General features: G+C 40.1%; 8 protein-coding genes, 1 long non-coding RNA gene and 2 pseudogenes across 10 annotated transcripts; 6 read left to right on the forward strand and 5 right to left on the reverse strand.

Annotated features, from left to right (window-relative positions):
- Nucleotides 1-7,373: 7,373 nt before the first annotated feature.
- On the reverse strand, nucleotides 7,374-17,090 carry LOC139469222 (ependymin-related protein 1-like). The gene is made up of 6 exons (XM_071251360.1): nucleotides 16,862-17,090; nucleotides 15,130-15,243; nucleotides 11,760-11,838; nucleotides 11,383-11,550; nucleotides 9,361-9,461; nucleotides 7,374-7,473 (listed from the first exon to the last, which is right to left on the reverse strand). The coding sequence occupies exons 1-6, from the start codon at nucleotides 17,009-17,011 to the stop codon at nucleotides 7,426-7,428; spliced, it is 660 nt and encodes a 219-aa protein (XP_071107461.1). The 5' UTR covers nucleotides 17,012-17,090; the 3' UTR covers nucleotides 7,374-7,425.
- A 1,376-nt stretch (nucleotides 17,091-18,466) lies between these two features.
- Nucleotides 18,467-26,278, reverse strand: LOC139469224 (ependymin-related protein 2-like). The gene is made up of 6 exons (XM_071251361.1): nucleotides 26,056-26,278; nucleotides 22,383-22,496; nucleotides 22,007-22,085; nucleotides 20,873-21,043; nucleotides 18,927-19,033; nucleotides 18,467-18,565 (listed from the first exon to the last, which is right to left on the reverse strand). The coding sequence occupies exons 1-6, from the start codon at nucleotides 26,221-26,223 to the stop codon at nucleotides 18,506-18,508; spliced, it is 699 nt and encodes a 232-aa protein (XP_071107462.1). The 5' UTR covers nucleotides 26,224-26,278; the 3' UTR covers nucleotides 18,467-18,505.
- Nucleotides 26,279-27,815: 1,537 nt separating this feature from the next.
- LOC139469225 (uncharacterized) lies at nucleotides 27,816-35,003 on the reverse strand. The gene is made up of 6 exons (XM_071251362.1): nucleotides 34,809-35,003; nucleotides 32,647-32,760; nucleotides 30,630-30,708; nucleotides 29,910-30,077; nucleotides 28,302-28,414; nucleotides 27,816-27,900 (listed from the first exon to the last, which is right to left on the reverse strand). The coding sequence occupies exons 1-6, from the start codon at nucleotides 34,962-34,964 to the stop codon at nucleotides 27,844-27,846; spliced, it is 687 nt and encodes a 228-aa protein (XP_071107463.1). The 5' UTR covers nucleotides 34,965-35,003; the 3' UTR covers nucleotides 27,816-27,843.
- A 6,869-nt stretch (nucleotides 35,004-41,872) lies between these two features.
- On the reverse strand, nucleotides 41,873-84,349 carry LOC139468183 (prolyl 4-hydroxylase subunit alpha-1-like). Of its 2 annotated transcripts, none has more exons than XM_071249993.1 (13): nucleotides 83,840-84,349; nucleotides 69,005-69,159; nucleotides 68,012-68,173; nucleotides 61,139-61,299; nucleotides 59,363-59,414; nucleotides 58,305-58,492; nucleotides 53,673-53,846; nucleotides 53,047-53,117; nucleotides 52,491-52,590; nucleotides 51,706-51,759; nucleotides 49,596-49,661; nucleotides 47,777-47,845; nucleotides 41,873-46,674 (listed from the first exon to the last, which is right to left on the reverse strand). In XM_071249993.1, the coding sequence occupies exons 1-13, from the start codon at nucleotides 84,025-84,027 to the stop codon at nucleotides 46,507-46,509; spliced, it is 1,608 nt and encodes a 535-aa protein (XP_071106094.1). In that variant the 5' UTR covers nucleotides 84,028-84,349; the 3' UTR covers nucleotides 41,873-46,506. The 2 variants fall into 2 exon arrangements, with proteins under 2 accessions (XP_071106094.1, XP_071106093.1); XM_071249992.1 differs by lacking the exon at nucleotides 61,139-61,299 and adding an exon at nucleotides 65,837-66,006.
- On the forward strand, nucleotides 71,713-76,818 carry LOC139468185 (uncharacterized). Its single transcript, XR_011653674.1, has 3 exons — nucleotides 71,713-71,801; nucleotides 76,198-76,291; nucleotides 76,704-76,818. It is a non-coding gene; the product is annotated as an uncharacterized lncRNA (long non-coding RNA).
- A 1,560-nt stretch (nucleotides 84,350-85,909) lies between the features above and the next one.
- LOC139468186 (neutral ceramidase B-like) lies at nucleotides 85,910-112,010 on the forward strand. The gene is made up of 19 exons (XM_071249994.1): nucleotides 85,910-86,068; nucleotides 87,675-87,824; nucleotides 90,904-91,080; nucleotides 93,903-94,030; nucleotides 96,618-96,695; nucleotides 96,821-96,941; nucleotides 97,071-97,193; nucleotides 97,286-97,372; nucleotides 100,568-100,669; nucleotides 100,960-101,041; nucleotides 101,558-101,670; nucleotides 102,117-102,211; nucleotides 104,265-104,304; nucleotides 106,770-106,868; nucleotides 107,863-107,958; nucleotides 108,815-108,958; nucleotides 110,124-110,177; nucleotides 110,473-110,558; nucleotides 111,475-112,010. The coding sequence occupies exons 1-19, from the start codon at nucleotides 85,910-85,912 to the stop codon at nucleotides 111,662-111,664; spliced, it is 2,124 nt and encodes a 707-aa protein (XP_071106095.1). The 3' UTR covers nucleotides 111,665-112,010.
- An 8,639-nt stretch (nucleotides 112,011-120,649) lies between these two features.
- LOC139467655 (uncharacterized) lies at nucleotides 120,650-121,531 on the reverse strand. Its single transcript, XM_071249177.1, has one exon. It carries the CDS (start codon nucleotides 121,529-121,531, stop codon nucleotides 120,650-120,652), a length of 882 nt encoding a protein of 293 aa, XP_071105278.1.
- Nucleotides 121,532-125,442: 3,911 nt separating this feature from the next.
- On the forward strand, nucleotides 125,443-139,755 carry LOC139469226 (uncharacterized). Its single transcript, XM_071251363.1, has 2 exons — nucleotides 125,443-125,530; nucleotides 138,157-139,755. Exon 2 carries the CDS (start codon nucleotides 138,199-138,201, stop codon nucleotides 139,219-139,221), a length of 1,023 nt encoding a protein of 340 aa, XP_071107464.1. The 5' UTR covers nucleotides 125,443-125,530; nucleotides 138,157-138,198; the 3' UTR covers nucleotides 139,222-139,755.
- On the forward strand, nucleotides 130,660-131,814 carry LOC139467656 (uncharacterized). The gene has a single exon (XM_071249178.1). The coding sequence runs from the start codon at nucleotides 130,660-130,662 to the stop codon at nucleotides 131,812-131,814; it is 1,155 nt and encodes a 384-aa protein (XP_071105279.1).
- LOC139467657 (uncharacterized) lies at nucleotides 132,664-135,422 on the forward strand (annotated as a pseudogene).
- On the forward strand, nucleotides 135,611-136,138 carry LOC139467658 (uncharacterized; annotated as a pseudogene).
- Nucleotides 139,756-144,179: the final 4,424 nt, after the last annotated feature.

Raw genomic sequence — 144,179 nt, forward strand, 5'->3', positions numbered from 1 at the left:
CGCGATGAACTTGCTGGAAATAACAATGCTAGAATGTTTTACAGAAGGAGAATCTGAAACAGTCAAAAGATACTGTACAAATGCAATTATTTAAGCTCGGGGTATGTATTGTCAGAGACCGGTGACGCCAGGCCAGAGGAAAGTACATGTACCTTACTGTAAGAAGTCGCACAGTTTCCTGTATATATAGTGACGGTTCGTGGTTTATGTACCTGTGAAAACATAATATCAAAGGGAAGCCAAAATATGTAAGTAAAAATGTCTTCGCACATTCGATATGAAAGGCGATTAATATGAACATATCATAGATGGTGATACATTTTAACATTAGAGTGTAATTTAACTGCTGATACAATCTCAAAATAGGTAGACTAGTTTAGGAGTAACGTAGAGTGAATGAGTGGGTAGAGAAGCAATCTACAATCCAATCACGATGTGAAGCACCAGATACGGGCTTCACACATTATACCAATGTGGGGTGGAACCGGGTGTTTGTCATGACGACGCAACGCTTTAACCAGACCATGCACCGTCCCCGGTCAACGGCTGACTATATAGATATGTGTCCCTTTTCGTGTTTCCTGCTGCGCCGCGCCGTAATGTGGAACTCTCAAGTCTACATACATGACACGAATACAATCATGTGTTGAGTCTGTGTTAATGAGATGGGGAACTTACTGGTACATATCTTCTACTACTGAAGCGGTAATAATCCACGTGCCTCCATCACGAATACTTCATATCAAATGCAATCACGGTTTAATTTTAAAGCGTAATCTTTACACAGCTGTGTTAGATATACTTTAAACCACACATTCTATTGTGTAACCATCATCAAACATTTGATTCTTGGATAATGGTTTTGGCCAGTTGAAAGATTTCAGTGTTGGGTCAGATGTATTTGTAAATAATGAATGTGTTCCAAACTTTAAATCATTAAACACTTAAGAATTACGTACATATATACATGTGTATAAATGTAGGCTCATCCATGACAATATGAACCGTGCAGTGCACTCATAGACACCGAATACATACATTGTGATGACATCGGTCTTTTTTCAAATGAAAACCAAATCAATATGCATCAATAGGGGTGGTGATGTTTCATATATATGTGTATCCTATACCTAATTGGACTTTGATTATATTATTGCGTCACCCATGTTCATGTTCATTTTTATAAATCAAAGGATAATTGTGTAGAAATATGAAACACAAGTTTTATCATCAATCAAATCCATCTCAACTTTGAAATGTAATGAAAAACTAAATTCTAACCTTGACCATGAGAAGAGTAATATTAACATTATGAAACTATTTGAACAAGCCCTCTTAGCAATGACTAGGAGGCAATCAATGCTTTGATGTAATCTGTTAGAATAAATAGCAATGCAGGTGCATTCAAGCAAACACTCTGACGTCAATCGTTTGCAGGAGGTCAACATCACGAAGCATTGTAGACAAGGGTTTTTGATCCCGACATTGTGATTGCAGTTTGTTAACACTGGATCGACTCAGTTGGGTTTTTTTGTTTTAAAAACCGCAGAGAGAAAATGCAAATTTGCGGACATGTCTCCTACCTTGTAACACTTAATCAGCCATGTTTTCTGGCATTGAATTCTTGACATGATCTTTGCATGTTAGTCATATTGTGAATGGTTGTGATAGTGGTTGACATTGAATTCATTCTGAAGACAAGACAATTATTCATTTTTTTTATCACAAAGGCAGAGAGTGTTCTTAAGGATAACTTAATTACATTAACCTAATGACGACGACGTTTCTTTTAATTTGCAAAGCAAACTACGACATTCTTTGTAAATTGAAAACAGGACCTTGAGACGTTTAATCGTTGCACTTGATAAATATCGACGACTCGATTTCTTAGCCTTTTCCAATGACATATTTTCGACATTTCGAAAAACGTCCTCAATAAAACTTCAGAGCATTTAAGTCACATTTTATATTTTAGTACAAAAACGGAAAACGCTTCCACAAATTACATATAATTATACCACAAACCTCTCCGCAAAAAAAGTAATTCTAAATATATGTGATAGTATCTTAAACAGCAAATATACATTTTGATATGCATTGCGTAACTATTCTTCGTTTGTGTTTGAAGTGTTACGTTTATGTATGAAGCAACTCACGGTTTCAAATTGTATCTGTCGGGACTAAAACGATTGATAGGCAATCCTTCAAAATTTGTTATAACATCATAAATAATGTTGATCATATCAATATTCACTTTTAAGAAAGCTAACAAATTTACAAAAGACTAAGAAAATTCGAAATGAAAAATCAACCAACGGAATGTTATTCGTTTTAAGCCAAGGTGGAAAACTACTCCTGTCTGTTGACTGTATTTTAAGACTTTTTGATACTTTAGTTATTCCTGTTCTTCTTTATGGCTGCGAGGTGTGGGGTTTTGAAAACTTATCTTAAGTTAAAATATACATTTATGACTTTTTTTAATATTTATGTTCACAAAAGAATAGTATTCTTAATTTTATGATTTATGGAGAGCTTGGTAGATACCTTCTTATCAACTTAGTTAAAAGCAGAATTATCATTTTCCGGCTAAACTCAAAATGATTTTATCTCTTTTGGTGAATAGACTTATTTATAATGACAGTATTTTGGGAAAATGTAATCACAAACGATATTTTTGACCAACTAGGATTAAGTTACATATGGATATAACAGATCCTTCAAAGTATTTATCTGTTAAAAATGCTTGCTAATACTAAACAGAAAAATATCTATAAGCAAACATGCATAGGAAACATAGAAAATTCTTCGAAAGGAGTAACATATAATCTATCGAAATCTCTAGAATTAAAATTTGAGCAGAATTTATATTATTTGCAAGAATCTAACTGGCGAGTTTTACAAAAATTCGGGACATCACATCACTATCTGACGGTTGAGACCAGACGATGGAAGTATATTCCTCTGATGGATCGGAAATGCAATCTCAATGACTTCGGAGATGAATTTCATTATCTATTTGTGTGTCAAGCATTTAGAAAAGATAGAAATGTTTGTTCGTAATTTTAATGTCAACACAATGTATACACAATTAATTCTCTTTTTAATAGCAATATCAAAATTTGTAAAGGAACATTAAGAAAAATATCTTAAAGTTTGCTTTGAAATTATGGCTACATTTAGAAAATGAATTGTGTGTGAGGAAAACACTGAATTACTCTATTTTCTGTGTGTATTTTGTGTGTATATACTTGTCACCACCAAGCGCAAAGGTGTACATGTATATAGATTATACATAATATAGTTAATAATTGCAATGTAAATATTGTACCTCTTATGCCACAGACTGTGGCCTGGGTTAAATGAAATTCAGGTGAGTTAACTATTTCTTCAGAACATTAAAGTATCACAGAAAAATACCATTGAGACTTAAATAAATACTAAATGCTAGCAGTGAAATACTACTATTGTGATGTGTGAACGGGTTCGTCATTAGTAGATATGAACCACGTTTGAAGTAACGTGTGGTCATTTTTATACCAACAGAGACCTCGAGGGGTCATTTTCAATAAGCAAATAGGTTGTTGTTATAAGTCTCACTCCGAACGCATCTCATCGGCAATAGTATTTACCAAGTAACAATAGTTGTCTTCTTTATATAAACAACTATGGATGACGACTCATGCAAGGGTATCAAAAACAACAATTAGCACGTGTCCTTGTATAAATAAACCTTTTGAACGAAAGCGAACAAAACTACTTTGTGAATGTTATAGTATGTTGCCCGGTGAGAGTCACGATGGTGTCTTTTATATTTCAACATTTCCATTGCACAACGTATGTGCATTGACAAGGCGACAATAGATTGTTTTAATATCCCTTCCCAATGTTATATTCATAGCACGACTGTAGTGCCAAGATACATGTTCTGTATTTCTGAATCACCTCTGACGTGTCACACGGAACAGCTACCCACCTGGGAAGCTTCCAATGCTCTATTGAAATACATTTACTTACATACCAACCATATATGTACCCCCACGGTCAGTATTTGATCAATACATGATACCCGTGAAGATCCGGGGTAGAATTGGTCTTCAGTAACCCATGCTTGCCGTAAAAGGCGGGTGGTCAGGCTCACTGACTTAGTTGATGCATGTCATTGCATTCCAATTGCGTAGATCGATACTCTCAATGTCAACCACTGAATTATCTGGTCCAGACTCGATTATTTACAGACCGCCACGATATAGCTAGAATACTGTTGTGTACGGCGTTAAACAATAAACAATAAATCATTTACATGTCTGACCTTATTGAATTTATCGTTATTGTTTTAGAAGCGCATTGGTCAAACTACATCTTCGTTTAAGTTTTGCATTGTACGAGGGGCTAGTTGATCTGAAGAAAGGTATCATATAACTTATATTTTGTTTTGGCAATTCCGACTATATCATACGCATGTAGTCTCGAACATAAAATGTCATTCCAAAATTCATTTCCCTGAGTAACGGTTTACAGGTTATGTCAGATGTATTCTCTATTTCTGGTGTCGAAGTAAGTCAAATTAAATGTTAAAACTGTAAGTCCTTCTTGACAGGGTCCCGTACTCGGAGAGGTCCGTGTGTGTTATATGTATTACTTGTACATGACGTTTCTGCATTGACCATATACTCTGCGCCAATCATTATTCACACATCACTGTGTAATGAACATGTATATAGGAGAAGGCCTCGCAAGTGTGTTACGTGTACCTAATCCGCTTGATTATTTGCAATAAAATATATTTACATAATTTTAAAAACTCGGAGAAAGTAATTTTAAACACGCTGAATACTTTTATGCATGTTTCCCTGTTTGATACCTTTGACATGTTATTGTATTTACAGGTTCTGTCGCGAGTGTGGTAGTTGTGGGTTCTGATTATGATACATATTGATGTTATTTTGAGTGTTCTATTAAACCCAGTGATGCAGTACTCGTAAAGTGGTCCTCAAATGTTATGCAATCCCTGACTCACCAATTCATTTGCCAATAAAGATGTAGTCTCTCAGCCTTGTGGCGGTGAACTCAGAGACCAAAAAAGATATGAGAAATCTCTGATATTTTTCTCAATTAACAAATGACCTTCTTCGATATCAACTTAGTTTATGTGGCGTTGTTCGTGATTCATGGCGAATTTGGAAGAATGCCACTTCGCTCAGAGGTATATAAGAGAATGATACATTTCTGGCATAAAACAGCAACTAGTAATCAGAAGCTCTCACACTTAGTATATAATTATATTTTTAATGATTCAAGAATTAATGGATATGATAATAATAATAAGTGGTTAGAATGTATAACTATTCTACTAAACTGTCGTGTTTTATGTCACGTGATGGAGATCATTACGACGAAGTGGCTCACAACCCGTGTCAAAGATACTTTAAAGGACCAGTTTCTTCAAGAATGGCGATACAGTATCATATCTAGTTCCAAAGGCAATCTATATAGGTATATCAAACCAGATATACGATTGTCTAACAACAGCACTAAAAACTAAAGCAATTATGTAAACTTATACTCATGAATGAGTTCTAAAACTCTTCTTCCTAGGCCTCATATACAATGTCTTTAATCACTTATGTATAATAATCTAATGTTAATTTAATTATATATTGTACCCTCGTACCACCGCGGGTGGTTTTGAGTAATTAATCTGAATCTGTTACACTGAGTGTTAATTGACAGGTAACCTAGTGCCTCCCAGTCGGCATATCCAGTCATGCAGAGGAGGGGGAGGGGGGGGGGGGGGGGGGGGGGGGGTATTGGGGAGGGGTGTGTGAGTGTGTGAGTGGAGGGGGATGGACGGGGATGGACGTGACATACTGGGGTTGTGAGAGACTTCATCAGTAAGGTCGGTGGTACAAACATCCGTTGTCAAGTCAGATGGGATGAAGATAGCTGTGTGGACGACTGCGTGCGGTCACTGTCCTGTTTGTCTTGGGCAGAATCGATGTGGGCTAAGACCCACGTTACTGTATGATTGCCTCAATTGATCTCTCTGTTTATAGATACTTTGCTGGTTGCCAAGGTACAAAATGCTGAATTAGGGGAAAACGCGAGCTTGTAGATCACCAAAATGTGGCATGTGTTGACATTAAAAAAACGATAAACGACAAACCTTTGATGATTTAGTTAAGAGATTGAACAATATTTCCCCTTTTTGTTACAAAAAATGTATGCACCATGAGACTATGTGGAGGTTCAGACTAGTCTGTTAGAGGTCTGTGATGTGTATAATTAAAGCAAGCATTCATTCTTTTATATCATAAACACCACTAACGTATGTATATGTTTATCAACCAATTTCGTTATGGTGTGTTTATTGATATACTAACCACTGCATATTATGTTTATGGCATTAGACAAGATAAGAAATATGTTAATGAAAACAAAATGCCCAAATCATTTCATCACAAACATCTGAAGGAAAAGAACTTGATCGGCAAAACTACTCCTGTCAGTTAACATCTTAAGATAATTTCCACCCACAAAACATCTGTGACTAAAGTAATTAGAAATATATAGTTTTTGAAACAGCTGTTAAATCTTAAATAAAATAACGTTTTGATAAAGAACATGTACAAAAACACACAAAGCAATTGTACACATTTTACAGAATTCTTAACTTCAGCCCTTTCAATAAAACCGGGCACTAACAATGTGCCCGATGAAAATAATGTTATGTGCCCATAATACCAGACTGTCACAAACCTTGAGAGCAGGAAGCCTATTAAGCCATATTACACCATGCAGATGTTTAACGTCGAGGGGAAATAAACTCGGTTGAGAACAAAGGCGTCTACCGGACGAGAGGATAGCTTTTTTTAATGTAAAATTTACTTCTTTTTCAAGAATGACGAAATCACCAATGCTATAAGATACGTTTTCAACGTAAATTTCGCCAAGCATTACGCGATAAACTGTGGTTACAAATTTATCAAAGTAGTGCGAGATAATTTACATTGTACGGAGGTACTCAGAAAGAGATTGCCACATTCTCTCAGCTCGCCTCAAGCCTTGTTGGAAGCTGTAGTTTATTCAAAACGTTGTAATCAATGTTTTATTATCCTGTTGTTTGTTTATGTGTGAAATAAACAAGGTCACTCGTTTTTAGTGTGGTGTATCTAGTAACAAAACTCAAACGATATTTCGTGATGCAAAACGACTACGGAAACACTGCCATATATCCAATAAACGCCGTTTTTGTTCTGTAAAGAATATATTGAATTTTCTGCATTTGGTTTGCGTTGTACTCGTTTTCATTTGCTATTTTTTAATTAAATTACAATTAAAACTACATATCACATAACATGAGATATATCTCTTGGAATCAAAGTGTACACTTTATTCAGTTAATACATCAGTTGTTGTCAATTATGGTCAAAACAGATCCTTTAATGCTCGAACTGCCCTGCCTACGACTCCGACCTGTAAATCAACACAGAAGGACGTGACAATGATGTGATACATTTAGGACACAAGTGACAGACGAGCTTGGAAATGCCAACACAAGTTTAAAAAAGATAAATACAGACAAGATTTGTCAAAAGTATTTACACAAAAAATGTGTCTGACTTTTAAGTAATTCAAAAACTTTGAAACACTACACAAACTGAGTGTGAATCAGGCAGTTATTGATATAATAAGGGATAGAGTGTGGTTTACAACAAACGCCCTAAAGCACAATTTAATGCCCACACTATGTAGTTTGATAAAATGTTAATCACGGCCTTATTACGAGGACTTGTAAAAAGGTTCTAAGCCCGACTAACTTTCAACTATGGGCCATAACAAAGTGAACTACCCAATGTAGTACATTGTTTGAGTAGTTCATTGCAAGTGTATTTGGTCTGTTGAGGCCCTTTTTATATTAGTGACAGACAGTTGAACGCGATAGGGGTCCAAATGTACACAGAAATGAAAAAGATAGAGTTGCTAGGAGTCATCAAGTTTTTAACTTTAGAGAAAAGTACTCCACAAGAAATTCATGACCGCAAGTCACAAGTGTATGGGGACAAGTGCCATAGCTATTTCATTTTTAAGCATTGGATAGCTATGTTTCAGGCTGGGAGAACAAGCCTTGATGGTGACCCAAGGTCTGAACGTTCCTCAACTTCCATCCATGAAGATTCAATCAAGGAGATAGAAAACTTATACTGTCAGACAGAAGTATTACCATTGGTGACACTTGAGGAAGACACACGTCTCAGCCATGGATCCATTGAAGCTATTATTCATGAACATATACAGATGAATAAGATATCTGCTCGTTAGGAGCCAAAGTTTCTAAACTCTGATATTAAGGAAACACGAACTGACATTGCCAATGGAAATTTAGAGCTAGTTGGGGAGGATTTCGTCAAATTCAAAAGGAGATTAGTAACGGGTGATGAAACATGGGTATACCACTATGATCCCGAGTCCAAACGTCAATCCATGGAATGGCACCATTCCACTTCTCCGGGACCGAAGAGATTCAAGTCTTCAAGATCAGTGAGGAAAGTTATGGCCACTTTATTCAGGGATACAAAGGGTGTGATCCTTGTTGATTACTTAGAAGTCAAAACACGATAACCGGTGCCTACTATGCTGATTTCCTTCGTCGCCTGAGAGATTCTATCACAGAAAAGAAGCGAGGAATGGTGACTGCTGGAGTTCTACTACTTCATAACAATGTCTCTTCTCACACATTTCATCTTGCAAAGACTGCTGCGCGAGAATGTGAGATTCCTCACCCTCCATACTCGCCAGACCTGGCAGCAAGTCATTTCCACCTGTTTCCTAAACTGACAGTGCTATGACGACAAACGACGACCATTAAGGGTGTATTCTGAAAACTTCTCATGATTTGAACTGAAAAGCTTCACTATTAACATGAGAAGCGTATTGTAAAGCAGGGAGATTATGTTAAAAACTAAAAACAGTTTCACAATTGTTGGTCTTTTTGCTAGGGTTCGAACTTTTTTACCAGCCCTCGTGCTTGTATTTGTTGGGGTAGATGAGATGGGTGGTGGGAGAGTGGGTGTCAAGGTGGTATTTGAATTGAATTCTTTGCAGCATCGTTTATGTTCAACATTTGACTGATTTATGGAGAACCTCGTGCTGATTTGTTTTTCTTTTGTATCTTTTTGACCAGATTAAAAACCGTGACTCCGGCTGCCATGCTTTATGGTTCCATTTTAACAGGATTAAAGTTCGTATTTACATTTGTGGTGGGGGGGGGGGGGGGGGGGGGGGGGGTACTCTGAGCGAACACTATTGGTGTCCTATAGGTATGCAAATACTCATATATAAAATATGTCAGTGAACGCTGACCGTGCTGCCCCCTTGCTGGCAGTTTGTTGGGATGGTGAACACACTGCGGTCCTTGATGCCAGGCTGGAACGACGTGATGAAGTAGACAACGTCGGTCTTGGCTGGAGACACAACATAGTCATTATAGTGACATAGACGAGGCTGTGTCTATCTAGAGCAGTACATGTTGAAGAGGTTATAGCAACAGGACATGTCAAATTCATGGTAACAGCAATCGACTATAGTTCTTAAGATAGATAATATTTAGCAAAACGCACATTGACATATCATCAATGAACCATGTAGAACGGAAACAGATAAAAACTAAAATGTACCTTAGTTAGTTTTGAAGTGAACATCATGACGTGAAATAAAGTGCTATGTGGCAGTGGAGTGGAGATTGTTGAAAGTTTTAGTGTTTCAGTGGCAGCAAGGGTAAAAGTGTCTGGTTATCAGTATTCGTTGACAATCACGTGCGCTTCAACCAGATTCCCCGAATCCATTCCACTGAGGAATCTTTAAGGTTTTGATCAAGTTTCTCATCATGGTTGGCTAACCCGAACTAGTTCGAACGATCAAGGGACACATTTCATCTGAGGATTGTTTCAGCAGGTAATTATAAAATATGAGTTAGGAAATAAGACAGACACAAGATGCATTAGATATTTTTATCAGACTCTTATACGATTTGCTGCTATGAAAGTAGGATCGAGGAATTTATTTGTTGTAGTTTGCAGCTGGGGGTCTTTGCAGGAAACACTGGATTCAATCCCCTTGAGTTAATATTTGCATGATCACTTGAGCATTTGAAAGACAATATACCAGTAAGGTTAATGATTAATCCGATTTGAATTTATGAGACTATATGTCTACTTTCCGAACTAGACTTCTGCGGGCCACTGAAGTTGACAGGAAAAAATAAAATTATCGCAATACAAAAAAAATTACTCAACTGTGACACAAAATTCTTAAGTCCTGGCGCTAGGGTTTTAGTGATGTTACCCATTCCTGGTCAATCTGTGAGGGTTAGATACCATGGTCCTCGTGTGATTGATAAGCAAGTAGGTAAAACTGACTGTACAGACTCCAAGCCGCCGAACACGAAAAGATTGTGTTTTTTAATATGGTAAAGGAATATCATGATAGGTCTGAAAATGTACAACCAAAACGTATTGCCGGTGTATCTGCTATATATGATGAGTGCAGTTCTAAATGAACCAGTGAGCAGAGCATATGGAGTTTGATGATTTGGGTGAGAAGGCTAGCCCCGTGCATAAACAATCTGAGATGTTAATTCTTGATGCGAAATTAGTTCCACTAACTTAAGAGCAACATACATTCTAGATTTAATTCACCAGATTTAGGTCACCGTATCGCATGGACCCACTCACGTAGGAGCATCCGGAACAAAGTCAAATACAAGTATGTGTTGGAAAACTAAGTAAGGACGTTTTGCTGTAGGTTCGCGTTTCGCTGTAGGTTCTAACACCGTTCTGCAACACTTTGATGTGTATTTGTGAACTACTGAGTATCTGAACTGTTCACTGATTATAATCCGGTGACTTTTCTACATAAGATGAGGTGCTCGGGTAGCCCATTGGTTAAGGCGTTCGCTCGTCACGCAGAAGACGGGGGTTTGATTCCCCATATGGGAACACTGTGTGAAGGATCATTTCTGGTGTCCCCCGCCGTGATATTGCTGGAATATTGCTAAAAGCGGCGTAAAACAATAATTACTCACTCACTCACTCATACGATGAAGAACCAAAATCGGAGAAAAATAAATATGGAGTTTTTTGCAAGAGTCTAATCTTCAGATCAAGAACATCAAGGCAGAGACAATGCAATTATTTGTACTCCTTGGGTTAGCTGATTGGAACATAACATACATAGTATGTATTTTATGCTCATTCAATAGAATCTGATAGAAAAGCTTTCTCCTTTAACTTGTCGACTTTAAAAAAGGTTTTCATTGCATTTAAGCTTAAATCTTGAAATGTATTATGCCTTACTAGATCTACATGTATAACAAAAGGAAGGTACCGTTATTCATTGTGCCGTATGACGCCTCAACCATAGGGACGCATCCGTCCGCCGTGACGACAAGGTTGACGACGTTGTCGGAGCCAGGTTTCTGGTACTGCCATGTGTTCACCTTCAAAGTCGTGTCGCCGTAGCCGAATGATGTGTTGCCAAGGAAACGGGAAATGGCTGATACACACATTTATGTAGTTAGGCCCTTATGAATAACAAATATTAGAACTACTATTTCGTGACGAGAGCGTCATAAAATTATATGTGTCACATTAGATCCGGTATCGTTAACTCAACAGATAATAAATTGGAAAGAAGTGACTATAAGATTGTATTCATTATTAAGACACTTGACCGATATACAATAAGGACATGAAAGGACTTACCAGGTACACATGGCTCTCTCATTGTTTCCGTGGTGTCCAGAACTGTACACCCTGTGTCTGTTTTCACGTACTCTTTACCCTAAACATATGTACAGTTTTTAAAATAAGGGACACCAGTTCCTTCACAGTTCGACCAATGCTGTCGTCTGGATGACACAACAATAAAGCAATCGGAAATGTAAATAAAACTGTCACTCAGTAAAGAACGTGTTATGCATGAAAACTATCGCATAGTTCATAACATAACGCCAAGCTGATCGGCCAATGTTTATGCCAAATAGTATACAAAACAACATAGGATATATATACCCTGCTTTATATACATATACTTAACCAGCGACACAGCACTTTAGGCCACCTTGTTATGTAGTCAACAGTTGAAATGTCAACAGCCACTGTGAGTGGCTAAACTTCGGACATTCGGATTCAAACATTTTGAACAAATTCAGATGTTATCATTGTGAGAACAATTATGTGACGTTTAAGCTTCATTGGTCAAGTGATATATCCGAGGAAATGTTTATAATGCTTTTTGAGAGAATATATAAGACGATATATGTCCACACATGAAAACCAAACATAGATGTGTTGAGTCCCACTACGAACTACACATATTCCAAATGTCATTAAATTGTGAAAGAGATGGCTGAATAGTGGCCATGAGAAGCTTCAGCTTTCAGTATGGTCGAAGTTAAAAGGCCAGCTCATGGTCAAAATATACAATACAGCAATACCTTACGGAACATATGTGTTCGGCCCCACGACTAACTACATATATACCTACTTTCATGGAATTGTGAACGAAAACGACTGAGTAATGACCATAAGAAAATTCTTTCAATATGCCATCACTGCATTGGCCCAGTGGTTTCTGAGTGGATGGTGTTTACAGTAAGGCCATTTGATGGTAGGGTCCTGTTGGTTTTTTCCTCATTGTTAGGGTCTGAGATGTTTTTTCAGCACATTTCAATTTCTACCCATGGAAAGAATGTTAATAAACATAATAACAGTACAGTACAGGTGTAGGTGATTTTGAAACAGTATAATAGAACATTTTATGTAATAGCATATAAAAGACAACGTTTTACAACACCATGTGTAGCAAAACCCAGTCAACTTGTTTGTACTTACATCTAATGGAGAAATGTACTTTTCATTTACTAAGATGATGGACATAAGTAAGCATAACTTTTGATCTAATCTGACGAAAAATAGAAACGTTACCAAACTGAAAGTTGGACACATTGGGCCCAAACCCCGAATAGTGTTACAAAATGGTTGAGAATCAATCGCCGTAACAGAACCACAACAGTTTGTTGAGCAATGCACGTGCTACATTACCCAGATCAGTGACACTTGAGTTTGTAGAGAAACCTACCAGCTTACAAAGATATGGATATAAAAAGAACGATCACAACCAAACCGTTGGGCAGTTACAAATAACATACTGAGGTTAATGGTACTGAAAGAACAAGCCATTGGTATTATACACCTAGAAGCAACGCATGCCCAGTTAACCGAGGCACTCTCCCATTGTCATGGTTAAAAAACGTGATAGCTCCTACCACTTTGCCGAGATTATAGACGCCTCCATGCAGTTACCAAGCTTATATTATTCCCTCTACCACCTCTGCAAATATGTTTAGTGTGCTTGACTGTGCTAGTGGATTTTGGCATATACCACTCCATTCAGATGCAGAACACAAATCGGCCTAAATTACACCCGAAACAATTAAAACTAAGCAAATGTAAATTTGCGACAAAACAAGTCATCTACCTAATGGCATATCTTCAGCAAAGATTGCATCCATGTCGATCTTTCAAAAACAGATTCAGTCACACACATCCAACCCTCTAAAAATGTCCATGACGTGTGTCATTTCTTAGATTTGGCCTCGTATTATCACAAATTTGTGAATCTTCCAACAATTGCCAACATGCCTTTGAAAAGCAAAAGCAAGCCCTTATGACAGGCCCACATCCTTGCATATCCCGACCAAACCGAACCCTGCATCCTCACAACTGATGCATCTCAAAGTGCAATAGGATACATAGGTGATTCTCATGGAATGGAATGATGTTGTTAATTCATGATCCATACAAGTATCTTCCTGTTCTGTTTTTAGGAACAAACAATGTTGATTGGTAACGTTTCTTTTGCTTGTCAGTTTCCAAGTAAGGTGCTTAATGGTCATTTCCCATCACAGTCAACAACTGTTATGGCCACTTGAAATGGAAGATTTGAAATGATTATTAATAAATAAGGGTTACATGCATACCGTCTCTCATGGCTATGTCTCTGTCAAAGAGTATGACTTTGTTCGTGAAATTTAGTGGTCAAAGTTGTTGTAAAAAAACGAACATAAGTGTTGAGCCCTACTATGAACTAAATAAGAAAACGGCTGACTAATGTTTCAGTATGGGTCACTAATGACCAAGAATAAGATTTTTTTAATATCATTGAAAGTAAGCAGCAGCCTTTTAATTCAATTTGACGTTATGTTGATGTCGTATCGTCCGGTTAGCCCTGGGTTTCTCTTATCGATGGCGATCTGTTGCTTATAATGTGTACAACTGGCCTCGGTCAATGTGCACTCCAGGTAAATAGCCAGCCTCCAGCTCGGTGTTTGATATCTGGTTTGTGTCAATGGCAGCCTTCAGTTGTAACGCTGATGTTGTTTATGATGCCGATATAGAATTTGTGTCGGTATTTCCTATCTTATGTAACGCTAGAACAAGTGCCACAAGCTCACGATTAATGTTTGATAACAAGGACTCACGTGGGGGCTTAGCGTGAAACCTGTTGTTGACTGTCAAAGATTATCAAGAAATGCCAACGCTTGTTGAGTAGTCGATGATTTATAAGAAGAGGATCCAGAAAGGAAATCAGGTTGATGTCCCGAAATATACAGTATGTCTTTGCAGTCCGCATTAAGCGTTTTGGGTGCTGTTTTCGCAGGTGTGACAGTACATTAACATATTTAAACACGTAGATTGATGAGAGAAGCACACATATACATGCTGCATAATTGTGTATTGCATCTTAGCCTGTACAATACGACAAACTAAATGGGGTCACTTATATAGAGCTTAAAGAGTTCCATACATTAGTTTGACGGGCACTAGACCTTTAGCCCGTGACTTGAAATATGTGTGTGGCTGACTTAAAATTATGTTCACAGAAAAGGATTGCTTACTTTGAGAAAGAGTTTAGTATTTCTGCAGAAAAAACATCCCTCCACGTCGTTTTCAAACAACCTTACTATAATACGTTAAATATTGCGTTAAAGCAAACCAAAGAATGTTGTCATCAAATATAATAATCAAGATGGTTTATTTTGTTCCGTACCACTGTCTAAAACATACTCACCGCTTTATAGTCAATTATGACGTTCGTTACTTGCACTGTCCCATCTGGCTGATTCATGTGGGCCTCCAACCGCATCATCTTTGCATAGTAGTCATAGGACATTAGGTTGAATCCCTGGTGGTAATATAAACATTGTAGTCATAGGACATTAGGTTGAATCCCTGGTGGTAATATAAACATAGTAGATAGGACATTAGGTTGAATCCCTGGTGGTAATATAAACATAGTAGATAGGACATTAGGTTGAATCCCTGGTGGTAATATAAACATAGTAGATGGGAAATAAGGTTCAATTATGGTTGTGATGTAAACATAGTAGATGTAGGCCATTAGGTTGAATCCCTGGTTGTAATGTAAGCATAGTAGATGTAGGCCATTAGGTTGAATCCCTGGTTGTAATGTAAACATAGTAGATATAGGACATTAGGTTGAATCCCTGGTTGTAATGTAAGCATAGTAGATGTAGGCCATTAGGTTGAATCCCTGGCGGTAATGTAAGCATAGTAGATATAGGCCATTAGGTTGAATCCCTGGTTGTAATGTAAACGTAGTAGATATAGGTCAATAGGTTGAATCCCTGGTTGTGATGTAACATAGTAGATATAGGACAATAGGTTGAATCCCCGGTGGCAGTGTAAAAAGGCGACTATATGCTTGGCGTGAGAGGCGACTAACGAGATCGGGTGGTCAGGCTCGCTCATGTCGTTGATGCATGTCATTGATCCCAATTGCGTGGATCGATGCTCATGATGTCAATTACTGGATTGTCTGGTCCAGACTCGATTACTTACAGACCGCCGTCAAATGGCTGGAATATTGTTGAGAGCGGCGTTAAACAACAAACAAAGAAACAGAATTTTCACGTCGATTATCTGCACATTTACTCCCAATACCGATTGTCATATCTCTCCCAATTTTGGATGCGTTCGTTCGGCCAATGCGTTCATCTGCGTTGTCCAGCTACATCTATGGGGAGCAACTCACTCTGGACACTACCCTCTCAAAAATAACGTCGTCCAATTTACGATGTCTTCAAGTTGCGAGCGTATGTTCAGACATGACGTCATGATAGAGCAATGTTTCATCGTGAAACAAGCTGCGCTTCGTTCATCATTGTTCTTTGCGATTTATCGCGTAGCTATTTTTATATAGGTCATCATAATCGCTTGACAAGTTTAAATTGGATATTTGGTGAAAAGCACGAACTTTTCTGTAGCGAAAAAGTTATGATAGAATTGTTTTATCCTTATTCGTTTAAACAAACTGTTTGATAAGGAAACTCGTGGAAACTTTGTGTTTTGAGAGGAGCAGAACCTGCTTAAAATAATCAGAATTTAAGAAACAATCTAGTCTCCTTTTGGGCCAAGAAGAAATGGGTCACGACAAGCATTTAAGAAGGTAATCAATTTCAAATGGAGTTTAGGTCTGATGTCACGCTTGCGAAAGGAGGAAAAAGTTACTCCCCTGATATTTACTTGTCAACAATTCTATTTAGAAAACCCTTTTGCAAAAACTCACATTAGGAATGCTACTTTTTATGCACTGTTCAAACAAAACGATCATTTTGAAATGATTTCAGATACCTCTTAATTTACATCCCTTAATTTGTATTCCTTTTATACCTCAAAGCGTATTTACTTCATTAACACAATTGAAGCCACACTTCGTATGTGTATGTTGACAATGTCGTCGTATTGGATTACTTTAAAATACGGCCAAATATTCAACTCACATCTAGGGCAGTTGGGGTGTTTTTTCCGGGAAGTAAGGCGCCCCCAAACTCTCCCAGAAGGGCTTCAAACTGCCTGTCCACACAACATTTCTGTGGCTCGACAGCAGCGTTGGTGACAAAGAAGGAAGCGAGAAGACAAGACAGAAACATGCCGATCCGTGTCAGTGTATTCAACTAGCAAGTAAGAGCAAAGGTGAGGCTTTGTCACATAGATCTCCCAGCTGAACATTCTCATGAAGATTTCATAGAGTAACTGAAGATATGTTCGCTGCGATGTATATATAGATACCAGTTAGCAAAGGTCGACATAAGGTTACAACTAATAATGCTGTAGGGTACACACAGACACAAATGTGGTCTTTATTGAATGCCAGTGATTATTGTGCACTATGTTCATGATGGTTTTCCTGGCCATTGTAACAATATTCCAAGGCGGTTATTTCTTTCAAGAATTTATTCGAAGCGTCAATTACATATAATTAAAAGAGTTTTGATACTAAACTCTTTTTGTAAACACAAACATCAATTAAATAGCTGCAGCTGAATTAAAATTCAAGAATTCATTCGGAGCGGCAATTACGATCATAAACCAGAAGAAAACACATGCACATAAATATCTTTTTTAAAACAAAAATTACAAGCGTGGTGCCATCGAAACTTATGCTGATATTTTCTATGTCCACACAAGAACGTGTAAGGTGATAATACTATTTATGCTCGTAGCCTCCAAAAAAATTATATTTGAGGAATAATAATAAGTCTACATTATAAAACATATGCTCACCCTTTAGTTGGTTTGCCTGTCGCAGGGACTGTTTCGTAAGCAGGCAAGATGTCACTGTCTGTCATTAGTTTGCAAAAGCATTTAGCAGGTATGACATTACTGCTAAACAGGCATCGGGTCAAATGTTATACTACTGATACCACGGATACCTTCAGCTCCTACTACCAGGATGGTGCTAACACACACGACATGTTCATTAGAATCATTGTGTCAAAAATCTGAAATTTGTTAACACTCGTTTTGGACAACCGTACAAATACTACCCACTTTGGGTGACACAACCAATAATTCCTCAATGCTAAACAAGGTTGTTGTTGTTGGTGGTGGTGGTGGTGATGTTGTTGTTGATGATGATGATGTTATTTAACAATTTTGATACGTATATATTGTCGGGTTTCTCTAACTTTCGCTGTCTATCATTAATACATAATCGCCGAAAACCATTTTCTCATTATTCAGACACTACAGTAGTAGTGTGTTAACACCTCTGTGTAACCGCGACACGACGCGGCTCCTTGTGGGCAGGTCACTTGCTATACATGAGTATACTACAGTAGTTGTGTGTTAACACCTCTGTGTAACCGCGACACGACGCGGCTCCTTGTGGGCAGGTCACTTGCTATATTTGAGTATAATACAAGAGTAGTGTGTTAACACCTCTGTGTAACCGCGACACGACGCGGCTCCTTGTGGGCAGGTCACTTGCTATACATGAGTATACTACAGTAGTTGTGTGTTAACACCTCTGTGTAACCGCGACACGACGCGGCTCCTTGTGGGCAGGTAACTTGCTATACTTGAGTATACTACAGTACTAAGTGCGGTGGCAATACCTTTATTTTCACAAATGATTGTCAGTCTCAGCGAGACAGAACTGCATCAATGTAGCGAGCTCCTCGCTGGATGTGTTCCGAAGGAAACTGGAAGACGACATTGAGAATATTGCTATTTTCAAGCCTATTTGTTCACTTATAAAGAAATAGACATTCATAGTGTACGCTATTAAACATACTTGCAGTTGTTTCATCTGATATTATTTGTATACTGAATATAACTCATTACTTTTGAAGGGATCATCGCCGAATTTCTCCTGAACAAATCGATAAATTTTATTTGAAAAATCGAGAAAATTAATTTCTCCTTGTATTTCATGCAGACGTCTGCTCTTCTTTCGTTACAGTGGTTCGCATTTATCCAGAATATGAGCATTATAACGTGTGGAAGTGGCATTATAAGATCTAGGGTCATATAAACCAATACATTACACTGTAGCAACATCACCTGATTGTCGGCACTTAGCGGGACACAGTCAGCTGGGATGTCAAAGACAGATGGACGTTGTATCCCAGGACGAAACCCCGTCACGATGAACACCACATCATTGGAAGCTGTCGATATGACGATATCACACACTCATCAACGAGCTATAATAAGGGCCTACTTCGACCCACCGCTTATGCCTAATTTAATTAAGAAAGGAGATAAATGTTCAGAAAGTAGATATATTCACAGGAGTGAACATTGGAGGTGTCAGTAGGTAGAGGTGTGACGACACGCTCGTATTGGCAAAGAGTATCAAAAGGGGTGTTTTTCTGTTATTGTTATTCTTAATAGTACTAGTAGTAGTAGTAGTGGTAGTAGTAGTAGTAGTAGTAGTAATAGTAGTAGTAGTACTAGCAGCAGCAGTAATAGTAGTAATAGTAGTAGTAGTAGTAGTTGTAATAACAGTAGTAGTACTAGCAGCAGTAGTAGTAGAAGTAGTAGTAGTATTATATTAGTAGTAATAGTAGTAGAAGTAGTAGTAGTAGTAATAGCAGTAGTAGTAGTACTAGCAGTAGTAGTAGTAGTACTAGCAGCAGCAGCAGTAGTAGTAGTAGTAGTGGTAGCAGAATTAGTAGTAGTAGTAGTAGCAGTAGCAATAGCAGTAGTAGTAGTAGTAGTAGTAGTAGTAGTACTAGAAGTAGCAGTAGAAGTAGAAGTAGTAGTTGTAGAAGTAGAAGTTGTAGTAGTAGTAGTAATAGTAGTAGTAGTAGTAGTAGTAGTAGTAGTAGTAGTAATAGCAGTAGTAGTAGTAGTACTAGCAGCAGTAGTAGTAGAAGTAGTAGTAGTATTAATAGTAGTAGTAATAGTAGTAGTAGTAGTACTAGCAGTAGTAGTAGTAGTAGTAGAAGTAGTAGTACTAGCAGCAGCAGCAGTAGTAGTTGTGGTAGCAGAAGTAGTAGTAGTAGTAGTAGAAGTAGCAGGAGAAGTAGTAGTAGTAGTCATAGCAGTAGTAGTAGTAGTAGTAGTAGTAGTAGTAGTAGTAGAAGTAGCAGCAGTAGTAGTAGTAGTAGTAGTAGTAGTAGTAGTAGTAGTAGTAGTAGTAGTGAGTGAGCTGTAATTAAGGATAGTACACAAACATCTTTCATGTGTCTGGGCGAGTACTAAACTTGCACGTGGCAAAAACGAACAAAGAGCTATTAACAGTCACATGAATATATCCAAAAACACCCACTCGTTTTATAGTATTCATTGTCATTATCATAACTTCTCCATCCCCGCACTGATCTTACCTGAATCCCAGTGACCGATGTTGTTGAGTCGCGAACATATATCGAGTGAATCCCAGTGGCCAATGTTGTGGAGTCGCGAACATATATCGACTGAATCCCAGTGACCGATGTTGATGAGTCGCGAACATATATCGACTGAATCCCAGTGACCGATGTTGTTGAGTCGCGAACATATATCGACTGAATCCCAGTGGCCGATGTTGTTGAGTCGCGGACATATATCGACTGAATCCCAGTGACCGATGCTGTGGAGTCGCGAACATATATCGACTGAATCCCAGTGGCCGATGTTGTTGAGTCGCGAACATATATCGACTGAATCCCAGTACCGATGTTGTTGAGTCGCGAACATATATCGACTGAATCCCAGTGGCCGATGTTGTTGAGTCGCGAACATATTTCGACTGAATCCCAGTGACCGATGTTGTTGAGTCGCGAACATATATCGACTGAATCCCAGTGGCCGATGTTGTTGAGTCGCGAACATATAACGACTGAATCCCAGTGACCGATGTTGTTGAGTCGCGAACATATATCGACTGAATCGTGACAAGAACGTTGATATTCACGATAAAATGTAATTAAACAAATATGGTAAGTACAATTTTCACAAGGCTGATATATGCAACAGTTTACTGTGTGAATACTAGCAAGTATGTGTACGAAAGATTTTACCATCTTGTCCCAGGGTCGAAAAGGCTGCTTGTACAAATGGCACACAGTTGGACGCGGCCATTGAAGACTTAATGGAGACGTTGTTGGAGGGGCTGGTGTATTGCCAGTTGTTGGCAGGAACACTTTTGACACCGTACCCAAAGTAAGACCGTCCAAGAAACTTCGCGTTGTCTATGGAAAACAATTACCAATTATTGATTATGTATTTCACTTCTATAATAAAACATTCGGATATTTTAATTGTGATTGTGGTTTTTTTAATATTTCATTTATACTCAATTATCTGTCAGGAGTCGGGAAAAGGGACCATTTGGTCACGGAGACCTGATGATATAATAACTTATGAAGACTTCATAAAAACTTGTTTAATATTTGTTAGCCAGTGTTTTCTCCAGGCTCTTACCTATCCTTGTATATATGTGATTGTTGAAGGTAATCTATTACCCCGTTCACACGCGCCTCTATACATTTGTGTGTATATGTGCATACGTGTGTAGAAATACCTGCGTTAGTATACTTGTCATGTGAACGCGTCTACTCATGTGTGTACATTTACACCAGGAGCAAATTTGCATCATGTCGGGAGTAGGTGCAAATGTAAGTGTAAATTTGCACTGAGTGTATATGTTGCAATGTGAACGTTTATGTTAACGTAAGAGGATGATCTAATTAATGTCTGTCCTTTTGCCAACCCCAAACAAATAGTCAACAAGTTGCGTATATACAGAGTTGAGCGGACGGTGTTTTCTTTTGGTTTCAAGGAGTCAAAACGTTGTGTACAAATTAAATCAAACACATGTTGATTCACGCGAAAATGTTCGGTGAAGTAACTCTCTTCTCATTCAACTTTGATTGGAAAGCAACGTGTTTTGTGTTGAAAGTCGTAAACAGACTGACGAATATGTGTGCCTTACACAATTTACATACTTAACACATAAAAGTGGATTTTCCTGTGGACGCATAGTAAATCTACATATACACACGTATGTATAGTTACACATGTGCAAAATTACTTACGTTAGTAGATGTTCATGTGAACGGGGTATTATATAAGTCACCCATGTGCGCATATACAAGGTTATAGATACACGCATGTATACTGGGCAGGTAAACAGACGCGATAAAACCACATACCTGGAACGCACTGTTCACTAATTGCTCGGGAACCTTTTACATACGTGCATTTGTTCATTTTAATCACATAGCGAAGACCCTAAAATGGAAAACGTAAAAATATTATTTTTTGTATTTGACTAAACTTGGATTTGCTTGAAATATATCATTATCTCATGTAGGTTGTGTAGATTTCATATCATGTTAACATATTGACCTACTACCTAGAATAAGGATGTTTCAATCTCGAGTGCTAGTTCCATTTTAGGTATAAAATACAAACATTTTTGAATATTAAAGGTTTATGGATATTATGTCTGCATACAAGATCCAGTACATTGCATTACTTTACTTTCCCGGTGATGCAGTTTTGAACTAGATTGCAACATGTCCGTACCGCATTAAAGTCATGCACTATTCGGGAACGCATGGTACTGTCGTTGGCGCCGCGCTCAAACACTTCGTAGACCACTGTCTTGTTGTAGAAGTTGTAATGTAGAATGTTGTCCACCTACAATATACACCTAGCATATGGGCGATTGTAGGGTCAGTACTACAGGACCAGTAGGAGCTAACTAGACGCCTGGTTACGGGATTAACCAGTTTAGATGTAATTTATATATTTATAATGTGTAGATTTGAACGAAGGTTACTAATGGGGCCTTTACACAGGATGGCGACCTTTGTGCCTCCCTTGTGCGACGATATAATTTGTCAGGTCGTCAAAGGAGGCAGAATGGTTGCCTAGGTCGTTCAAAGGTTGTAAACAGGAGGTTCGGACATCGCCATGGACGCCATGGACGCCATGGTCGCCGTGAATTTTTGAACATGTTCAAAACAGTCGCACAAAGGTCGCCGAGGAGGTTGGTTGCCTCAAAGGTGGCTCAAAGGAGGCAGAAGGGAGGCACAAGCATTGCTGTTGTTGCTGAATGAAGGCCCTGTGGTCTGCTACATAAAAACATGATTTTCTGGGTTTAGGCGACCATTGAGCGTCCTGGCCAGTTTTTGATCGCTCGAGGGTGGCACAAAAGCCGCAGCCCTGTGTAATGGGGCCTTAACATGTTTATATATCTCATCATTCAGGGTGATTCTCCTTGCTTCGCCTACGGTTCTGTTTCCTAAACCCTAAAAAGTACCTTTATCCCTTCTTTGAGAGATGTACATTTCCAGGACTCGCATTTCGGTAAACCTACACTAACCCCTGGATCCATTGCCGTAAGTTCTCGCGATCTCAAAGTAACCGTCCTTGATTTTCACTAGCCTCAATGTTGGGTTGGCGACATCAACATGGCAATACGAGTTACCTTCCTTACCCATTTCATTTTTCCCTTTCTCGACGTCTCAAGTCTACAACAAATTATCAACTTTCCCAGCACGTTTTACAACCAAACTACAGAGTCTGGTGCATGTGCACCTACATGGCGAAGACTACGCATCCACAAAATGCATTCATGAATGATGACTCCTGAGTAGCAACAGCCCTCGCACCTCGTGCTGGAATATTTAAAATAGACATCTTGGAACGCAACACCTTGGGCTTCCACTACTGTGTATCTAACATATACCTTGTTGACTTCACATTGCCATTACATATATAAACAAGCACAACCGATACATCTATCTATTAACACATCAGAATGCATTTCGTTGTTTCCATCCACATTATTTAACATTAAGGTAAAGGCGATTCTTATTAATCCCGCGAGAGGCATACCTCCGGGGTAATTATGGCACGATATCCCTAGGTTACCGTTAGAGGACTAGAAATGATCCGTCAGCGCTAAATGAAACCAATTCCAATTTTAGAAGTGTTTTCCTAACAACCACAAACATCCGTCAGTCTGTGACGTGGCTGCTAGCCGGAGCGTCTTCCTTTATCACCACGTACACCACAGGCCTAACGTGGCTGCTAGCCGGAGTGTCTTCCTATATCACCACGTACACAACAGGCTTGACGTGGCTGCAAGTCGGAGTGTCTTCCTATATCACCACACAAACCACAGGCTTGACGTGGCTGCAAGTCGGAGTGTCTTCCTATATCACCACACACACCACAGGCTTGACGTGGCTGCTAGCTGGAGTGTCTTCCTATATCACCACGCACACCACAGGCTTGATGTGGCTGCTAGCCGGAGTGTCTTCCTATATCACCACGTACACCACAGGCTTGACGTGGCTGCTAGCTGGAGTGTCTTCCTATATCACCACGTACACAACAGGCTTGACGTGGCTGCTAGCTGGAGTGTCTTCCTATATCACCACGCACACCACAGGCTTGACGTGGCTGCAAGCCGGAGTGTCTTCCTATATCACCACGCACACCACAGGCTTGACGTGGCTGCTAGCCGGAGCGTCTTCCTATATCACCAAGTACACCACAGGCTTGACGTGGCTGCTAGCCGGAGTGTCTTCCTTTATCACCACGTACACAACAGGCCTAACGTGGCTGCTAGCCGGAGTGTCTTCCTATATCACCACGCACACCACAGGCTTGATGTGGCTGCTAGCCGGAGTGTCTTCCTATATCACCATGTACACCACAGGCTTGACGTGGCTGCTAGCCGGAGTGTCTTCCTATATCACCACGTACACAACAGGCTTGACGTGGCTGCAAGCCGGAGCGTCTTCCTGTATCACCACGTACACCACAGGCTTAACGTGGCTGCTAGCCGGAGTGTCTTCCTATATCACCATGTACACCACAGGCTTGATGTGGCTGCTAGCCGGAGCGTCTTCCTTTATCACCACGTACACAACAGGCTTGACGTGGCTGCAAGCCGGAGTGTCTTCCTATATCACCACGCACACCACAGGCTTGACGTGGCTGCTAGCTGGAGTGTCTTCCTATATCACCACGCACACCACAGGCTTGATGTGGCTGCTAGCCGGAGTGTCTTCCTATATCACCACGTACACCACAGGCTTGACGTGGCTGCTAGCTGGAGTGTCTTCCTATATCACCACGTACACAACAGGCTTGACGTGGCTGCTAGCTGGAGTGTCTTCCTATATCACCACGCACACCACAGGCTTGACGTGGCTGCAAGCCGGAGTGTCTTCCTATATCACCACGCACACCACAGGCTTGACGTGGCTGCTAGCCGGAGCGTCTTCCTATATCACCAAGTACACCACAGGCTTGACGTGGCTGCTAGCCGGAGTGTCTTCCTTTATCACCACGTACACAACAGGCCTAACGTGGCTGCTAGCCGGAGTGTCTTCCTATATCACCACGCACACCACAGGCTTGATGTGGCTGCTAGCCGGAGTGTCTTCCTATATCACCATGTACACCACAGGCTTGACGTGGCTGCTAGCCGGAGTGTCTTCCTATATCACCACGTACACAACAGGCTTGACGTGGCTGCAAGCCGGAGCGTCTTCCTGTATCACCACGTACACCACAGGCCTAACGTGGCTGCTAGCCGGAGTGTCTTCCTATATCACCATGTACACCACAGGCTTGATGTGGCTGCTAGCCGGAGCGTCTTCCTTTATCACCACGTACACAACAGGCTTGACGTGGCTGCAAGCCGGAGCGTCTTCCTATATCACCACGCACACCACAGGCTTGACGTGGCTGCTAGCCGGAGTGTCTTCCTATATCACCACGTACACCACAGGCTTGACGTGGCAGGCCCAGAAAGTTGTCAACCCCACTATTTCAATCAATTCCAAATACCAATGCCTTTTGCAAATAAAACATGAGTATGTTGAGGCAATTACTATTAAAAATTTTAAATTATAAGGCTTCTGATATAGCGCTGACCCCACACTTGTATGTGCTCAAAGCGCGACAGATAAATAAAAAGTAAAACAATAAAAAATAACGTCGAGAGACAGACGGCATGAAAACGATGGTTAGACAGTGATCAATAGTCAGAACACATATGTTTTATGTTGAAGCTTAAATGTGCGAACGGTAGAGGCAGCCTTGAGATCATCGGGCAGGGAATTCCATCATCAGCTGCTACATAAGCAAAGGCTCAACATCCAAACGTTTACAGCTTTATCTCCATATTGAAGTAGAACAACATTCATTCAATGTGAGTAATCCCGACATAACATACATTTATGAGAGCAGGAACCTGCTGTCCGTTGTGCTTGTACAAACTCCCCCCGACTTCCGCCAACCTGGCCTCGAACTGACGCTCTGTGCAGCACTTGGGGGGATCGGCGCCACTCACCCCACTCCAAACAACAGCCAGAAGAACAACAGTCAAGGACCTTATCATCATAGTGACATGCTATTAAATGTGACTCTCACTACAGACGCACATGGTGTCTGCAGCCAGGTTATACAGATAACCTGCCTTGGTTTGCTGGAGAATTTGGCAACACTAGCAAAGAATTCTATTCTAAATAGATAAGAAAAAGTAAGTCGTGTATGTGTGATATAATCCTACCAGATCGTATACCATAGCTTTAGAAACTTGTTTCTCCCATTAACAAAAGAGACAACTGCCTGTACAACATATTTTCTTTGCCTGTTTCTTGGAGATTTTGTGTCGGAATTTCTGCTCGGATTGGCGAAATCAAAACAAGGCAATTTGGCCAAAACGTTTAACTTAATAAACTTCAGGTATTTCGATCATCTTATATCGTTGAAAACAAGCTGAAGCTTAATGACAGAAACACCGAGTGTCTATTTGTTGGCCCAAAGGGTCTAAGAGCGCGATGTGGCACTGAATCATTTAGATCTACGCATAAAGATTCCGAGTGACAACAAATTCTTCAAAAGACTGTCAGTAATATTCCAGCAGCTCCATCCTTGGGTGTTTTTCGGGTGAACAATTAGCTTGCCTATGTTTGTGATGGGAGCCATCTGGGGCAGCATGCGAACACCGGGTATCATCACTATTTGAAAATTAATTCATAAACACAGGCTCACAATGTAATCGGAATCGTCCAATGAACTCTGCTTTAGTAGAGATTTGTTAAGATTATGGAAATGGGTTTTGTCGCGTTTTATTCATAACAAAATCATACACTCATTTACTTGAACAGTGTCAGACATGTCAGGTATCTTCTAACTATGAAATATGTCGGAGATATTTTCCTAGTTTGAAAATGTTGTACATTACGTCATCATGTCAACCATGACACTCCCCACTCCCCCCTCCACACACACACACACACACACACACACACACACACACACACACACACCACCACACACACACACACACACACCCATCGATCTGTCTGTACAACGCAGTCATTGTGGCACTGCCGCAATCTCCAATGGCGATGCCTTTTGGCCAAACGCAGACGTTCATTTCGATGTCGATCAGTGAGTATGGGTCCAACAGAGACGTCGACGTACGGTGTCAGCACTGATCAATTTCGTCGGCCTTGCTGCAGACCTGGAAGCCGGAAGTGTTCGATCACGAAGATGCCGACGAACAATATGGCGATCCTGATGTGTTTTTGTGTCAGGTTTTGTCAACAGGCTGAAGTATACACGTGTCAAGCATATTCTTAAACAATTTATAACTCTTTGATTGGCATTCTAGACGTTAGTGGGTAAGTAAGACAACGTGCAACTTCATGGACAACTTCTGGTTTATAGCATATAGCAACGTTTCTATGTAGATTCTTACAACGTTATCAAGCGGGAGTGACTCCACGTCGCGATATGCAATAAAAGAGAAGTTATTATCCATAAAGTTGTACGTTTTCCTACAGGGACAATTAACGTTTTTCGATAAAACCCCAGGCCGCACACACCCCGGCCCAACCCCGAATATCAGTTGGACGGTCCGTTAAGGTCCCTATTTTGAATTGTCAGAATTGCCTATTTGAACTGGTTGAATAGATAAGGAGGCGGTAACCTGCACATGTTTTATTGTCACTTTTTAAGATACCCAGCCGTCCATAGCAAGGATAGCACGTTGAATGTGATGTGGGTGGTCCTGTAAGGAAACACCAACATGTAGATTTGGGACAGAAGGTATTTCACATAATAATGTATTATAAGCTTCAAACAATAAACCGGTCAAAAAGATCATTATAAGTTCAGGAAGGAGTTAGTGAGCCTAAAGAATATTTAGTTGAAGATCAGAGTTACAGGTTGCGATTTATTTCAGGATAAATGTGATAAAATATTTTTCATAATTCTTAATATTATCAATATGAAAGTTATCATCGCCAACGACAATGTTTAAACTTCGCGTCATTGTCACGCAGATATTAACGCTACGTATAGTGTGATTTCATCAGAAAAGTGACCCCAATCAATAGGTCTTACCGTCACGACACGAGACGCAGGTCATTCCATATAAAATAAACTATCTGTATGAGTGAGTGCACGTACTTCATTGTTGATGGTGTCGGCAGCGCCAGTACAGAGGGAAGGCAACACAAACAAGTCTGGTGTTTTAATACCGGGCTGGAAGTTAGTGAACACGAAGACTAGTTCGGAAGGGGCTGCAACATTGGCAAAGTTTAACGTTTCATACCAATCACCAGTCACATTTATACACATAAAGGCGACATGCGCCAATAGATATCAGCCACTAACGACAAAGGGTGACATATATCATCTATACAGACTTGGGTGACATACGCCCCCAGATATCAGCCACTAACGACATATGGGTACATATAACATCTATACAGTCTTTGGCAACATACACCAATAGATATCAGCCACTAACGACAGTGGGGTACATATAACATCTATACAGACTTTGGCAACAGACACCAATAGATATCAGCCACTAACGACATATTGGTACATATAACATCTATACAGACTTTGGCAACATACACCAATAGATATCAGCCACTAACGACATATTGGTACATATAACATCTATACAGACTTTGGCAACAGACACCAATAGATATAAGCCACTAACGACAAAGGGTGACATGTAACATCTATACAGACTTGGGTGACATACGCCCCCAGATATCAGCCACTAACGACATATGGGTACATATAACATCTATACAGTCTTTGGCAACATACACCAATAGATATCAGCCACTAACGACATATGGGTACATATAACATCTATACAGACTTTGGCAACATACACCAATAGATATCAGCCACTAACGACATAGGGGTACATATATCATCTATACAGACTTGGGTGACATACGCCCCCAGATATCAGCCACTAACGACAAAAGGGTACATATATTCGGACTATCATCATTTTATTCATCTTATTTCCTATAGATATGAAAAATACACCCAATAATACAGGAGTAATAGGTCATATAGAACGCGTGAAGTACTGTACACCTTGTATTGAGTATACACTTGAGTTCTATTTGGGAAGGGTGTAGTTCTAAATACTTTCTTAGTTGTCAAAGGCGTTTCCAAGACTACCATAGAAGAAAACCACGTTTGATTGTCAAACTATAAAAAGATATCCTCAGTTTCATCTTCCCTGTCGGCTTTCCTTTTATTTTCATAATAAACCATGTAATAACCAGACGATCAATACGTTTATCTCATGATCGCGGAATGGGTACATTCCATACAATGACATGGTGAGTAAGTTTCATTTGCGCCACTTTGGACAGTATTTCAGTTATAGAGAAAAGCTTGCAGAAAAGCACGAGCACTTAGGTGGTGACAAAACAGAATAATAATCAGGGCGAATTTGGGATTCCAACCCACGATTGTTGCAGGACTCAGTGACGCAACTCATCACAACGAACTGCGACCCTCGCTTTAAAAGATGCGAAAATAAATATGTCTATCAAACATACTGATGAAGCACCTGAACGAGAAATATAGAGCGAAATGTCAGTAATATGACTTTCAGTTGACATATAATGATTCTTCAACGATACTCCTTCCCATGTTATATGATTGTAACCACTGTTTGATTCGAGTACATGGCATTGAATGGCTTCATGGCTTGTGTTCTCAATGTCTAGCCTAGGACTGTGTTCATCTCACCATTGTTAACGTTTCCAAAGATTGCTTCCACCACTGGGACACAAGTCGACGATGTAACAACCAGCCTCATGTCGTTGCCGGTGTCCGGCTCTGCAAACTCCCAGTTGTTAAAAGCGATTTTGTGCACGCCATAGCCGACGTAACTACTTCCCACGAATTTGGCGTTATCTGTGGTGGATGGAGTATGGAGGACTTAATATCATGTTCAAGGACAATCATACAATTATACAATGTCAACGTAACGTGTGTCCTTCACCCTTGACCCTCAGCCTAAATGACAGAAGTTAATATCGATAGCTATGATATTTGTTTAGTTTCATCTCTAAACAAACATCGTTATGTTGTGTTTTCATTTCTCGAAAGACCGCTTGGTCTGTTCTTACAAAAGTGTTATTTACATAAAATACATAAACGATGTAATTTAAATAAACGATTCTCATACCAAATTAAGTATCCTTGTTGTCCACTCAGACACAGTATACTGACTCCCAGCCGACCAGTCCTTGTTTTAGTCCCTTAACAACGAGCGCCAGGCAGGGTAGCAACAAGTACCATATCTTAATGTCTTGGTATGGTACGGCCGGTGATCGAACCCCAGACCTTCCGCTATCTACCACTAGACCTGAGAGGCGGTCATACATTTTGTTACTGAATAGGGACGGTGATAAAAGTTATCTGGAGCAGACCAAATAGTGTGTGGAACCATGGGTCGGTAATCACCTGGAATACATGGTTCTCTGAAGCCACGGCGTATCGTTGACGTTGTGCACGATCCTGCTCCGAAAACATGCTGTATGCCCTGAAGAAGTACAACATACGAAATCATAACTCCAACTGCCGAACACACAACACAATGTTGTACTGAACAATATATGCCACTATAACATACTTCGTCCTGCCTCTCACAGCCAACATAATGTGGTACTGTACAACGTAGGATATTAAACCATCCCTCCATCTCACACAGCACACCATAGAACTGGCATTAAGTCCTGACTAGCACACACACACACACACACACACACACAAAACACACACACACACAGACACACACACACACACACACACACACACACACACACACACACACACACACACACACACACACACACATATTTGTATGAAAACAAGCGATTATTTAATGACCAAACATAACGGGTTTGTCTGTCACTGATCCTGTTGTAACCCTGAACTACACCAGTGAATCTGTGTGTCCTGAAGTGCCATTGTGTGTAGTTGTACTGCCAGGAATGCAGGTATTCACCTCCATTAGAAGGGTATGTTTGTCTGCCTGTCTTGGAGTATCATGGCCTATGTGTAGTTGTACTGCCAGGATGCAGGTATTTTCCTCCATTAGAAGGGTATGTCTGTCTTGGAGTACCATGGCCTGTGTGTAGTTGTACTGCCAGGATGCAGGTATTCACCTCCATTAGAAGGGTATGTCTGTCTTGGAGTACCATGGCCTGTGTGTAGTTGTACTGCCAGGAATGCAGGTATTCACCTCCATTAGAAGGGTATGTTTGTCCTGGAGTACCATGGCGTGTGTGTAGTTGTACTGCCAGGAATGCAGGTATTCACCTCCATTAGAAGGGTATGTTTGTCTTGGAGTACCATGGCCTGTGTGTAGTTGTACTGCCAGGAATGCAGGTATTCACCTCCATTAGAAGGGTATGTCTGTCTTGGAGTACCATGGCCTGTATGTAGTTGTACTGCCAGGAATGCAGGTATTCACCTCCATTAGAAGGGTATGTTTGTCTTGGAGTACCATGGCCTGTGTGTAGTTGTACTGCCAGGAATGCAGGTATTCACCTCCATTAGAAGGGTATGTTTGTCTTGGAGTACCATGGCCTGTGTGTAGTTGTACTGCCAGGAATGCAGGTATTCACCTCCATTAGAAGGGTATGTCTGTCTTGGTGTACCATGGCCTGTGTGTAGTTGTACTGCCAGGAATGCAGGTATTCACCTCCATTAGAAGGGTATGTTTGTCTGCCTGTCTTGGAGTACCATGGACTGTGTGTAGTTGTACTGCCAGGAATGCAGGTATTCACCTCCATTAGAAGGGTATGTTTGTCTGCCTGTCTTGGAGTACCATGGCCTGTGTGTAGTTGTACTGCCAGGATGCAGGTATTCACCTCCATTAGAAGGGTATGGCTGTCTTGGAGTATTCACCTCCATTAGAAGGGTATGGCTGTCTTGGAGTACCATGGCCTGTGTGTAGTTGTACTGCCAGGATGCAGGTATTCACCTCCATTAGAAGGGTATGGCTGTCTTGGAGTATTCAACTCCATTAGAAGGGTATGTCTGTCTTGGAGTACCATGGCCTATGTGTAGTTGTACTGCCAGGATGCAGGTATTCACCTCCATTAGAAGGGTATGGCTGTCTTGGAGTATTCAACTCCATTAGAAGGGTATGTCTGTCTTGGAGTACCATGGCCTGTGTGTAGTTGTACTGCCAGGAATGCAGGTATTCACCTCCATTAGGAGGGTATGTCTGTTTGTCTTGGTGTACCATGGCGTGTGTTGAGGTATTGCCAGGAATGCAGGTATTCAACTCCATTAGAAGGGTATGTCTGTATTGGAGTACCATGGCCTATGTGTAGTTGTACTGCCAGGATGCAGGTATTCACCTCCATTAGGAGGGTATGTCTGTTTGTCTTGGTGTACCATGGCGTGTGTTGAGGTATTACCAGCAATGCAGGTATTCATCTCCATTAGAAGGGTTCTCTCTGCTACTTACCCTCTTGTAATCCTGGATGATCCTGGTGTAGGTGGTGGTGTTGTCGGGGTTGTGGGTATTCACTTCCATCACAATGGTTCTGTTGTAGTAGTCATAGTGCATGACGTTGTCAGACTACAAGGGAAATTTAACAGTAACAGTGAAACTTCATTATAGTTTGGTATCTGAAGTTTCACACTCAACATGTGTAATCATTTGCAGTATTAAGCTATGTATAAGTGAAACATCATAAGTGTTGTTGTTTCAATTGTATCTATTATGAGACATTCGACCAAAACTGCATTCTCTCTTGTGGAGTGGCATGCGAGTGGATTGGTCGCAACAGTTTATCTGTATAGGTTTCACTGTCATTTTCGATGAAAAGACTGCATTGTTTGACAAGATCTAGACTTGGATATAGGCGGCCATTTGGTAAAAAATGCAAAGTTGAAAAAAAGGACAAAAGTAAGCAATAATAATCAAATGTTAGGAATAAGTATTAAATGTTACTAATAAAGATCAAAATACAAAACAAACTGACGCCGGTTAAAAAAATACAAAGTTGAAATAAAGGTCAAAAGTACGCAATATTAATAGTCAAATGTTACGAAAAGACGTCATATGAAAGGAACGATGTGTACGTCAGGGAGCAGCAACCAGCACACACAGACCAGCACACAACAACCAGCACACAACAACCAGCACACAACAACCAGCATACACAACAACCAGCACACAACAACCAGCACACAACAACCAGCACACAACAACCAGCACACAACAACCAGCACATACAACAACCAGCACACAACAACCAGCACACAACAACCAGCACACAACAACCAGCACACAACAACCAGCACACAACAACCAGCATATACAACAACCAGCACACAACAACCAGCACACACAACAACCAGCACACAACAACCAGCACACAACAGCCAGCACACACAAACCAGCACACAACAACCAGCACACAACAGCCAGCACACACAAACCAGCACACAACAACCAGCACACACAAACCAGCACACACACCAACCACCACACACCAATGTACAGATGCCTGTATGCACATACCAACCCACACAAACCAACCCCTACACACCAACCCCTACACGCCAACCCCTACACGCCAACCTGCAAACACCAACCCTTTACACACCAACCCACACATACTAACTTCTACACTAACTAACCAACACACACAAACCTACACACAAACCTACACACACCAACCTACACACACCAACCTCTACACACCAACACCTATACGCGATCCCCTACACACCAACTTCTACATCCTAACCGACACACACAAACCAACACACACCAACCTACACACACCAACCACTAAACACCAACCACTAAACACCAACCCTTTACACACCAACCACTAAACACCAACACCTACACGCAAACTCCTACACACTAACCAACACACACCAACCTACACAGCAACCTACACACACCAGCCTCTACACACCAACACCTACTCGCCAACCCCTACACACCAACACCTACACGCCATCCCCTACACACCAACTTCTACACCCTAACCGTCACACACCAAACCCCTACACACCAACCTACACACACCAACCTCTACACACCAACCCCTACACACCAACCCCTACACACTAACCAACACACACCAACCTACACACCAACCTACACACCAACTTCTACACCCTAACCGTCACACGCCAAACCCCTACACACCAACCTACACACACCAACCTCTACACACTAACATCTACAAGCCATCCCCTACACACCAACTTCTACACCCTAACCGACACACGCCAAACCCCTACACACCAACCTACACACAGCAACCTCTACACACTAACATCTACACGCCATCCCCTACACACCAACTTCTACACCCTAACCGACACACACCAACCCCTGCACACTCCAACCCGCACACACTAACCCCTACATACCAAGCTCTATACACAACCCCTACACACCAACCCCTACACACACCAAACCCCTACACACCAACCCCCACACACCAACCTCTACACACCAATCCACACACATCAACACGCTCACACCAACCTGCACATCAAACCCCATACACCAATCCCTACACACAAACCTGCACACTAAAACAAAACACGCACCAACCCGCACACGTACATAAGTGAGTAGAAATTACGTGAGACACTTACGTCAATGAGCGCTGGCACCTCCACACCATGACTCGAATAGATGGATCCGCCAGTCTCCCCCATCTTGGCCTCGAACTGACGGGCCACGCAACATTTAGGGGGAGGATTTGATTGTCCCCAAACGGCGCCAACCAGACACAGGACGATCACTAACATGGTCAGTCTTGTACACCTAAAAAAAACGAAGTGCCTTATCTCGCTGTTGACCAGTGGCCACATGGTGCCTTCCCTTGAGATAAGACTACCGCTAGCAGATACCGTGAAAATCCACTTGTTGACATTAGGGAGTGCATATTTAAGTTGTACCGAGACATCTTAGGAGCTGTGAGAGTAAGTACAGCAGAAATTATTTAAAGAAACCAGGCAAATGCGAACTTAAAATCATTATGATATGAAAAAGGGACGACACACACACCCACCCCTGCCAAGTTTTAAGTAAAGATGAACATTACATATTATTCATCACAAATGTATTTACTTTCATTTAATTCGAAGATCCGGGATAGAATAGACCTTCAGCAACGCAAGCGACTATGTTTGTCGTAAGAGGCGACTAACGGGATCGGGTGGTCAGGCTCGCTGACTTGGTTGATGCATGTCATAGTATCCCAATTGCGTGGATCGATGCTCATGACGTCAATCACTGGTCATTATTTACAGACCGCCGTCATATAGCTGGAATATTGTTGAGTGCGGCGTTAAACAAACAAGCCAGTCAGTTCTTCGAAATTATTTGCTATTGTCTATCCTGCAAGATTCTCCGACTTTAAGCCATCACGAGTATTCTCCCTTGACTCACTTCTGCTTCTTTATCTTGGGGTGTCTGCATGCAGTACAGTCTCTCATACTCTGAAATCTTAGCTTCAGAGAGTGTTACATATTTTCTTTGACCTCCTGTCTATTATATACGAATAGCGGATGGGCAAGACTCTTCTGTTAACGATGCTGGAGTGCATGTATCCCACTGGTGTACAAGGCTTCATCCTTATGGTGTAAAATGTCCACAGCAGAAATGATGCCATAATTATTTGCATAATGCTTGCCGGAGAGTTCTCTCTTCACGTTTGGGCAGAGGTGATATTCTGACGGTGTCAAATCTAGTGAATGCGAAGACAGAGTGCTGTATTGCAACCTTTTTTCTTTCTTTTTTTTCATCATTTATTCATGTTAATTGTCCACGATTTTACATTGCCACGTGGACTGGCATACCGGGGTTTATATTTGGGTTTGAGTTGCTTAAAGCAATAATAATCATCTAATTATTCAGTACACATTTATTTTTTTCTGCAAGATTAACATTGTTATACTGTAGTACTTTGTATTGTATTTCTAGTTCTCTTTTAAATATTCTAAAAAGGGAGTCGGTTTGAGTTACTTTACATCTGTACACAATATACTTTGCTAGCAGTAGTAAATAATTCATCAAAGTACACTCCTCTGTGTCTCCTTATATACCATACAATACAATATCTCTGTAATTATCATAAATCTGATTATGTACATTAACCTTCGCCAACTTAAAGAATTCTATCCAAAAGGGTAATACATTTGAACAGTAAAGCATGTAATGTCTAACAGTATCTATACTACCACAATGTTCACATACATTACTTTCTTTAATGTTAATTCTATTTAAATACTGATTACAAGGAATGATTGAGTGTAGAATTTTGAATTGCAGTTGCTTATACTTGTTTCCAATTCTCATGTCCTTTAAAATATTCCATTTAAAAACATCTTCATTAGCAACTTGGAACACATTATAGATTGAATTATACCAAAATTTACTTTTACATGGTGTGTCAGCAGGTCTGATTCCTTTAACTTCAGGATGTGGTTCAATTTCTATAGGACCCGCGTTTTGGAAACTAAACATGTTCTGCCCTATTGCCTTCCTAATAGCATTGATATACCTATTATATTTTCTTGGGGTTATGTCAATTCAATATTTCCTAGCAATTGTTTCGCATTGAAAGAAATCCCCATTCTTTTTAAGTAATTGCCTTATATAAATAATGCCCGCATCTTTCCATTTAGCATCAAATATACTTTTTCGATTGATTAAGATATTTTTGTTATTCCAAATTATTTCATTATAGATGTCATCTTCTCTTTTTGCAAGAAAGGTCTTCCACAAGGATAAAATTTCTTTATAGAATAATGGGATTTTTAATTTTAATTTGGACACTTTTGAAGTTACAGTTAAGCTGTATTGCAACCTTGGCGACACCAGATTTGTGCGTAGAGGTGTTGTCTGGGTGGAGCGAAACACCTTTAGTGAGCTTTCCATAACATTATGCCTTGATATTCTCCGGTGCTTGCCTAAGCAGATTAGCATTGTGTTTAGGGAGGTAGTCCAGCAGTAGGATTGCTTTATAAACCTACACAACCGACAGCCATCACCTTGTTTGCTGATGGAAAAGACTCTGCTTTGACTTCTGTAAAGTCACTGGCTGATAGTGGTGACCCCACGAGGCATCCACTGTAACAACCCTCTCAACAAATTCAGCGTAAAATCTCACGAGATCTGATAAACCTGAATCGTTTCTGATTAGGAGTCAGAAGCCTTAGAACCCAGTGTTCTATAACCTTTGTCCTGTCCAGTTTTTTCAAGATTGTCCTCAACTCTCTCACGAGAGATGCCTACTGTAATGGCTATGTCACGTGTGGTGAGTCGTCGATCACCCATAATCATACCATTGTGTTATCATCATTTTCCTATGTGGTGGCAGCTGAAGGTCTTCCCGATCTTGTGTCATCTTCGAGGCGCTCTCTTCCCCGCTTGAACTCCGTTATACGCCTTTTAACAGTGAGCTGACACGACGTCCGCATGGATTTTCTGAAGGTTGTTGGTTTTCATTTTGCTTCAGACTTTTAATACAGTTCTAAACATGTTCATGATACGTGGTAGGAATGTGCATAGATCTGTGTTTAAGGTCTAAACATGTATTGCGGTGTACTTGTATCACAGTGTTATCCCCAAGAGCGGGTACCATTTGAAGGGAATAATCTTATTATACAATCTATGTGGCCGAAGGTTCGAGTCGGCGGGAATACAAAGAAACTGTACCTTTTGTATTTATCTCCAAACTAATTTAAAATATAAAGTTACCAGTTTGTTTACAAGGACAGTGATGTACAGCATTTGATAAATGCATAATATGTGGTCCATGCTAAGTTTCATAAACGGAAGGTATTATTGTGTTGAATGGTTAATGAATTTCCTTGTCGGAACAGCAAACGATTGAACTGTTGTGTTTTCAGAATGGTATCAGGATTTCCACAAAACTTATGCTCTTCACAGTAACATGAACGTGTGTCAGCAATAGAGAGGTGAGGTGAGGTGAAATGGGGTTTAACGTCGCGTCCAAGATTATTGCACTTACATAGCGACGTGCATGCACGTGTGTGTGTGTGTGTGTGTGTGTGTGTGTGTGTGTGTGGCTGCTTGTACTAGTCCGGACTGATGCCGATTTATAGAGCTAGCCCACTGAGATGCCGCAGTTTAACATAAATACCCCACTCAGACACAATGTACTGACTCCAAGCCGATCAGTCCTTGTTTTAGCCCCTTAATGCTGAGCGCCAGACAGGGTAACAAAAAGTACCATCTTTTAACGTCTTTTGATATGACGCGGCCGGGAGCAGTAGAGAGACACCTACAATAATGGAATCCGTCCATCCACCCGGGGACTACATTTGAGATGCTTTCAAACACTTACAAAATATTTGAGAAACGTTTACATGAACGTATTCATATGATCGTTCAAAAATGATGGACGCATTATTTGGCAAAACAAGAGGGGTTGCAATTCGCTATGTTGACCCCATCGCCCTGCATGATGCGGGTAGTGTGTACACATCCCTAGTTAACCTTGTTTACAATGTTGTCTGTCAGCAACACACCCGTGTTAGTGGGCTGTCAGCAACACACCCGTGTTAGTGGGCTGACAACAACACACCCGTGTAACACACCCGTGTTAGTGGGCTGTCAGCAACACACCCGTGTTAGTGGTCTGTCAGCAACACACCCGTGTTAGTGGTCTGTCAGCAACACATTCGTGTTAGTGGGCTGTCAGCAACACACCCGTGTTGGTGGTCTGTCAGCAACACACCCGTGTTAGTGGGCTGACAACAACACATCCGTGTTAGTGGGCTGACAACAACACACCCGTGTTAGTGGGCTGACAACAACACACCCGTGTTAGTGGGCTGACAACAACACACCCGTGTTAGTGGGCTGACAACAACACACCCGTGTTAGTGGGCTGACAACAACACACCCGTGTTAGTGGGCTGTCAGCAACACACCCGTGTTGGTGGTCTGTCAGCAACACACCCGTGTTAGTGGGCTGACAACAACACACCCGTGTTAGTGGGCTGTCAGCAACACACCCGTGTTAGTGGGCTGACAACAACACACCCGTGTTAGTGGGCTGACAACAACACACCCGTGTTAGTGGGCTGACAACAACACACCCGTGTTAGTGGGCTGACAACAACACACCCGTGTTAGTGGGCTGTCAGCAACACACCCGTGTTAGTGGGCTGACAACAACACACCCGTGTTAGTGGGCTGACAACAACACACCCGTGTTAGTGGGCTGACAACAACACACCCGTGTTAGTGGGCTGTCAGCAACACACCCGTGTTAGTGGGCTGACAACAACACACCCGTGTTAGTGGGCTGACAACAACACACCCGTGTTAGTGGGCTGACAACAACACACCCGTGTTAGTGGGCTGTCAGCAACACACCCGTGTTAGTGGGCTGTCAGCAACACACCCGTGTTAGTGGGCTGTCAGCAACACACCCGTGTTAGTGGGCTGACAACAACACACCCGTGTTAGTGGGCTGACAACAACACACCCGTGTTAGTGGGCTGACAACAACACACCCGTGTTAGTGGGCTGTCAGCAACACACCCGTGTTAGTGGGCTGACAACAACACACCCGTGTTAGTGGGCTGTCAGCAACACACCCGTGTTAGTGGGCTGTCAGCAACACACCCGTGTTGGTGGTCTGTCAGCAACACACCGGTGTTAGTGCATGACAACAACACACCCGTGTTAGTGGGCTGTCAGCAACACACCCGTGTTAGTGGGCTGTCAGCAACACACCCGTGTTAGTGGGCTGTCAGCAACACACCCGTGTTGGTGGGCTGTCAGCAACACACCCGTGTTAGTGGGCTGGTAGCAACACAGCTGTGCTAGTAGGCTGACAACAACACATCCGTGTTAGTGGGCTGTCAGCAACACACCCGTGTTAGTGGGCTGTCAGCAACACACCCGTGTTAGTGGGCTGTCAGCAACACACCCGTGTTAGTGGGCTGTCAGCAACACACCCGTGTTAGTGGGCTGTCAGCAACACACCCGTGTTGGTGGTCTGTCAGCAACACACCCGTGTTAGTGGGCTGACAACAACACACCCGTGTTAGTGGTCTGTCAGCAACACACCCGTGTTAGTGGGCTGACAACAACACACCCGTGTTAGTGGGCTGTCAGCAACACACCCGTGTTGGTGGTCTGTCAGCAACACACCGGTGTTAGTGCATGACAACAACACACCCGTGTTAGTGGGCTGTCAGCAACACACCCGTGTTAGTGGGCTGTCAGCAACACACCCGTGTTAGTGGGCTGTCAGCAACACACCCGTGTTGGTGGGCTGTCAGCAACACACCCGTGTTGGTGGGCTGTCAGCAACACACCCGTGTTGGTGGGCTGTCAGCAACACACCCATGTTAGTGGGCTGGTAGCAACACAGCTGTGCTAGTAGGCTGACAACAACACATCCGTGTTAGTGGGCTGTCAGCAACACACCCGTGTTAGTGGGCTGTCAGCAACACACCCGTGTTAGTGGGCTGTCAGCAACACACCCGTGTTAGTGGGCTGTCAGCAACACACCCGTGTTAGTGGGCTGTCAGCAACACACCCGTGTTGGTGGTCTGTCAGCAACACACCCGTGTTAGTGGGCTGACAACAACACACCCGTGTTAGTGGTCTGTCAGCAACACACCCGTGTTAGTGGTCTGTCAGCAACACATTCGTGTTAGTGGGCTGACAACAACACACCCGTGTTAGTGGGCTGTCAGCAACACACCCGTGTTAGTGGGCTGACAACAACACACCCGTGTTAGTGGGCTGTCAGCAACACACCCGTGTTAGTGGGCTGTCAGCAAAACACCCGTGTTAGTGGGCTGTCAGCAACACACCCGTGTTGGTGGTCTGTCAGCAACACACCCGTGTTAGTGGGCTGACAACAACACACCCGTGTTAGTGGGCTGTCAGCAACACACCCGTGTTAGTGGGCTGTCAGCAACACACCCGTGTTGGTGGGCTTTCAGCAACACACCCGTGTTGGTGGGCTGTCAGCAACACACCCGTGTTGGTGGGCTGTCAGCAACACACCCGTGTTAGTGGGCTGGTAGCAACACAGCTGTGCTAGTAGGCTGACAACAACACATCCGTGTTAGTGGGCTGTCAGCAACACACCCGTGTTAGTGGGCTGTCAGCAACACACCCGTGCTAGTGGTCTGTCAGCAACACACCCGTGTTAGTGGGCTGTCAGCAACACACCCGTATTAGTGGGCTGTCAGCAACACAGACCTTTAAGTGGTCTGTCAGCAACACACCCGTGCTAGTGGTCTGTCAGCAACACACCTGTGTTAGTGGGCTGTCAACAACACACCCGTGTTAGTGGGCTTGTAGCAACACAGCTGTGCTAGTGGGCTGGTAGCAACACAGCTGTGCTAGTGGGCTGTCAACAACACACCTTCGTTGGTTGTCTGTGAGCAACAAACCTGTGCCAATGGTTTGTCAACACTAGATGTATGTCTTTGATGAAATCCATATGTGAGTGAGTAAGTGAGTGATTGAGTGAGTATGGTTTTACACCACTTTTAGCAATATTCCAGCAATATCATGGCGGGGACACCAGAAATGGGCCTCACACATTGCACCCATAACAGGAATCGAACCCAGGTCTTTGGCATGACGACTAGGCTACCCCTTAAATCCATACGTAGTATTTAGATTGAAAAGTAACCATTTTAACATCATATAGTCCTCTTTTATTTCAGACATTGCATATTACATCTTTAAAACACATTTGTAAAGTCTCTTTCACAATATACTGAAACTCTGCCAAGACAAAAACAATTCCTGTGCCACATACAAAAGACAAGTTGTCCAATGATTTCTGAATGCACTGAAGTTCTTTCTGCAACAAGGAGAGAACAATGGCATCTTACAGACTTAGCCTGGATCATGAACATGGGAATGTAAGATAACATCTTAGCAATTACAGTGAAACCATGTTATTCCAGACCATTATTCAGGATGATTACTGTTTGGAAAGTCCAAAAATATACAAAAGAAATTACTCCATTTTCATGGTTAATGAGCTGGGCCCTGTTCCACAAAGTGATCATAGCACCAAGATGATCATAACTCCCATACTTTAACATAGGCTTGCGACAGTCTTAGCGAGGTCTGGAAGATTTCATTGGGAAAAGTACCTTCCAGATTTACAACATTTCAGAGTAGAACATATCTGCAGGTTAGTTGTTGCTAAATAAGTCTTCTATAGGATTAACACTGATAGGTATCTACGTTGCCATATTGTGTCCAAGTAAATCTATTTTCCCTTTTACATACCCCCCCCCACCCCCCACCCCTACCTGTACAATCCATTTCAATATTGAAGTACAGAATTGTTTGACAGTAATTGTATTAAAGATACATGTTTTAGAAATTGTCTACAATTCCCAACAAGTTCACACAATATTACTATGATAATATGTATGTCAAACAGAGGGCCTGTTAGATTGTCTACTGGCACAGCCAAACAAATGGAAAGTACAGGCGAGATGGCCTAGTGGGGGAGTGAGTTTGGTTCAAATCATGGCATATCACTGAGAGGAAAATGATAAAGGTAAGAGACAATTATGTGATAAAATGCAGAATGTATTGAGTGTGTATCTTGGATCTGATCCAAAGACAAGCACATCCAGGCAACTTTGCCAAAAAGCCTTCAAGCACTGGCTCACAGTGCCCATGCATCGTAATGATGCTTATCTACAGACCATCACAATAAGGGGACAGTGGTACCAGGTTGCAGCAACAACACAAATAGCAGCAAATAAAGGTACAATCAATGAATGAATGCTGTTTTATGTCTCAGGCAGCATTACGTCAGCTGTATTTCATGGCATAATCAAGTCTGGACAGGGCAACAAAGTGGTTGACAGCAAGGCAAGCGAGTTAACAGACTGAAAAAGTTTCCACCCTTACCGAAATAGGCTGGAATTCTTCGGATCGATTGTAGTGCCAACAGTGGCCATGTCCCTCCTACTGACCAATCAGATTCCCCCTCTCATTTCACTTGCATTTGCTTCAAACAAAATGGCGGCACCAGGTCAAGATGATCACACTGATAATGAAAATCTATATTGTAGTTAAACGGGTCTTACTTCATGAAGTGCATCAAATGTGAGCACATGAAAAGATTTGGAAAATAACTCCTAGGTAGCGGTAGACATGCTTTGCAAATCCAGAAATCGACCGAAATCTTCACGGTAGTTTATGAACCGGATGTCCATTTCGTTACACGGTTTTGATTGGACTATGCATGGACTCCATAATACCGGCCTAGATCGGCAAAGGTGGAAACTGGTCTTTTGTAGTCAGTTAACTCCCTTGCCTAAGGATGATGCAATAGGCAGCTCACATGACAAGCATAGGGAACTGTGGACCTTTTCTAGGTGGGAATACACATAGCAAGGCTACAATGATAACAAACTGTAAAGACCCATTTGAAAACAAAATGCTGTTTCTCATGTTTAGCTTCAAACTAAACAAATATAACCCAAGTTGGAAGACAAACTGACAGAGGTAATGTTGAGATAGAGATCCTAGTTAAACAGCACAAATTTGTTCATGAAGCTTGTGATTCAAATAAATGTGTTACAACTGGCGTAAGGAAAATGTATATTGACAGGTGCAGTTTAACTGAATCATATACTGTTATTACTAGAGCTAATACTTGTATAATCACTACGTGTAAAACAACATCTAACAACTATTCTGATGACTGAAAATGAAAAAGGAGCATGAAAGAATACATTCCAAATTAAAGGAACTGATTACTTCCTCCTGTTTTCAAGTAGGTTGTGTTCTACAGGTCAACTGTAGAATTAAGGCAGTTCCTTGACTCCGCCAGTCTACTGGTACAAGCATTTAAACACTCACATCTACTCTATCTATAGTCAAATGCTGGTGTTCATTCTGCACATGACATCATCACCAAAACCCCATGGCAAACACCAAAATGTACCAACTATTTTCCCTTTGTGAATACATCCTGGAATCCTATCTTGCAATACCTTGTACTGTAACATCACGACACTAAACAGAGATGACCCATATCCCTTTGCAGTACCTCCTATACCTAAACCCACGAAGCTGTCCTTTAAAAATGCCCAACTGTCAGTAGCAGGACTTGTACAAAGTGGACATCTGGCACCCCACTGTACCCCAAGTGGACATCTGGCACCCAACAGTACACCAAGTGGACATCTGGCACCCCACTGTACACCAAGTGGACATCTGGCACCCCACTGTACACCAAGTGGACATCTGGCACCCCACTGTACACCAAGTGGACATCTGGCACCCCACTGTACACCAAGTGGACATCTGGCACCCCACTGTACACCAAGTGGACATCTGACACCCCACTGTACACCAAGTGGACATCTGGCACCCCACTGTACCCAAGTGGACATCTGGCACCCCACTGTACACCAAGTGGACATCTGACACCCCACTGTACCCCAAGTGGACATCTGGCATCCCACTGTACACCAAGTGGACATCTGGCACCCCACTGTACACCAAGTGGACATCTGGCACCCCACTGCACACCAAGTGGACATCTGGCACCCCACTGTAACCCAAGTGGACATCTGGCACCCCACAGTACACCAAGTGGACATCTGGCACCCCACTGTACCCCAAATGGACATCTGGCACCCCACTGTACACCAAGTGGACATCTGGCACCCCACTGTACCCAAGTGGACATCTGGCACCCCACTGTACCCCAAGTGGACATCTGGCACCCCACAGTACACCAAGTGGACATCTGGCACCCCACTGTACCCCAAGTGGACATCTGGCACCCCACAGTACACCAAGTGGACATCTGGCACCCCACTGTACCCCAAGTGGACATCTGGCACCCCACTGTACCCCAAGTGGACATCTGGCACCCCACAGTACACCAAGTGGACATCTGGCACCCCACTGTACCCCAAGATTGGTATGCAAACTACACTATGTACAACCTTCCTAACCTGGCCTCACTTCTTAGGAACTTAGACATTTAATGTCAGAAATAGTGGTCACTATTCAAAGTTAGGTTCTTTCCGTTTCTGATCATATCAAATGGATCTATTTCTAACTTAACTATTATGGATTTCACGTTTTACAATAAATAAACAGGTATATTGTTAAATATGGTATGCAATATATAGGTAAAACATAAAAAAGGTCACATTTCTGAAACTTAATTCACAAATTGTTGTATTTGATCATAAAATCTCTCTCTCTTTGTTTACCAGTACATTTTACAAAGTTGAGGGTTTGTTGTACATTTGTTGATTTTCATTATTATGTTAGAAACAACAAGAAGTAAAAGCAATAGGTAAAGGAGTTTCTAATGTTGCGTCAGTTCTTTATGCAGCTTAGCTCCACAAATATTTATCATAAACTTTCTGTGAATCCTGTTCATGAAAACCATGATCACACATACATATATTAGACCTCATACTTACATAGTGCTATTTGCATATATTTTCAAGAAAATGTCCATATAGTTTTCAAACCTACATGTTACACAAGTAATAAAAAAGTCTGACAATACACAATGATGTACAGGCCCATACATTCAGAGTATGACTTGCAGTATCATATTCAATATTTACATTAACCAGTTTGTAAGAAATAGTTTGATTTGTCTCTTTATGTTATAGTTTTCAATTACAGAACCATGTTAATGGAAATATGTCTGTTTTTATCATGTACACAACAATCTACATGTTTGACAATTTCAAGTACTGGGTACACACATTTGTTCTACCTCCGTGGCCACGAAGAAAATGATGAAAAATAACAAAAAACATGTATCTCACAAAAGTCTGGTTGGTAATTTCTCTGGTCAGCATTATTTGAGATTTCCTCATAAACTATTTTTGTATGCATTACTGTGTCTGGCATGGAAGATCTCATGAAAACTCTCATTGAAAAGCATATGAGAATTTGTAAATCTTCTGTAGGAAATAGACAATATTTGCATCTCCTCATGGTTCTTTACTTACACTGCACTGTGTCTATACTAATAATGAACCAAATGGGATAAACATGGGAAGGACATCAAGTATAAACACAAGGAAAACCAGCTACTTATCAAAATTCATCAAAAATGCACAAAAGAGAAACTTAACACATAATGTCAGAAATCTGGCACTTGTCCCAGATATTTCGGTGTAAAACATCACATTGAATTTCATGGCAGGAACATCAACACATCAATTCATAGACATAAACTAAGGACATTCAAAATATGTTACAAATATACATTCTGAGATTCATTCATTCTTTCAAATTTTCTTCACTGCTGCTGGAGAACGAGGTATATTATTCTTCTGCATATAAACCACAAGGTCGTCTGAATTCCTGCCCTCTCTCATGAATCCACTTGTTGGACACCCACTTGATCCCAACCAACACAGGACATGCAGCATGGCGGGTGTTGTAAATACCTTCGCCATTCTTATACAGGTTGTACCAAAATGCCGCTGTGCCCTGAGAAAAGGAAAACACAAAGTTTGGAATAACATGTCTAAACACATTCAGTTACTCACTTCAAGTAGTACAAACAGTTCTGAGAAAAAACAACAAGAATTTAGGTGGCATTGTGTGTTCATAGCTTGGGGCTTTGGGAGTTGTGCCAATGTACACTTGTCAGAGGGGTACACAAAGTATGTCATCTGGACTACCAGTTGTCCGACTTCCATATTTGGTGGAAGCCTCGGTAGCTGAGTAAGCTAGATCGTTGACTGGTGTGTTGTGTACTGGCGATTAGGTGCCTCACTCTGAGAGCGTGGGTTCAAAATCCCAGATGGAACTCAAACCCATAAAAGTACTAGAATTTGAACTTTACTGAAAAAGTGTTATCCCAAACATAACATTTTTTAGGTAAGTCTAATGGCTGTAAATTCATAACATAAAACATAAACAGCTAGGGTAGACTGAACAAACATGTACCCAACTGTCAGTCAAATGTCGGAACAGGACAGTTCTTTCAGTTCTTTCTACCGCTAAACAAAGATCTGAGGATATCACGTTGAGGGTTACATCAGAACAACCTTTCATCCAACCTGTAAGAGCATCGCTTACCACATCTGGAAAGTGACATTTGGAAAAGGTTAACACAGGGTATTCCGAATGACAGCTACAGCTATACCGCTGAATCCATCAAAATCATCGTCGATCTCTCGCTTCAACAGGAGAAACATCTGAAAGGAAGACTTTCCGCAGCCCTGGGAAGTACTGCCATACAATCTAGATATTCCAGACATTTTCTTTTGTTAAGTTTTCAAATTTTGAATCAAGAAGTTTGTCAAAATATTGTTCAAAGCATAGTCTGGAATGGAAGACAACAGTTTGAAACTGCTGCCGTAAAGCTGCTTTGTGATTGGTTAATGTTGACTCCTTGCTAGTTATTTCAGTGGTCGCTCAATGTTTCTGAAAGGTCATTCTGACATGACCTGTAATGGGAGGTCGTCAGATCTTGTTCAGTGGTAGTGAGAACTAGGATCTGATTTCACTGAGACTGGTCAAGGCCTGGAAATGGGCACCAGACCATGGTGCATAGTTCCTATTACCAAATAAACAAAATTCTCACCTTCTTGGGAAACAGTTTGACACCAATATATGGGAAGACAGTAGCGCCCCCTGCTGCCACATCACTCATCTACAAAGGGGAGGTAATACCATACTTAGCTAAGATGGCATAATGTTCATCAAATCACAATAAGGACACAAACACAGCACAAGTTATCACATTCTGTGATTATTTAAAGTCTACCCCAACACCTAATGAGGCCCTACCTTTAGTGCATTCAACATTCTTATTTCCATTGTGTAATACCATTAATACAGGCCACAGATCAAGTTAACATTTACAAAGAAGGTGCAGTGAGAGATTTACATCACAATAACCAGTCACCAACATTGTTGGAATACCGTATTCTACATAATAAGCGCCTAAGGTGCTCTCAAAATTAGAAATAGGGGGGCTCTTATTAGAATATTATTTTGGTGAAAAAAAGCATGTTGAAAGATCGTTAATTTCGTGGTTTATGCTGACAGCCTGAAATGTTTATATATGTGACAGAGATATTTTTCCAGAATTTAATTGCCCATAATTAAAGGTGCATATAACACACGAGTGCATATTATACACAAATAAATTTAAGTCTTGAGTAAATTGATCAATTGGAAGGAGTGCTAATCGGGATTGTTCACTTGCCAATATATGAGCAAATATCGCCATGGGTGCTTATTAGAGCGGGGAGCTTATTACATCAAATACGATAGTCGATGTATTTAGAAAGCTGTTTCAATGTTTAGTTTTACCTGCAGTTGACATGAGAATGTTGCATGTCTAGTAGGGAAAGCATCTGGGTTTTACCACGATTTACAAAACTGGGGGTCCATTGATGGAACCCCCATAGTTATTGTCAAAGGTCCTTTAAGGAAATGGGAGGGTCTTGTAAAGCAATGAAATTACTTCAATTACAGGACCTTTATATTTTTTTGAAGAATTTAGAACAACAAAAAGCAATGTGTGTCGTTCGGGACACAACATATTCTTCATTCTGCGTCCATTCTATACATTTATGTGTAAATAGCTGCACATTTCTGGTGTCACACGAAACCCTGAAGCATATTTTGATGTGACCCATGACATATTGAAGCTGATTCCTCCAAATGCCAGTGAAATTAGTTTCTGGTATGACCTCACTGTTGACCGCATCACCTTCACACACCTTCAAACAAACAACTAGGCAAGGGCAGCCAGAAGATGATATTACACACTGAAACTCATGTTAACGTGTAGACAGATCATGTGTCATGTTAACATGTAGACAGATCTTGTGTTGTGTTAACATATAGACAGATCTTGTGTCATGTTAACATAGACAGATCTTGTGTTGTGTTAACATATACACAGATCTTGTGTCATGTTAACATGTAGACACATCTTGTGTCATGTTAACATGTAGACAGATCTTGTGTTTATGTCAGCATATAGACAGATCTTGTGTCATGTCAATATATAGACAGATCTTGTATCATGATAACATGTAGACAGATCTTGTGTCACGTCAACATTTAGACAGATCTTGTGTTGTGTTATCATATAGACAGATCTTGTGTCATGTTAACATAAAGACAGATCTTGTGTCATGTCAACATATAGACAGATCTTGTGTCATGTCAACATATAGACTGTCAGTGTCACATTCGTATAGATGTCAATTCAGAGTACTGGTGATATTGTGTGGGGTTATGATACAAACATTATGTCAGGTTACCACAGAGACATAATGTATCACATCAACCTCACGACAACCCCCATCTGTCCGAGATCAAGTTGGAGCTACTAATAACCAACTGAACTCATCCCGATGTGTCGAGGGGTACAGTCAGCTACTTACATAAAACAGGAATGTTGCTATCCTGTTCCCAGTACCAAGTGACTTGAATGCATCCTTTTCTTCTTTCTGATGTAATCAAAGAATCATGTGCATTTGAGATATGGATACATAGCAAATCATAACTTCAACTTCATGTTGTCCCTCCTGCAATGCCCTTGTCTGCAGCTAACCTACCTGTTCTGTGGAACTACAATAAACAATCACATTAGCAGGCCTGGGGAAATAATCACACACAGACATGAATGCATCACCCATTGGTTGAACAAATGGCTTCTTTTGAGAATCTTCAGGTAGTAAGGATACTTGTCATTGACATACAAGGAAATATTCCATTTTCTTGATCTCAAATTGGCCACAAGGGGACAGTGATCAACCATAGAGAAATACATCCTTGACTTTCCATGGGGTTATTGCTGACATCAGTCAGAAAAATCTAATGATGACTTACATAAATTAGAAAAGTGGCAATTCTGTTCCCCAGTAATTGCTCCATTTGTGTCAGTTTCCGTTTCTGTAAGGCAAATAAATGGCACAAGTGTTTCTCACAATATGGTGCAAAAAACATTGGAAGTATTGAATTGTGATTAAAACTTTGACAATATGTAATGTTTTATTTGTTGTTTATTGCTTAACGCAGCACTCAGCAAGATTCCATCTATATGGAAGGGGGCTGTAAATGAGGAAATATATTGCTGCAGGTAACACAATGACTCAATTCAGCCACAGCACTGTAGCTCACCTGTAGATGTGTAGTCAATAGTTTAGCTCCCTCAGTCTGGCAATTTCAGTTTAATATGTTCACAGAGCCAAATATGCATTTTGAAAGAATATAAGAGCATGGTCAACATTTCTATTGCAAGGTGTCATCACTGGACACAACAAGCTTGGGAAGTTACAGTTTTATTGGTCCAGAGCATCCTGAGGAGATGATGTTTACTGTGCGAGAGCATGGTCAAAGAACATAAATAAAGGTCAAAAGTCAAAATATCATGAAAAACAATATGTATGTGCTGAGCCCTGCTGCTAACTATACATATACAATTTGGACAATAATGGCTGTGTAAATTGTCATGCAAAGTTTCAGCTACTAGTATGGTAAAACTGCAAAGGTAAAAAAGGTCAAAATTTAAAATATTGCAAAAAAGACAAACATAATGCATATGTTAAGCCCAACTACTAACCACAAATGTACCAAATTTTATGAAATCTTGACAAAACTAATCAAATTATGGTCACATAGGGCCTATTGGCTTTTTCAATATGGTTGCCATGATGATCATAATGAAAATGGGATTTGAACCCCTGGAACAAATTTTGGGGCTATTGGCATGAATAAGTATGTGATGTTGGTTCAGTGGCTTATAAGGAGAATATGTTTACAACAAGCAATGGACAAACAGGCCACAACATAAGCTCACTTGATTTTCAGGAGCAAGAAAACCAGTGCAATTATTTTCCGTAATTTTCACTAAGCATTATTATGTGTGCTTCATGCTGATTGGCTACAGTGATTAATGCCATTTGTGACATTGCTTTCAATGTTTGCAAAGCTGCTCATAGCGACACGATGTCATAGCAAAGCATTGTTGCTAAACATTAAAGATTGTCAGGCATAAGAGTCCTTTCATGAGCTGTTGTTTCAACAATAGATTGAGTGAGCTGATGTTTCCACTTGTGATTGTGAAATGCATGTTCACAAGAACATGAAGTCTGTGAAGATCAAACATTCAAAGCTAGTGAAGATCATGTATGTGAAATGAAGTATGTGAAGATCATGTATGTGAAGATGAAGTTGATGTTAAATCAGGTGAGCTATGAATCCAATTCTCTAGTGACTAAGAAATGAGTATTGTCATATCAAGGAAGCATTTACTGTTTCCCACAACAGCAGTGTATCACACTGTCTAATAAACACTTGTAAATCTAAATATATTGTTCCCACCATGTCCAGCGCCTGAATTAACAGTTCTGTCTCACATGAACAACAAGATAAGTAAATAAACCAGTTTATCTGTTAGAATCTGCTTAGCTCTTACCGTTTTTTCCCTTCATCTCTCACATGCAGAATCACAAAGTATTAAGAGCGTTTGTCAAAATGATAAATACTTACTCTTGCAAAGTCAAAGTGTGGTTCATAATGTCCCCCTAAACCATAGTTTGCAACCTAGAACAGAAACACAAAATTTCAAAAAGTGACAACCAGCTATTTGTACTTCTCTAAAAATAAATTGGAAAAAAGAAAGATCCAAGTGTACAGATATCCCTTGTAGTACACATAATGTGTACTGACCTCATGGTATATGAAGATGCGCATAGTGCATTACTTGTTAAACGACCGGTGCATACCATTCATCCTCTGTAGGATGCCATGTGTAAAGTGTAGCCTCTGTTGGATGCCATGTGTAAAGTGTAGCCTCTGTGGGATGCCATGTGTAAAGTGTAGCCTCTGTAGGATGCCATGTGTAAAGTGTAGCCTCTGTAGGATGCCATGTGTTAAGTGTAGCCTCTGTAGGATGCCATATATAAAGTGTAGCCTCTGTAGGATGCCATATGTAAAGTGTAGCCTCTGTAGGATGCCATGTGTAAAGTGTAGCCTCTGTAGGATGCCATATGTAAAGTGTAGCCTCTGTAGGATGCCATATGTAAAGTGTAGCCTCTGTAGGATGCCATGTGTAAAGTGTAGCCTCTGTAGGATGCCATGTGTAAAGTGTAGCCTCTGTAGGATGCCATATGTAAAGTGTAGCCTCTGTTGGATGCCATGTGTAAAGTGTAGCCTCTGTAGGATGCCATATGTAAAGTGTAGCCTCTGTATTATGCCATGTGTAAAGTGTATCATCTAGTACTCTAGGGGTGACACTGCAACTATTGCATGCAACCAATGAGAGACACTGTCACCTGTAACTCCTCTGCTGTGTCCATGCTCAGGCCTGTAATGGCCTGCATCCTAGCATTGATTTTGGCCACTACTGGGTCTTCATCCTGCTTCAACCATGCACTGAAATAGATAATTTCTAAATTGTTATGTTGAAACAAGGCGAAGTACAGGACCGTGAGTCAGCAGGTGTTTCTGAGCAATGGTTACAGCACATGGTGGGCACAGGCAGGAGCAAACAACTGGTCGATGAATGAATAAATACGATCTTACTCTGCTTTTAGCATTATTCCACCAATATCACAGCAGGGGACACCAGAAATGGGTTCCACACATTGTACCTACTGTATGTGGGGAATCGAACAAGGACCGCTGGCAAACATGTTAACCACTAGGCTATATACTACCCAGTAGTTACTGAAGCAGTAAAACTAAACATTGCTGTACACAAATATGCACCTACTCCCATTCTCCCAGGAAGGAAAGCTTGGTTTGCCTGGTCCAGATAACAGTTATTAATATTACAAGACTATGGCCTGAAGTGTCTATGCTGCACATATCAATATAGAGCATACATACCTTTTACTTATCCTATAGGTCGCCACTTCAAGTTCCCCTGTTTTAGAGTTCTGAACTGTAGCCCTATTTAACTGCAAGAAACAAACATTCATGACACAGGCATCAAGCTTTCGCATCTTAAAGACATGAGGACTTAAATGAATCATATTCATACAGATCAAGAAAATCATCTATTCGTGCTATTCACTCCCAATTTATTGATATGAAATTCAATAACAAAAAGTGAAAATCTGTTAATAAGAGTCCTGGGATGATCATGGGCACCATTTAAAAGGTAGCCTTGTTCTCATATTCCTTATGTATAAACTTTATGATGTGACAAGGTGTGACACTTCTGTGACTGGCTTAATTGTCAGAATGGGCAACACCTCCAAGATGCAGCACACCTTGTGACAGGCTGCGATTGTCATTCACAACCACAGCATCTCAACAACCAAGACAAAAATATGTTTGTCGATTTAATATCAAAATGGTTTGCTTCCATCAACCCTGCCCCAAGTTCCACAAGATACTGGCAGTTATATGCAAAGTTCCTCCACACCCAAGCAGAGTGACCCTCATTCATCGAACTTGGACTTCCCTGAAATTGGTGCCTTGTATTTAAAACACATAGCCACAAGCAATACCTTTGGTGTTGCTAAACCTTTAACTGCATTTATTTCCGAGTCGCTCATCACATCATGGTACATGACAATCCATGGATCCAGAAATACATCCTCTTCTTTGGCTGGCATCATAAGCAGGAGAGGATTGTTCCGGGTGCGGTAACGACACGCTAACTTGTGGTTATTTTTTATCTCCTGTAAGTAGAAAAAGGATACATGCATCATCCACAGTGATTGAACTTAGCCACAAAGGAAACAAAATACACTGTTCAGTGGAAGTGGTTTATCATAGTGAGTGGTGTAGTTCAGAACAACACATATATACACTGAGAAATGTAATTATACTGTTGAAAAATTCACAATATCTGGGTTTTTTCTACAAAAATTACTTTGGAGGGAAGGACAGGGAGGGCAATGACAAATAAGCAAGCCCTTACAAAGCTGTTCTTAGCAACATGTTCATGGAATCTCCTCCAGGATGGATGCTTCCACTGTTAACATCCCCATTCATCAGACATGTTTGGTTTTCCCTTGACATTTTTTCACAAAGTAGGACAATAACTGCCATATTTCAAAATTACTTTTCAATAAAAGAAATTCTTAGAAACCTGATATTGTACCTAAAATACACAGCAGATATGTTTCTTCAGGCAGTCGATTAAATTCAATTACCACTTCCCTTTTATGACGGGCCATGTTTCACGCCTCCATAAAGATTTTCCCCACTGGCAAATCGGGCCGAAATTAAAACAAAACCTCATGAAGCCCTTTCTTTGTAAAAGTCAGGATGAGTGATAGTGTTGACTATGTCAGTCTTGATGTGAGGGAACTGAGGCTGCGGATGTTGTCCAGTGATTAGAAGACGTAAGCAAGAGATGTCTTGTAGCCCAAGCTGCCACTGACAGGAGGTGACACCGGGGCATGCCCAGCAGGCGGGACACACACCACCACATTTCAATCAACGACTTTGTCTGCAGCCACTACAAGGGTTTTATGTCAGCCCTGTCATTGTCAATTTCCTGTCTTCAAGAACATACTTAGGAACACCAAGTCTGTCAGTCTCAAGTTACTCATGTCAGTCTTTTTCAGTCCACCTATTATGGTTTCTGTAAGTGCTTTAGACACCATTTTTCTTTTACCTCACTTAGTGTCTTACAGTTCATTTCAAGACATCAGACGGCTAATTTTAACAAGTACAGCATATGTTATTATGATCCAGCTGATCCAGAAAGTCATTATAGGGAAGGTAAGGCCACACATTTTTTATTCATTGTTTCATGGGTCTGCAGCCCCTAATGAAAAGCTGCTGGAAAAGAAATAAATTGAACAGAAAAATATTTATTTAATTATGTCTCCTGCTAGTAACATTATATAATATAAAATGTTAGATATAAATTCCATGTCTACATCACTATCAGTGATTCAAGAAGCCAGCTGCAGTTTTAGCTCAATGGCAGAATGACTTTCATATAAATAAATGACTGACACAGATATTTATTTATATTTCAACCGACCTTGTGTGGAAAAGCTTGAATAAATCTGTGAAACATTAAACTAAATAAGTGTGGCCCAATAGCCACAAAGTTTTCAATTACCATCACTGAATTTTTTGGGTGAAGTATGTTGGACTTCTGTTTTATAGCTTATGAAATACAAAAACTTCACAAACAGTTTTGCTTTCATCTTCAATTTCAGTATTCACTGACTATTACAGTCATGTTCCATGACACATTTGAAGGACCTTACACAATTGTTATGAACAACCAACTTGACACAATGCAAGAAGAAATGGCAACAAGAACTGTCCGTATGTATGAAAACAACTTGATTTTCCTTCGTTTGGACCAGCAGTCTTTTTTTGTGTTGATCACCTTTATGAATGTTTCAGCATAGGGCTCAAGGAACACAAAAAAAAGACCAGCTGTTCGTAGAGAATTAGCTAATGGCTTTCATATCAAATACAGCAATGACTTGAATTTAGAGTAGCCTCCCTTACTTGAAATACAAAAACCATCAGGGAATATTCTTTATTTTTAATTTTTCCAGAGGGAACACAAGTTGTTTATTTTTTTGCCATTTGGAAAACGCTCAACCTGCGGGTTCCGTAAAGCAAGGAAATAAGTTGGTCTGGCCTTATGCAGTGACAGAGACATTTTCCACATCATAATCTCATGGTAACCATGGTAACTGTTTCCTTTAAAAACAACTGATTACATTGATAGCTTTATTAAATTCAAATTTGATCCTACATGGAGTTGCTGGTGTGGGTTAAGTCTTATCTTTACTTAGGTAGTGCAATATGACTGATGTGTAGCAAATATAAAGCCAACATGACAGTCTTTCATCGTTCATCGTCCTTAATGCCTGTATATACATCAATATGTCCTTCAAATGTTATCATTTACAATTAAATAGACTACTGTTCATGTACCTGTAACTGTAAGACAATTTAATTTCATAATATCACATTACCTTTGATAAAAACATTAAACAATTAGGATTTAATATTGTGTTGTTGAGGTCCAACACATGACATGAACATCTCTGATACATGAAGCTTATGTTACTAATTAAATCACAGTATACAAGAACTTCTGATTCATGTTTAAGTGAGTATTACTACCACAACTATGTTCCATTATCAATCAAGTCAGACTGAAATTATCTACATTTAAAAACAGAAAACTATGTACATGGTATGCATTGTTTAAATACTTAAATATATTCAGGGATTTATCTAGACATGCTAAGATGATGATATTAAGCCCTATGTCTGCAGCAAATGTCAGTTGCAATTTCCCAATTCATGTTAATATAGTTACACTAATCATCATGAAGATGTATTTGTCAAGGGGAACATGTATTTTACTGACAACAGAATCAATGTAGGAGAAAAGCCTTAAATATGTAACTTTATATTATTGCATTGAAAGCAATATTACAATACAATGTTAAAATGCCTCTGAAATGAAGAAAATAAGAACTAAAGAACTAGCAATTTTGAACAAAGTAAGAATATTTTCCCCAATTGGCTCCCAAGGGCACTTTGGACTCGCTGATACATCTCTTAGACTGTATTGATGACAGGTAAATAGCATAGAATACATTACACATAAGCATCTTATGGCTGCATTCAAAACACCAAATGCAACAGTTTTCAGCTTCATAGGATCAAAACTACAAACACAACATCTGAAGAAAAAGAAACTGGTACACAGAATGTGCCATATAAACTTTCTCCAAGGAAAACCCTACACCAAAAGAAAGAAACTAGCCTTCACCAAAACTGTTTTGTAAAGTTAATGTCTTACATCTAATAAGTATATACAGACAACTGCTTTGGTGTTGAAACATTTCAAAGATATTGTATTTGTTAAGGAATAAATACATTACAATATTGGGAGTTAGATATACACAGTACTGCAATGAATAGAACACACATAAGAATATTACATCCAACAAACAGTTAACTTGTAGAAAAATAAATATATAATTTTCTTACCACTGTGTAAATTTCCAGTCTAGGAAGAACATGTGACTTGATTATATGGTGTAATCTATAGCCTACTTGACCATATAGTGTGACCTATGGCCTCCTTGACCATATAGTATGACCTTTGGCCTACTTGATAAGAAATATAGAATACTAAACTCACTCCCTTGTAATACATGTACCAATTTTATTAAAGTCCTGAATAGGTCTGCAATGACTCGATTTTGCTCATCAGATACCAGCACACTCTTGAGTTTCATAAAATTGCTACTTTATGGGAGCAAGTTTATTCATATATTACTTGTTGTTAATAACTCCTTTAAATATTTACTGTTGTGTGTAAATGGGACGGTGTGTAAATGGTCCGGTATCTAAGCAATCCACAGCATAATCCAATTGAGTTTAGCAGAACAATACTTCAAACACATTACACAAGTTGACACATATTAATTTAATCCAAACAACAGCCCACCTTTAGAATACAGTGGTCCATTCCATAAAGCTATCGTATCGCTAAGGTTATCATAACTGCCATAATTTAACATACACTTACGACTGTCGTAGCAATACAATCGTTCTGTGGAATGTGGCCCTGCACCACAAAGTTAACAAACATGTCACAATGTCCAATGACGTAATTTGTGGAATTTTGATGTAATTTGTGGACTTTTGTTCCAAGATCAACCAGCGAAACAATGCCATGTGACATCAGCCTAGCAACCACTGCTTGGGTTGCTGGGGTAATCAAGTGTGCATAAGCTCCTCTCTGTGACTTATCATCTCTACACACAATGCCATTGAATAAGCCAAGGAATGTTGGGAGTTTTTAATATTTGTCAGTGAAACTTGTTCCCGCAGTACATAAGCATGTGCTTTGTTATTACATAATGTGTAATAGAGCTGTATGTTTATTAAACTGTAGCTGTATGCTGCTCTGCTCTTACTAACATTTATTTACAAGACAGAAATGGGATGAGATTTTACCCTGTCACTAATTCTTAGTTCATAAAGGTGTCAACACTTCTATGAAGGAAACACTTCTGATGCGAAGTAGCACCAGAATAACGAACAGGACACATGACAGGTCCCCTGAAAAGGACTGTATCAACTGGTTTTTAGAATCAGATATGAAGTAGTGCTTTTCTTGATCCATATCTTACCATTATTTGCTCTCCTCGACACAACGCCTCATAGCTCTGGAACTCATGTGACCTGCGATAATCATTTTCAACAGGGTCCATATCCAAGGTCTTTCCATCCTCTCCCCGAGCATACTCTGAAGCCTCCTTGTCCTTCAGCATCTTCTCGTAGTACCGCTTGTTGTTGGTTGCTCGCTCATGGTTGGGTTCTGGTCAACAAGCAGATCAACAGTATGCAGTTCAAGTGATCTTCACTGTTTCAAACAATATCTGGAGAAAACGATCTTAAGTAAGGGCCAAACTACAGATCATATGAAGGTCTCTCTACCTAGGACTGTGCAATGAACCTCAACATGTGTGAGTTATTATCATCAGATATATTTGAACAAATTCTTGTCATGGTTTGCATCTGTAGTGTGAATCTCCATCAAGAGAAATCAAGCACAGGATCGGTACTCAGTGTCCCATTCTTGTTGTAAAGGCCAACCCAATGGGAATATAGTTGTTATATAATGTGTGACCTGTTTGAATGTGTGTCATTGCATCCTAATGATGTGGGCCATTGCTCATCAGTAGAGGAAGGAACGTGTACACGAGACGAGTCCCCACTACGCATACAAGTGACTATACCTGAGAGGGCGTCACTCATACGAGCGACTGCCTGTCCATGGACAACAGATTTGTGCATGTAGCACAAAAACGTGTCTACAAGTGTTATTTATTAAAATGATAAAACAAAATTAAGTACAGTTATCAAATGACACGAAAGGATGCTCATGATAATAACCTTTAGTTTGGGTAGTCCAGGACCCTGTCCTAGAAAGCAATCTTAGCAGTGCAATCTTAATGTAAGTGTTCAATAATGGGGGTTACATTTGTCTTAGTGCTAAGATCGCTTTGGAGAATGGTGCCCTGTACTAGTGAGTAGGCAGTAATGTATAACCACATACTATAGTCCAAAGATAAATCCTTGTATTACATTTGAAATATGCTACAATTTTTTTTGGAGACATGTGAGGGATTGTATGGACCTAACTCATGCATGTTAAGCACTGTCAAATACAAGTTTCCATGCTTACCTAGTGTCAGCAGTTCCTCTGTAAATATCAGAGCTGTCTTGACATTTCCTTTCTGAAAATATACATTCAAAGAATTCCACAATTTGCATATATGTGAATGATGTCAAACCAATCCAAATTTGTGTGTGAAATATGGTATTCAGTGTAAAGAACAAATCATGCCTTGTGTGAAATACTATGATTTGTCACAGACCTCTACACCTTGCATAGCCCAGACTCCACCCAGACCTACCAGACTCCACCCAGACCTACCTGACTCCACCCAGACCTACCTGACTCCACCCAGACCTACCAGACTCCACCCAGACTCCACCCAGACCTACCAGACTCCACCCAGACCTACCTGACTCCACCTTGCATAGCCCAGACTCCACCCAGACCTACCAGACTCCACCCAGACCTACCTGACCCCACCTTGCATAGCCCAGACTCCACCCAGACCTACCAGACTCCACCCAGACCTACCAGACTCCACCCAGACCTACCAGACTCCACCCAGACCTACCAGACTCCACCAAGACCTACCAGACTCCACCCAGACCTACCTGACTCCACCTTGCATAGCCCAGACTCCACCCAGACCTACCTGACTCCACCCAGACCTACCAGACTCCACCCAGACCTACCTGACTCCACCTTGCATAGCCCAGACTCCACCCAGACCTACCTGACTCCACCCAGACCTACCAGACTCCACCCAGACCTACCAGACTCCACCCAGACCTACCTGACTCCACCCAAACCTACCTGACTCCACCCAGACATACCAGACTCAACCCAGACCTACCAGACTCCACCCAGACCTACCAGACTCCACCAAGACCTTCCAGACTCCACCCAGACCTACCTGACTCCACCTTGCATGGCCCAGACTCCACCCAGACCTACCTGACTCCACCCAGACCTACCTGACTCCACCCAGACATACCTGACTCCACCCAGACCTACCTGACTCCACCCAGACCTACCTGACTCCACACAGACCTACCAGACTCCACCCAGACCTACCTGACTCCACCCAAACCTACCTGACTCCACCCAGACATACCAGACTCAACCCAGACCTACCAGACTCCACCCAGACCTACCAGACTCCACCCAGACCTACCTGACTCCACCTTGCATAGCCCAGACTCCACCCAGACCTACCTGACTCCACCCAGACCTACTTGACTCCACCCAGACCTACCAGACTCCACCCAGACCTACCTGACTCCACCCAAACCTACCTGACTCCACCCAAACCTACCAGACTCCACCAAGACCTATCCGACTCCACCTTGCACTCCACCCAGACTCCACCCATACCTACCTGACTCCACCTTGCACTCCACCTGACTCCACCTTGCACTCCACCCAGACCTACCTGACTCCACCTTGCACTCCACCCAGACCTACCTGACTCCACCGTGCACTCCATCCAGACCTACCTGACTCCACCCAGACATACTTGACTCCACCCAGACCCACCTGACTCCATCTTGCACTCCACCCAGACCCAGATGACTCCACCGTGCACTCCATCCAGACCTACCTGACTCCACCCAGACCTACCTGACTCCACCCAGACCCACCAGACTCCACCCAGACCTACCAGACTCCACCTTGCAATCCACCCAGACCTACCTGACTCCACCTTGCATTCCACCCAGACGTACCTGACAACCTTTTGTTGTCCCTCCCTTTTTCTCTCTCTGATTCTGTTGGTGTTTTGTTTCACCTCATCCACACACTCTACCTATGCACAACGGACCTTTTAACCCTGATGACTCTTACCATTGCCAGAGCATAGGCCAGGTAATCTAGAATCTCCGTCCGCTCCATTGTTTTATTAACTTCATCTGACTCAAGCTTCAGTGCCTGCCACATCCACAGGGCTGTATGGTAAAAGTCCTCTGCGATGTATGCAAATCTTCCCAACTCAAAACATTCAGCAGCTGAGGGTGGGGTTAAAACAGAATGAATCAAAGTGCACCAAGTTTCCATAAACATGGCTTCTTAATAGAATGGCACGGTGCACATCTTGGCCAACAGAGCTAGGTGCAGTGTGAAGAAGCACCAGAGAGAGGTGGTGCCAAGTCTAGAAGAGGCAGTCACATACAAAATTGGGTCAGGAAATCATTCAACATGCTGCAAGAAGTTTCAAGATATTTGTCACAGATCTCATGCATGCTGTCATTGGGACAGTGAGGGAATGATGAGCTGTGTTTAACACAACTGTGCCCCCCATATGACATTGAGGGAATGATGACTTTGGTTTAACACAACCCAGCCAAACACATGGATTTTGAGGGAATAATGACTTGTGCTTAACACAACCCAGCCAAACACATGGATGTTGAGGGTATTATGAGTTGTGTCTAACACAACCCAGCCAAACACATAGATGTTGAGGGTATTATGAGTTGTGTCTAACACAACCCTGCCCAACACATAGATGTTGAGGGTATTATGAGTTGTGTCTAACACAACCCAGCCCAACACATGGATGTTGAGGGAATGATGAGTTGTGTCTTACACAACCCTGCCCAACATATCGATGTTGAGGGTATTATGATTTGTGTTTAACACAACCCTGCCCAACACATGGATGTTGAGGGTATTATGAGTTGTGTCTAACACAACCCTGCCAAGCACATGGATGTTGCGGGTATTATGAGTTGCGTTTAACACAACCCTGCCCAACACATGGATGTTGAGGGTATTATGAGTTGCGTTTTAAACACAACCTTGCCCAACACATGGATGTTGAGGGTATTATGAGTTGTGTTTAACACAACCTTGCCCAACACATGGATGTTGAGGGTATTATGAGTTGCGTTTAACACAACCCTGCCCAACACATGGATGTTGAGGGTATTATGAGTTGTGTCTAACACAACCCAGCCAAACACATGGATGTGTCTAACACAACCCTGCCCAACATATCGATGTTGAGGGTATTATGATTTGTGTTTAACACAACCCTGCCCAACACATGGATGTTGAGGGTATTATGAGTTGTGTCTAACACAACCCTGCCCAGCACATGGATGTTGAGGGTATTATGAGTTGCGTTTAACACAACCCTGCCCAACACATGGATGTTGAGGGTATTATGAGTTGCGTTTAACACAACCTTGCCCAACACATGGATGTTGAGGGTATTATGAGTTGTGTTTAACACAACCTTGCCCAACACATGGATGTTGAGTGTATTATGAGTTGCGTTTAACACAACCCTGCCAACCAAATGGAGTGTGAGAGAATCAATGAGTTGGGTTTAACACAACTGTGCCCCACCTCCTGACCCCAGTACTTCCATCAAGTTCCATCAAAAGGGGAAAGGTTTAAATATGGGATTAAATCATCTATAGCATAATAAAACGAGTATCTTGAAGGAAATAATTCTGATGCCCATTTTTGGGACAAAAAACCCGTTAAAACCTACTTGTATTCCAGAAACTACTGAGAGTCATGTGATGTGACATCATAGTGGAGAGTTGACTCGCAGGAGATCACTGTTTCTGAATAGTGTTTTGTAGAATACTAGCGCTCGCCATGGCACCACCTGACAATGCCATCGATGAAAAAGGTGAATTTTTGCTCAGTGAGTGAGTGAGTGAGTGAGTATGGTTTTACGCCGCTTTTAGCAATATTCCAGCAATATCACGGCAGGGGTCACCAGAAATGGGCTTCACACATTGTACCCACGTCCGGAATCGAACCCGGGTCTTCGGCATGATGAGCGAACACTTTAACTAGTAGGCTAGTGACTTCACACATATTCGTCCATATTGATATGAGCCAGTGGTTAGTCAAAATAGTCTTGACAGCGGTGAGGAAAGCAAGGAAGATCTACTGAGTGAAGACGATCAGTCTGATATCAACACGGAAAGACTTGGGAACTCAATCTGGTGTTAAACACTAGTCTGACATTTCTCAAACAAAATGGATTGTTATCAATAACAATTAATTTGTGAGACAGTTTTGCTTGTGTAAATTGTGCCAAGTGTAGATTGATGCTTAGTATTGTCAAAACATCTTTGTGTTGTCTTTATGCCAAACAATTAGTATAGGGCTGTTTAAGCTAAATTTGTATTCTTTACAAATAAAGGTCATGTGTTAAAGTTGTATTGTGTAGTGATGGTTTGTTCAGTTAATACTGTCGGTAAATAGTTATTAAAACTAATATGTAGTTCACTGATCAACAGAGGGATACTAGAGGCAGGCATTTAGCTCACTACATGCCTAGTGACTCTATTTGTCTTGGCAAAAATAATACATCCCTCACAACATGGACTGTTATATATTGGAGAGAGACACAAACGAGGAATAAAAAAAATGAACTTAACAACAAATAAATGAACTAAAACTGATAATGTCACACTAAAAAATACCTGTCACATGATAATTTCTCTCAAAATGAACACCAAATTCACACTTATCTAACCTAAAACCATTTTTTTGTCAAACAATAACTTATCCCAGATTTAGACAGAAAATGACAGAAATAATCATCTTTGGTGGATTCAGGGGGTTAAACCTTTCCCAGAGACAAATGCATCATGTACATGTATTTCTATATTTTTCATTTTTTGTGACTAAGACATCTTCATTTATATCATCTATCCTGTTTTCATATTAAAGAGGTGTATACAATGTACATGGTGGTGGGCAGAAACACATTTTAAATTCTTTTCCAAAATGAGGACTGAATTAATTTCAGGGCTTACAGAAACTGTGCATACAGAAAATTCTCAACTTCAAGTCTAGTTCCCTGAAGACATTCCAGGAATGAGGCTGGCAACCCCCTTTTGCTACGTAGTATTACAGGGGTCTATTTAGAGGGCATCTGGTACTCAGCAATGTAGTAAGCGGGACTCATATAAAATCGTATTTGGTATACAGATTCAACATTTATAAAAATTATTTTGTGTTGAGTAGTATTCTGGTTTCAGGAGTGAGAAAATGAGACCAAGAAAGAAACATTAGATGATATTTGGGATTCAGGAGGGGCTTGGCACTCTCAAAATTGTAGAAAAGTTCATCCTGCATGTTTTGTGAGAAAACAAGAAAGACCTTTCATGCAGAATCAGACAAGGGTTTCAAGTACGCAAGACCATTGACTGAATATGTGAATTCATATACACCAATCTTGTGCCAAATATATAACCTTAACATGAAATCTTAATCTTATCAATGTGCATGGTCCTTTGTAATTGCTGTACAAGCGTAGTCTGTCATGGATTATATGTAACAATGAATGCTAAATTTATATCCATAACCAAGTACATTTAGTTTGTCTAGATCTCCATAGACAGATGCCTCAAAATGCAAGAAACACAAAACAGCATGTCCAGTCAGTTTCCATTTACCTCCTCGCTGACACTGCTGTATCCAAACATTCCTCCTCGCTGAATCGGCCTTTTCGCATAGAAATTTTCAAGAAACAACACTTCATACTTTTATTTGTTGACCTAGTAGACCCCCCACACCCACATAATACCCAATTTTGCACCTTCAATATCCAGAGAATAATGGAAAATCACTTAATTGTCATGTAGATAATGAACTTTAAACAAAACAAAATGGCGGACATCTCTCAAATATGAAATCACAGCTACAGCTCGGCATCATTTGCTCGGGATCAGGGCAGTTGACTCTTTTTTGGTGTAAATATGTATTTTGTCGGACTATTTAACATGTTATAAAAAGATTTGTTTCAATAGATATCTTTTAAGAATGAATCAACATCTAATTCCTTAGTGGCAATAATTTGGAGTTATTGATGAGAAACTTGAATAGAGGTAACATTGGTTAACATCTCATTATGCACAACAAATACCCTTTAACAAGTCTAGATTTGAGCATCAATGGCCAGGACACTGGAGACTCCTGCATTAGAAGCACATTTCCTCCTCAGGTTGCCAGGAGACAGCTGTGTGTTGTGGACAGTTGTGATGTAAGAAGGGAAGGAGGTTATGCTGACATGCACAAGAGCAAGTGACATGACAGATGTCATCACACATGCAGGGTCAGAGAGTGTAAAACTGACAACTTTCCATGTACAGTTAGTATGAAGGCCTACAGTACTCTTCAACACAAAATGCATCAGTTCCTATAAACAAGGGTCAGTGTTTTAGATTGCATGGTGGACCTGGTCATTGACCCCACAGTAAACAATAAATGAATCCATATTTGCGCAACATTGTCCCATGGGCCTATATGCCATATACCAGGCCCGCCATCTTCACAGGTCACTTGACTTAACTCCCAGCAAACTGAAGCTCTGGGTATTCCTCAAATCATTCCAGAACACACATCCTCCCACATTTCCACACACACCTCCCACCACACACCTCCCACAACTTCCACCTCAACACATATCGCAGGTTACAGTGACCTGGACAAGAACTATTGCGATATACTACACTCGATTTTCCCTGCAAAGATTATTTTCTCCAAAACATAAACACTTATTCATAAACATACCCTGTATTCAGAAAAGGCCATGTAGTCAAGCATCTCAGCCCGGAGATCACTTTCATTTTGTTTGTTTTCTTGGGTAGCCAGTTTTTCCAGTGCATGCTCCATCCATAAGGAAGAATGATAGAAATCTTCCGAATTATAGGTTAGCTTCCCTAGCTCGAAGCAGTCGTTTGCTGCAAGGAAATGTAAGCATTGGCAGACATGCTGTTAGTGAGGAAGGATTGACACATGGCAAGATTTAATCCATGCTAAGTTAGTATCTATCCTCATTTCAGGCATTTAAGACATGCGGTCATTTTCTGACAAAATGCATAGTCATTTATCATCCTTATTCATTATGAAATGGAATATGTCTTTTAATTCCAACACAATGTTGGAGGATGAATTTAAGAAAAACACTTTTGCTTTTGATTATGTTGGTCAACAATAGTTTTTATAAAAAAACAAATGACCAAAAGGTAACTGTTGGTATCCACTTTACAGTATTTTTATGCAGTTTCTCTCTTACATCTGTGTCAATAAGGAAGGCAGATATTGTCATTACCAACTGAAATTCTACTCTTCTGAATAAGAACAAGAAATGACCATGGGCAATGTGTACAAATAAACATGTAACGCATGTAACATCTTATACACATTTTGCAAACTGTTTTTATGACATCATGCTACAGGTCAGATCATGCCATCAATCATATTCACAAACAATGGAGGATATCAGGCAGACTTTATGACCCAGGCACCAGGAAGTGTGGTCTAGGACAGTGGTCTTTCCTCCATCCTTATACCAGTGTATACATACATCATAAAATCACTGACACATCAAATGATTTTAGTTTTATGACAATGTGGATAATGATGTAACCAATTTTCAACCAAGCCCAGTTGTGATGGTTGTAAGGCTGTGTTGATATTCACAAAGACTTTCCCCCAAACTCCCCTAAACCATCATTACCATTTACTCCGCCATGATTCTTGACAAAACACCATAATAATACTTATGGAAAGGACAAGTTTTCATACAATACATGCTTTTCCACAATCTGTGTTTCTGAGTGTCTTGACGGAGAGTTCTTATACATGATATACAATAGGGGAAGATACATTATGTACAGGAGGTAAATACACATGATCAAATGCAAGTAAAATATTTTTTAAAAAACATTAAATGTTGTCAGGACTTGATTTAGCTATATAAAACATGCACCAGTGCAACCTAATATTTATACATGCACCAAGTGCATTTTCAAATTTATATCTAACCCTTATATGTCCACACAACATCAAGCTTTGAACACATTCAGTACCTCTAAGCTTATTTTCCACTCTAAGTCAATAACCCTTTTTTAATGTGTAATTTGTCTTGCCTTTTGGGGCTTGATGTAGTCAAAGTGTGGGTACTTCAAGATTATGTGCACATTTCAACTTTGATAAGTTTATAAATGGTTCAAGGTGCAACCTGGTTTTGTCAGGTGCAACTAGGTCTTCATGTCAACATGCACCTGCTGCAAGTTGAAACAAGTTCCTTACATTGCAAACAGTAAACAGGTTTGAAACCAGTGAAGAAGGACATATCCAGAACATATTCGAAACAAGTTTCATTCTAACACAGCAGTTTTAATTCAATAAAAAAATTAAGATGTGCTTTGAAAAAAGCTTTGAAATGTGTCTTTGCTCTTCACACATGCATCTGTGAAATAAGAGCAGAAATTGGTTTGGCCGAAATAAAGGTAATGCACTTCGAAAAAAAACTTCCTCTGTTCTGAGGGCTTTCTCTTTGTTTCAGCATGCAGAATTTTGTTTGTTTGTTTTTTAACGCCACACTCTCAAACATGCAGAAAGTCGAACAGTCTCAAATGTGAAAGACTGCTTGAAGCATACTGAGGAAGAACACCTCAATTTATGAACATGACAAGGTCACTACATGCATATATATATATCAGAAATTATTCTTCACTCATAGGATAGGATCATAAAATAATGTCAATATGAATTTGAACTTACGACTCTCAAAGACTATCAGTATATAGGTTCTCCAGGAGGAGATTACATCATTTCTTTTCTTAAATTCATCACAAGCTTACCACAAATAGCTACATATCACAACAACTGAGGCTAAGTTGATTAATCCTCCATACTACTGTAAGTGTGATGTGACAGCAGGTGTATCTCGACACCTACCTGTGAGCTGCGTTGACTGCACTCCCCCTAGGGTGCCCTCAGCTATTTTGGATGTGTCAAGCTTGTATGTGTCTTGTAGTCTCATCAGGGCAGCCGCAGACCCCTGCAGGTCCTCGTACGTGGGCAGGTCTTGGCGATAGTACTCCACGTACCTGCGCATGCCTGACATCCAGAACGGCAGAGAAAGGAAGTTGAAAAGACATCATTAACTAAGTAATAGATCATGGCTCTCTTTTCATCACAACCACACAAAAGACCACTTACTGATATGCAACTTCATAATATAACTTGGTTGTTGTTCAAGACCTCTCTTTCAAATTAGGAGACAAACACAGTATGTTTATTTCTCCATTCTACCAGACTAAATAAAACGCGAACCTTTGTTGCTAGAAATATATGGAGTAAAGCGGCATGGGTTGAATCCAGTGTTTTGAGTGGGTTGTCGATCAAAACTTTCAGATACAGCCTTTAAACAAAATATGGTGCTCAAAATGCTCAAGCATTATGACAGGCACTTCGTAAGCTAACATGAGGTGTGCACCCCTAAAGAAAACTAAGCAAGCCTTGCAAAGATTGCATTCTACACCATGTACACTGCTATTCACTATTATGACATATTGCTCATTGTGATGCAAAAGATATGATGTCACAGTCGTACAAAGAAAATATTACCACACATCTTTTGAATATTACAGTAAAGGCAACTTTGCATTTTGTAGCATATAATTATTTAAATATGCCTACCGACAATGACTTTAAAAGTGGTACTATTCTAAAAATATAAGCTTCCGTGGTGATGACATCATCAAACTGGCTGTTTCAGTCCGAGGAGATTTATTGTGATTTGATACCTCTGATTGACCAATCAAAATCAAGTTTTTACCAAATTCATGGTAGAATCTTTGTTATTCCTCCCCAATTAATTCTTAGTTCAGCCAATACATATTATGAGTTGATTTGGTTGGAAATTTTCAAGCAGTGACTGTAACTCACTCTCTGAGGAATCATTCTTGAGGAGGTGGTCGACATTCTTCGACCAGTCTAGAGTGAATCGCTTCACAAAGAGGAAAGCATTGACTGGGTTGGCCAGGTAGTAGTCGGGCTTCTCCAGCGCCTTGATACTGTGAGCCTCCAGGTCCTCCGCTAGTCTGCAAGACAAAGTGTTTATACCATTCATCATTATTTGTTCACTGTCCCAAGGTCTTACATAAAGTCAAGCTTAAAATCTTCAAGTTACATGACAAGTGATACATGCTTCAATCCTTATGTGGAGACCTAGCCTGGATATTGTCACCAGACTGTGGGGAATATATCCTTCGGTACAGAGAAAGACTGATGGACCTCTGGGTCCCCACAAGGACATATATATATCAGGCACACAAATACACTTTATAGTTTGGAAATCTCCAGGAAATTCTCTGTTCTGCAATATGATTTTGTAGTCATTTTAGGCAAATCAAATTTCTGTAAATGACCTCTGTAAATCAGGACCATCTTAAACATAGCACAATTCAGACATCTACACTGTGCAGCACCTTCTCCTGATCCACTAGTCTATTTGTTGTATACACTGGCTTACATTATTGAGAATATGCATGAAATCATTATCGTAACACAAATTAGGCAATTAAAAATAAATGTTACAATGATTTGATAAATTCAACAGAAATTTCAAACTTTCTTTACTGTGACCCAAGGCAAGGGAGTTCCGCACTTGCCAAACTATGCTGGAATTATGGAGTTATATTTTGGCTGGACTAAAGAGTCTATGCAAAGTCCAATCCAAATTGCATGACAAAATTGACATCAGGTTCGTAAACTGCCTTAAATGTCAGTTAACTCGGGAAGATGGGTTACAACGCAAACAAAGAAAATAACAATAAGTCAGATGGATTCTTATTACTTACAGGATCCAATTTTGTGTGTGTGTATGTGTGTGTGTGTGTGTGTGTGTGTGTGTGTGTGTGTGTGTATATATATATATACAAGTCGAAAAAAGTAAATGTGCGTATTTCATAGTTCAATAAAAAATACATTTATTCCGAATTAAACATGTTTAAAAAAATTCATCTTTCAATACATATTCCTGAAGACATCTCTTGGAGTCTTAGAAAGTTTTTCACAATTTGCACATGCATGTTCATGCCGGATACATAATTTGAATGTTTGCGTGTTTGTTGGGAGCACAAACCTCATACGTGTTTGTTTACTGTGAGCAGCACACAATAATTCTTTAACTATCAGGTGCTCATAAAAACAATTTAGCATAACCATAAATAACACTTACACAATGCCACATCTTGCTAAAAATCATTGTGGGAATGCGGCAAACTGGAATGCACAAATGTTCATTGAAACACAATGTCATCTCTTTGGAGATGTTATATACCGCAGGGCCACACTAATGACTTGCCACTGGCCGGTCATTCAAGTGAGACATCACATCAACCAAGACAAGACAACCCTATTCGGTTGGTGCATCTAGGGAATCGACACGAAACTGCCACATTAACAGCTTGAACAATTCGTGGGTTGAGTCTGATTAGTGGAACCAAATGCAACCAGTTGAAGAAGCACAGCATACCACCCGATTTGCTTCCGTCAGTATACATAGGGTTACAAATTCATTTGATACACCATATGGTTGATTAGACATTAGGCGGGGTTGGGTGGAATTGGGGCGAGGTCTATGAACTGTTGGTCTGCTTAATCAGATTATTAACCAAGGATCCTAGCGATTGCAGCCTTGAAAATGTCCTGCACATATTGCAAGTTTTAATGATCACACCTTACTTAGGAATCTGCATGAGATTAATTGAAAGGCTATTCAAAGTAATTCATCACTGTTAGTTAGAAACATATTAACACAAACTAATAAAAGAGCCTTTGGCTATTGGCTTTGATGGGTTTATTACCATATAACTGTCAGCTTTCCTCCAGAATGCCCCCAGAGAAACTCCTGGTGCACTTGGTGACAACTTTTATGACGGTTGCATCATGTTTTGCCCCAAGCAGAACTTACAGGGAAATTGTTAACTGTCCCTTAAGAAACTGTGAAGCAAAACTATTTTGTTAAATACAATCTGGAGTTAGTGAGTGACTGAGTGATTAGGTCTTTCCCTGATTTCTAAATATACAAAAACAGTATCCCCCAGGTACATCAACCAGGCCTTATCGCACAAAAAATCATGATGGGTAAGCTAGTGAGAGCTTTAGCTTGACATTTATACAGATATCTTTACATGTCTTACAGTTCCCAGATTTTATTCCTTAATAATCAGAATTGGGATATAATATCAACATTTCAGGGCACAATATCTGTAGAACAATGAGAAGAACTGTGACCATGACAGGCAAGGTTCCTGATAAACTGAAACTTATGACAATACACAGCCCCAGGAAATATAGTACCTCTTTTTTCATTAACTCATTTTGTTTCAAACAAACCAGAGCATATACTTCTCAAAACATTTAAGTATCACCCGAATATTTGAAATTACCATAGCTGATCTGTCATGTCATGACAGATATAGTAATATGAAAGAATCAGGTGATCCTTAACTTGTTTTAAGTAGAATACATGACTCAAACCAGAGCACAGTAACTTGATTGATTTTTTTCAGTTCAAATAAATGTTGTATGTTAATGAGGTGTGAAACCCTTTCTTCTTGCCTCAATTCCACAATGTCAGTCCGCCTCATCAGTTACAAGCAACAGGATTAGTTGGCCTTCACCTTCAAGTAAAGGACTACCCTTCGTATAAACCAAGTCATTAGAGCACTCCATGAATGTATGCGATATTTTCTCTTCTCTTCTGACTTTATTTGTTGGAGTGTTTTATCATGACAGTTATGAATATATATGCACAAGCATACGTACATGCACAGATCCCCTTCAAACAGTTAAGAAAGAAGTGGCTTTCAGAAAATATCTTGAGAGCATTCCACTGCATGTCAGGTTATTGTTGGAGGACCACTGGTGATGTTGCGTGTAGACAGGAGCATTGTTATATGGAGACTTGTGGGGAATCCAGGTTAGAATACGTCACCAGCAACCTATGCACGTCAACAGTAACCTATGCACATCACCAGTAACCTATGTATGTGCCAGCTACCTATGTATGTCCCAGCACTTAGACCTCTGAGACATCCAAGTACCCCATCTACATTTAGACGTCTAGGACATCCAAGTACCACATCTATATTTAGGCCTCTGGGACATCCAAGTACCCCATCTAAATTTAGACGTTTGGGATATCCAAGTACCCCATCTGCACTTAGACCCCTGAGACATCCAAGTACCCCATCTAAATTTAGACCTCTGGGACATCCAAGTACCCCATCCGCACTTAGACCCCTGAGACATCCAAGTACCCCATCTGCACTTAGACCTCTGGGACATCCAAGTACCCCATCTAAATTTAGACCTCTGGGACATCCAAGTACCCCATCTCCACTTAGACCCCTGAGACATCCAAGTACCCCATCTGCACTTAGACCCCTGAGACATCCAAGTACCCCATCTGCACTTAGACCCCTGAGACATCCAAGTACCCCATATGCACTTAGACCTCTGGGACATCCAAGTACCCCTTCTAAATTTAGACCTCTGGGACATCCAAGTACCCCATCTGCACTTAGACCCCTGAGACATCCAAGTACCCCATCTGCACTTAGACCCCTGAGACATCCAAGTACCCCATCTGCACTTAGACCCCTGAGACATCCAAGTACCCCTTCTAAATTAGACCCCTGAGACATCCAAGTACCCAATCTGCACTTAGACCTCAGAGATAACCAGGCCCCCATTTTCCAGAGAACTATTTTCATCAAAAGTGAAGACATGAATGTAATCAGAGAAAAGTAGAAAGCTAAAACACAATTCATAAAGAATATATCACATGCTCACCATGAACTTTTCAACAACCTCAACACCATGGTCGACATTTAATCAAGGCTGTTGTGTGTCAAATACTAGTCATGCACAATTTAATCACACATCTATCTGTATTTATGATCTCCACAGATGGCAATGGGTGTGGGTGTCTCTTGGACTAACTGAGAGATTGCACATCCTCCACTTAGGTGATACTGCAAGATGTTGGAGAACAATTTGTTTGAAATATTAAATCAAAATTCAGAATTGTAGATCAACTATCTTCATCGTAAATAGGTAGGTAGAAATGGCAACAGTGTGTCATTACAAGACAAATGGTTAAAGAAACTCAACAGAAAAATTTCAAACTGACAATATCATCATTTGGTAATTTTGATTTTTAAAAAACATTTTGTAAATAGTAACCCCATTAAAATATTTGTTTGAAATAAGTGCTTTATGGCTGATTGCTGACATCTTAACCACAGCAATACTACTTATTAGCTGAACACTTGTTGGGTAGAGGATGTCTTGGGAGTTTTATCAACATTCTGATTATACCATTCCAAAACTGTTCTCACTCAACTTCTAGAATAGCTGCAGATACCAAATGCCTGATGGTATGAAGACATATGAGGCATGAACAGATAGCTAGCTGGATCATAAACCTTGAACGCAACTTGCTTCACGGAGCTAACAAACATATGACATGGCATGTGCTGTCCGAGTATGTGCAAAACAAGGCTAAACAGACTTACTTGAGTTAAGCTCACTCACATTGGGTTTGATGTCTCGTCATGAGAGGACGGACAGTCGAGTATATTTGTTTAAAAGCATTTCGAGATAGGACATAGGTAGGACATACAACATATTCATTTGGAAAGCTCGTCACCATACGGTTTGATAGCAACAGACTTTGAGAATCATATTTGGTTTATCTTGTCTCATTTAGTTTCTTCAACTTTTTTGTAAGAGATTCACGTTAAATCCCCAATATTAAGTTAAGTCTTTGATAAGAATTAAGAATTTGGCAGGACATGAATACATGACACTTTTTATGGACAGCAACTGCCTTTATTCTTTGTCACGACATTTCAGAACTACTTCTTGCTCCTTCATCCAGGTACATGCTGAACAAATAAAAGAACATCTAACCAAGGCAAGGGAGTTAACTGACTATAAAAGTTCAGTTCCCACCCTTGCCGAACTAGGCTGAAATTATGGAGTTATATTTTGGCTAAACTAACAAGTCCATGCATAGTCCAATTATATAATGATGTAACGAAATCGACACGCAGTTCGTAAACTGCCGTGCAGATTTGGTGGATTGCATGATTTGCAAAGCATGTGTACCACCAACTCGGTGTGAATAGATATTTTCCAAATCTTTTCATGTTTTTAATCAAGATATAAAAGAATAAAAGAAGTTGCTATCCATAAAAAAAAGTCAACTACCCATATTTATTATCTGAATTACTTCATCAGTCTAGAGATTCACGTTCCCGGCATGCCACATTAAGAGAAATTTACATGTTAGTTCACTGTTCCTATTCCGCTGTGCAACACCTGGCTACTCCCGTGCACATGCTGCCAGGGATATGCCTGTCTTCCTGAACACTCCATTAGGAAGAAATGATTGGGGTCATGAAAACATATTCATCTGGCCATAAAGAATGTTCGTTGTCTTGTCAACACCTCCATTTACTAAATACGCCATTGCTTAAACTGTAACTAATCAATAATCAATTTTATCAGTTGACATCGGATAACACTTTCCATCACCGGAGAACACTTGGGGCAAATGAAGAGGAAATTAATGCTTACAACATGCAGCTAACTATCCCCCGGTATAGACAGACACTGTGGTGCTCGGACAAAGTTATTGTATTAATCACTTCCTGTGAGCTATTATTAAGATGGTGGCATCAATTTCACACAAGCTTAACATTCATCACTTCTCTACACAGGAGATTAACTGCAGCAGTTTGAATGTAGTTTCACTACTAATGTGAGAGAATAACAGATAATTGACACGCAAACAAGACAGACTTTGGATGAAAAATGTGTTTATCTAGTTAGCTTTAACATTGTACTTTTAAGTAAATTCCAGAACACAAGAGGCCTAACACAAATATCAGTTTTTCCTACTCAAATGTTGCTTTTGTTAATATATATAACAATTTCACTACAATGGAGATGAGAGCATTAAAAACCAAACATGGATAAGCACTGATTAGCGTATTACATTAAGTAAACGTTGCTTTGTTTGTTGTTTAAAGCTGCACTCATCAATGTTGTAAATGCATTTTGCTTTCATTTTTGTAAAGTTTTGGTTTGTTTTGTTTGTTGTTTAATGCAACATTTGGGCAATATGACGGCAGTCTGTAAATAATCCAGTGGATGAGCATCAATCCATGCCACTGAGATTCGATAATATGCATCAACCAAGTCAGTGAGTCTGACCATCCAATCCCGTTAGTCTCCCCTTACGACAAGCACACCTTTTACGGCAAGCATGGGTTGCTGAAGACCTATTCTAACCCAGATTTCAGAAATGTTGCAACTTGACTAACTGTTTGTGATGTATCTATTGCTAGCCAAAGGGCTATTCCTCACTAGGAAAGAAGGACTAGTCACAGGTATCTAGGCAGTCCCAGCAAGTTGGGATATAAATCATTTCACTTTGTAAATCCTGATGACGTAAATCAATCTAACATGTTTGTCACAGGTGCATGAATGACAAGGTCAATGGGCACAGCACCTCTTCAACATGCTCACTACAAAAATATTTGTTCTAGGCTATAATTTAGAGTTTGGGGTTGCTGAATCGCAAGGCAACAGTACAACTGTAATCCTACAACTATCCACCACAATCATTGCCCAGCAGTACACTTTTCCACTCATCATGCTCAGCTAACAAGCACATGTCTGTTATGTCCAACAAAAATGACCACATTTGGTTTCTAATTGCTTCAAGGCAGATATCCTGTATCAAGTTCACATGGTGATTTATTCTCAACAATATTGATTTGTTGAAAGAAGTAACCACTGATGATACAGCCATGATAGCAGCAACAGCCATTGTTCTTATAATGGGTGAATATTACCACTATTGACTAGGCAATTGACAATTTGCAACATTTGTTAGCTGCATGTATGACACTGTTGTAAAGTACATCTATGAACATATTTTGTAGACAATATATACTGGTGCTACCATGTCTAAAGTAGCACACTGTACAAGAATGTACAACTGATGATGATGTGTGTGTGTGTGTGTTACACATTAGCACTGTATAATATTCCCTTAGCTTTCAGTCAGACAACCAGAATGGCAACTTTGGAAAAGTAACCAGACCGGATAAAATGTTGCCAGTCCAGAATTTTCGAGACTAACGAACAAAAGTAAGAAAAGGGTATAAGTACTGTTTAATGTTAGATGTCAGAAAATAACAATTAACTTGTGGATTGTCAACTTAATAACCTTCACTGGTAAATATAATTCCTTTCGTTTGAGGGACATATTAGAACGAAATTATTTTCTCCTCACATCGGGAAGCACAACAAAGGGAGGTAATTTGGTCTAGTCTAGTAAGGGGTACAAAGTTGAACGTTCATTGGCTGCACTCAGGGCTGCTAATATTAAACATGTATATATGTAATTAATGTATGATGCTGATTGATGTGTGCATGAAAGGCAAGCTGCTACAGTTAGTGTGTTTGTGGCATTGTGCTTGTGGCAGATTGTATTCACAATGCTTACAACATCCCAGTATGTTGTAGTTGTGATTTTCTTTTCTTTTTTTTTGCGTTGCAGGGGGGAAGAAGGAAACATCAAGAAGTCTCAAATACCTGCCTGCCTGAGTCTATTTTGCAAAGACGGACAGTTTTGAGAAGTTGCACACCTCATGGGACGATTATAGTATTCTCTATATTACCACAGCATTCTAGTTTCAGTTCAATGTAAGAGGTAAAACAAATGTAAACCTAACACACATAATTGACAAATAAATATAATTCATGTATGATGCTGATGGATGTGTCCATGAAAGGCAAGCTGGACAATCTTTGTTGTTAATGTGCTTCTGAGCGGCTGCTATTCACAAGATGATCAGGATGTGACGCTTTGTTTGCATGTTGTGCTGTTGAATCATGAGAATACATTGTGACATGGACTGGTATCCATAGTTAGAATCTAGAACACTCTAGTTGTGACAGTATGGATTTTAGACAAACTTAGATCAGTCCATACTGACGAGCCATTTGAATATCTGATTAGGCATCAATGCCTGTTTATATAAATACATTTGCATACCTGTGCAAAAATTAGTTTAGATTCATGTAAATGATGCTGTTTTGATGATGGTCATGATGCTGACGATGTTGGTGATATGCTGACGATGTTGGTGATATGCTGACGATGTTGGTGATATGCTGACGATGTTGATGATGGTGTGGATGTGTGTTGATGAATAAACTGCGGACAGTCAATCAGTACAGCACCCCAGTATGTTGTAGTTTTGGGCTTTTTTGTGTTAAGGGGAAGGATTCTAAGAGAACCTCAGGCAATGTCTCAAATACCTGCCTGCTGACAGCCCGAGACAGTCTATGTTGCGACTGAACAGCCAGTTTTGAAACTTACACAACTTACACTGTAAAGACATAAAGTAACTGTAAAAATAAAACATATAATTGACAAAATAAAATTTCAATGAGTTAAACTTACTAAGTTGACAATAAACTAACATTAAACAGTACTATTCTTTTCTCTTACCCTTTTCTTACTTTTGTTCGCTTGACTAGAAAATTGTTGTCGTACTGAGATTTTAATGAATTCATACACTGCCTCAGGTGGTGTTCACTAAACAAAGCATTCTTGTGCAGCAGTTGGCTATTCTGGGGTATGCCACTGTTTGTCTTATACAGTTTGTTTCTCTTAACATTCCCATTAAATGAATTGATGACCAATAAAGAATTCACAGCAACTATTGTATGAGTTTTCTGAATATAACTGAAACATCATCTTCAAGCATTGTGAATACAATCTGCCACAACCACACGTTGTACAATCTACACACAGCCAGTGTATGTACATAACACACACAGAGCCACAGGCATGTGTAAGTTGTGTAAAGTTAGGGTCAGTGGAGCTTCATGTAACGGAAATTAAAACCCAAATCTAGAAGACCTACAGAGACTAGCTAGTATACTTCACAAAGGATTCATGAAGATCCAGGTTAGAATAGGTCTTCAGGAATCCATGCTTGTCTTAACAGGCAACTAATGGGTTGTCAGGCTCGCTGACTTGGTTGATGTATGCCATTGTATCCCAATTGTAGATCAATGCCCATGATGTCAATCACTGGATTGTCTGGTCCAGACTCGATTATTTACAGACTGCCATCATATAGATGGAATATTGCCGAGTACAACAAACAAACAAACAAAGACAGCATTGCCGTCACCAAGCAGTAACCAGGGTAACATGGCAGTCAGATTGTCACTATCATATAGATGACACCCACCCAGTCACTATCAAAAGCTTTCTGTTTTCCAGAATTGCATAAATCTCTTGAGGATATAATCCAAGCTACTGTCAACTTGGACAAGTTGTGTCACTCCTGACAGAGATCTTAATGAAACTGGTAGACTCTGTATTCATTTACCTTTTTGAAACTATGTTTGTTGAGGAGGTGGAGTGACTAGTTCTTCCTTGATGTAAGGTTCCAACTGCCCACTCACTGGAAGACCTCCAAGTGTATGTACATGTATTTTGTATATGACATGCGCAAGGATTGAAGTCAACGGAAATCCCCTCCCCCCCCCCCCCCCCCCCATCATTAGCCAGATGTCATTCCGCTGATTCAGTGAGTGGGACTGAGATACCTAAAAGTAGGTCAATGTGCAATTACTGTTGCAGGACAGACTTTTCACGTTTCTCTCCTCACTTTCACATACTACTCAAAAGATGCGAAGGACCACCCAAACCTTTCATATTACTGTGCCAGGACAGATCAACTACAGTAATATGAAAGAATCGAGTGTTCTTTAACTTCCTTTGTGTAGTATATGTGACTGCCACCTGTTCACTCTAAAATATCATTTACCAAATGTTTGCTATCCTTATTATTGGATATATTTTATCATATGGACAGTGTTATTGTTATGATAAACCAATCTGATAACATGATCTGATAATTATGCAAATGATTTCATCCAGCAGGAACTACATTCAAGCCCCAAACATCAAAGTAATGTCTGCTTGATCAGTAAACATGTAAACGTTTGTCTGATGTTTCCAAGTAGGTGTTTCTGTAGCCAAACATTTGGCACTATTTGATAAATGGAACAATTCACTTAAACATTGTATTCCTACACAGATTCTCAAATAACTTCATTGAGTGAAAGTAAGTACGGTTACGATAGAGAGAGTATTATCCTCATGTGTTTCCATATCGTAAATATCATGTTAAGAACAACAAATATGTATTATGCTTACCATAGGTTTGCACGATATAATTTTTAACTAGTATCCTCTATTTGCTTTCAAATAACATATCAAACCTAGGTCTACTGTTACATGATCCTCACAATCATTTCTGTCCTAACCACCTGACCGCATCTGACGAGCATGTAGTACTGTGTCCTGGCTTAATGGTTGATGTCCTGTCACAAGTGTCAGCTATCACTTCTTAACTGTCAAAAGACTGAAATTTGTTTTTGAACCTGAAGACATGGATGAAGCTGTGTTGTTTGAGCTCCTGATGCTCTTGTGTTGCCACGCCATCCTGCACAAGGACAACCTCATCTGCAGTGATTGAGCAGCAGTTTTCTTTGGTGATTAATGATCACTCTGGTAAATAATGGTACATGACAGCTTTTATAAAAGAAACAAGATTATTTTGTGACGCCAGTGACTTCCAAATGTCCTGAAACACACAGTGCCAGAAGCCATGCAGAGACAATGGGATTCAACTTTATTATGGACTTGTTTCTTCAGTGGAAGTTATCCAAAAATAGGATGGTTTAAGGGTTCAGAAATTTTATTAAAAAAAACATTCCTGGTCCACTGTCTCAGCATCCAAAATATTGTTGATTAGAAAACAAGCACCAGCTAAAGAAACTAATCTGTACGTGTTAACTGTTTTACATGCAGGGTTTATTCATTGAATATCTACATACAACCTTACCCATCCATTATATAAAGTAACTGTACAACATTCTCATGGGAACATACCACAACAATCATATTAGATATATCCTAACAGTCACGGGAAGTGCTGAGACAAAGGCCTCTCTCTCCCTGATGCTGGATGGAAGTGCCTTCCTCAACACACATTCTGCATGTATGATGTAACACAATGAATTTACCCAAGGTGTCTCAATCATTCTTATGTGCATTGATGTAGACTCGGCCAACATTAGAATCAGGCTTTTGAGTGGTTTAAACATATTTTTATTTCATAAATGAAATCTGGATTGGTAAATAAGCAAAACATTTGCTCATATAAATACCGCTCAGACAAAAAAACAAATTACATATTGTGACAAGAAAAACATGTTCATGTTGAATATATACGTACAATACATAAAGTCAATCTGTAGCCGTCAACTAGAACTAGTGGAGTCTGAGTTAAACCAATGCTGTATGTCCATTTAATATAGTTCATAAGCCTCACAGTGCAGTGAGTGAGTGAGTATGGTTTTACGCCGCTTTAGCAATATCACGGCGGGGGACACCAGAAATGGGCTTCACACAATGTACCCAAGTCGGGAATCGAACCCGGGTCTTCAGCGTGACGAGCCAACTCTTTATCCACTAGGCTACCCAACCGCCCCGCCTCACAGTGGAGGACTAACACATTCCAAGCATCGCATAATCATGATAATGATACAACTAGCAATGAAGATCATTATGAAGAACAATATATGAATGTATGCCCTATAACGTTTCAAATATGTACTTTTTATGGCCATACATACGTTTACAAAATGCAAAAAAGCACTTTGTTGTTCCAGAGCAAGGATGAGAGTGTTCTGTGATATTCATCATATCCCGTATATTGTAACTATAGAGCATGATACAGTGCACAACACAGCACAGCATGACACCTTCTTTGTCTTGTACCCCACTTGCTCAAGTTGCTGGCTGCTGCTGCTGTCATACACTTCAAACTGAAGATATACACTTGAGAGATGATTACACAGTATTACGTCAGAGAAGTTCCCTGACACATCAAGCCCATCAAAGGCTAGGTGATATAACATCTGCTTTCTTAGCTGTTCTCATGCATATACTTGTAGTCTGTGGGGCTGGCATGGAAGGGGTTTATCAAGGTTCTTCTGATGACAATACTCTTGCCGAGGACTACAGCAAATTGAAAAAGATATTCCAATTCATAAAATTGGCTTGAATAATTTAATATTTAGTTTAGCATTACCATGATTACTGCATTGAAAATATCAATTAACATGCTGAATTTTAAAAGAAACAAATGTGCCTGTCATGGGCATTCAGTTAAAACACTCGGAGTTCAGGGAAGCATGTGATCTGGGGTCCCTGATGTATACTCATTCCCAAAAGAAACATGAACCAATCTTTACACGCTAATGCTGCACAAGACAATTGGTGCATCTCAAATCACTTTTACTTGAATGTTGTAAATATGATAATTTAAGGAAAAGAATATTGAACAAAAATACTATGTACATCCAAATACATACAAGTTTATCTCTTTAATATCACATGTGAGCAAAACAGCTATACAAAATATATCTCTATTTATATATCATGCCATGTTATTAAGAAATGAATCCTTGTAACATTTTCAACAGCTTCCACATTGTCATGTATTCTGTACTATGGGCCTGTGGCCTTACAGTTAGTTATATACGAATAAACTGAAACCGAACATAAGAGTATGTTTGTTTCTGCATCGAACCAATCTAATATCTCTTGAATATAAGTAATTCTTAAAAAATTAACCAACATGTATGGTATTCAGGTTTCTTTTATCGATGAGTACATACTTAACGGCTGAGTTCAAAGTCTCTAAATTGGAATAATGGCCACAACAACAAAACACAGATGACAAACTAAGTTAGTGTGTCCCATTAATCGTACAATATGATATACATTGTACATATAACAAGGAATAAGATCATTTATATGTGTAAAGTTGACACCCAAGTTTTACTACTCACGCATGGAATAGTTTGAAATAAAAACAATGAAAGGTTTACTCATTAGGATAAAAGTTTATTCATGTTTTCAAACAGACTGATAAGAGGCCTAAGTAATTTGTAGAGATTGGTTAAAACAACAAGGGAACTGAAAGAGATTTTACATTGTAATAACAACCCCTCACATATATAACATATATACTCTGTATACATCCTACACACACTGGACGATCATTTATTATTATCAAAGCCATTCAGACATTTTTGTTGTCTGGGGGAGGAGCCATTTTGACTGGGTTTGTGGCCATTTTGACTGGGTTTGTGGCCATTTTGACTGGGTTTGTGTACGTCTTGTGCTTTAAGGTTGTTTTGATACAAGTTTGTTTTGACTACAATTCCTTGGTAATAGTGAAAGTCATAATTTGTTCGTTGTTTTAATGCCGCACTCAGCAATTTTCCATCTAAATGACAGCCTGTCAATATTCGAATCTGGGCCTGACAATCCAGTGAAGGAGGCTGTGAGCACCGATCCACGCCGTCACAGGGACATATGCTATATGAGACAAAAAGTCCTCTAGCACCCATAACATGTAAGCAATGTTTTGACATAGTACAATCTCATTAACATCATATCCGAGTTCTCGCTGCCGCTAAACAAAGCTCTGAGGACATCCCTTACAGGTCACGTCAGACCGACCACTGAAATGACTAACAAGAAGCCGACATCAGCCAATAAGAAAGCAGCTTATCAAGCCTTACAGCAATCATTTCAACCTGGCGACTTCCATTTCAGACTACGCTTGAGAAATATGTTGACACAGTTCTCGATTAAAAATTTTGAAAACTGAACAAACGAACATTCCAGAATGTTTAATATATGGTTGAGATTGTATAGCAGTGCTTACCACGTACTGTTCAACGCCTCCTCCGTTCAAATGTTTATCCCAATGAAACGAGAGATAGCCGATAATTTTGACAGAATCAGTCGTACAGGTCGTAACTGACATTCAGAATACCACGTGTTAACGTTTTCGAGGTTGCATGATCAGAAAACACATTCTGACTGTCACTTTCATGATCTGGTAAGCGATGCTTTGATTGGTGGGATGAAAGGTCGTTCTGACGTGACCCGTAATGGGATGTCCTCATATCTTAGCGATAGCGAGAAGTAAGATCTGATTTTAATGAGATTGGACATGGTAAGAATATAAAGCTGTGATGATGTTTCTGAATTTTTCAATACACTCTTTTTTAACGGATGACATTTCTACTTAAATCAACTAACATTTAGTCTCTAACAATTTCTCTCTAAACAAATAAAGAAAAGTTCATTCAGAAAATGTCTTGTCCTCAATACTTATTTCAATTCAGACTTGTTATGGGAGACATAAATTAGAATGACACAATGCAGATAGTCCAGATATGGTGCATGTAGTAACGTCTGGACCTGTGGGAAGGTGCCCTGGTGACAAACCATTAAGAATCGAAGTTATATCATAGACACTTATTATTCCCAATACGATTTTACGACAGTTTTCTCACTGATTTGAGGACATATGTACAATCTGTACTAAACTTGGCAGTCACATGGGATGACTAAGAATCAAGCTGTCAAGTTGTTTTGAAAAATGTTATCTGTTTTATATTATGCATATATATATCCGGAATAGTAGAAGATCATCAATAAAGATGTGTAAATAAAACACGTGCAAAATGTGTAAACAAACACGTGTCAAAATGGTACAAATACCATATATATGAACAACATACCTTTTAATTTTTCGAAGTCGCTCCTCTTCATTCTCCACGTAGTTTTTAAGGGTGACAGCAATGTCTCTTTCAGCGTAAAGTGCAGTTTGGAGATGCGCCATGGAAGTAAAGAGTTCACATCTTCCAACATTTGCCACGCAAGCAATCAACAGAAAACTGAGTACAATCTCTGAGAACGAGCCCTGCATCTTGAGATGATCTGAATCTTACACTTCCAATTCCACACTGGTACAACTTGTCGAAGATTGAAGGAAGTGTTTGTAAAATATTGCGCTTCTATTACAAAAATCAGCTGATCGCAGAGAGGTTTATCTCAAAAATGGTTTTCTGCGAGTGCCAGCGTCCCAAGACCTTGGTACACGTTGCTGAGGAGGAGCCTACGTGCTTCGAGAATGGTACACACTCCGGATGTAACCCCCACAGGCGAATTCGAGGTTAGAACAGCCATATCAAATTTCGAGCAAGTAGGGTTCTCCCCTTGTCGGAATTTCTTGGGCCAGTTCATTTCCCAGATAGGGGTGACAGCATATTTCGGTGTGTACAACAATCCATTTTTTTAAACATTACAAACTAAATATATATAAAAGAACTATTTTATACATTTCATTTATTTTTTACACCTCTTGTGTATACATATACATACTGTCATAACGTACTATTTCAAAACCTATTGCCAAACACACCTTCATTTTAAGGCTCCGAGGGAGTTCCAGTACACATTCCAATATAATATATTCAGAACAACTTCCTAGATCTTAACAGGTGACAAATGCTTCTGGCGTTTCATTGTAAGATGGGACAATTAAAAGTCAATAAAGCATATTCTTGACACAGTAAATGAATGACTTTTATTACCGTCATCATTATCATCAATACCACTGCAATTGTGTCAATTATAATCATCGACGTGTTGTAAAAATCTATAATATTGGCGATATATATTATATGCCTATGATCAACTAGGTGACTTAATGTTAATTAAATGTTGACAGCAGAGGCCGTTAATGATAGGCAATATATACACATTAATATTTGACACCTGCACCTATAAAGGTGGCCAGTAGACCAGAACATTAATCGTCGTCTTTTTCAAGCGTACACACATTGTTATATATAGTTATGAGCAGTTATTGCTAAAGGATGAAGCACCGGTATATGTACGATGTGAAGTAATATCTCCCCACAGCTGCTGTGTGCACAGGTATTACTGAGCAGGACTTTAAAACTGCTATACACATATCATGTCTATAGATACATTATCATTGTTTTGTTTTTATGATCAAACAAAATTTATTAGCAGTTTTGAAAGCGCTCTTTTGCTGATAGAAGTATGTTTAATCTTATTTATTAGAGTTTTCAGTCGTGATTGAAATATGATATCGACATTGGTGTTTTAGGTAAGTGTTGTGCTCTTGTAATAAAGATTTTCAAGATTTCAAGATGTGTGTTGTATTCAAAGTGCGACCTAATATACAAAGGAAGTAAAACTTGGTGAGAGTGATGCCACACAAATGGCCTAAAGACAGTGACGTAGAGTCAGAATAGATGAATATATTTTAATTTAACGTATAATTTTTGTGGGGAAGACAGACTTGGTATGATATAATTCCAGGCACCAGCTGCTACCAGATCACACAAGTATGCCGGAGCTATATCTAACGACCCCCCAACTTCACCCCACCCAAACTCCAGTGCTCTTTATCGACGTGTCCGTCTCTTCGTCAGAAGCTCGAGGGACGTTAACAACGTAACTAGTGTTTGGAAAGTAGCATCTCCACATGGGGAAATTTGTATGGTATCACATGAACTAACCCATTATTATTACGGGGATCTTTATTGACATTTCATTGTGTCGAAAAGTATAGCCTACAATGTTAAAGGCAACGAAGTCATACACTATCACGATACCTTGAAATAAAATATCCCACATGTAAAGAATGTATGATTATTTTTCTTGATTCAGTGAGGGGTACAGAAAATTGGAAAACAGCACAGCCCTCCCCCCTTTGCAGATAATTCCGGAAATCAAACTTATCACGTGACACGAATCACATGTCGCACTAGTTCAAAATGGCGGCTGATCCTTGGAAGACGTGTGTTTATGTGCTCTCTATATGCTGTTGTGTTTGGGGTCTAGTTTCTCCAAGTTCTGATGGAAATGACGCCACTAACTTCCTTATCGGGACAGGGATCGGTGACATCACCGGACCAGCTGCTGAAGTGAACATGGTACTGCTCTCTTTATCAACATTACAGCAATTTTTATTTTTACCATTGCATGAACATAGACATAGACTGAGTGTAACTTGGTTCATGTGTTTCATGTAACTGATAGTCTAATATTCTATGCTAACAAACTTGCCTGAGAGTTTGTAAGTATAGAATATTAGTTGTATGGTCCTGTGCTTGGTAGAATCAAGATACAAATCAATAACCCTATTTTGTTATATCTTTTGGAATAAAATATACGTTATATTTTTATTTAACACAAAAAAGTATAATATGAACTAACAGGACGACAAAATGTGCTTCTGAAAATTCTTTGAACCATTGAGTATTTACTCCAGTCCCTTACTCCCTTGGCGCCAGTCTATTGTGTACTTTAAATCTCTATATGTAGTTATAGATATCATAAATCTGTGAACAATATATATGCTGATTCGGGTGACTTCTATTTAGCCTTTGTTCATGTGCCCCAAGTGTGTAAATTGTTAATAAGCCCAAAACAGCAACATTAGTGTATGTTACAGCTGAGAGACATTGCATTTTTATGCATTATATAGGCTTATAGCTAAAACAGCACCTCAGCAAAAGGTCACCCAGCGAAAACGGCACCTTATCTTTTTTTTACCTTAGTAAAATAAATGAAACACCAATAATTGTGAAATGTTAAAACAAGTTTACATTAGAAATTAGCCACCTACTCCAATTTACTCACCGACTCTGATTGGGAGGTGCAACTAACTTACTGTGGAAACATTATATGCTTTGAAGTTTTAAGTACCTTTACTCAATTTAACTCAATATCAAGAGGCCTAACATGGTGCTGTCAGATCACAATTATTCACAATGGCCTTTCAATGTGTTGCATGCGAGAAGAATGTAAGAAAAAATCAACATCCTGTATCAGCATGATCAGTGGATCGACCAGTGGACCCATCGTATATGTGGTACCAGACTTTCTGTAGCCCATTATAGAGAAATTACCTGGACTGAAGAAGACTTCCCTTTCTGCTGTTTGAAATGCGTAGATTCCGTCATAGAAGGGGTGATCAGTAACTTTGATGTCAGTTTCCAATCAGAAGATGCAGAAGGAATGAGAGTACCAGACCAATCGGAAATCCACATTACAGCTTCAGATGTACTCTTAGAAGACGAAGATGACCGTGACAAGTAACTATTTTAAATTAGGAAAAAACATGTAAATGCATCAAATAACATGTAAATAAATCATATATACCACTACATAAATCGTTCGTATCGTTATTAAAAATAGAGGTGCCGTTTTCGCCCGACTTATAGCAGTCACTTTCTCCAAATGCGATGTCGTTTTCGCCAGAGAAATCAGTGATGTTTTGCCGAGGTGCCGTTTTAGCCTTCACCCAATATATAAATCCAAATGATTTTTATGGTTGCTGGCAGGGTTGAAGAATGTTAAAGAATTTTGACTATTTCATTATATCTAGGACATGTTTGACTGTGTACTTATTTGTTTCAACAGTAGAAACTATCATGATGGTAGAATCACTGCATCAATATAACTTCAATAATATGCTTGCTTAAGGTTGGCCATTATATTTATAATTCAAAAACAATTTTATTTTAATCTCTACAGATGGGTTATGCCAATCCTTCACAAACAAGCAATGGCATCCATCTGCGCCAGTATAGTCGAGCGTTTGTGTTTGCTGACAGTGGCAACAAGACTCGGACCGTATTTGTGAGCACAGATTCTTGCATGGTCTCTGAAGATGTCAAACTAGAGGTAAGATAGTAATTCTGTGGAATTGGCAGTGTTAATCAGTAGCATTTGACATGTTTGCTGTCGAAAAAGTAGTTTATTTGCTTCGGGAAAATCCAGATATGTGTTGGTAAAATTGGCTATTTTAAGTCCATGGTGACACACTAAATGAACAGTTGTATATCAAGACACGTCAGATGCTGATTCTTGTTTTTTTTATCAAATAAATGTGAATAGCTGCTAATGATATGCTTCATCATAACCAAGGTTGGCTGAATTTCTTGGAAGAAATCTCAACAATTTATGTTATATTAGCTGTTTCAATCAGGACAGTGGAACTCTTTTCTATTTATTGATATAAATGTTTAAAAAAGAAGAAACACCTTTGACGGAGCTTTTTCACAAGTGCTTATTGGCATCATTGCCATTAAGTATTGTCAGCATGTAGTCAAGGAGGTTCTATCCATGGAGGTTCTATCAAGGCAGCTAGTGCATTGTTTGTCATGCTCCCCATGTCCAAGTCATCTGAGGTGCCGCAATTTGTTGGGCACTCCAGAAACCTATCATTGTGGATTTGAATTCCGATTAGATTCCTCGGTTTGACAGTACTGTACCTGTGCTCTTGAATTTCACCAAAGTGATAAACGTCTGAGACCTGTATCACATTTTTGTCTTTCCTCCCACATTAGCATGATTAGGCTAACACGCCATCAAACAACTGGAATATTGTTAAAAGCAGCGTAAAACCGAACTCACTCACTCACTCAGCACCTCACAGTGTAAAACCATCTCTCTTTGAGATCGATGAAAGTTCACTGACTCCTGATGTGTACAGTTAGCACATCAGCCCTGCTTGTCATATATTCTATACAAAAAGCACCAAGACTGTTATCAGTGGAAACACTGAACACGTTATCTACTTGTCACTGACTTGCCCCCACAGATAATATATGTCTCCCACTCCCAGATACCAAACTATGTTGTGGCATTGACTCTGAGTGGAGCTTGAGCTTGTATGAGTGCTAGAGACATGCTTGTTTGTTGTGATTATTTACTTATGAGAAGCAAATATATCTAAATTGATCTTGATCGTTTAGTGGGCCTTCATCATTCCAGCCCTCGTGGGTGTCCCATGTGTGTGACATGATTAACTGGTTTACGAGACTCGCTGACAAAGACAACCTGAAATTGGAACTGGTGTGACCTAGTATTTTTGTTCATTAGTATCAGGACTAATCTTTTAGTTCAAAATTGTGTTGTTGTTTTTCTTTAGTTACATTGTATTTTAGGGTAAGCATTTTTTAAACTAACTAATAAATAATAAACATGATAAAAGGCACTACATATATGAAATACTTGTGTCTGTGTATTTCTTTGGCAAATTTTTGTTGTAAACTATTCTTCAGACTTTAGAAGTTCACATTATCCTGATTATAGACTTTTGTACTGAAACAGAAGTACATTACCCCAGATTCTCCTGGTTGATACAGCACATAAGAAACACTCCTCCATGCTATCAAACAAATAGGATGTCCTAAAATCCAGTAAGCATTATATAATGTTAAACGATTTTCATTACTGTATTTTTATGTTAATTTGACTAATTAACATGATTAAGAATAAGATTTAATATTTTGGAAAATCGATTGCAATTAAATATGATCTTCAATTGCCAATCTAGTTTATAGATCTATGTCATAGGATACAGTTAGGTGCTTGACATGCACTTGTTCGAAGTGGTATTTTGTTTCAAAAAGAAAATCTTTTGAAATTCTGTATTTTCCTTAAATTCAGTTTTTGCACTCTGTTCATGGTCATCATGTTCATTGCCAAACTAAGCTGGAAGTCCTCTCTCTCTCTCTTTATTGGGTCCGGGAACCTTGTGTCATTTTTTAAGAAATTAACATGATTAATATATTAGTAAAAGTAATAAATTCTAAATGTTTAAATTTGAGGCCGAGTATTGTCCTCCAAGAACACCCAGATAAATACCTGGCATGGGGATTGATATAGTTGAACACTTAACAGAGCATTGGAAGGCAGAGTTCATACAGACAGGGAAACTCACTCCTGATTTATGGCTGTCAAGGACAGGTTTGACCTGAGGAAAATAGGCTACTCCCTTAAGTTTACTTATGTGACTTTTCATTATATGGGTACATTTCAGCCTGTTCTTTTTAGGATACTTCCAATCATTAAGTACGGTCTAGCATGTCTAGTGGTAGAAGTAATCACCTTATCAATAATAGATAAACGTCTAAATTTCTCATCTTAATCAGTCAGTGTTTAATGAAATTTAAATGATATTTCCTGCATCAGCATCTTGGGTACATAGGGATTTGTATGATGGACAATATTCATTTAACATTGAAAGAAACTGAATTGGATATGTATATGACCCATTTATGTGTTATACATGTAGCAGGGAAATGTTATCATATTCAAGAATGTTCCATGAGCTACACAAATTATTTTACCCAAATTATTCTGCAATGAAAAGTGTAATCTTCAATACTGAAATAAGTTTAGAAATGGTTCCTTATATCCAAAGTCCATTTTCAAATTAAGAACAGCTGTAATTTCAAGGGAAGAACCATTTTCAGTTTAATGCATTTTGTTTGTTTGTTGTTTAACACCGCACTCAGCTATATGACAGCGGTCTGTAAACAATCGAGTCTGGACCAGACAATCCAGTGACTGACATTATGAGCATCGATCCACACAATTGGGATATGATGACATGCATCAACCAAGTCAGCGAGCCTGACCACCCGATCCTGTTAGACGCCTCTTACGACCTTTTACGACAAGCACGGGTTGCTGAAGACCTATTCTACACCGGATCTTCAGGGGTCTTATTGCATTTATTACACTTATACATAGATATGTTGGTAAGGATCAAGAGATGCACATGTATCATTGAGACTTTGATAAATTCCTCTAATTATGGCTAGCAGCTGCCGCTGCTGAACAAACCTACTCTTTGATAGGTTGGACAACTTGTGATTTACAACCAGTATAATGCGTTCTCTTCTGATGAAGCCACCCCAGATAACAGGAGCTGGTGTGGTTGTGTTTATGTATACTCTCTGATTCTATACAGGTTGTGAAGAGGCTGCGCAGTGAGTATGGGAGCCTGTACACAGAGAGGAATCTGTGCATCAGTGGTATACACACTCATTCTGGACCCGCAGGCTTCCACCAGTACCTGTTGTTTGAGATTACCTCCCTTGGATTTGTCAATCAGTCCTTTGTAGCTCTGGTAGATGGCATTGTTGATGTAAGTATTTCTTTTAACTGAGGTAATGAATGTTAATCATGTTAATAGTGTACAGCTTTATGATCTTAATCTTGTGTGTGTCATTGTATGTATGGGCTGCCATTCAGTCAAAAAATACAAAGTGGAAATAAAGGACCAAAGTACGCAATAATAGTCAAATGTTACGAATAAAGTATTAAATGTTACCAATAAAGGTGAAAATACAAAACAAACTGACGCCAGTTAAAAAATACAAAGTTCAAATAATGGTCAAAAGTGTGCAAAATGATAGTCAAATATTACGAAAAGACGTCATATGAAAAGAAAGAACAATGTGTACTAAAGAATGTCAGTGCGCACGAAAGGACACTATTCTGCTAAAGGACGTTGACAATGAAAAACGCCAGATGGCGCTGCAATTTGTAAAACATCCCGAGTTTAATCGGCTTGTTCGGTTGTGTTTATAATAACTGCATGCTGAGGTGCACAGTGTATTATGTCATTTTCATTACATCTCATCTTCATTACAAAGTGAACATTGTGCGATAATTGTGCTCGCGCGGCACTGGCAACCTCAGACTATAAAATTATGCAGAGATGTAAAATGTTCACTTTCCTGTCTGATGGTGTGGTGTAAATGTAACTGCAAATATTAAAAGATTTGAAAAAGAGACACTGCTAAATGTTGTCCGAGATTAAGTTATGCGTTAAAAAACAGCAAATGTCGCCACTTATTATCCTACACCGATATAAGGACAATTTGTTTATTTAACAGCTATACAGAAATATGTTCATACTGTTTGGCCCTCACTCTATGAAGGTTCATACTCCAATCAACTCACACAAGTGAAAGTCAATTCTTAAGTGCACATTATACATATGTGACGTAAGACGGTAGGTGCACGAGGAATGACGCAATACTTTATGCACCAGAGCATGCAGTTATCATAAACACAGCTGAAAAAGCCGATTAAGGTCTATAGGTTTTCCAAATTGCAGCGCCATCCAGCGTTCCTTATTTGTGTTATTGTCCATGCCTTTCGCAGAATAGTGTCCTTTCGTGCACACGGATGTTCTTTAGTACACATTGTTCTTTCTTTTCACACGACATCTTTTCATAACATTTGACTATTATTTTGTGTACTTTTGACTTTTATGTCAGCTTTGTATTTCTTAACCGGCGTCAGTTTGTTTTGTATTTTGACCTTTATTAGTAACATTTGACTATTATTTCATACTTTTGTCCTTTATTTCAACTTTGTATTTTTTGACCGAATAGCCGCCTGTACGTATGCCAACATGGTGGGACAAACCTCATGGTATGACCAGGTTCGTCTGGCCTAGACTGGAATATATACAGTCACCAGTCAGATTGCTGGGATATTGCTGGGTGTGGCGTTAAACAAAGTTCATGTCAATATTGGAACATGTTAGAGGCTGTGTTTATAGGTAGATATTTTACTGAGCATGCATGTTTAGGTGGAAAAGATGTTTTCCTCAGTGGTGAGATGGGAAGCCCTTATGCTACCAGATTTTCCCAGTTGTGTGAGGGGGGCCTCCACAAGGTGTACAAGTGCCACTTGTTTTAGTCATGAAGCAACAGTGTAATTTGATTGAACATCTATTTAGAGCTTTGTGTCACTCATCTTCCCAATGCAAGAGACTTTCACAGTTCAGTTTTCACCCTTGCAGAACTAGGCTGGAATTATGGAGCTATGTTTTGGCTGGACTAGCAAGTCTATGCATAGTCCAATCAACATCCCGTAACGATATTGACATCTGGTTATTAACAACATGGCAACCGCCATTGCAGGATTTGCAGAACATGTGTACCATCAGCTTGGCGTCAATGCATATTTCAAAATCTTTTCATGTTTTTAATCAAGGTGCTGAAGTGATATGATGCACTACAGGAGGTAAACCTGTTTTATTACAATATAGATCTTAACTATCAATGATGTCGTCTTGACTGGGCACTGCCATTTTGTTTGAAGCGAAGTGACAAGAGAGGTGGAATCTGATTGGTTAATAGTGGGGACATAGAAGGAACATGACTCATAATAGCCACGATCGAGCCCAGAAATTGAAACTGGACTTTTAAAGTCTGTTAACGCCCTTGCCTTGGGAAGATGTGTGTTACTTGAAATGAAATGAAAACATAACTGGTGGTGAATGGCTGCAGGGTATGTGTCATACTGGAGTGGGGATGAACTGAAAACAGAACTGGTGGTGAATGGCTCCAGGGTATGAGTCATACTGGAGTGGGGATGAACTGAAAACAGAACTGGTGGTGAATGGCTCCAGGGTATGTGTCATACTGGAGAGAGGATGAACTGAAAACAGAACTGGTGGTGAATGGCTGCAGGGTATGTGTCATACTGGAGAGAGGATGAACTGAAAACAGAACTGGTGGTGAATGGCTCCAGGGTATGAGTCATACTGGAGAGAGGATGAACTGAAAACAGAACTGGTGGTGAATGGCTGCAGGGTATGAGTCATACTGGAGAGAGGATGAACTGAAAACAGAACTGGTTTGTGAATGGCTGCAGGGTATGTGTCATACTGGAGAGAGGATGAACTGAAAACAGAACTGGTGGTGAATGGCTCCAGGGTATGAGTCATACTGGAGAGAGGATGAACTGAAAACAGAACTGGTGGTGAATGGCTGCAGGGTATGTGTCATACTGGAGTGGTGATATAATACACTGGATGAAGAAAGATAACACACAGTACTTTCATATTTTTCACTTTTTCATGGTGTTAATGATGTTGAATGTGATAGCTACTCAACACCAATACTGTTGCTTTGGTTACCACCACATTGTTCTGTCTTAATGCTGCAGAGTATCCGCATGGCCCATAGCACTGTCCGTCCTGGCAACATCTTCATCAACAGCGGGGAACTACTGAACTCCAACATCAACCGCAGTCCTGCTGCATATGCCAACAACCCAGAAGCAGAGAGAAAGAGGTGAGACACAGATACTCTCAAATAACATGTTTATCACATGATGTGCCCTTGCACAGTTGGTGCTTTCGTATCCAGGTTGATAAATGTGTTATTTGACAAGTCTAGTACCGATAGCCTTTTCACATTAAGGGCCATCTACTGGTATATATTTCAGATACAAGTACTGGCGACACAACTGCCATGTATATTTCAGATACAAGTCCTGTCGCCATAACTGCCATGTACATTTCAGATATAAGTACTGTCGCCAAAACCACTATGTATATTTCACATACAAGTACTGTCGACACAGCTGCCATGTACATTTCAGATACAAGTACTGTCGACACAACTGCCATCCACATTTCAGATACAAGTACTGGCGACACAACTGCCATGTACATTTCAGATACAAGTACTGTCGACACAACTGCCATCCACATTTCAGATACAAGTACTGTCGACACAACCGCCATCCACATTTCAGATACAAGTACTGGCGACACAACTGCCATGTACATTTCAGATACAAGTACTGTCGACACAACTGCCATCCACATTTCAGACACAAGTACTGGCGACACAACTGCCATGTACATTTCAGATACAAGTACTGGCGACACAACTGCCATCCACATTTCAGATACAAGTACTGGCGACACAACTGCCATGTACATTTCAGATATAAGTACTGTCGCCAAAACCACTATGTATATTTCAGATACAAGTACTGTCGACACAGCTGCCATGTACATTTCAGATACAAGTACTGTCGACACAACTGCCATGTATATTTCAGATACAAGTACTGTCGACACAACTGCCATCCACATTTCAGATACAAGTACCGTCGACACAACTGCCATGTACATTTCAGATACAAGTACTGTCGACACAATTGCCATGTATTTTTCAGATATAAGTACTGACGACACAACTGCCATTTATATTTCAGGGACAAGTACTGTCGACACAACTGCCATGTACATTTCAGATACAAGTACTGTCGACACAATTGCCATGTACATTTCAGATACAAGTACTGTTGACACAACTGCCATGTTCATTTCAGATACAAGTACTGTCGACACAACTGCCATGTATATTTCAGGGACGAGTACTTTCGACACAACTGCCATGTACATTTCAGATAAAAGTACTGTCGACACAACTGCCATCTATACTTCAGGGACAAGTACTGTCGACACAACTGCCATGTACACCTCAGATACAAGTACTGTCGACACAACTGCCATGTATATTTCAGATACAAGTACTGTCGACACAACTGCCATGTACATTTCAGATACAAGTACTGTCGACACAACTGCCATGTATATTTCAGGGACAAGTACTGTCGACACAACTGCCGTGTACATTTCAGACACAAGTACTGGCGACACAACTGCCATGTACATTTCAGATACAAGTACTGTCGACACAACTGCCATGTATATTTCAGATACAAGTACTGGCAACACAACTGCCTTTTATATTTCAGATACAAGTACTGTCGACACAACTGCCATGTATATTTCAGGGACAAGTACTGTCGACACAACTGCCATGTATATTTCAGATACAAGTACTGTCGACACAACTGCCATGTATATTCAGATATAAGTACTGTCGACACAACTGCCATGTATACTTCAGGGACAAGTACTGATGACACAACTGCCATGTACATTTCAGATACAAGTACTGTTGACACAACTGCCATGTATATTTCAGATACAAGTACTGTCGACACAACTGCCATGTATACTTCAGGGACAAGTACTGATGACACAACTGCCATGTACATTTCAGATACAAGTACTGTTGACACAACTGCCATGTATATTTCAGATACAAGTACTTTCGACACAACTGCCATGTACATTTCAGATACAAGTACTGTAGAAACAACTGCCATGTACATTTCAGATACAAGTTCTGTCGACACAACTGCCATGTATATTTCAGATACAAGTACTGGCAACACAACTGCCTTGTATATTTCAGATAAAGTACTGTCGACACAACTGCCATGTATATTTCAGGGACAAGTACTGTCGACACAACTGCCATGTATATTTCAGATACAAGTACTGTCGACACAACTGCCATGTATATTTCAGATATAAGTACTGTCGACACAACTGCCATGTATACTTCAGGGACAAGTACTGATGACACAACTGCCATGTACATTTCAGATACAAGTACTGTTGACACAACTGCCATGTATATTTCAGATACAAGTACTGTCGACACAACTGCCATGTACATTTCAGATACAAGTACTGTCGACACAACTGCCATGTACATTTCAGATACAAGTACTGTCGACACAACTGCCATGTATATTTCAGGGACAAGTACCGATGACACAACTGCCATGTATATTTCAGATACAAGTACTGTCGACACAACTGCCTTGTACATTTCAGATACAAGTACTGGCGACACAACTGCCATGTACTGGGTCAGACATGGCTACGAGCCGACTAGCCCTCTAGTCCCAGTGACTAGTGAATGCCTACAATAATGTTACACAGAAGTTAGAAATGAGCTGTGGACTACATGTATTTGGGTGTAACTGGTGTTCTCCCCTCCATTGCAGGTATAAGTACAATGTTGACAAGAACATGACTGTTCTGAAGATGCTGGATGCTGAAGGAAAGGACATTGGCATGATCAGGTCAGTCAGCAAATCTCAGTTCTCTAGGAACTCCTCTGTAGCATCCATTCTTGCTGTTAAATGATATTTGATATTCTATTAATGTTATTGTTCTGAGTTTGCCCTGCAATGTTGGTTCTGTTTAGCTGGTTTGCTGTGCACTGTACAAGTATGAACAACACGAATGGCCTGATCAGTGGCGACAACAAGGGCTACGCCTCTCAGCTGGCAGAGGAAATTATGAACAACGGTGCACAACCAGGAAAGGTCAGTACAGAGTTATGTCCCTTTAACATAGCTTACTGTCTCTGTCTGTCTGTCTGTCTGTCTGTCTGTCTGTCTGTCTGTCTGTCTGTATTTTATTTAGATCTTTTTCTATAATGTTTGTGATTTCAGGGAGCGTTTGTTGCTGCATTTGCGCAGAGCAATGAAGGAGACGTGTCCCCTAATACTAAAGGCCCCCACTGCATTGACAGCGGTCTGCCATGTGATATACTGACAAGCACCTGCCACGGCAAGGTAGTTACCACTTTTGAATTTCTTATAAAGTCTTTCATTTGTAACAAAAATAGTCCTAATTTAATCACTGTTGTTCTCATTTACCCCCACAGAACGAGCTGTGCGTTGCAGCGGGTCCTGGCCGAGATATGTTCGAGAGCACCAAGATCATTGGAGAGAATCAATACAACAAGGCCATGGTATGATGAGGACATAATATCAAGGATGTGCTATGTCTGTGTACACGAGGGGGGACTTGGCTGATGTGACAGTTAGAAGCACTATACTCTTGTTATAGAAGTATAAGTATTGTAAACATGTTGCAATATAAGTATAAGTATTGTAAACATTGCGATAGAAGTATAAGAATTGTGAACATATTGCAATATAAGTATAAGTATTGTAAACATATTGCGATAGATGTATAAGGATTGTAAACATATTGCTATAGACGGATTGTACACATATTGCGATATAAGTATAAGGATTGTAAACATATTGCAATATAAGTATAAGGATTGTAAACATATTGCAATATAAGTATAAGGATTGTAAACATATTTCAATATAAGTATAAGGATTGTAAACATATTGTGATAGACGGATTGTACACATATTGCGATATAAGTATAAGGATTGTAAACATATTGCGATATAAGTATAAGGATTGTAAACATATTGCAATATAAGTATAAGGATTGTAAACATATTGCAATATAAGTATAAGGATTGTAAACATATTGCAATATAAGTATAAGGATTGTAAACATATTGCAATATAAGTATAAGGATTGTAAACATATTGCGATATAAGTATAAGGATTGTACACATATTGCGATATAAGTATAAGGATTGTAAACATATTGCAATATAAGTATAAGGATTGTAAACATATTGTGATAGACGGATTGCACACATATTGCGATATAAGTATAAGGATTGTAAACATATTGCAATATAAGTATAAGGATTGTAAACATATTGCGATATAAGTATAAGGGTTGTAAACATATTTGATATAAGTATAGGGATTGTACACATATTGCGATATAAGTATAGGGATTGTACACATATTGCGATATAAGTATAAGGATCGTAAACATTTTGCTACATAAGTATTAACATATTGCGATATAAGTATAAGGATTGTAAACATATTGCAATATAAGTATAAGGATTGTAAACATATATCAGCACAGTGACCACTCGCTACTATGCTACCTTTGGTGTCCAAATAATTGATGGGCATTATAGACTATCAGCGGATTGGTCAAGGTGGAGTCCAGTGGTAGATGACCAACACAACAGTCCATGCTTGCTCTGCCTACCTAACACGATCTACACTGCACGTTTCAGAGTTTGAAAAAAAGATTAGAATTGTAGTTTATTATTCATAGATTTATCAAACATTATGATCTGTGAAAAAACCCACATCGTATCCCTTCAGCAAATTAAGGTGTACGTATCTATTGCATATATTGTGATATGAATATAGATTACTAAATAAGTCCCCATTAGATACAGTTTTGATAACAATGAGCATTTCTAAATGTTTCTAACGAGTGAAAGAGAATTAGATCATTTTGAGTTAAAAATGGGGATGAGTGTAGTACCATGTATCGCTGTGTATAGGGCAAGTTTTTTTACCTAGAATTAGAGGGCTTTCAAGGGGGTGTCGCCTTAAACACAGGGTTAAAGAGTTTCAATGTTTTTTTCCTCAACACAGACACATTACTGTGAGCACTAACACCGGAAATACCATGTCAGCAAATCCGTGCAGAAGTACACAAATTAATCAAACAACAGTGTCTGGTTATAAAAAGTGTTCATTGTATATCTGGCCTATCCAGCAGAAGCAATCAGCTGTACCAAAGGTCTACGCTTATGGTTATTAATTTATTTCAAATACAATGTATATATGGCAAAGTTGCAACTAACATAACATGATATATATTATTCCGGATAAGACAATAGATTCAGATACAATTCTTCCGATCACCGTTTCAAAATTCTTTACAGTTGTATTATTGGTTCATTTTTAACCGAATCACTGGTAGATTCCTGGAAACGTGTACAGCTGATTGCTGTTTTCGGCTTATTTTATGAGACAATTCACACAGTAGTCAATGCCTAGCAGAAAAGGAAATACAATTTAGAAGGTAAATCATCATGTCTGAGGTGTATCGTCTCAAAATTAAAATTTGTATTGACCAAGTGTAATTGTTATCCATGTTTATTAACCTGAATTTGCTGTAGGGATAAAATGTTGGGGTTTTTCTGTGGAAGACAAATACATTTTTATTGCAAATGTAGGGATTGTGTATGCACTGGTGATGTCCTTCATTCCGATTTTCTTTATAGACGGGGTATATATATTAGCATTTTAAAGACTTTTACAGGAGGGGCCCTTATAGGCAGGGTCGCTTTATAGACAGCGATATACAATAATTTATTAATTACTCAATTAAACTTTGCACAATATCTAAAATCATAATTGCGAAAAACCAATCTCATTAAAATCAGATCTAACTTCTCGCTGCCGCTAAACAAAGATCTGAGGATATCCCATTATGGGTCATGTCAGAACGACCTTTTGTGAATTTTGACCGAACACTGAAACGACTAAAAAGAAGTCGACATCAGCCAATTAGAAAGCACAACTTTCTTGAGCTTCACAGAACTCGTTTCAACCTGGCGACTTCCTTTTCAGACTACGCTTGAAAAATATGTTGATACAGTTCTCAATTAAAATTTTGAAAACTGAACAAAGGAACATTCCGGAATGTCTAATAGATGGTTGCGATTGTATGGCAATGCTTCTCAATGTAGATTTCCTTGCATTATTCCACATGTTGACAAAACACGTCTCCCAAGAACTAGGTTCACCAGATTGCTTTGGAAGCAATGAGGGGGTTAAGGGGGATAACTCCGATTGTCAGATTTGAATTTTTAATGAACATGATGAACGCTTGGCTCTCCAAGAAATTAATTTTTTGGATCAAATTGTAATTCAGATTGAACTAATATATATATGTGTATTAGGTCTGTTGATACTATGGATAATGTGGAGTGATATTGATAACTTGATACCTTCACATGTCAACAATGTATTGCCCTGGACCTGCATTGAAAGTTGGATCAACTGTTACGTGTGTAATGAATCATAGAATGTGATGTGCTAAAAGCAAACAAGAGGAAGAACAGAAATTGTATTATGCTGGGTGTTGTACTCTATCGAATGGTATTGTGTTTTGCAATAACTGTTCTGTCTAACTTACAGTTTGTGTTTAAATTGCAGTGCATTTATGTGGGTTATAAAGTAAATGTCTGAAACAGTTGTCTTAATGACTTAGCCATGAGTGATCCGACAGTGATCTGATGTATGTTTCACCAGGAGCTGTACCATGCTGCCACCATCAGGCTGTCGGGCCCTGTAGATTTCCGACACACATATGTTGATATGACAGATGTAGATGTGGCAGTCAATGGTACAACTGTGAGTATCAGTGGGTGGTTTCGGGTACCTTCAGGCTGAGTTGTCACATTGTAATTTGAAATAGATCTAATTTTTCAAGATTTTATTGATTTTATTGACTGACTTTTAAATGTATAAGATGTAACATGTGCGTCTAGTAAATCCCTGTTTCTGTAAGAAAAGATATGGATTATGAATGACATTAATTCAGGATTGAGAAACAGTTTCGAAGTGTATGAAAGTGTTTGTCAGAGGAACAGTTGGCCCTGTGAAGGCTGATCACCAGACATTGTCCACCTCTGTTGCTGCAGGTGAAGACCTGCAAGCCTGCCATGGGCTACAGTTTTGCTGCCGGCACCACCGATGGACCGGGAATGTTTGATTTTAAACAGGGTGAGCAGCTCTTGCATATAGTCCAGTTAAAGATTTGCAGTTGCAATATCAGGTCTCGAGGGGCTGTTTGTTTCAAAGAGAATGTAGCATGCAGGCTTGTATTAGACTGTCTTGAGTACAGCCAAACTATGGTGCCTGAATGACACACTGAGGAATAAGGTGTGTTTTGAGATACCTCAAGATAGTGCATATCATCCGAAGTGAAATACGATGTCATCATACTCCATGAAAAATAACAAGGCAAACTGTCTGAAACTGCTTTGTACCTAGCTTGTGTATTCATGCTTCATGTTGGCACACCTATACAACTACTGCACTTAAATGTTATTTTTACATTTTAATGCCACCCCCACCATTCACAAGGATGGTGCTTCATGTGTGTTCATTCCGTTACCGCATGTTACACCCAGCACAGAGGTAACTTGGCTGTTGCTGTGTTACAAGAGGGAATCAGGGACATGCTTAAATACCAATTCAGCTATCTTTGTTAGTATCTGTTAAAAACTTTGTTTGCAGGATCAACATCATCTAACCCTTTTTGGAATTTGATAAGAGATTTCATCAAAACTCCGACTCCTGATCAAGTTTCATGTCATGCCCCTAAACCAATACTGCTGGATACTGGCGAGGTGAGCCCACTGTCAGTGTCTTGTGTGACATGAAGAGTTCAACAGATGGCAACAGTTATCTTTTCTTGCCTAAATCTATGCTGCCATTGTTGCAAATAGGCAGTTTATTTGATTTGTTCGTTTGTTGTTTAATGCCTCACTCAGCAATATTCCAGCTTTATGACGGTTGTCTGTAAATAATCGAGTCTGGACCAGACAGTCTAGTGTTTGACATCATGAGCATCGATCCACGCAAATGGGATAAGATGACATGCAGAGAGTTTGTTTGAATAAGTTTTCTGCCAACCGGGAAATTAATTTCGGAAGAATGCCTGGTGTCCAAAGTAAGCATCTGTTGTGAAATGTCAATGTTTTATTGTGGCCTTATTGTTAGGATTTGTGAAATTTCCCTATGTAGTGTTTTGTTTGTGTGACATTTGTCTTTTATGTGTCGATTGCTACAACAGATCAGTTGGCCATATCCTTGGCAACCAGCAATTGTTGATGTCCAGATACTCCGACTTGGCCAGCTTGCCATCATTGCAGTACCAGCAGAATTCAGGTTTGTGACATGTGAGTCAGTATATGACATGTGAGTCAGTATGTGACATGTGAGTCAGTACATGATATGTGAATCACTACGTGACATGTGAGCCAGTATGTGACATGTGAGTCAGTATGTGATATGTGAGTCAGTTTGTGACATGTGAGTCAGTATGTGATATGTGAGTCAGTTTGTGACATGTGAATCAGTATGTATGGGTTACACTTTCACAAAACTCTTTTTCTGTTGGTAAAAGAAATACATTGTATCGTTTCAGTTAAATCAACAAAGCCATAACAAACTTTGTCAATGAAAATGTGAAATTTGCGATTAAACATTACTATTATCATGTGCATTGTCTCGTAAACTAAGGCGGAAATAGCAATCAGCTAAACACACGTGTTCTCCCAATCTACTGGTGATTAGCTTAAAAATACCCAATAATATAACGGAAAAGAATTTTGATGATCTGATCGGAAAAAGTAGTGTCTTAAATTACTATTTTACTACAAATAATATTTTCTGATATCATGTTATTTTAATGTCAGGTTTTACTATATACAGTGTTCCCTCGTTATTTCGCCCTTCAATATAGCGCTAACTCGGTTATAGCGCGTGGTAAAGCATGGCTCCCCAAATTTACTAACATTTTCAATGAACTCAAGTTTTCCAATGACGCGATACTTTCCCCCATCTCAGAAAATATTATCAGCTGATCACCGTGATCACGTAACACCGGAAATACCAGTCAACAAATCCGAACTGAAATATGCAATTTGATCCTATTATTATAATATCTGGTAATAAAAAAAATGTTCATTGTTTTCCTGGACTAATGTTTGCAATTTTTTTTTTTAATTATACTAAAAATTTCATTCAATAATTATGATAATGGTTACAATAATTTCGGCGAAATCGTATGCGAAGTGATCAGTAGATCGCACAACTCACCATTATTTACAGCAACCATGGTCAGATTACCGCTATTGATGCCTTGAAACAAACTTTAGTTGCAAGAGAATGGATACACATATCATAAATGCCGTACCATGACTTGCTAAAAGTCATATTTGAGGCAGTTTGTCAACATAACGTTTTCGCAATCGAATTACATGTAGCGTGGGAAGTCCCTACGGTGACTGGTCAAAATCATTCCATACGTCAAAAAATATCCTCCATACCATCTGTACCAAAGTGCTATGCTTGTGGTTCTTATAATTTTAAGTATATACGGTGGGAGCTGCAACTAAAATAACACAATATTGGAATATATTATTCCTGATAAAATAATAATTTCAGATACAATTTCTTCTGAATTTAAAATAATGATAACCATAACCTGGGTTGAGCCGTAACACTTTTGTGTATTAGCAGATACTTTTTTAGAATGGAACAATTTGACAAATCACTGTTAAGGTTTTGCGCAATCTCGCTATTTCCATCTCAGAAACAATATGTTGACATCTAATCGTCAAACTACAACAAATATTACTTTAAAGTATGGCAGTTATGATATAGGTATCCATTTTCTGTCATCTAAGGTTCGTTTCAAGGAGTCAATAGCAGTAATATGATTATGGTTGCTGTAAATAACGGTGAGTTGGTAGAGCGGACCTTATGGAACTGGCCAAACGGAAGTTGTAAGTACCGGAGGGACACCAAAATCAATGTAAATATGACTGAATGAAAGTTTGATTAAAATTAATAAAAAAGATTAAGTAGATTACAAACATAAGTCCAGATATACAATTAAAAACATTTTTATTACCAATGGCGAGACAAAGTTTTAGGTTATCTACAGCACATGACATTTTGATACAGATTTCAAGGACCAAGTTAATACCTCAGTTTATCTATGAGATCGGCTTATCTGAGGTCATATAGAGATCTATGATGGCATTGAGTCACGTGAGATATTCCATCTTTGTTGTTGATCTTTTTAATATAAATGAAAGAATGTACCCTTCAATATTGAAAGCAATTTATCACTGTACATTTTACATAATCAGTACAATTTTTGTCTGTGTGATAGATGTTCAGAAGTGTGATTTCTATTTCTTGTGTATTTCAGTACAATGTCAGGGCGTAGGACAAGAGATGCTGTCGCAGCGGTAAGTTTTTGGACTAAAATGTTAATATAGAGAAGTATCGTGATGCTGTTGCAGCAGTTAGTTTATAAACTGACATGTTGGTATAGAGAAGTATCGTGATGCTGTTGCAGCAGTTAGTTTATAAACTGACATGTTGGTATAGGGAAGTATTGTGATGCTGTTGCAGCAGTTAGTTTATAAACTGACATGTTGGTATAGGGAAGTATTGTGATGCTGTTGCAGCAGTTAGTTTATAAACTGACATGTTGGTATAGGGAAGTATTGTGATGCTGTTGCAGCAGTTAGTTTATAAACTGACATGTTGGTATAGGGAAGTATTGTGATGCTGTTGCAGCAGTTAGTTTATAAACTGACATGTTGGTGTAGGGAAGTATTGTGATGCTGTTGCAGCAGTTAGTTTATAAACTGACATGTTGGTATAGGGAAGTATTGTGATGCTGTTGCAGCAGTTAGTTTATAAACTGACATGTTGGTATAGGGAAGTATTGTGATGCTGTTGCAGCAGTTAGTTTATAAACTGACATGTTGGTATAGGGAAGTATCGTGATGCTGTTGCAGCAGTTAGTTTATAAACTGACATGTTGGTATAGGGAAGTATTGTGATGCTGTTGACGCAGTTAGTTTATAAACTGACATGTTGGTATAGAGAAGTATCGTGACGCTGTTGCAGCAGTTAGTTTTTAAACTGACATGTTGGTATAGACAAAGTATCGTGATGCTGTTGCAGCAGTATATAACCTAATCTTTGCTAATCCATTGGAGCTTTCTTAACTCAAGTCATGGGGGAAGTTGTCTATAGTTCAAGACAACACAGTGTTGATATTGACCTTAGTTCCAGATGGAAGAGCCCCACTGTTCTCATCTTCTAACTTCTTGCCCTAACTGCTACAAAAGATGCATCATAATATGCTCCAGTTAATGTCTGGCCATTCGGAAGATAGTCCACCGTGACGCCAACCTCCACATCCCATAACACGGAGGCCATAACCTTTCCAACTGATGGGACAGTCTTTCTCTTCTTTGGTGACGGTGATGTCAAATGTTTCCACTGTTTTGATTGTTTTTTTACTCAGTCCTTAAGTGGTGAACCCAGGTTTTATCTATAGTCACAAATTGTTGCAAGAACCTTGGTTCAGCTTGTTTGACTGACTTGTCACAGGGAAACTATTTGTTTTATAATTTTATTTATTAGTTGTTGTGGATATACCTCTGTGACATCATGTAATATCCACAACAAAACATTTCACTACTACACAAATCCTTTAATGTTAGGCTCAGAACTTCTCAATCAACAACCCACTAGTTTGGATTGCCTTTATTTTAAAACAAATCAAATCATTTCACTCCACGAACACCAAGACATCACAGTCCAAGTACCAACCTGTTAAGTTAGTGAGGTTGTGAATGAGTGCAAGACCCCAAGACAAATACCTTTTTTTACTCCTGTTGGTATATATTTTGTTTCAAATGACACTTGGGTGAGAATCTCCATTTATCGTCTCAAACAGTGTGTCAAGTATAAAGAGTTTCGGTTTCAGCTGAAATACAGTGACATCTGACAGACGTACGTCTAACGAACTAACATTTGACAAACTTAGGTCTAACAATTTAACATTTGACAAACTTAGGTCTAATAAACTGACATCTGACAAACTTAGGTCTAACGAACTGACGTTTCACAAACTTAGGTCTAACAAACTGACATCTGACAAACTTTAGTCTAATGAACTGACAAACTTTGGTCTGACAAACTGACATCAGACAGTCTTCTGTCTAATGAACTGACATCTGACAAACTTTGGACTAATAAACTGGCATATGACAAACTTAGGTCTAACAAACTGACATCGAACAAACTTCAGTCTAATGAACTGACATCTATTATACTGACGTCTTACAAACTGACATCTAACAAACTTCAGTCTAACAAACTGACATCAGAAAAACTTCAGTCTAACAAACTTAGGTCTTACAAACTGACATCTAACAAACTCGGGTCTAACAAACTGAAATCTTATATACTGACGTCTTACAAACTGACATCTGACAAACTAAGGTCCAACAAACTGACATCTAACAAGATCCGGGATAGAATAAGTCTTCAGCAACCGATTCTTGCCGTAAAAGGCAACTATGCTTGTCGTAAGAAGCGACTAACAAGATCGGGTGGTCAGTCTCGCTCATGTGGTTGATGCATGTCATCATATCCCAATTGCGTGGATCGATGCTCATGATATCAATCATTGGATTGTCTGGTCCAGGCTCGATTATTTACAGACCGCCGTCATATAGCTGGAATATTTCTGAGTGAGGCCTAAAACAACAAACCAACCAACCAACATCTAACGAACTCGGGTCTAACAAACTGAAATTTAATATACTGACATCTGACACACTGAGATTTGACACACTGAGGTCTGACATTTGAGGTTTGAGGTCCAGCATTCTGTGTTTTCTCCTTTCAGACTCTGGTATCTGGTGGCTTCCCTCAAGACACAGTGCCAATAATAGCTGGACTGTCCAACACCTATGCTGATTATGTGGCTACTTTTGAGGAATATCAGGTTGGCTGGATTTCATCTCTTTATTTCGTATTAATCAACTTCAAATACCAAGTACATTTTGGGGTTATACAGGTGCTGCCTTCACAAGCAATGCAAAGTACTCAAGGTTAAAGGCATAATGCCTTTTTTTCTTAATGATGTTATCATGGTTATGAACAGAGTTCTTGCTCTTACTTTTCAAAATGTCATTCCCTCAAAGTATATTTTACCCTGATATTGTAGAAGGCTTGATTCTGATTGGTTAAAAAAAAGGCATTCTTTTTCCTACTGAAACCACATTTAAATACTAAGCTTTTTCCCACAAAAAAGTGTGTATAAATACATCAATAGCCAACATATTGATCCATAAAAAGTTGGCTGCATTCAGTAAGGTCGTGAGTTGTCACTGTGCCAGCATTAAAAACATACATGCCAACCTCGAATAGCTGGGTCAATGGCTAGTGCAAAGTTAATAGATGCCCGGGCCTCTAATAGAGGAAATACGGTACGGTTGATAGTGGGTGTGTTAAGCAATGATTTTGATATCCTACACTGTAACCCTGACTGGCTGAAGCACTCGGTTCCAAATTAGAGGTACCTACTGTACAGTGGGACTACATCAAATTTCGAAACACAGAATGTGTATATCAAGTGTCCTCAGTGCATCAGGAGCAATGATAATATCAATCAATGGATGTCTAGGCCAGACTTGCCCAGTGTGGCAACAACTATCCAAAACGTACGCACGCACGCACATTTTGGACAAAGATCTTGAACATTTTTAAGTTTCAAATCTTTTATTGTCATTAGCATCAGTTTAGACAGAACCCCACTGGAAGCCCAAATATTGTGTTTCACTCTTTGTAGTGCCATTCTACCAAAATCGTTAAATTCCTATGTTCCTAGATGAATACAGTGTGCTGGGCTAGACGTGTCTGCCACATGCATCACAGGGCAATCTGTAGCGAGAGACATGTTGTTTGTCCCAGTGTGACTGTCTGTTGCCATGCTGCAGGTCCAGCGCTATGAGGGAGCATCCACTACATACGGGCCCCACACTCTACAGGCATACATACAGACCCTAGTGGGACTAGCACAGGATATGACCAAAGTGAGTTGCTATTTTCAACACAAGATTCTCTCTTGTATGTGCTGCAAGTAGAGTATTGTTCATGTTGTTCATCCCTACCTTGCAGTCAGAAGAGCCTTGGGCCAGTATGTGCTCCTGCTTGTGTACCAGATGAGTACCGGTATATCAAATAGCTGACATTTTAATGACGATTTCTTACATGTTCACATGAAGTAGGTAATATAGAATCATGAATAGCTATCATTATGACCTAAGATGGGAATGGGTACACTTATTATAGAATCATGAATAGCTATCATTATGAGCTAAGATGGGAATTGGTACACTTAATATAGAATCATGAAGAGCTATCATTATGACCTAAGATGTGAATGGGTACACTTTATATAGAATCATGAATAGCTATCATTATGACCTAAGATGGGAACGGGTACACTTGCTCGATAATCATGAAAAGCTATCATTATGACCTAAGATGTGAATGGGTACACTTATTATAGAATCATGAATAGCTATCATTATGACTTAAGATGGGAATGGGTACACTTATTATAGAATCATGAATAGCTATCATTATGAGCTAAGATGGGAATGGGTACACTTAATATAGAATCATGAATAGCTATCATTATGACCTAAGATGGGAATGGGTACATTATATGCTATGTCATACATGCACCCAGTGCTGGCTGGATGACAAAGGTACACAGTGTTAGTCATATGCTAATTCAAGATCTCACTGTCTTTACCACAAACATTCAACATTGCAATTATATGCCTTAAAACAGTGCCAGAAAGTAATATTTATTATGGTGATTGTTTTACTTACATTCATGAGTTCTACGAGGATTTCTCTGAAAGATACCCTTCCATTCAGGGCACACCCTCCCCTCCTGGCTCAGACCCCCCTAATCTGCTTGACCGTCAACTGTCCTTCCTGCCGCCGGTCATCTTTGACGCAGCTCCAGCAGGCAAGACATACGGGGATGTGGTCGTCGATGTTCAGCAGGAGTATAAGCAGGTGGGTGACAGTGTGTTCTCCTTCAGTATGTCACACGTCATGGAGTATGTATCACATCACCCAAGTCTGTTTCCATTTGAACCAAAACCATTAGGTCAGACCAATTTTATTGCTTGATTTACAGGAAGTGTTTAGTGAAATGCCTAGATGCAGGATGGGAAAGAAATAAATTTGTTTTAGTGAAGGGAAACAATCTAGAATTTTAAGAAAGCAGTAATGCATAGAAATGATGTCTATCACAGGTTTAAGTAAAGATTGTTGGTATGTTTCCCCAGATACAGAAACTATTTGTATACGTAGTTGTCAATGTTCAGTGTTTGGAGAGCGGAGTGTTACAGGGTTATCGGTCACACAGTTGTACTCCGTGACATGGTTGGAGGACCTGACACAGTGGTTACACTCAAGTAACTTCACATAATAGAAGATGAAATGGAAAAAGGAATTACAATAATGTTTGAAATCAACTTGATATTCAATCTTTTGGTCCACCAGTGTTTACCACCATTACCGAGTATTGTTTGGGCAATGGGCTCAAGAAATACACAATCTGATTGGCTGTTAGGGGAGATCTAGGCAACTGATTGGCTGTTAGGGGAGATCTAGGCAACTGATTGGCTGTTAGGGGAGATCTAGGCAATGACTATAAGGCTTTCATATCAATTACAGCAATAAATTGAATTTTTAGAGTAGCCTTACTTCTATTTCTAATGTTTTTATTTTCATAGTATTTATATATGATAATAATATCTGCATCTTGAAGTAAACTTTGGGAAAAAACAAATTACTTTATAAGCCTTGCACATACGTCTACCATGAATATAACTGTGCTAAATATAACATTTGAAACCTCATGCTGCACACCCAGTTCAACATTCATTTTAGCCCAGTTAAATCTGCAGGACACATTAAAAACACAATATGTTTGTCTTCTAATTGTCTCTTTACTTACTGATAATTCACATATATTGCAATCCATGCCAAGTAAATATGATTTGAAATGAGTTCAAGTTTCAGTAGTAATGATTGATTAGTTTTAATGCTACTGGAAAGTCCCCCAAACAAATAATGTATGTGAATAGCATGAATAAAACCTATTACAAGCCATTGGTTGTATTTTGGTAACAATCTACACAATACAACCTGCACAGTCTATTTCTATTGACAGAACTCGACAGTAACGGTATCCTTCATCAGTGGTGATCCAAGAAATGCTCTAAAGGTAACACATTATCACCTTGTTCGTTGGATCTATTTAATTCAGACTTGTTGAAAATTTCATAACACCATTATCAAACAAACAAGTCACCTCCAGTGTGTCCTACTGGCAGAGTACAGAAGTTGTTTCAAAACCCATCTTTTGTGAATGAAAAGTATTAATGGAGGATTTAAGGTCGCTTACCCATAAAGGGAAATACTATGCTAATAACTCCTCTACATACAGAACCTGTGTATTCAAGCATCACTTGTATTGTCAAGAAAACTTGACAGGGCATTCTGTGTTTCCTGCCATTCAGAGAGATGAGACGTTCCTGACGGTGGAAAGGCAGCGATCAGCGACGGAGTGGGACGTCATCTTCACCGACTCCAGCCGACACACCAGGTGAACAGCAAGATGCCCGTACAATGTTGATACCAGTCATTCAGTAACAACTTTGTCAGCCAAAGTCACCTAGCTCTGACTCTTTGTTTCCTGTGTGAACTGAGACATCACTACCCGGGTATCTGACAGGCACCAGTGCAGTAATCTGTTTCTTACACACCCAAACATTGCACCATTTTGGCATAGTATCAATGCTTATTTTGTCTATTCTCATGATCACAGTGGTGATTTAATACATAACACAACGGTCATTTTTAATGTGTTCTGGCCTACTGCTTACTTCCCAAACTTGGTGTTGCCCTCCTCCTTGCTCTGGATTATCAGAGTGAAGATGATAATGCAATCTAACACTCTAAAACTATAAACTTTCAGCATAGACGTAGGTGAATTCGAAAGAAGCACAAGTAACTTATCAATGAATTACAATCAAGAATTAAAATCAGTCATAATCTGACCTCAGGTCATCACCATGGAGTATCCAATCATAGAAGTGGAATTCGATCTCACACTCTGTTTGATACCAGTAATCTCAAATGGGTTTCTCACCCACTGGTATGTAAGACGTTGTAGTGTGTACAGACTCTATGTTGGCTTCTCCAGAGCCTTGTCACATTGATTACTTTACCTAGAACTATATGTCTGGCTTGGGAGCGAAACTATATGGGCTATAGGCAAGGCCGTAGTTAACCTTTTTAGACAGGGGAGGGGGCAAATATTTGTACAAGTATCACTTGTCCCCAACTTGATTCAAATAAAACTATTAAAAAATCCAGGGGGGGCAACTGCAGTGGTACAATAATAGTGGTACAATTATTTTACAATACTATAGTGATCTATCACAATACTATTGTAATTGCACTCACTAGTTGTTGACAGCTCATCATGATGGAACCGTTACTATGTTCTCTGACTTCAGGTTCTACTGGCATCACACAAATTATATCCTGGGTGAAAGTGAGGCTGAGGTCACCTGGAACATCCCAGCCAGTCAGGAGCCAGGAACATATCGCATCAAACATTTTGGAGATCACAAGAACATCCTCGGGGCAATAACAGCCTTCTCAGGAACATCAAGCTCGTTTCAAGTGAAGGCTATAAGCAAGTGACCAGTACTGTCTCTCCTGTAGATGTGTGAAGTTAGGACATAGCATGGAAAAAGTGTGGTACACAATTGTACATGATTTCTTTCTGTTAGAAGATTTATAATACATTGTTAATAATATACTCACACGCAAAAGAAACGCAAGGTCGAGTATGCAGTATACATGTTATTATTTTCAACAGTAAAGACAAGAAATACTAATAGGGCAAGATTGACAAAAAATTGACTGAAGACAGTTTAATGGATCCAAAGCAGCTGTGCATAGTTCATCGGCAGTTGTAGGGACTGGGCGCACATTGTGCAGATGCCTTTAAACCTCATCCCACAAGTGTTCGATGGGGTTCAGATCAGGGCTGGCCACGGTAGAACACGGATGTTGTGTTGTTGCAGAAAGGCCATGGTAGCTCTGGCAACATGGGGACGAGCGTTGTCCTGCTGGAAAATGTGTTGTGGATGTTGTGCAAAAAATGGAACAACATGGGGTCCGATCACTTGCTTGATATACGGCTGATCAGTGATGCCGTGTCCCCGACCTTGACCAACATTCAGAAAGCACATTGGTCCAAGTCTAGCACCTGCCCCATGTCCGCCCCATGGATCCCTTTCCACAACATTTCTGTCAGCGAAACGATCACCTTGACGCCGCCAAATTCTGACTCTTCCGTCTGCATGGGAGACTCAAAAGCGACTTTCATCAGAGAAGATGACACGCCTCCACTCACAATGACCGTGTGCCCACTGAAGTCGTACTTATCGATGCCATGGTTGGAGGAAGGTCATCTGTGGTCTGTGTAGCATTGTATCGATGCAGGAGACGGTAAATTGTGGTTACCGGTATGTTAACGTTGAATTGAAGAACAACATCTTGGACAGACTCTCCAGCTTCCAAAAGTCTGATAGCTTGGTTTCTCTGAATTTGAGTTAGGCGTGTCTTTGTTGACCAAGGGGTGGTAGGTCCAAGAATCGGACACAGTTTTATACCCACTACAGTTCGTGACAATTTGGTGCATTTTCGATTTCGCAAGAAATGGGTGCATGATACCCACATATTCATTGAAATGGTGTGTTTTGGCGATTCGTTTTTTATATTGCGTTTTTATTCGGGGCTTCCAAAATGCAACCAAAAATATTGATAACACCATCAGGCTTCACTACATGCTAAAACTCGTATCAATTTATGGTTCCGTGTTTGTTACCTATTTGCTTAACACCACTTGCATTTCTTTTGGGTGTGAGTATAGATGATTCTGTTGAAGGAACCTGAAAATAAATAGCACTTAAATTAAATTCTCCAAGTTCATAATATCATGAATTGAACGTTTATATGGGTTTGATATTCTGATAAGATTAAGATGTATAAATGTGTTTTGGCTATTCATGTGAGGTTCAACCATGTCAGGATACAGTTAGGATGCCAACAAGGACATTACTCTAGTTTCTAACTGCTGGGCCTTGACACAAACGTGAGCTCATCAGAATCCGGCCAACTCTCCAGGCTCTGGATCCCATCCTGGCTACCTGCATCTTTGCACACCTCGTGTTTTTGTTTGCTTATTTTTATAAATATTCTTATAGTTGATGGTGTCTTTTAAGTAACATTTATTACATGAAAGCAAATATTCCTCCACTTACTATGCAGTTTGTAGCTCAATTGGATTGACTGTGATATCGAGACAGTTGCTGAAACAGGTTTTTGTATTCATCCTGAAGATTTGTTTGTTTAAAGATGATGATCTTTCATGGAATAGAATACACGCTGTTGTGACGGATAGGTTTTACTAGTTTTATTCAAAATGGTGTATCCACTGCTTCTTATTCAGGCAATATTTCTAGATGAAACTTGTTATAGAGATCAGTCTAGTGGTGGACTGGTGCCTTTTGATGATTCGTGATGTAGAAAAATACTGAAGAGCATTATTTTTTTCTTCACTGAACTGAAGGTATCCATTGGCTATGAACCAAAAATGGGTTTTCAGATATGTCATCTCCAGATGACTCTTGTTCGAAATGGTGTATCCACGGTCTCCTATTTAGGTGATATGAAGCATACATATGGAACTAGCAGTATCATTTTCCATCAACACCTTCCCAATCAGGGCTCTATATGTCTGCATGCTCCTGGTGCATGTCAGAATGTTTCAAGTTTGAGTTTAACCCATACTTCTCCACACGACATTGATCTTTGAACACATTGAATACCTCTCAGCTTTATCTAGCCACCGTAACAGCAGTCCCTGCGTTACGTGGAATTTGTCATGCTTTTGGGGGCTTGATGTCATCAAACAGTGGGTACTTCAAGTTTATGTGTTCATGTTTCAACTTGGATATATTTTTGGTATCAGGATGAAACCTAGTTTTGTCTGCTGCAAATAGGTTTTCATGTCAACATGCACCTGGTGCAAGTTAAATCATGTTTCTTAAATCGAGCCTTGCCAATTGAAATGAGTACATGTGCCTTAGAATGCCTTCACTGAGTGTTCTAACTGATAGTATACTACTCTCCAAATGCTAAGGATCAAAATAGTCGTCTTTAGTCAAAGGTGTGGTCCTTAGCAAATGTTAAGTAGTATAGCTGCCTCCGGTTTTATACTGCTTTCAACACTGACTGCTCACGTATAGAGGTACTTGTGGGCACTCTACTCAGGGATTGTGATGAATAAGATCTATCTCAGGTTACAGAGAACTGTGAAGAACACACAGTGTCCATTCATATGCAGCAGCATCAGTGTCAGTGTTTTATATTTTGTAAAGTGTCTTCTCTAAAAATATTCTATTTTTATTCTATTTAATATTTATGTTACGTGACTATGCTTGTCGTAAGAAGCGACTAACGGGATCGGTTGGTCAAGCTCGCTGACTTGGTTGATGCATGTCATCGATCCCAATTGCGTCTGGTCCAGACTTGATTATTTACAGACCGCCGTCATATAGCTGGAATATTGCTGAGTGCTGCGTTAAACAACAAACAAGCAATAATATTCATGTTCTTAAAAAGAAGCCTATCATTGAAGTAAGCTTATACAACTGTCATATACATGAAGGGTTTGGAACTTCAGCCGACATTTTGTACCTTTTTTCTATGAGCATGAATGCTTAAATGATAATTATTTTGTTACAGTATTTTACTGATGTGTTGTTGTCTGAATACGATTTGTTGATTTATAATATGGATGTTTATTTGATTAAAAAAATGTTACCCACGCTATTACCATGGTTACAGGCTTTTTGTTGACAGTGTATAGTTACCATCATCTTTGGAACTTGCTGCATCTTGAGATGGAATTTGAGACTTGACAAATGGCGTTAGTGATTTATTGTGTTGACCAAGGGGACCAACCATTTGATATTCAGGGGGGATTTTGTGTCAAGATTAGATATTTTCAGCTACAGCAACATAACCAGATTTTCTTTTATTTAAAACAATGAGTCTTATATTTTTTTAAGAAAAACACCTTGCAACAATGTTTTTTTTGTGACAGGCAATATCAATTTCTTTTTCTTCCAACATTCTGAAGCATAATTATTTTCAACCACAACTTATTTTTCGACACCATCCCAGTGGTGGGAGTGATTACATTGGAACAACTCCCGCCAGGTTATTCCTGGATACCAAGAAGAGCATGTGAATGACTCACAATATAAAGAATTTCAAACAGCTATACATTGAGTCACCTCCAACTATGCTTGTCGTAAAACTTGATTATTCCTGTTCCTGTTCCAGGGGAGATATTCTTGGCAGGTTATTCACGCTGTGACCAATTCTGTAGCATTCCTGCAAAACAGGTGTCAGCTTTCACTTTCATATAGAAGTGCACCCTTAACGACCGGAATCCAGAGTTCTAGTTCAACACTTCACCTTTCCCAAGTTCAACCTAGGACGTGGTCCCATCGCAGTCACTCAAGTTCATGGGAGATCTTTTCAACGCCAGCACTGTCTTTCAATGATTCTATGGTCAGATGACTGAGGATACAATCGTAGATTCGGCAGGCTATCATACAATGTCTGCGGATGTTGATGTCAGCCCAGGACGCAAGAAGGACATCTTCAACTTCGGCCGTTGCAGTGTTATTTCCAACCATGGTTCAGCAAGGACCAATCAGACTTCATAGTTCCACAACCATATACTCTCAGAATCTACTTCGGATGGTGGATGATACAGTCAACTCCGCACCAACACACCATCCTTTGTGGACGACTTACTGAGGAGCTGAGGAGCTCACATGGACCACTTATCAGTCTCCACAGTGTGGGAAGACTGGCACAAATGCCGAAACAACAGCCCGGGTTCTTGTACGCTGGAAACAACACCTGGGAGTCTTGATCTGCATCAATTCCACAGTAGCTCATTATTTAAAGAAGAGGTCTACACATTTCAGTCACCTGTTTGGCCGAACGTTTCAGTTCTACAAGTTGTTAGCTGTCACTGGGTGCTAGGGGTCTTCACATCCTAGGCGTCACAAACATTTTCGCCTGTGCTGTCCAGACCACATCAGTCCTCGCTGACGAAAGGGCAACTTCATCCCGACCTGTTTTGGATGTTGTGTCAAACAGAATTTAAACAGAACTAGAACAGAATTCTACCTTGATAATTTTCCCCAAAACTACCACAAGCCACTTTTACATTTTAGATTGTCTTGTCACAGGCTACCAATTGAAAAAAGGTCTGTGGACAAATAATATACCACTGGTTGAAAGGACACGGTGTATGGCGACATGATACATTCACCAGTAGCTAGTTATACGTGCCTCCCATTTCCACGACCCACTGGCATAGGATCATGGCTCTCGCCATATCCTGGGAAAATCTCCATGCGTACTCTTCCCCGCGCCAGCAGTACTATACCAAGAGTACTTTACCCTAACGTGTACTCCAGAGACGAGGCAGCTGCAACTGCTTTTGGTAGCGCCGTATTGGCCCAGGAGAACTGAAAAAGAAAAGGAACCCAGTCATAAAACTTCCTCTGTGGAAGAAGCAACTCGTGAATCACCTCACAAAGTAGATTCATCCAGGACCCGTTTCGCTGGCTCTCAGTCAAATTAAAATCAGATCTTGTTCTCGCTATCGCTAAACAAAGATCTGAGGACATCCCATTACTGGTCATGTCAGAACAACCTTTCATCTGACCAACCACAACGTCGCTTACCAGATCATGAAAGTGACAGCCGGAATGTCTTTTCTAATCATGCAACCTCGGAAACGTTAACACGGGGTATTCCGAACGACAATTACGGCCCGACCGACTGATTCCGTCAAAAGTATCGTCTATCTCTCGCTTTCGTGGGATAAACATTTGAACGGAGGAGGCGTTGCACAGAACGTGGGAAGCACTGCCATACAATCGCAACCATATATTAGACATTCCTGAATGTTCCATTGCTCAGTTTTCAAAATTTTCATCGTGAACTGTGTCAACATCATATTAAACATATTGTTCAAGCGTAGTCTAAAATGGAAGTCGCCAGGTTGAAACGAGTGCCGTAAATCTCGAGAAAGCAACTTTCTAATTGGCTGATGTCGTCTTCTTGTTTGTCGTTTCAGTGGTCGGTCAAAGTTCGCGAATGGTGGTTCTGACGTGACCCGTAATGGGATGTCCTCAGATCTTTGTTTAGCGGCAGCGAGAACTTAGATTTGATTTTAATAAGAATGGCTGGCTCTGCACGTGTGAACTCTGCACGTGTGAAACATTTCGAGAAGGCGTTAACGTCCAGAGGATTTTCTGTAAGAGCGGCACTAGCCATTTTGCGAGATCACGGGAAGTCTACTGAGAAGGCTTTATAACACCAAGTGGTATTCGTTTGTAGCCTACTGCAAGACAACGCGATTGGATCCTATGAAGGCCATAGTTTTTTTTGCAATACTTGTTTTTGTCTGCTTACAGCAAAGACGTTAGGGGATGTTGCCCTTGTTATGCCTTACGTTGCAGCCATCAATTCATTACTGACAGCTTCAAAGGCTGTTTAGATAAGCACAGCACACAGTAGGAAACTTCATTTGCCAACTACTACCTTGGGGATTTCCATGTTGAGTGTTTAAAGTCTGTGGTGTTGTTTTTCGACTCAACTGCAGGGATGTGTCGGATCCCGCTGTGCGGGATCGGGGAACCAGGCTCGCTGACTTGGTTCATGCATGTCATCGTATCCCAATTGTTTAGATCGATGCTCATGATATCAATCACTGGATTGTATGGTCCAGACTTGACTGTTTGCAGACCGCAGTCATATAGCTGAAATATTGCGGAGTGCGCCGTTAAACAACAAACAAAACTGTACACAGAATATGCATTTATATAATCGTCCCAAATACAGGAGGTAGTTTAATTAAGGATTATACAACCTTTCAATATTTTGTGAACGCGCTTAAATAAATTAATAAAGAATCGCTGACATAAGCAGCTGACCACATTGTTCACAGTATTTGTGAATTGTTATTCCATCTATATGACGGCGGTCTGTAAATGACGAGTTTGTCGCCTCTTACAACAAGCATGGGTTGCTGAAGACCTTTTCTCTACCCGGATCTTCACCGGTCTATTTACAGGATGACATCCACATCGTGATAATAATGAATCCAACCCAATCATTTCCTTTCCGTCGTAACGTTACTTTCAAGAATTTCAAGGGTTTATTCAAGTAGGGAAAGCCATCATGCATTATGTCAATAGTTTATGTACGAACAGCAAAAGGACTCATTTCTTCTCTCACAACAAAGCTTTTCTTGAATATACGTCAAAGAATTTGTTTGCTTATGGGAATCTTGGATAACATATAAGTGGAGTTCTAATACATGTAAGTAATACACATTATCATTACCGTTCCACGTGTACCTGCTAACATATTGCACTCTTCACGAACACAGTCAGTCGTTTTGGGTTTTACGACCACTTCAGGTTGGATCTATTTCGCAGTCGCGGTCATGTGGGGGTAAATTTTGTTACGATATATTGAACACTTAGGTATAAACCACCGCTGCCGCCACAAAATGTAAATTATGGGATTAAAATAGCCAGTTATGGGTTAAGATATGTATGCTATGATAAACAAATTAGAGGCTAAATAAATAGATAAAATGGTAAAACAAATGACTAAAAAATCAATCAACATACACTACAAGACTAATCACTTTTCACGTCATAAGGAACACATTGTATTTTGGTTAAATAACATGTATCAGTTAAGCTGATAGTGAAACGTAAAGCCTATGAAATACAGAAAAATTGGGTTTAACCTAAATCGTATTTAACAAAGTTGGGCCATGTAGGAGGTGTTGGCAATGTTGTGGCGGTGGGAGCATGAGTAGAGTGGCCCTTGGCGTTGGAGCTGGATAAAAGACGTCGTAGAAGACAGTTCGGGGTCCGATCCGAATTGCAGAATGTTGTGTAGGTTGATTTGGAAGAATGTATTGTTTGGGTTGGTTCTAAAATCAGTTATCAGGCCTAGTAACATTTTGTGCCATTTTTCGATATCAACCATACCAAGAACAAAACAGTACAGTCGTCTTCACTGCACAAACACCCGTCTAGGAAGACCAGCTCAACCAGCGACTCAAATCACTCTAGTTTTGGGCCAAGGCTGAGATCACTCTAAAGTGACTTGGGCCTAGTCTCAGTTCACTCCCTCAAGGCTATCACTTTAGATTAACACTTGTTTTAACACATAAAATTATGGGATTATACTGTAAGGGACATTCTCACAAACTCGACCTTTGGAAACGAACTAAATTTGTCCCAAACACGAGAATGCGAGAACGCGAGATTTGGTCGCGATCTCGCATTATCGTGTTTTTGATACATAGCACTTTTTGTCAAAAGTCGACAACGCGAGAATGCGACATTTGGACATGATGAAATATCTCGCAATCTCTACTTGTCAAATTAAGTTCATTTTCTCGCGATCTCGCGTTCTCGTGTTCTCGCATTTTAGACACTGTCCGTGCGCATGCGTAATATCATAAGGTCAAACCGCAAGCGCACGTTAGTAGTCCTGTGGTCATGCTTCTTTCGCGCTCTTCATTCTCCAAGTAGCATTTAGCAGACTTATGACTTGAGTTTCTATGTAATTTACATACACAAAGTCCTATTTAGAGTAGAGTAGAGTCCTCTCCCTTTGGTACAGGTTCCTATGTACTATGAATTAAAACCCGCAACATGTTCAATCTAATTTAACAAAAGAAATTGTGTACACGAATGTCCAGTGATAGTTAAAATATTAAAGTGCCCGGAAGCTGGAAACAAAATATCACTGTCAGTGAGAGAGCAAATATTGCTTAAAGGGGCACTGATCTAACGCAATTCCCCGGACTGGTTGTTGCCTTTGTTATTGTTTTTTTTCCCCATGAGTACCCGGATGATACGCAACGCAACTGAGCGTGACCAGAGACTGGGCTACCGTCTGCAAGGACAGCTAAATAAACTTGGAGGCTGGAGGCAATATTTGTTTTACGCATTTTTGCATAAACACTGATTGGTTAACCGTGATCTATAAAGATTTCGACAAAAGGCACATGTTAATTAATTTCTTCAGCCTAAACAAACAGACAAAAAGAACGGCGGAGCTCATCGGATGTCGTCATTTGGAAATACCCCAGATGGTTATAAATTAATGCTAAAAAAGTATCCATGCAGTGAAAGCATTTTGGGATTTCGGATTGCGTCGATAATTCGATTACTACTCCCTTGTTGTCATCCACGTGGTCTCCTCCCATTAGTAAGACAGCCCAGTTGTGAGACACCTTAAAACAAAAATGTCATACCTGGTTTCACATGTTAATCAGGTAATTAACCCCTATCATGAAAATGGACTTGTCTTATTATAGACAAAAGAAATGACTCAAGATGCTTGATACCCTCTTTTACTTTATTTCATTCAACATTTTAATTCATCCATCCCTTAAATCCATTGTTTTAAAATATTCGCCACTTAGAGTTCAGTTAAAGTTAATTTCACAGTTCACATCACAGTTCACATCGAGGTTGTCACACTGACACAACCTTAATCCATCTTCAGAAGTTTGCCAACAGCATCCAAGAACTGGAGTGGTGTCTTGACACCATGGGATAGCTGATCCTTCAGTTTGGAAAGTCGACTGTCAATCTCCTTGTACACATGCTTTCTTGCTGGTGGAGCTGCACCTAGGTCTAACTGAGATAGCTTGGTCTTCTCAGATTTCTCAATCTTCTTGATGATCTCGATGAACATGTAGAGATTAGGATGACGATGATTCAGTGATGCATTGAGGCGACTGTGGAAACCCTCCAGGTTGTTGTTGGTACTTGGGCCGAATGTCTGGTGATGGTTCCACAATGAAAGAGGGAATCTGGCGTCATAATCCACCCAGTTTGTGACTATGTAGTCGTTGAATTCGTCAGCATTCGGTACATCGGGAGACTGGTTCATGGAGTCAATCCATGCATCCTGAACCTGTTGAAGAGGCAAGGCAGCAGCTCGTCGGATCCACTGTTCCACAAGGGGGTTATCTCTGTATCCAACAGCAAGACCAAGCTCCTGTGTTTTCCGCCAAATCGCCTGGTTAAAGTGGAAGAAACACCCCTTGATGTCTGAACCTTGAAACTCTGTCCGGAGGGCTCTAATGGCAGCAACTTCAAAGTCCACCTGGAATGTTTCTGGGTTGAATGGTTGGTTCAGTAGATGTTGGATGTGGACCTTCAACTGAGCAAAGAGGCGTTGGTAAGTTGTATTCCGACGATCAGGCATCAATGCGTAGACTAGGGGATAGGTAATGCTTCCTTTCCGTGCATGCAGTATGTAAAGCTGATTCCAAAGATCTGGGCAGGCGGAGAAAGTACCATCCGTGTAGACAATGGAAGCTGACAGGAGGACTCTAAGCTGATCATCAGTTGCAAATACCAGCATCTTGTCTTCTTCACCGTCGGCAAAAAGCAGAAACCGCTCACCATCATAGGTGTCTCTCTAGAGTGCTGCAATGTCGACTTCAGCTCTGGTTTTAGGGAGTTTCGGGATGGTGTGTGCGGTGTCTGTACATGGCGCTGCCGACTGAGCTGAAGGCCTCCGGATCATGTCTCAAGACCTCGTCGTTGTAGAGGGCTGGCATAGGAGTGGTTGGTTCTTCTCTTGCTCTCTTCCTTAAGCTGCCAAGGAACTGGATTCTGCTGTTGTCTTCTGGTGGGTGGTTGTGTACAGTGAAATTTCTGACAAAATTTCCAACTGTTGTACATTTGCCAACGCAGGTCTTAACGGTACATCGCCAGTGAGTACCAGTTTGTCTTACTTTGTTCTTGTAGTGGAGATATCCCTGAAAGGGGACCTGGAGAGTACCTCTTTGACTGGTAATGAACTCAACCTGCTGCAGACCTGCCATGATAAACTCATTTATTTCCTGAGAATATTCAAACAGAATTACTGGCCTACTCATATTAATTAATCTGCTAATCATGGGCTGTGACCATTGTTAAGTGGGTAGACTGGCTGTGTTTGATAAATTAATCCCACCTACTCCATTGTCTTACAATGGGTGTCTCACTAATGGGATGTCTTACTAATGGGATGTAACCATCCACGTTTTCTCGTATAACCCTACACTTGTGTATTTGTCGTCATTCACTTGATGCTCAGTTAATGAATTTATTACAGGTACAATTAGTGGTAGCACCACTTAGATTACCTGACAAAGGTTCCCATTTGGCATTTATGGTGTCTGGGGTAATTATTCAATCTAAATCCAGGTTTGAAGTGTGGTGAAATGTGTGTTATGTAATATGCACGTGGCAGACCAGCAAGAGGTGAATGATCAGTTGATTTACATTTTTTTTGAAAATCAACGGATCGTTCCAGGTCATCAAAGGATTAAAAGAAAATACGTTGATTGATTAATCACTGTTATCTTGCACAGTGGATATGTCAAAAGTGAGTGTCTACATGTGTAGGTTTACTAAAACAAAGGGAATACACTTATATCATGGCGTGAAGTGCCGATGTAAAAACAAATTACTTTGTTCAAAGGGTTAACTGATAATACGTTGATTGATTGGTCATCGTTATCTATCACTCAATGGATTTTTTAGGAACCGTGGACGTTATGAAAATAGTTGTCACGTGGGCTCTCTCAGCCGACCCTTGAGATTTGAACACCTGAAACAATCCAAATGATCAGTTGAGAAATGAACATGGGTTATAATATCCCGAAACGATATATATCTTTTAAAATATTTGATTGCTACAGAGACACGTGACATCGAATAAGTTTCTTTGTACAGCTGCAGACGAGTGGAATATTGTTCCTTTGTGTGGATATTCACGGATACATTCCTCGAACAAGGAAGCTGCCTAAAATTTATACACATAAATTTGGTAGGTTGTAATTATGGTATTTGCATTTTGTTTTTCTTCATTTGCTGTAGCATTGAACCGATTCGTCCTTGTTTCTCTACGTCTTGGTTGGGAAATTCTTCAATGCCGATAGACGTTGTTTTCAAAGGTCTTTTCCTTTGTAAGCGTGTATATATTACCGTCAATGTGTAAAATGTGATTGATTCTCTCAGTCAATTTATAAAATGTGTAAATATTTCAGTCATTTTGACTAAAAAATCTGTCCAGATTGATTAAGATGATCAAACGGGCCTACAAGCATCACACCAGATTATTATGTATGATTAGAAGCCAAACAACAAAGAAATGTACTTTTCAACGTTAAATTTTCAGTCTCTTGGTGATGACATTAAACATCAAAATGTTTGGAATTCGTTATCATAATAATTTATACAGATGGAAATGTTTTTCAGTCACTTTGTAAACTAACTGAATATTTAGGCGTTTAATAAATTTTAAAATGTTACATATTTTGGCAGTAAAAAAATATACACACTATAAAAAAAGGAATGCTCAGATGAAATATTTACTTTGTGTTGCAAGTGAAAATAGAGTAAACGAAAATCGCAAAATTACCAAGCAAGTGACTTATCAAAACTTCGTCACCATTACCGATGCTACCCACAAAGATACCTACATTTCCTTATTATCTCGAAAACTGTATTTCATTTTGTTGATCAATGTGACCATACGCCCTTATTACTACCCATAAAAGTGACTAATGCGCTTACGAATGGCGCAGCAGAGGTCGCGAACTAGTCTAGATTTCTGCTATACATCCGGGTACTCACTGGGAAAAAACAATAACAAAGGCAACAACCAGTCCCGGGGAATTGCGTTAGATCAGTGCCCCTTTAAAGCCACATCAGCAGCATTGCAGCTATTCGGGGCTGCACTGTCAGTTACAGAAATAATCAGAGGCCAGTGATTTCCTCCATGGGGCAATATTATACACGACTGGCATAATCATTAAAACAAAATTCTCAAAGACCAATTTGTAGCATTCGGCTAAAATGAGATTGTCCGATATTTTTACACGACACCATAGTCGCCACACAAAATTAATTAATAGATTTTCATCCTCTCCCGCCTGACTACAAAATATACCGCCTTACATTATGCTATTGCCTCAAAGTTCCTAGAAATAGAAATATCGCTCATATGTGTGTTCCTACTCCGTACACGTAGCCCTACTGAACACGCATGATACCGAACACGCATGATGCATGTGAATCGCACCCTTCGACAGCAGTTGTACACAGATGCCTTAAGTCGTTCGATAAGAAAACAATAAAATGTTAAAAATAAAATGCGTTCCGTCTGCCATGTAGACTCTAACTATTAATTTATTTCGGCCTTGACATCCACATGATAGGCATGCTTATACTGGAAAAGTACCCCCAATCACCTGGTTCACGTCATGCCACATTATATATTCCTACGCCTGGAATGTTTACCAATCTCGTCATATTTGTCTGCTTTTTATTTATATAATCGTTTTATCTATTAAACTTTTGTTGATAACACATGTTTTCATTGTCGAATCAAATTATAAGGATTGACAGTGATTTTTTCTTTCGGTTCGTACAGTTTGCACATCGGTTATACGATTCATATCTCAATGAAGCGAACGAAATACGCAGTTCATCCTTAGTGTGTGTGTGATGGAGTGGAGTTTTTAAGTGTTTATTCGCAGAGTAGAGCAGCTGAGATGAATTCTTTAAGTTTGGAGGGTCTGATTCTGTCTGAGAGGGCTGTTTTGAGTGCTTGTATTTCGTTGTCTATGAGGATTGCCCCGTTGGGGGAGATTTAGTGTGTTGATGGTTTGTAGTAGTGGGACTGGGAGTACACATTCACTTCGGGAATACATTTAATCTAATGAATGTGTATATGGCACATGTGCATACGACATAACCCAATGGTGTATTGATGAATTGTGGAAAGACTCGACAACAATGAAATATTATCTTGCCTTATGTGACGCAAGTCACATCGACAGATGGCTGTACAAAATTCAATCCAAAATCCGCAGAAAGCCCCACTCATACTAACATGAAAGAATTGTTTAAGGTGCCCCAGACCCTGTCACCAAAACACACTATAACAAGGTATGGTCATCTTGTAATCAACCAGAATCAAATGCTCACTTGCTACTTGAATGAACATATGCACACAAAAATAGAAAAATAGCAATACAAAAACCAGAAATGTTCTAAATACTGAAACCCCAAAAGACACGTATGCCCTGCTCACAGCCATTCAGATGAGCTACCGCTAACCACTTGATCAACTTCAACAACAATGGAATATTGACTACTTGGTTTCACGTGTCGTTGGTATCCATATTTCTATAGCTACGATTTTCTGTAGCTGGTAACAGCGTCCTGTCAGCAATAACACTTTAAATGCAGTTTGCTGTACAATTTAAGGTAACAGCTGTTACAGGTACTTGTCACTGGCAAACATCGTCTCGCTAGATCTGCTGCTTTGGACTTCACTTGCTTTAGGACCACAGTATCACAGAAAGTAAGTTACTGTTTCATATCTGAGTTACGTGTTTAGTTATCTATGCCCACTGTGAGTATCAACTAGAAACAGGTTCTCCGGTTCAAATAATTTAGACATACAGATCCTATCGGGACTGCTGTATTTGGGGAACAAAAGTCACCGAACATTCCGAGCAACGAGACAAGCGATACAACGACGCAAGACGATACGCATACATGCATGCTGTTATTCATTTATTTATTTATTTATTCTACTATCTGAAGAGTTTCAACATTTCCAATTTACAGAAATATCACATTAGATATAATTCAATTCTATATACGCTAATTGAGTAAGTATATTCTTATTTCGCAGATACAGTAACGTTTGAAATAAGGCAACATCCAAGCATCTGCTGTGTGTAGTTATGAATATCGGGACCCTAGGCCTACTATCCAGGCTTAACGTAATGGGAACACGGCTGTTTAGAGATGCGTCCACTAGGCGTATCAGAAAGCTATAACTGTGAGTTCGAATCCCAGTACTATACCAAGATTATGGGGTTCACCAAGTGGATAAGTCTAGGACACGCATTACCTCGGCCCTTCATCCGACTCCAATCTGATAGGCTGTGAAATATCTGAAATACTCTTCAAAGCGGCGTTAAACCAAACTCACTTATTCATGCTATCTCTTTTGCCTAGATCAACCGTCGTCGAATACCCGACAACCCCCTAAACCACAGACTTATCTTCGGACGCTTTTGCGTTATCGCACTTTGTTAAAATATGGAAAATATGCTGTAATAAATAAAAGCGCGACAATGTGGAAACGCGACGACGGTGATCAGTTGGACACTAAGTGTATGCATAATTATGAAAACACGTTATCATCAATACACAGTGTATGTTATATGAGCCAGGCAATAACAATACCTCAGTTAGACACAGAAACCAGTAATCATTTTGTCATTATATTTCAACACATGTATATGTGTTCACACATTCTATTCGCTACTACAGCGATAGGACATATTGAGTGAATAGGCTTGTTCCCTCAAATCACCAAATATAGTTTAATGTAAAAAACAACAACTATGGCGCATGTTGAAATGTGTCGACACTGCAGAGGACCTCTTGACTACACGTGCGTTTAGGGATAGTTAATGAGATACGTAAGGAAGACAGAAGGGGTCATCTACTCATTTATTTTGTATCTTTATGTTTGCAAGTGTCTCGGGTAACACAGAAGCACGTACGCGAAACGATTCATTATGGTGGTTGATTAGAGATATCCACGCTATATCGTGACAAAGCAATAGTATACGTAGCGATATCATACGATGTAGCCAAACGTGAAATAGTAATAAAACGCAACGATATGGCGATAGCACGACACGACATGGAGAAAGCACGACACGACATGGAGATAGCACGACACGACATGGGGATAGCACGACACGACATGGAGATAGCATGACACGACATGGAGATAGCACGACACGACATGGAGATAGCACGACACGACATGGGGATAGCACGACACGACATGGGGATAGCACGACACGACATGGAGATAGCACGACACGACATGGGGATAGCACGACACGACATGGGGATAGCACGACACGACACGACATGGGGATAGCACGACATGGGGATAGCACGACACGACATGGAGATAGCACGACACGACATGGGGATAGCACGACACGACATGGGGAAAGCACGACACGACATGGGGATAGCACGACACGACATGGGGATAGCACGACACAACATGGGGATAGCACGACACGACATGGAGATAGCACGACACGACATGGAGATAGCACGACACGACATGGGGATAGCACGACACGACATGGAGATAGCACGACACGACACGACATGGGGATAGCACGACACGATACGACATGGGGATAGCACGACACGACATGGGGATAGCACGACACGACACGACATGGGGATAGCACGACACGACATGGAGATAGCACGACACGACATGGGGATAGCACGACACGACATGGGGATAGCACGACACGACACGACATGGGGATAGCACGACACGACACGACATGGGGATAGCACGACACGACATGGAGATAGCACGACACGACATGGGGATAGCACGACACGACATGGGGATAGCACGACACGACACGACATGGGGATAGCACGACACGACACGACATGGGGATAGCACGACACGAAATGGAGATAGCACGACACGACATGGGGATAGCACGACACGACATGGGGATAGCACGACACGAGGTGACGATAACACGATACCACATTGGATATGGTAACGCGATACGTCGAAATGGCGATACGGCGACAAAGCGATATTGCGATATGGCGCTATTGCTCAGTCGCCATTTGCGAAATATACTGAACCAAATTAAAAACTTCACAATCCTAAAATTTTAACATTTTGACCAGTATTCATTGTGGGCTCTTATTGTGTATTTAAACAGTAATGGCCACGTATTGTCTTCAGATAACACCCATTTCTGTGCAGGTGAATCGATCAAAATCATGTGCACAGCACTATAGTGCCAAAAGTGGTTTTGACGTGCAACTGGTCACGTGGCCATAATACCGCACGTGTTTTAAGCCATACTTGTTAGCAGTCATTAACAAAAAAAGAAAAACACAAGAAAACAAAAGTCTTTACGGCCATTTGTCATGCCACGCCTTTCAAATGTTCAACGTGAAGGTGTCATCGGCATGTTGCAGACGGGAACGTCCGTAGCTGAAGTCGCAAGGACGATGGGTTGTAGTCGACGGACTGTTTATGATTTACAGGCGCATCTACAGCAAACGGGTACCACCGCTGATCGCCCTCGGCCAGGTCGGCCACGTGTGACGTCACATGCAGAGGATCGCCAGATTGTTTTACGTCACCTCTGTAACCGATTTTAGTCGGCCACATCAACCAGAAATGAACTGTTAAGGGGTAGACCGAGTGCGCAAACTGTTCGAAACCGTCTAAGAACTGCTCACCTTCAAGCACGACGGCCATACTGCGGGCCGATTCTGACTCAATTACACAGACGTCAACGTCAATTGTGGGCAGGTTTAGGAGAAACCCTCCACATCATTGCGCTGCCACAGTTATTTCTGTTGGGTCACCCATCAGTTCAGTACAGAATAAATCACTGTACTCAACGTTGTACTCATACTGTAAACATGGACAAAATATGGACAAGTTGTAGTTTTTAAAAAATACGTTGGTGACTTATCAATAACAGAAAAAATGGCATTATAAAGGAAAACCCCGAAGATGTTTCATTTTATAAAAACGTATATTTTACAAGACGATAAATGTGGCGTTCAACTACAAACAAGAAGATAAACTTGGTCAAATAATACACGTCAAATTGCATTGCCAAAACAAATTTAGTGAATATATTAAAATGTCTTAGAGTTTGTGACAATATTACATGTGATGTTTACTTTTAGATTTTAGATTAAAAAAAAGCCGGATTCAGTTGTATGGATCCGATATGCGGGGCCTGGAACATTTGGATGTTATTGAAAAGGTACATGTGCATGGAAAAAGATTTTGGTGTAAAATCTAGCATACAAAATTCAAGGGGACATGGTTATTATGGTAGGGTTCTCTTTTATCTCTATAGTTATTTAAGGTTATGAAAATCTGGGTCAGTTTACTCACTACGATTCTCTAGTAGATGTTATAATATGATTCTTCTCTAAAAGTTATAATATACCATGCAAAAATAATATGGGGCCATTTTGTTTTGAGGTGAAACTTCAGGAAAACACACCAATGTCTGACAATGAAGTAAGTGATGCATTTCGCAAGACCATGTCCGAAGAAATCATGCTCCAAACACAACATTGTGACAGTCACGAAGCACGTGACCCCGGACAGTACGTGAAAGAGGCGGTATGCCAGATTGACCATTGTCACTCAGATTCGGTTGTGAGCAGACACATATTGTTTTCTTGGAACCACACGCTCAAAGGCACTTTATTAAACAAATATAACCATTAAGGAAGCAACAGCATTGATCATGCGACGTTTGCAACATGCTGAACGTTCACGTGCAATAGGCATGTTGCAGATGGGCACACGTCAGTCTTTCATCAGCAGATTGTGGGCCCGATACCACCAAACACATAACGTAGATGATGGATGCCGCTCTGGACGCCCAAGGGCAACAACTCCAGCCCAGGACAAATTTGTCAGAACGATGGCGTTAATATATCGGCTGCCAACTGTCTTTCGGATGGACCGGTCAAGGGACCGGTTGCAACAGTCAGCTGGTGTATGAGTACGTGCCCAGACGGTGAGAAGATGCCACTCGCTTGCACGGCGTCCACGTGTCATGAGACAACTTCCTGCACGTCATTTGAATCAGAGTCAGTAGGGTAGTGAACGTCATACTCGACGTGGGGCTAATGTCACGTTTACTGACGAATCGAAGTTCACTCGCTACTTCCATGGCCGAAGGAATCGAGTTTGGAGACGTTCCAATGAACGTTTTATTGTCGTTAACGTCTTACTGCATGATCGTTTTGGGGGTGGGTCCAAAATGGTATGCCCCACTCATAGTGCCATTTGCACAAAGTGATGGGCAAGTTTCATTTTTCAAGATGATAATGCACATGCTCATCGTGACAGGAATGTGACCCAATTCCTCCGACAGCAAAACATATAAGTCATGCCAAGGCCATCACTGAGTCCTGACCTTTCCGTCGTTGAACCACTCTCAATAAACTCAATGAATGTTATCGTCCCTGTTTTGCAACAGATCCATCGACACCGACGCTTGTGTTGGTGTCATACCTTACAACCTTGGAATTTGAGAAACTGGACTACGTGAGTTCAGAGACGTGACGTCAACGTCAGAACACTTCCACACTCCCACAACTGACCAACTCGTTACAAGCAGAATGGCGCAGAATTCCGCAGGAGATGCAGAGCCGTGATTGCTGCCCGGGGCGGTCACACGAAATAGTGCGTTCAACGCAACCTTGTGGTCTTAAGTGGCATGACAATGAACATTTTTTAATGCCTGTGTACAACGCCAACATATGACTATCAAGCTCCAAAATTTCATATTTGTATCTATGATATTGAATTAAATATAAGAGCTCCGAGAAAAGAATGAAATTGGCCCAACCCTCCACAAGAAGATGACTGTCCCTCACCCCAAGCCACCCTACGCCAGAGCCACCATCAAGGTCCACAAACAGCCAGTCAAAGTCCGCCTCCTAGTCTGCTCAAGAAAAACTGTCCATTACAACACTGCCCAGTACCTAGCCCGCCTTCTTGCCCCTCTGGGGAAAACTGCTAAATCATTCATCACTGACTCCACAGAATTCTGCAGAAAGATAAGCACCATCACCGAGCCAGGCACACTCGTCAACTATGATGTGGTAGATCTCTTCACAAATGTACCCAGAGACGAAGCCCTATCCATCCTCAGAAGAAGAATTGAAGCAGTATACCCGGACCTTGACACCCATCTATCTATAGACAGCATCATCAAACTTATAACCTCTTGCATTACCTCCACCTACTTCACCTGGCAAGACAAGATCTACCAACAGACACATGGACTTCCCATGGGTTCCCCGCTGTCCCCTATCATCACAGAAATCTACATGACGGACCTAGAAGAAACCGCCCTCCATAGATCACCTATCACCCCCCTCTGCTGGTTTAGGAGAGTCGACGACACTTTTGTTATTCTCCAACCTGACCATGACCCCAAGACCCTCCTCAACAACCTGAATGCCCAACACCCCAGGATGCAGTTCACTATGGAAGAAGAAGCTGAGAGACAACTACCATTCCTAGATGTAAGAGTACAGAAAGATCCCGATAACAAACTACAAACCAGTGTCTACCGTAAACCCACCCATACGGATCAGTATCTGCACAATTCCTCTAACCACCCACCACAAATCAAGAGAGGAATCATCGCCACCTTAGCCCGGCGTGCTGTCAACATCTGTTCCACGCCACAACAGCTAAAAACTGAACTCAACCACCTCCGCCATGTATTCACTAACTTCAACAATTACCCTACCAGCCTAGTTGAACAAACAATCAACAGCATCCTCAGCCCTAGAGAGCGGCCTCCACGACAACAGACAGCCCCGTTTGTCATCAGTCTTCCCTACATAGGAACAGTCAGCCACCAGATCCGCAGACTGCTCAAACACCACGCCAACATTGATACAGTATTCCAGAGAGGCAGGACAATCCAGAACATCCTCAGCGCCAATGGCAAGCCCCCTACATCTAAGAAAGAAGACCCAGCTGGAGCCGTATATCACATATAATGTGACTGTGGCGACTCCTATGTAGGAGAAACATCCAGGCCCCTACCCATTAGAATAAAACAACACAAGGCCTCAGTACAAAAAAAATGACTCAAAATCAGCCATCTCCGACCACACCCAAACCCACCCCCATCACAACATCCAGTGGAACAACATCAAGATCCGGCCAACAACCAATCAGACTACAAAATCAGGAAACTCCTAGAAGCCATCTACATCAAAAGGATCCAGCCAGCAATGAACAGAGACCAAGGCTATTACATCCCGCCTGTTTACCATCACCTAATTGCTAAATCCCTTTGTCCATCCAATTAATACAGTGGCTTCCATCATCTCCATCAGTCTGCTTGTTTACTCTGCTTGTATACTCTGTGTTCATTAGTCATCCACTGGCTTCCAATTAGCTTAATCACCTCTCTGTGTCCATCAACTAGTCACTGTAACAACTTAGATGTTAATAAGTGTATATATACCTATGTTGTTTAGCCCTATCCATCACTTGCTTGATAAAGGTGTTAGGATCTACACCGAAACGTCGCACTAATTGTAATAAAGAAGTTGTTCATCCATAGAACTCGTCTTACTTCATCACTCCAACTTCTAAATGCCACTCAAAGAAGTTAATCACGTAGTGTTCGAGATTCCATGAGATTGTAATGCGCATGCGCGACTCAGTGCAAACCGCTTTTTTAGTGAGTGCAGACGCATCTTAGAGTTGGGACAATTTTCAACTCATCTGCTATCAAACATTGTATAATTACACTGTACTGTCATAGTATCTTGACAGAGTTCAGTTATTATTATACACTTGCTACTGAGTAAGCGGATAATAAGCTCGAAACTTTCCACATGTCAAAACAAATTGAGGTCGTGTTGAAAAGTCCCCGTCCTGTCGACGTGGGTGTGTCTAAGTCCTCTAAAGGGAAACAAAATGCCACTAAATCCCCTAAACCAGCAACATCGACGGCTTCTGTCACTTCCCAAGCAGATCATACTTCCCCTCTTCGCCCTCATTCGCCCTCATTGACGCAAGATGAACGACACATGGAAAAGATGATGTCTGATTTTGAAGGCAGAATTGACACCCTTACACAAGATTACGCTCACGACGACGATCAGACTTTTATATAATTATGAGGATGATTATTATATTCCGCCAAGTCAGGCACATACTGCAAAATCTACTGTTGACATAGCAACAGAACTACTCAGTGGGGAGGAAGTCGTGCATGGCCATGACGAAATCAGGGCCTATCCTTTCGGGTTGTAAAACTCATCAGATACACTCTGCCGATTACTACGGCTGATGGGGACCCAACTGACCCCAAACTGAACTGAATTTGTTAATCATGTATTCACTACCAAGTTGGATGACCCTGTCATCGCACAGAAACTAAAAATCGACCATAGCGGTGACAAATACACTGAACAGTTTAATTGCTCACAAGCAAGAGGTGCCAGCCACTTTGTTCAGAGATATTGTTTCCAAGTTGAATGACTCAGGATGTCGGCTTATATCCATAGAGAAATATACCTCAGAAGGAAGGAACTGATAAAACCACAGTTGAATGATCATTATCATGCACTGTGTACCCCACGTGACCCCACGTGACCCCACAAGATTATGTATTCAGGGAGGGTGTGGCCAAACACTTGAAAGACTTGAAAGCTATGTCAACTCGACTTGGCCACAAGGCTGCGAGCTATGGACATAGAAGAGGCCGTGGTTGGTATAGATATCAACCCTATCCATATGGTGGTAATAGTTGGGCGAGAGGCAGAGGCAGATACTTCCATGGTACACCTTTTTAAATGAACGGCAGAGGCCGCTGGAACAAGTTCTCCGAAAAAAGAGAAGTAGACCAAGCAATAGATGGCTGTACACAGACAACAGATGATAGCCAGGTATGTGAGTACCTTACTATGTATGACTGCTCAAATGTTGATTTTATGGCTGGTCGATTATCTTCATGTTCACACGAGTGGAGAAACTAACAAAGGATCCTTTTATATTGAATGTCATAGAGGGTCTCAGAATTGTTTTTCTTTATAGAAAAGCCAAAACAATTGTTTGAACCTCATCAAATTAGATTTACAGGAAAGTACTATCATTAGTGACGAAATTCAAATCTTACTCAAACGTTCAAATGTTATTGAACCGGCAGAGGAGACTGCTGATCAGTTTCAAATATTTTTATTAGAAAGAAGAGTAGTGGAAAATACAGACTAATATCAAATTTGAAACAGCTCAATGAATATGCTCAATATCACCTTTTTAAAATGGAAAGCTTGCAGAATGTGTTGGATATGATCACTTCTAATGTCTCGGGGCATCCGTAGATTTGACAAATGCCTACTACTCAGTTGATTTCCCTGTTGCAAACAAAACATATCTCAGATTTACATGTATGCCGAATGGCTTAGCTTGTGCCCCTCGTGTATTCACTAAGATACTGAAACCAGTCTATTCCTATCTCAGGTGTCAAGGTAATTAATGCCTCGGATATATTGATGATTCTTTCACTCAAGCAACAGAAAAAGAAGACTGTTCAGTTTCAGTATGTGAAATGTCAAGAGCCTTCAGTTCACTTAGCTTTACAGTTAAAATTGAGAAATCTGTTTTAGAACCATCCACTAGGATAAAATTTCTCGTTTTCCACATTGACTCATAAAAATGACAGTGGCTTTACCAGATGACAAAGCTCAGGTTATCAAAACTTAAAGCAATTTAGTATTGACTCAGCAACAATGCTCTGTAAGGAGAGTGGCTCAGTTACTAGGTCTATATGTAAGCACATTCCATGCTGTCAATTTCGGACCACTGCGTTACAGACAATTAGACAGGGAAAAAACAGAGACACTTCAAGATAATTATGGTGACTTTGATACGATGATGGTATTATCAGATGAAGCAAAGCAGGAAATAAAATGGTGGAAGGACAATGCCATGGGTGCTGAGAAACACATTACAACTTCCTCCGAGCCAGATATGGAAATAAAAACTGATGCTAGTCTATTAGGATGGGGGGCTTGTAAACTACAAGAAGTCTGTAGGAGGGCGTTGGCCACTCCAGGAGAAGCAGCTCCATATGAATGCTTTGGAAATGAAAGCTGTCTGTCTAGACCTTCAAACTTTCTCCCTGACTGAGTCCTTTGAAGGAAAACATAAAAGGTTTATAATGATCTTACAAGGGAAATTTGGTTTTGGTGTATAGAACATAGAGTGTGGTTGACAGTGGCTCATGTGCCGGAACTGACAAATGTTGAAGCTGACAGGGCATCAAGAAATTTTTCTGAGCAAACTGAGTGGTATTTGGACATAACGGTGTTTCAGAAAATTCGGTGTGAATCCAGCCATAGATATGTTTGCTTCGCGTTTAAACACAAAGCTTCCACGTTTTGTCAGTTGGCTGCCGGAGCCTGAAGCCAAAGCTGGAGATGCTTTCAGTTTGTCATGGTCAAAAGAGCTAAGAGGCATTTCTTCAGACGCAACCAGTGTCATCCTCAGTTCGTGGCGTCCCGGCACCAGGAAGCAGTACGCTACATATATCCGGAAATGGAGACTCTTTTGTTGTAAAAAGAAATTTGATTTCCTGGACAACATCTAGGGCAGGTGTTGGACTTTTTTATGTGTTTATTGAACCAAAAACTTTGTTACAGTTCTATCCACACAGCACGATGTGCGTTATCAACATTTATTGAATTGGACAACAGACCTTGTGGATCACACCTTGCAGTGTGTCGGTTTCTGAAGGGTATTTTCGAGATGGTGCCACCAAAACAATGTTATACAGAGATGTGGAGTATGACAGATGTTTTGCGTTTTGTTCAGAAGCTTACACCGCTGAAAGATTTATCTTTAAACTTTTTGGCTATCAAGTTAGTAATGTTGCCTTCATTAGTGCCTGCCCAGAGAGGTAAGACCTTACACTTGTTAGATATAGGTCTTATGGCAAGGAGTCAGGATGATACTTTGTTTACATTTCATATTGACAAACTAGTCAAGCAGTCTAATCCAGGTAGATTACCTGAACCAGTTGAAGTCAGGGCCTATTCTCATGACGAGTCACTTTGCCCACTGAACACTTTGAAGTGTTACCTCAGCAGAACTGAGAGCATCAGAGGATCGGTTACACAACTCTTTATAACTTACATTAGGCCTCACAATGCAGTCAAGAGACACACTGGCGAGATGGATAAAACTCGGACTTCATAAGTCTGGTGTGGACATTCAGGTATTTAAAGCCCATAGTGTTCGTGCTGCCTCCACCTCTGCAGCGAGGTGTGCATCTGTACCCATTTCAAACATTTTGGAAAAGGCTAATTGGTCATCAGAGAGAACATTTGCCACATTCTATCACAAGCCTATTGTAGAGGACAGAGGTCTGTGAACCGGCAGTGTTAGACACTGTGAATGAGTAAATATTGCAGGTTGGAAAAGGTAGCAGGACTTGTCAGCCAATGCAATGTACTTTTAAGTCAGTGTACACAATTCTTATGTGTGAGTTATGATGTTTACGTTATTAAACGAGACTTACCTGTAAGTTGAAGGTTGACTGTGGTCTTTAGTAATATAGGGATTACATCCCCCCCCCCCCTTTTTTCTGGGTATAAGTAATATGTTCTGATACACACTCGTACTTTAAAATTTGACTCTCGCATGCGCATTTCAATCTCGTGTAATCTCTCCATTACTAAAGAGTAGCTGATAGAGCCACAGTCAACCTTCCAACTTACAGGTAAGTCTCGTTTAACTTTTAGATTTTCAGTGATTCATTTATACTTTTCACCATGATTTCACATGATCCTTTTACACAAAATTTAATTTGCTTTGTCTGGTAATCGAGACTGGTTATTTTCTGACTTTGACGTTTTATATACATTTTGTGTCGACACCAAAGGCTGGAAATTGTGCTCTTTGACATATCTGGAATATTCTGGCTGCAGTCGACCTCATTTCTTCTGCTTTGTGACAACCCTTATTTTACATTGCAGAATAACCCTTCAAGTAACAATGTTTACATAAAAGGTTACGGATCAATACTTATTGTAATTTATTTTTTCAATAAGAGTTAAAGTCACAGATAATTTATTTTTTTTACATTTAGGGTTATCACCGTGAAATAATACTTAGCGACAGTCATGAAACTTCACAGGTTCAATTGATCGTTACACATTGCCTGGATGTGCACGTGACTAATAATGGTGAGGTTCCCCCTCTACAACAACCACCTGGCTGCTGTATGCAGGTTTTATATAAGGGGTCATGAGTCCTCATTCCTTTAACCGATCAAGTTACTGTAGTACAAAGATGTACGTTACGATACTCTACAAGGAAGCCTCATTTCCGTTGCTATCGGAAAAAAAAGATAATGGAGGCCTCTGATGGTTAAATTGTAGACATTGTCCGATTGCGATTGATATGTATGTGTTATGGAACCCCAACCACAATGCTATAGGTTCTAAGAAAATTTAGTTACTATGGCCGTTGAATGGTTAAAACTGAAACACTTGCATTTTTATTAGTTGTCAGCTACATATTACTTGTATACAAAATCTTATTTTTTGTGAAGATTGTACTTAAAAGTATAAGGATTAATTTGGATGGTGGATTTTGATTATTGGAGTGACAACGAACATAACAAAATAGGCTTATCATTAACCGTTTGGCGGTCTTTTGAGAGTATACTATATCTTTGGTTGTCACACCATAACCTAATCCACCATCCAAGTCTTAGAAATGACGTCACAATAGGACACCACACGGCTGGATTGTGTGGTCATCCAGGAAAAGTCGCATCGTTGTATTCCATTGTACAAAAAGAAGGGTTTTGTCGGTCATCTTGTTGGTTGAGATTTACGCCAAATATGTGCCCTTTTGAATTAGGAATGCCAATAATTGATTATCGTGAGTGTATATTATGCAGTTAAATGTTGTGCATATAAAATAATAATAAATAAAAAGCAATTTTGAGATGTTCCAGTCAAAGAAAATCACTAAGTAAAACAATACTTTTTTGTAAAAGTTACGACGTCCCCAATAAAATTATTACGGTAAAAAGTAAGGATACGAGATCCGTCGTTTAATGCGTAAACGCAACCGTAAACATGGTCAGGGTCGATGACATGGTTGATTGAACCTAATTGTCATTGTACCCCGACAGCATGGAGCGTCGGACTTAATATAAATTACTGGCTACTGCAGATTCGATTATTTACAGGCCGATGTCATATAGCTCAAATATTTCCGAGGGCGACGTTAAGAAAAATAAAACAATCAAACCCTACATGAGCGACATCTAAAGCAATTTGGTGTGAATGTTTTTCTTATCTATGTTTCAGATTTGCTCTTGAAACCTCAGACGAAATCGCCTTAAACCAACAATGTCATACTTGCGTCAGTTGTCTCTGGTCACCATCGGTGCCGCCATCATGTTGATCTTTGAGCACGTCACCCTACCCTACTTTTCATATTCGATGATTGATAAGAGCATGTTTGAATCCTCGAAGTACAGTCAAAGTCCGCGCAAATCTCCAAAGAATATACATAGCAACGCTCGTGCTAGTCTTGGTAAAACTAAAGTGTACAGATTCAATGGCAGTCACATCCAGCAACTTCCTGAGTTCTGCACGTGGACTGTTCACGTTGACTGTGTTCCCTTAAAGACGCCATCAGGAGAGACGCCAATCCATATACATGATTTAGCGGTTGACAAGTGGGTGTCCAAAGAATTAAAATATAATGGAGTATGGGAATCTAACAACATCAAGCTTATTTTGTCAGAACTGAAAAAAGACCCCGAGCTTGGTTTCATGGACCTAGGATCCCATGTTGGCGCCTTCTCCCTGTCTGTGGCTAAGTTCGGGAGGAAGGTGGTATCCGTGGATCCGCTCATAGAGAACGTCCAGCGACTTTGTAAGTCCATCCAAAAGGGGGGATTTACAGACAGGATGACAATTGTGTTCAATCCTCTAGGCGCAGATCATTCTTTCGTGAATTTCAAGCCTATTTCAGACAATCTTGGGGGGACAAGCGTTATTGCTTCGTCTGGGTCTCCCTCCATATCACCTTGCGATGAACCAGCTAATTCTTACACTATAACACTTGATGATACATTACCATACCTTCCATTCAAGAAAGCAGTTTTAAAAATGGACATACAAGAGTATGAATATTATGCTCTCACTGGTGCTGGCAGATTTTTCAAGGAGATCGAAGTTCCAGCAATTCTAATGGAATGGGTCCTCATGAAATCAGACATCAATGGTAAAAATCTGGTAGATTTATTATCAAATTGGAATTATTCTGCATACGAGCCAATTATTGGAGGCAAGAAACTCGACACAAATCAATTCTTGAGTTGGCCGTATGATGTGCTATGGAAGAAGGACAAGCTGGAGCAGTAGGACACCAGGACATACCATCATTTTTTTCAAATTGTTCATGAATTTGATTATTATATTATACAACTTTGCTATCAATGACTTTTCGGTGCTAATTTGTATATGTATTTCTTAACAAGGAGGCAAGTGTGAATTAGAAAGGTATACTACGCTTTATCGGGACACATGTGGACGATAGATATATGAGAAACCTTATTTGTCAAAACACTGTAAACATACTTTGAGACATATTAGAAAGGTGAAACTTGGCAAAACTGATCATCAAGTTTGAAATTAAAGTGTCAAATGTTCTTGAAGTCAAACACAACACTAGTCTATGAGAAAATGGCATCACAAGTCAGTATCTCGTGTGTCCGCCATATGCATTGATGACTGCTGGTCAACGTCAATACATGGAATGGATGAGGCGGTTGATGAAGGCCATAGGCACTTGAGCCCACACTCTGAGGAACGCCTGACGCAGTTCAGCTGCAGTTGTCGGCCTTGGTCGGACGTCATTCCGCCGTTTTTTAACCTCGTCCCTCAATGGGATTTAAATCGGGACTGAGGGCAGGCCACTGCACGGTTCTGATGTCATTCTGCTGGAGGAAGTCTCTTGTTGCTCTCGCAGTGTGGGCACGGGCGTTTTCATGCTGAAACTCGTGGTTGCGGCGACGTGCCAAATGAGGTATGGCGTGTGGCCTCAAGACCACCCCACAAGCTTCCGAATAACGTTTCCCACGGCGTCGCCAGTCTCTCTCTCTCTCTCTCTCTCTCTCAATGGGTCTCAGAGAGAGACACAGAGAGAGAGAGACTGACTGACATATAATACTACACGGGAGTCAACCACAGACTGACACGTTGTACTTCACGGGAGTCAACCACAGACAGACACATTGTACTATATGGGAATCAACCACAGACTGACACATTGTACTACACGGGACAAAGGGGGGCGTTGGCTTGACGGAGATAGCCGAACACGAGACTGGAATCTTGCAATACAGCGTATTGTGACGTGGGACCCATCAACTCACGTGCATCGGGTTACCATGGACTAGTCTGTTGGAATTAATGTGTCACAATTTCATATAATTCATGGCACTGAAACAAACACATACAACATGTTTTAATAGTGATCGCAACAAATCAATTATAGCTCCATCACTTTTAATGTCTACACCCGAACCAATCTCGGCATGTAACTACACGTCAGACATAGGAACGAACTAAATACAAGTACAAATGCTTGGTTGCCATCGTATCCCAATTGTGTAGATGATGTTCGTAATATCAATCACTGGACCGTCTGGTCCTGACTGGATTATTTACAGACTGTCGTCATAGAGCTGGAACATTGATGATTGCGGCGTTAAACAACAAACAAAGCAGTTCTTTCTTATCTAACGGGTTTCCAGCACACTAGAATATACTTTCATGACGCACGCACACACGCTCACATACATTCACCACTAATCGTGAATATATCTGTCAGGACGCATTGTTCCTCTGTATGGTTTGTAACAACCCTTAATGTAAAAATTACTCTTAATGTAAAAATGTTTACATTAAGGGTTACGCGTTAACTCTTCATGTAAATAGATTTACATTAAGAGTAACAACCCGCAACCCTTAATGTAAAAATTATTTTTTTTACATTAAGGGTTAATATCGTACATATCGCCCCTTAATGTAATATATTCTTATAAACAAAGTTTGATTGGAAATATAGGATACTTTTTGCTATTTTCACGATTTTAATTGTTTTTGCTCGGTTTCTTGCAATTATTCGCTAGAAGCGACAGCCTGAGAAACTGACTTTGCTGAGATCTGAGAATAAGAGGTGCTGTTATAAGAATGACAGCCTCGTCATTGAGGACATCAATATCAGTACGATATAGGATACTTTTTGCTATTTTCACGATTTTAATTGTTTTTGCTCGGTTTCTTGCAATTATTCGTCATAAGCGACAGCCTGAGAAACTGACTTTGCTGAGATCTGAGAACAAGAGGTGCTATTATAAGAATGACAGCCTCGTCATTGAGGACATGCCAGCTTCTACTCTGCAAGGTGATGAGTTGTCGCAATCGGCTCCATTCGCAGATCGCGACTCAAGTGGAACATCGTCAACTGTGGATCAGGAGCGGGTGCTGCCGTCAAGGTCGAAGGTTATGCAAAAGCATATCTTACATTGCAAGGAATATACAAGATATAACCAACAAACTGTCCGACATTGGCTTTGTTTCTTTTGTATCTGAAAATTGTATTTGAAACATAGTCAAAAGAATATTACTTTAGTGGCAGTTTTTGTTTACCAGCCACAAAGGTCCATGTTCGGAAGGTATTCGGGAGGAATACTTTTGATAAAAATATTCACTGGTAAGATATGTCATTGATGTTCGATACAGAGAACATATTTTTACTATTCTGTTGGATAAAAGTATGTTTGGTTTCAGTAGAGCTACATTATGCTTTGTTTACATATATCCAGCCGGGGAGATCGTCCTGGTATGATAACAAAGTTAGACAAAATGGGATAGAGATTTTGCTGGGGTATTTTATTGAGTACCTAGCTGTTTTCATCATTGTACTTGGATTTGTTTGTTTGTTTGGTTGTTTGTTGTTTAACGCCGCACTCAGCAATATTCCAGCAATATGACGAGTCTGGACCAGACAATCCAGTGATTAATATCATAAGCATCGATCCATGCAATTGGGATCAATGACATGCATCAACCAAGTCAGCGAGCCTGACCACCCGATACCGTTAGTCGCTTCTTACGACAAGCATAGTCGCCTTTCACGGCAAGCGTGGGTTGCTGAAGACCTATTCTACCCCGGATCTTCACGGGTCCACTCGAATGGAATAAACACACGTTTTCAAATTGTGTGCATGCATTAAATACATGTAACTACATTCTGTGAGAAGGACACAAGTATAACATATGGCACGAGTGATTTCAGTTACTCGGCGTGTCAGATATATATATCTGAGAGTGAAGCGCGACACGGCATGCCGTGTATGTTTACCATCAAACCTTCAAGTACGGTATCAGGCTGACACGATCATATTCAGGGTGAATCTGAGGTTCGAACCAACGATCATATGGTCCAGGCACACCTGAATAGGCAACTTTGCACGCCGCATTGCGGGGCATTATATAGACAACTGTACAGCCCTTGACCCGATATATTTATGGAGGAAGAAGTGAACATATATAGATAACGTCTCCAACTATCTGTTGTATTATAGCACGACACCGAGACAGTTTCGAGCTCGAGGTTTTACATTTTAAACCAAAACCGATGAGGAGTGTTTTAACTAATTCGTGAACCGTCTAAATGCAAGAAATACCTGAAAGACATCCGATATAAAACGAATGGCGGGCGAGAGAAAGAGCACATGCACCATGCAGACAACTGAAGTCCTTTTTATCACGTGCCTCGGTTGTTCTACGGGAAACGAGTTGGTTAAAATACTAAACATTGTCATGTATTGGTAATCAAGACTCAACAGGAGAGCTCATCTGACTAAGTTTATTCAGCCATGTGCTCATTCTAGGATCCCTCAAAAGTTGCACAGGCAAACTCAACTGAATGGTTGTAATGAAAAGTGGGAATTCACTGAAATACATCACATCCCTTTCCTTTCTGACTTTTGAATAAGCTGGTTATTACCAAAACTTTAGCAAACATGTAAAAGAGCATTTAAAGAAAAACAAAAGTTAACAAAATGGACGGATTACATCACTACTTTGCGATGTATCTGTTAAAGCCACTGCCTGTATAGTAAAGTTCTGCAAAAGTTCAGTGTAATGTCATTTCCCCTGAAAAGAAAGAAATTGGCCTTGATTGGAAAAGGCCCTGTGAAGTCTCTTATAATAATAAAACACTGAAAACAGATTCACACTGTGGCACTGACTAGGAAATGTTCTGTTAATGTCTATGTAACATAGTCTTTGTACTTTGCAGGTGGCACCACTATTCTTCCTCTACTTGTCTTCTGTAAGTTGTCTGTCTCTGGTAGATCTACTTGCTGACTAGTTGGGTTGACCGCAGAATCTTTCAAGTTCTCTTCGGTCGTATTGCCTGATGAAGTCTTTGTCTCCGTTCTTTCCATGTCCTCTGCTGTAGCCCTCGTTGGTTTCAAGTGTCTCCTGTTTCTGCGGTATTGACGGCCATCAGGGGTCTCCAGTACATAGGATCGAGGTGTCCCATGCTGACTCATCACTTCTGCACTCACCCACTTCTTATTAGCTGTCTTCATCATTACCGGATCACCCTGCTGAAAGGGAGATAATTCACGCCTGTTTGGGTAATATGAGAGCTGCTTCTGTTGCCTGGCTTGTAGTTTCAGCTGCATGTCCTCCCCATCCTGAGGCTTTAGCAGAGGAGTTGTCACCGGTAGTTTAGTTTTCAGTCTCCTACCTAGGAACAACTGTGCCGGGGACTTGTTCAAGCCTTCAAGTGGACTATTTCTGTAAGTCATCAGGTCTATGTATGGATCCTTTGCCTTCCGTAGCAGATTTTTTACCGTCTGTACCATGTGCTCCGCTTGTCCATTTGACTGGGGGTAATGTGGGCTGGATGTCACATGCCTGAAGCCATATGAACTTGCGAAAGCCTTGACATCAGCACTAGCATACTGAGGTCCATTGTCGCTGAAAACAATGTCTGGTATTCCATATTTGGAAAACTGGCTCTTTAATTGAGTGATTACTTGAGAGCTTGTGGTTGTTGTGAGCTTAGCGATTTCTGGCCATTTAGAGTAGTAGTCAACAGTCAGCAGATAGTGGTTGCCATTAAATTCGAACATATCAGTTCCAATTTTGGACCATGGACGATTAGGCAGTTCAACCTGTATTAGTGGCTCTTTTGGACTTTCTTTCTGGTGCTGGGCACACACTGCACATTTTCCAACAATGTCCTCTATCTGTGAGGCCATTCCATTCCAGAACAAAACTTCTCTGGCATGGCTTTT

Source organism: Haliotis cracherodii, unplaced genomic scaffold (genome assembly GCF_022045235.1).
Source record: "Haliotis cracherodii isolate W230 unplaced genomic scaffold, xgHalCrac1.p SCAF_2, whole genome shotgun sequence".
Taxonomy (NCBI): domain Eukaryota; kingdom Metazoa; phylum Mollusca; class Gastropoda; order Lepetellida; family Haliotidae; genus Haliotis; species Haliotis cracherodii.

Excerpts from the sequence above, each read along its gene's own strand:
- LOC139469222 (XM_071251360.1), bottom strand. The coding sequence starts at position 17,011 with ATGTTTCTGTCTTGTCTTCTCGCTTCCTTCTTTGTCACCAACGCTGCT. Across the intron at positions 11,839-15,129 it reads TCATAATTGACTATAAAGCG|GGTAAAGAGTACGTGAAAAC; the intron begins GTGAGTATGTTT and ends ACATATGTTTAG. Across the intron at positions 7,474-9,360 it reads GCCAGCAAGGGGGCAGCACG|GTCGGAGTCGTAGGCAGGGC; the intron begins GTCAGCGTTCAC and ends GTTGATTTACAG.
- LOC139469224 (XM_071251361.1), bottom strand. The coding sequence starts at position 26,223 with ATGATGATAAGGTCCTTGACTGTTGTTCTTCTGGCTGTTGTTTGGAGT. Across the intron at positions 22,497-26,055 it reads AGGTTCCTGCTCTCATAAAT|GTGGACAACATTCTACATTA; the intron begins GTATGTTATGTC and ends TGTATATTGTAG. Across the intron at positions 22,086-22,382 it reads TAGTGCATGACTTTAATGCG|GGTCTTCGCTATGTGATTAA; the intron begins GTACGGACATGT and ends TTTCCATTTTAG.
- LOC139469225 (XM_071251362.1), bottom strand. The coding sequence starts at position 34,964 with ATGTTAGTGATCGTCCTGTGTCTGGTTGGCGCCGTTTGGGGACAATCA. Across the intron at positions 30,078-30,629 it reads CAGAGAACCATGTATTCCAG|ATAACGCCAAATTCGTGGGA; the intron begins GTGATTACCGAC and ends CATCCACCACAG. Across the intron at positions 28,415-29,909 it reads CTTTGGAAACGTTAACAATG|CCCCTTCCGAACTAGTCTTC; the intron begins GTGAGATGAACA and ends CCAATGTTGCAG.
- LOC139468183 (XM_071249992.1), bottom strand. The coding sequence starts at position 84,027 with ATGCAGGGCTCGTTCTCAGAGATTGTACTCAGTTTTCTGTTGATTGCT. Across the intron at positions 66,007-68,011 it reads GCAGTCAACGCAGCTCACAG|CAAACGACTGCTTCGAGCTA; the intron begins GTAGGTGTCGAG and ends ATTTCCTTGCAG. Across the intron at positions 47,846-49,595 it reads TAGCAACATTCCTGTTTTAT|ATGAGTGATGTGGCAGCAGG; the intron begins GTAAGTAGCTGA and ends TCCCCTTTGTAG.
- LOC139468186 (XM_071249994.1), top strand. The coding sequence starts at position 85,910 with ATGGCGGCTGATCCTTGGAAGACGTGTGTTTATGTGCTCTCTATATGC. Across the intron at positions 94,031-96,617 it reads CCAGAAGCAGAGAGAAAGAG|GTATAAGTACAATGTTGACA; the intron begins GTGAGACACAGA and ends CCTCCATTGCAG. Across the intron at positions 101,042-101,557 it reads AATGTTTGATTTTAAACAGG|GATCAACATCATCTAACCCT; the intron begins GTGAGCAGCTCT and ends CTTTGTTTGCAG.
- LOC139467655 (XM_071249177.1), bottom strand. The coding sequence starts at position 121,531 with ATGCTGGTATTTGCAACTGATGATCAGCTTAGAGTCCTCCTGTCAGCT.
- LOC139467656 (XM_071249178.1), top strand. The coding sequence starts at position 130,660 with ATGACTGTCCCTCACCCCAAGCCACCCTACGCCAGAGCCACCATCAAG.
- LOC139469226 (XM_071251363.1), top strand. The coding sequence starts at position 138,199 with ATGTCATACTTGCGTCAGTTGTCTCTGGTCACCATCGGTGCCGCCATC.